Raw genomic sequence first — 144,179 nt, 5'->3', positions numbered from 1 at the left:
TTTGAGCTTTGGTGGTTCTTTATTTTTTCATGGTGCTTGTGGATGTTCACCTAAATCACCCAGCTTTGTTTCTGCTCCTGGCTGAATGCCTGTGGCCGGCACCTCTGGTGTAAGTCATGGCATAGGCATGTTCTTTGCTCGTAGGAGTGTGCATATTAGAGTCTGAGTTTGATAACCCTTGGATAAATTTCATGCCAGCACCATCTCACTTGCAATAATCTTTATGGAAAAAATAGACACATATTGCAGAAAAACCAGTCAGGATGCCTGCATTCACAATCAGTCATTGCATTCATTAGCCCCAGCACACTTGTTTGCATGCAGAAACTAGGGAAGCACTAGAGTATGGACCATGCCAGGTCATATCCAGCTCAGTCCAACCACCTGAGGTTCTCAAGATCTCAGACTGCTGCTGGTTTATCTTCTAACCTACAAAGGTCACTTTTTGTAAAGGGGGAAGAGCCTTGACCCTGGCTGTACTTCTCCTACAGAGCTGGTGTGGCATCAGGTGAATTTTATGTTCAGCTTCTCTTGATGAGATGACAAGCCCAATTCTCCATCATATCGCAGGAGTTTGCTGCTCAGTTCATGTCTGAAGAACATTTTCAGAGCTTTTACATGATGATGTTGAGCAGTGAGATTTGTAGCTGCTGTTATGAGACAAATCTGTTCTTGCCAGTGAGACAAATTTATTCCTAGAGACCTGGAGCTGCTATCTTTAGAAGGCTTTTCTGAAATAATCCAGTATTTCTCTTATTGTTTAGCAGTTATCCTTTTCTTTCTTTCCTTGACTTTTCACCAGATGAACCTGGACTCTGGACCAATCTCAGTTTTAATTTGTGTTTTATTTGATGTTTCCTCTTTTCTTGTGTACACCAGCCATTGGGATATACTTGCTTAACAAAACACAAAGAAGTGAAGCAGAGGAGGAAATTTAAGCTGAAGTTCAAATGTTCAGCTAGCCCCTATTTAATTAAGAAAAAAAAAAAAAGCCTATTACCTAAAAAGTCCACATCTCTTTCAGAACTGACAGTTATTCACTATTTACATGGGACTTAATAACACTATTTATTAATCAATAGGGATATCCATGGCAACCTTGGCATTACAGGGCTTGATATCTTGTGGGAGCACGGCTGAAGAAACACTAACTCTTAATCTTTAATACACAGTTCTTTTGTGCCAGGTTTCAGAAGAAGGTAAATTTTCCATTTTGTGTCTTAATCCTTTCCTTAAAGAATAAATCTGCTTTTGGTCACCACGCCTTTCATTTCCTTTCTCTTTTAACACCTGCAGTGTGTGATACAAGTAAAATGCTACCAAGGGACCAGGAGAGGAATGATGCAAGGTGCAGTGGCATCAGATTGCATTTGTATCCCTTTATCTGCATCTGTATCTCTAGAGCTTTATGTGGACCTAAATATTGAAATCTGTAGGATGGACTGCTCAGATGCCATTTATTTGGCCCAGAACATATCACTGCCTGCAATACATTTTTACCTACCTTTGGCAGGTTTTTTTTTCTGTTGCACAAGAGTATTCAACTTTTTCTTCCTCATATTCCTGCATTTTGGTCACAACAACCTCATGCATTGCTACAGACTGCTGAAAGAGTGGCTGGAAAGCTGCCTGGTGGAAAAGGACCCGGGGGTGCTGGTCAACAGCCAGCTGAACACGAGCCAGGGTGTGCCCAGGTGGCCAAAAAGGCCAGTGGCATCCTGGCCATCAGTACCAGGGCAGTGATCACCCCCTGCACTCAGCACTGGTGAGGCTGCAACTCAAGTCCTGTGTCCAGTTCTGGGCTCTCCACTACAGGAAAGACATTGAGGGGCTGGAGCATGTCCAGAGAAGGGCAACGGGCTGGGGAAGGACGTAGAGAGTGAGGCATATGAGGAGTGGCTGAGGGAGCTGGGGATGTATATCCTGGAGAACAAAAGGATCTGAGGGAGGCCTTATCACTCTGTGCTACTCCTGAAAGGAGGTTGTAGCCAGGTGGGAGTCGGCCTCTTCTCCCAGGCAACCAGGAACAGGACAAGAGAAATGGCCTGAAGATGCACCAGGGCAGGTTCAGGTTGGAAATCAAGAATTTTTTCCCATTTGTTAAGCATTGAAACAGGCTGTCCAGGGAGGTGGTGAAGTCACCATCCCTGCAAGTATTCAAGAAACAACTGGACATGGCACTTAGTGCTATGGTTTAGTTGGCATGATGGTGTTCAGTCAGAGGTTGAAATCAATTATCTTGGAGGTCTTTTCCAACCTTAATGATTCTATGATTCTATTCAAATTTCTATTGCTGTTATTTTAATTGCAAAATAATGAAGGTTTTTTTTTCTCAAATTGTTTCCAATCAAATATCATCACCTAGTTCTGTTTCAGCCCTGATTTTATTAATATGCTGGTAGAATTTTAGATAGATTGTTAAGCTTTGATTTTCTTTGCAATAGTCTTTCTGCTTAGTCCTTATGGCATTTGTACTTGAACATTTTATTGTTCTATTTTTAGTTAGAATTTCAGCCAGTTTCCTGGTATTAAAATGATAGTCTGGCACAAACTCTCAGGGAGGGCCTTACAGACCTGCTGATAGGTATGATTAAGGCTGGCTGAAAATTTTCCATTGAAACTCTCAGTTAATGAAAACTGGTTCATGACTCAGAGACAAGTGTTGAAGTTTATTTTTTCCACAGAAGTTTTCATTGAACAAAAAACAACACCAGTAGAGCCATTTCAGAAAAGTTGTGGTACCCCATTCCCAGAAGGCTTCAAGGTCAGGATCAATGAGACTTCAAGCAACCTGATCCAGTAAGGGACATCTGGGACTATGGCAGGGGGATTGGAACTAGTTGATTTGTAAGACCCCTTTCAACCCAAACCTTTCTATGATTCTATAATTTACATTGTTGAGTAGCAGCCCCCATGGAATCTGATTTTTTTTTTTTCTCCAAGATGCATCAAGATGATTCAGGTATAATTGCCTGGATAGATGAAAACATCAAATAATACATATCTGAACTCTCAAAGTAGAAGGAAAATATTCTTTCTCACAAATGGAGTGTAACCTTTTACACCTGCAGCTGGGCTTAAATGGAGTCAAAACATGTCTGTGAATAATAAAGCAGCTATAATCCCAAGTACATCTTTACAACTCCACAGGTCTGGGATGGGAGGCTTTGTGATGTAAAATAAGCTTTCAGAAATGGAGATGGGAGAAAATTTAATTCTGAATTAATTGCTGCAGCATCTCCTTTCAGGACCTGGATGCTGATAATAACCCTCAGGAAGTGGCTGGAGGGAGCTGGAAGTTTGATGCCTCATGGAAATGATCTGTGTTTGTGGACTAATATTTGTGTAGGGATGGATACACACCTTCCACCAGCCTGCTGCCATGTGACATCTTTTTCTCATTTCCTATCAGCTTAGGGCAAATGGTAAAAAATGCTAATTGCAGAAGGATAAGCCTTAGGTGTCTAATGAACACTCTATGGTCACAAGTAAAAATGCACATCCCAGATCTGAAGGTAAAATGTGTATCTCAATCCTGGAGGTGAATAAACATCCTGCAGGTCAGTTACTGCAAGGGAAGCTGTGCCTGATATCCTGTAACTCAAGGGATGTGCAGGCCCTAGCTTCTCCCAGGGTGTAAGGAGAGTGAAATTCCTGGAACTTGAATATGAACTGCAATATCTCTGTATGGTTAGTTCTTACAAAGGTGATCTGCAAGTAAAAGTTTTACAGAATTAGATGTAATTATTTCTTCTCTATTTAATATTTGCTGTTTCCAATACTATTGGACTGTGAGAAGATAAACCACTATAGAACATGGAGCAAAAATATGTCTGGACATTTGCTCAAATTGTATTTGAAAATATTAAACCAGCAAATGATGTATGCTGATCAGAGAATTAATAGAAAAGAGATGTCATTAATATTTCAAAAGATAGTGGCTTCCATAAATGCAAGGTTTGCCTGCAAGGTCCCCATTGTGACGTGATGAAGGAAGAATCCTGATGAACTCTGCAGAAACTTCAATGACAACTGAAGATCATAATCCTGTAGGAGAAGTGTTTCCAGAAAACTCTGATTTTCAGTCTGAGTTCTTGGAAAACCAGCTGCTTTCAGGTGTCTGCTGTGGCTTTTAAGAAATGTCCTATTCCTATTCCAACACTGGCTTCAGTGGTATTTAGACTTCTAGAGCCTTTGAAAACCTGCTAGGTACCTTTGAACACCTGTGTATATTCCTAATCAATCATGGCAACTGTTGCTGTAACTCAGTGCTTGCTGAAGCTGAAGGCACATTTCCTATTCCTTTTCATAAGATTAGGCCAGTGCTTTCAGCATTCTGGAAAGATCAGAGTTTTGCTTTCTTCCAATTTACCTCTAAGCTTGGATTAATGCCCAAAAATGCATTGACCCACAACAACAACTGAATTCAGCTCTGTTACTTGAGAATACAAATACATTCACCAAGATAGAGCTGTATGGTCTTACTGACTTTTCCAAGAAAGCACAGATTTGAGGGGTGGGGGGGAAATAATCTGTTTGTTTCATTTCTTTAATTTTTACAAAATCTAGAAAGTTTAATTTTTCAACTTGCAGCCCCCTCACATAGCAGTGATCTACCAGATGAACAGAGATGAAATGACACTTGCTATACAAATAAAAAAAATGTGGGTCAAACAAATGTGTAGTAGAAACAGTAAAATGTTAAAGAAAATGAAAAATAATCATAGAGCTCAACTGATACAAAAAGCTAGAGGCACTATAATGCTCCTGTTTCAAAGGCACAAAAGCTGTACTGGTTTCATGCTATATGAAGGAGGAATAGAAAATTCTTTTGAGGTATCAGCAATCATGAATCAAATTCCTAGATTATGTTATTTAACCTTCAAATGTTGTTCAGAGCTTCATCTAAGTGCTACATGTTTGAGAGATTGGTATCTGTTGGCTCTTTTTGACTGTGAGGGATGATCTCCAAGGTGATATTTAATTAGAACACCAGCTATCACCATGATATCTCAATGTTGGCTGAGTCTTTCTTAAGTTTTATTTGTAGATAAAGCATGATATATTAGAACTTGCATTAATTTTCTCCTTTGCTCTAAATCTTTTCCTTGGTGTGTCTGTATGTTTTGTGTGAGAACATTGGTAGTTTCCAGGTCCTCTGCACCAGAAATGTTGAATGTGTAGGCAATGGCAAAATGCTCACTGATTTTGATGGGGCCGGGATTTCACCTGAGAAATTTCAGCCCCAGTGAATTTTAGATGAATGGTTTGTTTCCAGCCAACAAATGCAAACTGGAAGTCATCTGTCCTCTTAAAATGAGTCTTATTGCCTCCTGGTTCCAAATTAGTTTTGGTGTTAGGAAAACATCCTCCTTTCATGCAGTCCTTTAAACAATGAGCTTTCCTGACATCTGGAAGCTTAGAGGGATAGAGATGTGAGACATAGAAACTACAGGGAAAAAAAAAAAAAAAAGAAAAAAAATAAAAAGGAGGGAAAAGAAGGTGTCCTGTTTGCAGATGTGTGTGTTGGTGGCTGGCTGGCTTAGCTAAAGTGCCATGTGTGATTTTGGTAGTGCACCACATCGCTGCCTTAGCAGAAAGTAAATTACTGCTGTCACATATGGGGTCTGATTGAAACACACAGGAGGCCCCAGCTTGCCTGGGGACTTCAGTGTGAGATGGCCCAGCTGGGCAGGTCTGTTTGCCAGCAGATGTGAAATGGAGAAATGCCCTCAAGGCTTTGGAGACATTGATGTAGGAGAGGCCCTCAGCAGGGACCTGTGTCGTGTGGTCTGATGCAGAAAGAGACTCCAGGTACCTGTCCCAGCAGCACTGCTGTCCAAATCCTAACCATGGCAGAAATGTGGCTGAGAAGAATCCCTCCAAGTGGGGGATTTACTTGGGAGGTGAAGTGAAACCGTACATGCTGGCTCTTCCAGCTGCCTGCCTGTGTTGTAGGCGAAGCATTTGAAGATATAAAGTCCTATTAAATACAAACAGGGTTGTGTTTTATTCCTAAGAGCATTTTTTTCTTTTAAATTTTAGCATTTTCCTTGAGCCTTAAAATATTTGTCTTTACTCTCTCCTATCATTTTTCCCACTTGTCTGGTACTGTACAGCAAGCAGAATCCAATTAAAATATCAAAGTTAGGGTGCTCTATTTTCTGCTGTGGATGACACCCTCAGGTGATGGTTTCTTAGGAAACAATGTATGTCCTCTTGGACAGGAGGAAATATATTCTGCCAGTCATTGGAGAGTCAGTGTTGGAGCTTATGCTGACAGGTGCTGGCTCTTGGAAGGGAGCAGATGGCAGAGAGACATCCAGCAGATCTAATTAAACTGTGAGGCATCATGTTAACTATGAAGGAAATGTACTTAGGTCCAGTCCTGTCACACTTGGAAGAAGTTCTGTCAGGGTTGCTTGGAACTTTAGAAAAAAATGGTATGTTATTATTATTTATTTTATTAGGTGTGTTGACAGGGGGGTTAGCCTCTCCAACACACACTCATCTGTGCCATCTCCTCCTTGGGATGGCAAATCTTCAGGAAGAACCAATGTGAAGAGTACACGAGGCAGGAAAAGCAGGATGCTGAATTATGGCCTACAGAATAAGAGGGGCTATTGCCTCCTGCAATAGCCCATGGATTAGACCTCCTTCTCTAATGATTTTTTTTCTTTTTTTCCTGGTCTTTTCTTTGCAAACAAAGGTGGTCAAGAGGTTACTGTCTCTGATCTCCTTTCTCTGCAGTATGAATACAAGAGATTCAGAATGCTTGAAAGTCTCATTTTTCAAGTGAATGCTTGGAAAATGCTAATTATTGCATAGTAAAAAGGGTTTGTATATATTACAGGATTTTTTCTCTCAGAAAATATCTAGTTTTTGTTGAAACAATTTTTCTTTGAAGCTGCAAACCATTAGGCATTGTATACAGCTAGTATGCAGATATTATGCTTACAACCAAAATATCATTAAAACACCACTTTCTAAACAAAGCTGGAAACTTTTTGTGTAAAAACCATTAGGATCACTCATATGCACAGATACCAATTCACTAAGTGGTAGGATAATGAACAATCTAAGGCATACACTAAAGTGCAGATAATGAGACTCCTACTTATTCACATTTCATTAGCAGTATAAAGGATCTAAATCAGCTCTGTTGCTACTCATTCCATAAAGCATTGTCATCACTTTCATTTAAAAATACTGATCTTAGTTCTCTATAATTACTGTATAAAAGCCCGAGATATTGTTTCCAAGAGATCAGGTTTACTTTCCTGGACAAAAATGGGTATGGTCATCATAATGAGCTTCGTATCAGCTAGTCAGGTTTATTCACCCCTACAATGGCTCATCTTACTCTGGAAATAAAGGGACCTCTGGCTGACCTTTTGTTTCAGAGTTCATGGGCCAGGAGCCTCTTTTAAAGCACAGCTGGCCCTGCTTTGGAGCCAGAGTGGCTGTTCCCTTCAGACAAATACACCCACTGAGATAAAACTCTCCATGAGCAAAGGTCTCAGCAGCTCCTGCAGACTGGGAACCCCATGAAATGCTGAGGGTGTGAGGAAGAGGAGGTTTTATCTCCCTGGACCCTGCTGCAGAACCAGGAGGCTGCCCCTCTGCTGCAACCCCTCAGTGCTCATTGCTGCAGCTGCAGGGAGCAAATGTTACCCAATATTGTACCCTGGACAATTACATTGGCCCTGTCCAGAATGGTTTCTACCATGAGGATGGTTGGTTTGCCCCCACAGCTCAATTGCCTGTCTCCTCTTTAAGACACTGTAATACCTACATAAAAGTTACACTACTGGTTTTTTCCTTCATCAAACCCATAGTTCTCAAATATTTTGAGTATAAAAACCTAGAGCAGATTATTCTGAATGCTGCCAACTTAATATTTAATAACTTTTATACTCTTTTCTACCTAAATGTGCTCTATTTAAAAGGAAGATAGCTCTTGCTTATGTTCAGAGAGCGTGATTGATAGTCAATTAATGTTTGGTTCACTGGTACACCTCATCCTGAACCTGCAGCTCATCCTAGACAGGAGTTACTAAACTTCACTGAATTTATGTGAGAAATATTCTTGAAGTGTAGTAACTTTGCTTCACATGAAGGTTCCCCCAAGTAGTGAGTGAAGGATTGAATTTCCCATGGTTTCCCAGCAGAGCTGTGGGCAAGACAGACAGAAGACACTGTCCTGGGTATTCTTTGAAGCTCTGTGTGGCCCATTGCTCTGAAAATACAGCACATTACTTTTATTTAGAAACAGTGAATGGATCAATAGAACAATGCTGCAGCAAGATTAATTTTGGATCACAGTTGTTCTTGGAAAATATTCATGATGACTGAATAATTGCTTCACAGTACAAAATAAAAGGGACAATCTTGGTTATTTAAGCATATTCTTATTATGTAACAATCACTTTATTTAGCAATAGAGTATTATTTTTAAAACCACCTTACTGAGAAATAGAGCATTTTTGGGTTTAGTAGCAATCTTTGAAAGCAGAAAAAGATTTTTTCTCTACAGTACCAGCAACCCATTTATTGATTAGGTTGATAAATTTTTGTTCTTGTTTTTAAGGTTTTGTTTATTTATTTATTCAGTTTGCGTAGGATTAAGGAGGTTACATATTTGTAACATGATTTCACTCAAAATTCATTGATGTATCACTGCATTGAGTAGAGCATGAAAATGCTAGGGTCGTGGTGCCCAGATGCTACAGAGAGAAATCCTTCCTGGGCTTCACTGGCACCACCATGGCTGAGACCAGTTTGATAATATGGTGGCTCCAGTCAAAGAAACTTTGGTAGAAGTTCTGTTGACTCATAAAAATACAGCTGCTATGCATGACACTGATAATCAGAGTCCTGCTTATTAAAAATAAAATTAAAAAAAAAAAAAAAACCAAAAAAAAACCAGACAAAAATTTCTCAGTATTTTTAGAGACATGAGCCTGAATGAGCATTTTAACATCTGTAAGCCCATGTTTTGTTTCTTGAAAAGGTGAATTCAAATATTTCTAAGTGCTTTATCAAGGAAGAAAAGACAGGAGCTCTTCCTCCTGTGCTTTGCAATTTAACCCTTTAAACCTGTGAAAAAACAGCTCCAAAATGCTGCTGGATCTATGTGGGAGTTTGTTTTTTCCTTTCCTGCTTTGCACCAGTGAAAATGATTTCCCAGAATGCTGTAGTTAGTAGACTTATTCTGATATTCCTATCTACTATGTCAAATTTCAATCAAGAAACAAAGTCTGCATCCAATTAAATGAGGAAAAAGTGGGTTGATTTTTGCAATGCTGTTTCCATTGAGCTTGATACACTAGTGGGTCTCTGAGCAGTTTCCAAAGGTGGCTCGGTGTTTTCTGTTCCAAGCTGAAGGCTAATCAGGCTGGCAGGGAGGCAGTAGGAGCTCTTGGGAGGAAAGATGAAGCTGATCACTGCTGTTCCCCCTCTCTGCAGGCTGTGGTGGCTTTCAGCCCTCATATTCAAGCCCAGATATTCACTGATTTTTGCCACCCCAGGACTTTGCACTGCCAGCCAGTACAGAGGCTGGGTTCCCACTGGCTTGTTCAGTTTGTTGTGCCCTGACTTGGTGCAGGTTACATCTGTCCTGAGAAGCAGTGAGAGCTGGCAGAAATGGTTTGTACTGCAAGTGATGGTGATGACCCTGGCTCTACAGTGAGTGCATTTCAATGCTTGTGAGGTCCTGCTCTGGTCCTGTGCACTGGATTCCTCTTAGAGTATGGTAAGTGGAGACAACTGCCAGACAACTCCTTTCAAAGCTGCACCCATGATCCAAACACATTACAGCTCAATGCACTGATGCAGGCAGAAAGATCAAGAGGGAAAATAATGGTAAAACATCCTGGTAAGTGGCCCCAGAATTTCACTGAGGATTGTCTTGAGAAGAAAACAAACCCAGGGACATAACAGAGAGTGAATAAAAGGCCAGTGAAATTTCTGAGAGTTAAATGGTTAATAATAGCAAAATCCCAGAGAGAAGTTGTCAGGGATTTAGTTTTTAATTGCATTTTTTGTTATAAAATAGGTTTATAGGAGAAATTCAAAATGGCAGAATAGAAAGAGGATTATTTGGAAAATAAAATTTCCCCATATTCTTGTGCTAAGCAAGAGCCCAACAAAAGGACGAGAGATTAATCCCTTAGGCTTTTTTTTTTTTCAAAAAGCAAACTGTATTTGGACAATGAATTTTATTTGTACCATTTTCCTATAAGATAATGTAATGATAAATATTATGCATTAGTTGCAAAATACTTGTTTCTTAGTCCCTTAGGATTGTCAGTGAGATACACTGCCATAGTTGTCTGCTCCTTTTCCTTCTTTCTTAAGTAAAAATTAGTTCCTCCCTCCCCTGGTTTCCAAGTGTCTTTCTAAGAAAAAAAACATAGCAACTCATTGTCATCTGGTTGGGTGGAGAAAGGGTGTGCAATGGAAGCTATCCAGAGATGTGTTTCCAGGGAAAAACATATGCCATGAAATTCTGAATGAACCAAACTGCAGACTACAAGGACTAAAACACAGCAGAGGGGGGAAAAGGAACAGGCATTTAAACAAATGTGCATTAAAGCACCTGAGCCTTTATGGTCTGTTTAGAAACTTCTTGCCAAATATAACATTTAATTTCCATGCCAGCATCAGCCTCAGATATTATCTCTTCTACTTGATGCCAAGTAAGTTATTATTAATTGCTGTCTGAGTGCTCATCTTTATGCAGCATGTAGAGACTGACTAATGTAGCATTTGGGGACTTTCAATCAATTCACATAAATGCAAGCCAAGGACTATTGCAGGGAAGTTCCACAGCAAGCATGGGACTGGATTTAAAGTTTATTTGCTGGAAAGACATTAGGCAATCATCTTTTACTGTCCAAGATTGTGTTTGGGTTAGAATCTGACATAAAATTACGATTGTTGTTATTCTGATTGTTTCCATACTTTGGTAGAGAATGAATTAAAAAATGTAATTTCCAGTTTTACACATTTAATGATAGTATTGATACTTCTCCCCTCTTTAAATTTCTCCAGTTACTGCCTATTAATCTTTGCTTTTCATAGTAAATTACAATTGCTCTTTGCAAACCCTTTCCTTCTTAACTGCTGATTTTTAAGGGTGAGTTATAATAGCAGATAGATTCCAGAAAATTCTTTACTCTGAGCTGTTTTCAGTTCTCCTTCTGTTTTTATGATAGATTGATATCCTTGCATGCATACTGAAGTCTTCAAAGCCTGCTGTTCTTTTCTGAAAGAAAATAAAATTCTTCAAACAATAAAAATTATTCCTTCTTAATCTGTGTATCTGATGTCACTCAACCTTTCTTTCTGAAGCTCTTTCTGAGCTTTTTCCAACCAAGCATTAGTAAAACTAGGATATTATTTTTCTCCATGTCTAATGTATTATTTTCTACTCACCTGATGATTCCACTTATTTGGAAATCTTTAAATACATCTTAATCTGAAAAGGTACACTGATTAGAGTGCTCCTACCCTTGTTTGCAATCAGGCTGTGTTTTGTTCCCTGAACTTCAAAGAGCTGATTATAATGTATCCTGGCTTCTTCTGGGTCTGCATTTTGATCTTATTCATAATAACATAAATGGGAAAAACTTGCTTGAAATCACTGTCTCCTGTCAACAAAAATAAGATCTGACTTGGATTTTATTAAGAGAGAACTGTATTTGCTCTATTACTCACACTTCAATTCCCCATCCCTTTTCTGTCTGCCTCCAAATCCTCCCTGCAGGGTATCCATACAATGCAGAGACACCTCAAGAACTCTAAACCTAACTTCTGTTTTTCCCACTATTATTTTCTGCTTCTGGTGCTCCTGCCTTCTGCTTGCTCTCTCTCAATACCTCTACAGGGTTTTTCACCCTCTCCTCACAAATCTCAGCTCTCTGTCCTGAGCTACTTAGCTACTTCAGCTGTTTGATTCACTGGAAAAGGATAGACACATGGGCTTCAAATCTGTATGGATCTGAGCTTCATTAACTGCACAGTTCACAGAATGACACATTTGTCCTTATTCTGGCAGCTCATGGGCCACTGATGGTCTCCTATGAAGAGAACATAACTGAGTCAGGTCCTTAATCTCTCCCCTTCTAAAATCTCTCTCCTTCCTAAATCCTCACTGTCCTTCCTACTATTGCTACAGAAACACCAATTTCTCTCTACAGTGACATTTCTCCCCTTCCTCAGCCCCAGCCCCAGGCCAGGGGCAGAGCCCAGCCTTTCTGTGGTGGGGATGGAGGCACAACATACCCTGGCTGTTGCAGGGCAAGAAGCATGCACTCACTGAATGCCTGGGAAAAGGCTGCACTGAGGAGGGAGCTTCAGAGCTGCCTCTGATGGGGCCACTGGGTTGGCTTTAATTCCTTAAGCTCACAGAAACTTGATGCAAGCAGCTCTTCAGCCAGGGAGAGTGTTTGATGACATTAAAAATGATCAGGTTCAATATAGCTTTATGCCTGTTAAAATCATGTAAGATCTCCCCCCAGGTTTTATGGCAAAAAAAAATCCTCTCTGCTTCTGACCTTCTGATTTTCAAGTACTCCAGGACTGCATTAGGAAATCTTTACTGTTCTTTTAATAAACTCTTCATTGGGAAAAGAGTTTTAATAAACTCTTCATTGTGGAAAACACAATATCAAAGTAAGTGCAATTAGTATGTGTAATAATATCCCTTCCAAGTACATTTATCATCATGGATCTAATCACCTTCTCTGCTATAGCTGCATATGCATTGTAGTATCTTAAAAATGTAAATTAAATAATCCACTGATGAATCTGTTGAGGAGATTTAGCATATTGATGAAGAGGATTTCAGGTGCATCACAGAAGGGTTTTTTTTACAGCATGCATCTGGTTATTACTGATCCTTGGTGGGGAAAGGCTGCATGGTGGGATCTCTTTGGTCATCATGAGCACAAGCTCCATCTCAATGGCTTTGCCTGTATTCAGCTGGGTTGGAGTCTGAGGCTCAAATGAGATGCCCAGCCCCAAGAGGGACACCTGGGATTTACATATGTGTTTTAGAATCAGCCTCTGTGACCTCTGAATGTCTGAGGCTGTGTAGTCTAATGCAGAAAGGTGAGTTTAAGAGACTTTTAATCTTTGGCTGCTATTGGATCTTCTCTGACTTCCATATCTTCGAGTTTGGATATTTTTCTGCCTATCCATAGGTGCTACCTAGTAAGAAGTAAATTTCCTAATCTTCCCACATTGTCAGTGGAACAAGAAAAGACTTGACTCCTGAAATTGATTTTATCTCCATTGTCTCAGTTGTGAGCCTATGAGAGTTGCAACCCTAGTTTAGGTACTTAAAGATTACCTTGGGTGCATTTAGACTCGATTTCCATTCTCTCTCTGGTTGCAACATTTCACCTCTAAGGAATGAAAGATTTCTGTTACGGTGCTGATACCGTAGCACATCCTTTAGGAGAAGCTGAAAGGCAGAAAACAACAGTGATCACAAATGAAAAAGGAAAGCACTGTTGCTAACAGCAGAAAAATAACTTCTGCCCATCCTCCCATCCTGAGCTGTCAGCCTGCCACTAGACCTCCCTACCCCCTCACTTCTGCCTCCCCTGCTGGGCTGGGCAGCAGTTTTCCTTCTTTTCTTTATTTTTTCAGTAGAGTTTATAGAAATCAATGAAGGTAAGAAAAAGAAGAGAGCAAAGGAAATGATGAAGAGACATGGGTGACAGTTAGGGGGTGGAAGTGAAAGGGTGGGTGTGAATGCTAGAATGAGAAAAAAAGAGAGATTGCCTTTTAAAAACAGGAAAGAGCTGATAAATAAATATAAGAGCCCTGAGTAAAGCCATGAGTACAGGAAAGAGTAGAGTAGACATGGAGAACACAGATCAAATGAAGAAGAAAATACATGGAAATGAAGAATGAATAAAAAGAGTAAGACAAGAAAACTGAGTTTGGATAAGCTAATTTTATTTACACTTCCAAATAAAGGCTACTTCCTGAAGTCATCCTACATCACAGTTAAAAACAAAACAATAAACAAACCAAACAAGTGATTTCAGTCAGATAAGGATGACAACTCATACTGCCTGCCTTCTTCAGTCTTCACAATAAACATATGCAAATGGCTCTAAGCATGGAAATCCTGCTGCAGAACTCCACTTCTGCCAGAAATCCTGCAATGGAGAGATTGCAACATGGATAAGCAAGTCTTTGGAAGCCAGGCTTGTATCCCACTTCATCTTACACCACTTGCCTCCTTTTTCAGGTACATCTATAAAAATGACTGAGAGGAAGATGGGGGCAGATGTACACAAGAAATCAGTACTTTGATAGAAAGCAGAGGCTTGTGGTTGGGTGTGTTTATCTCAGCTCTCTGGACTTTCAGAGGCCTCCCTCTACCCCAGGCTCCAACCTGCTCCTGCTGCTGCTCTTCCCTTGAAGGAGTGTTAGGTTACTACTGAGAGTTTTTAAAACAGGGATGTGAAATATCCTGCTTCTGTCACTCTTGCCTAGTTGATGCTTTTCCTAGGACTCCTTGAATTAGCTGGAGCAGGGCCAGCTGGGACTTATTGACAATTACTCTGAGGGAAGGATTGAATTCTTCCCCATCTTCCATCACTACAAATCAAGCTGGCCAGAGGGAGGAGAGGTTATTTTTTATATCAGATAACAGTGTTTGACGGAAGATAAGCAGAAACAATCAAAACTAAACTATAGTTTTTCTATTTCTTGAAAGTAGCCTTGTCTACCAGCTTTTGCTAACTATAGGACTTCTGCTCCACAAAATTACCTTCTTATGGATCTGCTCTAGATTCACTATAAGCATCTGCAGATCATGCAGAAACAGGAAATAATGGCAGGGAAGAGGGAAGCAAAGGGCACCCTCTTTCATCTGGAAAAATGAAGAGAATGGGCAAAATTTTGCAAGCCTTGGTAAGATAGCGTAGGAAAGATGAAGATTAAATATCACCCATAAAAATAAGCAAGACAAGCATAGAAGCAAAAAATTAATAACTAAATTACTCTGATCTTGCCAAGGGCCTTTCATTTATGGTGTTTAACTTTAGAAAAGCTGCAGGGAGTCTATAATTGGAAGATAAGCCAATCCAGAATGCCTACAGCAGCTTCCCTGATATCAGTAGCTTTGCCCTGAGGCATGTTCCAGGTTTTCCTATGGTGATGAGCTGGTGGTCATGGCAATCCAGCTAGATGTTTGTGTGGTGGTGGTGTGTTGAAAACCCTGTCTGTGGCAGGGGACCTCTGCTGTTCCCCTGTCAGCAGGCTGCTGCTCTTCTCCCAGATAAGGAACATGCACTTCAGTGTGTGTTCAACCTTACCACGTATGAAACAGTACATCCCCCAGGAAATAAAAAGCAGACTGCAAACAGGCTTCAGTTTAGCCAGTTGAATTTTACTAGTCCAGTTTAAAAGATTGTTCCTACATCTTCTAAATTAGTTGATATGAGGGTCAGTGAGACTTGTAAGAACTGCTTTGGTTGGGTGGCTTACCAAAAAGACATTAAAGCAGATTAGTTGTGTGTGTGATGTGAATGGGAACATATTGACAAATTTCTCATACATGGCTTCAGTCCTGTTCCTTCCAGCAAAGACACATGGTGGTCAACTTGCTGCTAGGACTATCCCCATAGAGTTGGAGTCCTGGCAGATGTTCTCAGCATATATAAGCCATTTGGAAAGGATGACCTGTAGGTCATTGAGAAATAAAGTATGAAATCCAGCAAGTGCCAGCATGAAGGCTGGTGGGAGTCTGCTATTCTGGAATTCCTTGACACTCATTTTGTGGGCCAGTGTCCTCTGAAAATATCCTCACTGGCCCTTGTTGATGCCATATTGATACATCTTGAATTCCAGCTCAGTTTATCAGATGGTGTCACATGCTGTGCAGTCCAGGGAGACAGCCATGGTCTTAATTTGTTCCCTCTTTCTCCTACCCTCCCTATGCTCCCATTAAAAAATATTCTTTGCCTGGCTCCACTGCAGTCAACCCTTTAGTTTTTCATGATACCTTATTTTATTGTGCCTTTCAAGTAAGAAATCATGAGGACAAGCAGTTAATTTGGCTTTTATTTTAATGAGCTGTAAGACATTCTTGTCTTCATCAATTTCTTTGGACTGTACCATGGAAATTTTACACTTATGCCATTTTTTCCCCTTCTGGTTCTTCTAGTGTTTATTTTTGTCCTTTCTAGAGAGTATGAGCGCTGAGCCCTTCTGTTGATGTGTCTCAGGTTTTGTGTTGCACCAAACTTCTTCGTGAGGGTCCCCTCTTCCACATCATTTTAGCATGCACATTATTTAGCTGAATTTTCTCAAAGTTGCAATTTGGGCTGTGTTGATTCACATTCATTTTTGAGTTGTGTATGTACGGAGAAGGAGCTGTGCATTTTTTTTCAAGACATATTTATAGTTGTTGTTCTGACCGCAGATAGCTGACGAGGAGATTTCCTTGGAGATTGCTTGAGTTAACTTTGAATGTGGTCAGTGGTGATGCAGACAACATACTGAGCTCTAACACGGTTGCTACAGTTCCCACAAGTGCAATTACTGAGTAATCTCAGTGTAAGTTGCTGTAAACAGGGCAAGCTTAGTGTGGACGAGCCTAAAGTGAGTCCAAGTGCTAATCAGCACACTGAAGCACACCAGGTTCATATCAGAGGTGCTGTAATTACCAGCCAGGAGGAATCAGAACTGTTCTCAGTGAACTGAGTCAACTAAATACCACTAAGTGTGGACATTGGCGTGGCTGTGCTGGCCTCAGAGCTGATATTCTAAGTTAAGCTGCAAGTCAACTTCTGAAAATACTGAGCTTTTGGAAATAGTTCTGTGACATGAAACTGGAAAAGGAGGCAATTGAGAGGCCCTGAAGAGAGATAAAAATTGGCAACTAATATCTGGTTTCAATCTCCTCAATTACAATTTACAGAATTGCTGTAGCTGAACCAGTTAAGCAAGGCCTGAGTTTGCTGGTACACAGAAATAACCTGTGTCTGCCTGCTGTGATGGCAGCCACAGCTTTCTCCTCTTGGTTGTGCCAGCAAGCCTCCACCTGTGCTAGGAGTTTAGCTACTCCCAATATCTCTAAAATATGTACAAATTCATCTTCTCATGATGTGCTGGCTCAGTCCAGGTGATTAAAACAGAGCAGGAATTTCTGCTGCCCTGGGATCAGTGAACACAGATTATCCTGCTACAAAGCAAGTTATCAAAAATCAGGGATGTGGTTTACTAATGTAGAAATAAAAAGCCTCAAACTGTATTTCTCTGGGGCAGGAGTGACTAGTGTAAATTAATTGTGTGATGTCACCAAAGCTTAGAGGCTTGAAAAATAAGGGAAAGGAGGGGAAATATTTGGTTGCCACCCAAGTAATGACTACAGTACTGCTATTGTCAAACCTGCATTATTCAGGGTGTAGATGTTTCAATCAAAGGGGAGTTTCATGCTCTCAGCACAGGGGTGGGATGTGCTCTTTGCCTGACAGATATTGAGAGGGATAATTCTCTAGCAGCTTCCAAGTAAACAGAGGTGAAATTGAAGTTTTCACTGGGAGATCAAACTTTATTAAGCAATAAATTTGCTCTGACTTACACTGTGAGTGCCTGCGCTGGCTCCCAGGTGGGTGAGCACAACAGGGGCAGCGTGGGTGCCACTACTGCACATTGTTTGTTTCTGTCACTATTCTTCCTGTTTCCCGAGCACTAAAGCTACCAGTAAGTTAACCAAGAGTGACAAAAATCACTTTGGCACGTCTCCAAATTCCTCCCACCAGCTGTAACTCATTGTGACTTAATTTTGGGCCAATATTTCCTTCTCGTTGAAAAATTGCCCTGCCATTCCCTTTAGCTCTTTGACCTATGACTCAAAAAGCAGCAGCCTTGGCACTGCTTGTTTCTGTGAGCCCTGGCACTTAATGAAGAGCACTCCAAACAAAACTCTGTGCCTAAGTAGACAAAAGATACATGCCTAATTAAAACCTCTCCTGCTGCCCACCTTTTTTTTTTTTTAATTTATTTAAAATGTAGGATTATCGATTTCTCTTCACATTAATTAGATTAAAATCCAGTGGGTATTTTCCTCTTTTTTTTTTCCCCAGAGGTATTATCCTAACTTCTTTTGGATTCTTGTCTGCTCAGTCCTGCTTCATATATTGGCTAGAATTTTTCATCCCCTCTGCACCATCGATTACTGTACTCCTCAATGCCCCTTGCATTTCACCCTGAGAAGTTGCAACAAGTGTTGGAAAGCATAAATAAAGAAATATTTTTGCTTCAGTAAACTTGACTGCTGTTCAAACATCAACCAACCATGCTGTTTGTTTTAAGATACAATTGTTAGCATGACCCCATTAACTGCAAATTTGCTTGTTATAATCTCAGAAATCTGAAAAATCAATAGGTAAGGACCATGAACCCTGGAAAAATTCACCCTGTTCATGCAACATAGGAGGGGAAAGCTGAAAGTGGAGCAGCCCAGGTGATGTCAAAAATTAAGAAGTTCCCTCTCAAAAAAAACTTTTCTTTTGAAAATTTTCCTTGTGAAATGCTAAAACAATTTTTCTTCTTTCTGGGAAATTTGAAAGAGTAAAAAATAGCTTTTTAAATTAAACATGATCTAATTAATATATATATATAGAGAGAAGGGGAAATAGAAGAAAACAATAAAGGAATTTGATGAAAACAGCAGAAAAATGCAATGTCCTAAAAGGGGTAAGTATGGGGTCAGAGGTTGTCATGCTCATGAAAATTTGGCTGTAAATGGCTAAAGGTAGGGAGAAGGAAGCTGGTTTTGTTTTGTTTTGGTTTGTCTTTTTTGTACTTAAAGCAATCGTAGTGAGAGTTACTGAGCTCACTGAAACTCATTGCATGAAAACTGTTTCTATTACAATTTAGTTTTCTGAAAATTCTATTGATCTGACCTGTACAATAGGTAGGTGCTGAAAAAAACCAGAAAATCTCCTGGTTTTGTTTTCCCTCCCCCGCAATGTTATCAAGACCCCCAAATTTTCAAAAGGAAGAGTGGTGGTAGTGGCAATGTGGTAACACACACCACTCAGATGGTTCTTTCTAAAAACGTTTGTGCTGCATATATTACTAGCCATAGCACATATTCTCATTCTGCTCTAGACACTTTCATTTGCTGCAGCTTCTTATAACCACCATGTGCTACTTGGGATTCTGCTAAGTGATGTGACTTATATGTATCACACTTCAGTGGTTCTTCTGTTCTTTTCTAAGGCAAGTTACTTAGAGAGTAGGAGTTTTGCATGTATGTGTTGCATACATAGTGTGAGGCTGTTGGAAACGCTCTCACAGGCAGTGCTGGCTGTGGAGTTGGTGCTTTGATAAAGGCTTCATTTTGTCCTAAACTAGCCCCAGAAATTTCCCTTTCTTCAACAGATGAGGCTGTCACCAGTGACAATGCCCTGGCTGGAAGCTCTCTGGGTTGGAGGAAGAAGGTGAACAGCACTTCACCTTCAGCCCAGAGCCTTGCAGGAGGGTGCTCAGGTGCCCTGAGGTACCTGCAGCATGAGGCATTAGGGTTTGGTGCGGGGGCAGTTATTGTGTTTTGCTTGTTTTGTTTTCCATTCAGTGAATATTGCAGAATGAAATTCTGTCTCAGTTGTGGCTACAACAAAACTGAGCTGCGCTGTAGACACTGATGAAAGCCATCCTTAGCCTTACTACTATAAACCAGCTGAATAAATCTATCCAGATTTTCTACTGAGGTACAGAACAGCATCAGAGATTTGTTGTGATCCTTCAGCATCATTCCTCTTTATTTGGGTTGTCTCAACTCTTTATGATCTTGCAGCTTTCCTGTGCTGTTGCATATACCAGTATAAACTGTTACACCATGGAACGTCTGGGATGATGGTGTCATGAATAAATTGACAGCATTTTCACGAAAATATTCAGGGAAAGGTGTTTATGGAGAACTTGCCTTGCACCAACCAAAAATATTCTGGAGCACTGTGCTGGGAAGAGATAACAAGATATTAGTAGCATAGTTAGAGCAAACTTTGTCTAATCTGAATTTTTCTTGCATAGAGAAGGAAATCCCATCCTGTAGATGGTAACAAGTCCTTTGGCTTGGCACCAAGCATGGACATAATATGGGTCCATGCTAGGACTATAACTGTTCTAGGTAAAGGCATTTCTTACCACTGAAGCTTTGTTGAACATTGCAAATTAGAGTTGATTCCCAGCTGCAGAATTTGTGCTTCCTTTCTATGCAGACACAAAGTCCATCTGACAAAAGAAATGTAAAATAAAGTAAACTTCAAATTGGAAACATGATTTGTATTTCTTAGAATCTACTCCCTTACTTATCTGAAGAGACAATGTTTTCCTTTGGTCAAATATTTAAACTATTTATCCCACATTTGACCTCAGTAAAGCACTCGTATTTATTATATTGATTTTGTCTGCTTTACTATGAAGCTACTGAACTGAATAACATCATATAGAAATTTCTAATTTTCTTTTTTGAAGGCTTCTGTCCTGCACACTATCTCTGGCTCACAGATGATCAGCACATATTATTAGTATGGGATTAGTTGGAAATTGTTCAGCAGATAATATCATCGTAGATCACTTCAGTGGTTAAAGCTACCTTTCAGCTCTGCAGCATTTAAAGGATTTTCACAGTTCACTTCTAGGCATGCCCAGTCCCTTTTCTTATCTTTATACAGCCATGGTTATAAATTGTACAAGTCAGATCAATAAAAAAGGATTTTGAAGAAGGGTGAAAATAAATGTCATGCTTCGTAATTTCTTTTAAGACATCACTATCTTTATTATTGTCACACCTACACTTTGCTAAAAATAAGCACAGGTTAGAAGCCAGAGTTAAATTCATTTTCAGATATGTCCTTTTCAGGTGTTCCCAAAGAAATATTTGGAACTGATATTATACACCACCACTCTTCCAAGTTATATTGCCTTCAAAAACTCAGAAGCAAATCTTCTCCAGGCTTCCAGCGCAAAGGATTCAGGGCATTGCCATTCACTGTGAAATCCCCTGTGAGCCTTTTGGGCCCTAAAGCACTCTCAGAGGAGAAAACACTTGCCTGATGCTGAATTTGGGGGCTAAAGTTGCTGGTGGTTCTTTTGGATTTTCGTGTGTATAAAGACCTGATGGAAAGGAAGAGAGAAGTGAGTAAGGAAGTGAGAGGGGAGTAAGGAAGAGAGAGCCAGATGCTGACAGTGCAGGAAGTACTGGGCCCAAGTTAAACCCCATGGAATTCCATCTGAAAACACTTTTTTCTCTTGTGAGGATGGTGAAACTCTGGCACAGGTCACCCAGAGAGGCTGTGGAATCCCTGCTGGTGGAGATGCCAAAACCTGACCAGGTATAGTCCTGAGTATCCTGCTCTGAAAAGGTGAGGTTGGATGAGGTGTCCTCCAGGAGAAACCCAGCTACAAGGGGCTGAGGACCATTCCAGCCTCATCCATTTTGTGAGTCTGAAATTTCCCACTGGCTCCAGGAGCTGAATGTATCTTGCAGATGCCTTAACACATTGAAAGGGAAGGTGCAATTCAGCATCCCCTGAGAGAAATCTACCTGTGTGTCTCCTTTCACATGTGTGGAAACCTATTTCCTTTGGAATACACAGCATGCAGACTGAGCACTTGCAGAGATCATGTCTGAATGTACAAATATAAAAGCAGGGAGGGAAGAGAGAAATCTTGCTGGGCTGAAAGCTTTATTGTGAGTTATTGTCTCCTGCAGTGATCAGTGAAAGCAGAGGGAAGCTTCTTCCTGCTAGGAATTACCAGGTCAACCCCTTCATCTGTGAAGACTAAAGCTGTTGAGAGAACCGGCAGAGGTTATACTAGAGTTATTGACATCCCAGAGACGTCTAATTTACAACACCAGGATTACATTCCTCTGAATTTTCTTTGTGATCCAACAGCTGAGATGTGGTATAAATGCAAAAATAAAGTATGAAATAGATAATTTAAATGCTCTTTTGGTAGTTTTTCTCTCTTTAAGGAAGGTATGTTGCTGTATGTACTTTTTGTTTTGAAGTTCCCTTCCTTTACTTTTGTTACAGGTTTTATTGTGGTTTTACAGATGATGGGATAAAATGAAATTTAAGGAGTCTGAAAGAAAAATGAAAACTAGAGAAACAGCACTTACTGGTGCCTCCTTGGTGAGTTCATGCCTGCTACTTTGGTCTGGGGCACTGCCTTGTCCAGCAGCCTCACCAGACTGCTCCTAGCCCAGATGCTGCTTGTACAACACCAGGGTTGGAGGGATGTGGAAGACAGACCCTGTGATGTGGGGGATGATTTGGAAATGTTTAGGAAGCTCTGCCTTCTTTAGTTTTAGCTCTCATCTTTCTTTGTTCCAGCTAATCAATAGTGTCTGTGGCATTTTCTTTACCAGGGAAAGTATTCTTCCCTGGAGTGCAGAGCAAGGAGAGGTATTCACATCTCTGGTGGGGCTTGACTGTTAGGATTTATTGGCTGAGGCTGCAGGAGCACTTATCCTCACACCCCATTGCAATGGTAATTTCTACATTTTTACACATGCTACCCTCATTCGAGGTCATCTTGATACATCTGACAGGCCATCAAAACAAGCCTTCAAATGACATAATCAGACAACTTGTGCAAATAATTATTCTGAGCAAATTTTATGCGCAAGAACTACTTATTAGGAGAAATTGAGATAGAGATGGGGAAGGAGGCATCAGAGATTGAGACTGGGAGTGAAAGATAGATCCAAAGCAAACATATGCACCCATGCTGCCAAATTGTTTGTTTTAAGGGGGGATTGGGGTTTAGCATGTGTGAAAGCACAGCACTGCTGTCCACCTTGATAAACAATTCTGTTGTCTCCAGTAGAGAAAATTGGAGGGAATTCAACATGCAGCAGGCCCACAAAATTGTCTGAAAATTAAGCCTGGGTGGAAAAGCTGAGAAATCCAGGATTGATCACAACATCTTGAGCTTAAATAAGATTGCCTGAGAGGAAATGTGATGGCTACAGGTACACAACAGGAAACAGTGGAGAGGTCAGGGATGGAGTATCATTGTTAATGAGTGAGGACAGAACACGAATAATGGGCTCAGTGTGAGCCTGGACTCAAAAGGTGACTGCAAAAATAGCACAGTATCCAGGCAATCTCTTTGTTGTTTTTGATGTTTGAATGGCTTTCCCAGGCAAAAACTGCAGTTTAACAGTGAGCTGATTGCAGCCTTGCTTTCTGCTCTGGGACGATGTTCTTGCAGCAGAGGCTCCCTTGGCAGGGGAACTTCTCAGCTTCTGCTGGTATACTGGAGCTGCAGGAAGGCACAGTGTAGTGAGGGAGCAGGAACCTGGCATGGGGCAGGAAAGAGGGGGTGCCCTGTCCCCCAAATCAGCACATCACAGGGTGTAGACAGAAGCACACTGCGGAGGCCATGGAAAGAAGAAAAGTGAGGGAAATGAGCAGTGCTACCAGAGGGAGGGAAGAGAGGAGGTAGCCCTTAGGAACTACAGCCAAGAGAGGTGAATGGAGGGAGCTGGACAGCCCAGGAATAGGATGATTCCTCTGTGTGTGTGTGCACATTTCGCTGACCAGGGGGCTGAACTTGCTTTACTGAGTAAGTGAAAACCCCAGGGCTGCTGCTGCTTCCAGCAGAGGCAGGCAGCACTGGATGCAGAATTTAGTGCTGCTGTTTCCTCACTCCCCAGGGTCCCATGCTCAAACAGAGGGACTTGGAGAGTTCAGAGGTGGGTAGACAGAATGCTCCTTGGGAGGTGGGAAAACTCCCATTTTAGAAGCTTGGAACTACATTTTCTGAAAGCTTGTTTCCAACTTCAGTAGCACTGAGTTGGGTTTCTTCCTATAGCAGATTAGTGTCTCATTATTAAGTACATTGATTGCTTTATATGGAGATGGATACTCCTTAGCTTGGCTACCCTGTCTCCAGGACTGGTAATCACTTGTGCCACATTTACAGTATAAAATACTTTCCTTCTGTTTATGCCTTGTTTTGTAATGTATTTATTTAGAAAGTGAAATCACATTTCTTTTCAGCTCAGGGTGAGCAAAATGAACCATCCTTTTTCACTCTTCATGACAAATTGTAATCTCCTGCTCATACCAGTTAACCTCTCTTTACAACTATTCTGCTGTTAGCCCCTCTTTCTTGTGTGCAGTGGGCAAAACAAAGTTGTAGATTAAAGCTATTTTCTGTTGATACGGATTCCTCATCCTCGATGGAAATGTATGATGGTTTCCTAAGCGTTCATTACATAATTTTTTGAGGCTGGTGAGTGCTAGTAGAATAGGTTTCATTAGTCTGACTTCAACAGCCTAAAAGACTTGAAGACAACTTTTGAAACAAAGGAGAATGGATAGAATAAGGCATAAAGTAAGGGTGGATTCTGCTACCTGTACCTGGTGAGCAGGGCAAAGTGCCCCTGCACCGAGCATACATGAGGTGGTATTGCAGGGAGGAATGACAGGCAGGCAGAACTGCTGCTGCTTTAGCAACTGCCCTGCCTGTGAGGAACTGGCTTACAGGGAGGGAGGATGCTGTGAGGATGAAAGCTTTGGCAGCAGGAATTTCCTAGAGGAGTTTTCCTGGGCCTGTCCCTGTGGAAAAACTCCCAGAAGTGTTGGCAATAGTGGTCTCCACACAAAGTGCAGTGTGCTGATGAACTGGGTTTTGGCATCACCTATAAATAAGAATGGAAGACCATTTTAAGATAGATCTTCAGAATAAATAGGGTGAATGGACAAAGGAGGACCCAAAGTTTGTGATCATGATGTATGAGCTCTGGAAATATTAATGGGAAATAGCAGAGCGTGGAGCTGTTGGGGGTGGTGTGTCTAACTCCACAAACAGAGAACTTAAGGTAACTGGAAACTTTACAGAGGAGTCTCACACAGACTCAGTGGCACCTACCAAGTTGTGTGTGCTGCCCAGTATGTTGTACAATAGTTTTCACATGCTCCCATTAGTAGCTCTTTTGCTGTGAGGAAACTGAACATTGTCCTTGCCATGTGATCTGTGTCTGGCTGGGCTCCACAGGTTCCTCTGAGCAGACAGGAAAGCCGATTTCCACATGGAACCCCCGGTCTGGACCAAGACATCTGTCACTCTGATATCATCAGCAAGTGGCTGCATGGTACATGCAGCAGCCAGGAAGCAACTGCTTATCTTTAAGGAGATGGAAGACTCCAGGATGTAAAGGAATGCTTTTGCCAGGCTTGCCCATTGATGCATTTCAGCATTACTTTCACAAATGCATTACTTAGGTTTCCAGTTGTAAAAATTCACTTATCCAATATTTCAAATAATTTAAAAATAATTGTCCTCTTTTGGGAGGGTATTCTTTCTTGATAATATTTCCCAGTAAGGTGGTACCTGGTCTATATTTTAAGTCATTCTCAGGAGTGCAGGATCAATCAAAATCCCTTCTGCAAAGTATGACTATGCTATGCAACTTGATGCAATTTGATTCCCTCTCTAATGTCATCCTGAGCATACCTTTAATAAAGGACAGCAGAGCTTGAACAAAACCCAAAAACCACATTCCCATTTTGAACTTACCTCAGATTCTCCTGCACTGCACATCCACAAAAAATTCAGGGTGTAGATTTAGATGGGACATGTGACAGGGGGGAAATGTTTTCTGACAGGTGCTTGTGGTTTGTTTACCTGCATCAAGAGGAAGGACATGACTAAAGTGGTCCATTCATGGCTGTGCAAGCAGCAAAATCTTGCTGTCAGTAGATGCTTGTGTTTCCACTGCAAAGGTTTAGTGGTTCTGTATTGGACAGGTCCTTGAGTAATGGCAGCAAACTCTCCTTCTGGTGAGGGCACTAATGGAGCTGCAATAAACTTTCCTCCCAGATGAGCAGCCCATGGACATGGAGATGGTTGAGCTGCTGGTGCCTCCATCACAGCCAAGGGGATTGGAGCAGGATGGGGGCACAGCCTTCAGATGGAGCTCCCCACAAATCTGGGATGAGGGCTGGAGGAGAAAGGGAGGCAAAATCTCTGGAAAGCCTCTGGAAAGACACACTAGGGAAGAGGTTCTGGCAAATGTCCACCAAGGCTGCTGTTAGAAGGATGAGGAGTGTGACCAGACTGAAACACAGATCTGAGATGACTGATATACCCCTGGGAGAGGAAATACTAATTTTTGAATGACTCAGTCTATAATATTGCTGCTGATGGCTGTTTTGTTTCCTTAAACAACAGTTTGCATGTATGCAGCATATTTAAAATCAGCTTTATGTAGAAATTATTTTAACAGCCACCAAAAGGCAAAGAGATACACCTAAAATATTTTTACAGGGTGGGTCATCTGCCTGTAAGGATGACCATGGCAACATGACCATTTGGTAGCTGAAGGTGTTATTGATTCATAGCCCTGCACCACATCCTGGATGTTGGCTGTACAAGGGACTTCTCCAGGATCTCCTGGCCTGGAGTGATGAAGGTGCTGAACTGAGAGAACAGTCACAATCTAGGTTTGAATCCCAGTGTTATTTATATATTCCTAGTCATTTAAATTACAGCTCCACCTAAATGATGACCATGACAGTGGTAGTTGTTGCAGCATCTGAAGATACACCCCCTGAAAGGAGAGGAGATTTACTCTTTTCTGTGAGTTGAGAAATCTCATACAGACCTGTAAAAACAGGAATAATATAATTTATGCAAATTTTACCTACTAATTTGCTCATTATGGACTGTCAAGTGTAAGAGTATGCCAAAGGGATAGATTATAATTCTATTGTAATATAAGACATAAACTCTTGCATCTTTTTGTTAAGCAATGTGAATGTACAAAATAATAACGACTTGCAGAAACAGTGGAAGGCTGCCTCAGATTTCTCTCCTTTTTTATATATGTAGCACTGGATTGTGGCAGTAAATTTAAAATTGGTCCTCCAATATTCACAGCAGCTTGAGTCAAACATCTTGGCGGGACACTCCCCTTGAAATTACAGAAGGGAATGAATTTTTTCAGTACTTGAACTTGTGGAAATGTTGAAGCATGTCCAGCTAGATGGCTGTTAAATGTCTTTAATCAGACGGGGGTTTAGGTGAAGCTTACTCACCACAATATTAATTTCTTCAAGGATTTTCTTCCTTCTCTAAGCACATACAAAACCATAGGGATGATGGACAGATACTTTATTCCTGAGTACTGTTAGCTTTTTTACAATAACCTGAGTACTTTCTTGTTATCATATTAAATTTAGGAAAAAACTGAATGTATGTGCTAGAATTTGACTTGAAAATTAGGTTGAATAAAGAAATATTAAAAAATATTCATTTAATGAGGCATATATTAGCTCTCCAATTCTGACTTCACATTTTCTTTTCAAAGTGTCCATGTATTTCAGGAATCTTTGGGTTAGAAGTGATTAGGTATTTTTATCTTCAGCTCCTGGCTGTCTCCACTTCTCAGAACTAATGGAAGTTGCTCCTCTCATTTTTTCTTGAAATTTGACAATGGAGAGACCTCTTTGCTTGTGTGTTAACAGAGTTTGACAGATTATATAAACCTGATATAAAATTGATTTTTTGCAGATGAAGGGTTTCAAATTAATTTGTATTATCCCTTTAAGGAGCTTGTACACTGATTAAATATACTAAGTGCCATTTAAACTAAAAAATTGTAGCTTTGTACAATTGAATATATTAATATAGCATTTCTAGCAGGCATGGCTATAAAAATGCACGCTCTCTTAAGAGCAGTGGTTCAGCTTTAATTTTGAGAGGTGTTCCTCATCTTCACTCTATAGATTTAAAGGTGCCACAGATGAATGGTCCATGCCACATTTTGGGCTGGAGAGGGTTACAAAGCTCAAGTCCACACTCAGCTCTCAGCAGCAGGGGTGTAGCTCTCCCTGCCTCTGCCCTGGCCCCTATTCATGAAGGTCCCCACTGCTGTAGAGGCTTGCCCAGCTGGACTCCTCTGCAAGACAGGGCCCTTTCTATAAGACAATAAGGAACAGTCCCATATCTGCCACAATTTCATTTTTTTAATGCAAAAATCTACATTTCTATGAATAGCTGCATAAAAACACCTTGAGTAGCTGAGCTGGGGTATCCCCATCCCCCCTGGATGTGACCACTGGACCCAGCTGCTCCAGCACCACAGAATCTCTGGGATGCACCTTCTGGCAGAGCTGAGCTGGAGAGCAGAACTAGCTCCTTTGGGGTCATGCTTTGCTCTCAGGGCAAGGCTGTGTGTGCTGCACCTGCAAGCACACTGTTAGCATGTGCTGGCACCTGTCTGCATTAGCAGCTACAGGGGCTAGAGCTGCCCAGGGACCACATGTTCCCTCTTGGCACAGATGGTGCAGCACAAGGGTGACAGGGACTGCATCAGCTGGCAGGTCCCAGCAGGGCAGGCTCTGGGTGCCCCTGCCTGTGCATGGCAGATCCTCGTGCTCCTCTTGTGCTCTGTGCAAGAGAACTGATGCTGCTTACTGAATGATATTGTAGGCATAGTCAAGGGCAGGAGGAGTCTGAATTATCTTCTTGATGGCTCTGTAATGAAGCACAGGGTGAGGCATAAGCCTGAATGCTCTGTTAGGACATTTATTCAACCTGGTGGAGCTATGTCCTCTTACTGTCACAGTCTCTCTGATGTGAATATGTATTATGGTTCCTCTTTGATACTGAGGACTTTGTGCTCTTTAAAGTTCTTGAGTGGGTCTTTTATAAGTGGGAACTAATGTCAAATGCTTCCCTGACTTGGCTTGTCAGCTGCTTAATGAGTCAGGAGAAGAAGGGCTGCAATATGTTTCTGCCAGTGGAGTTTAGCCACTGGTTTTTCTGATTTGTGCAGAGCTGCTGGGATATCAGCCCACTGGCTGGTCTGGCAAACTGGTCTGGCAGTGATGTACTGGTTTGAACCAAAGTGCTCCTTTAGAATGTCATGTCAATGTGTAGCAGAGGAAGTGGGTTTAGATTATACATAAACCCTCACAAAAATATACCTCCTTTTTGTGTTAAATATTTTCTAGCTTTCATTTCTTTATAATTAAAATAGATTCTCCCATTTCTAGCCTCCACCTCCACCTAATGCCTGTTTTTCTATCTATCCACTACAACATTTTTCCTTAAGTAAATAAAAAGATTTGATAAACTGCCATTCAGAGTAATTCCTTTCCCTTTGATGCCCCACTGTAATTTTCTTATGGAAACAATATTATCAGGCCAAATAATATTTTTCTGACTCCTTCACATGTGATTATGTTGTGACAATATTAAGTTCATGGCATGTGAGATGTCCCTTTGAATGAATACAAGAATGAAGTAAAGGGGAAAAAATAAATTATTCAGTGTGGTTCAGATTTGCTCATGCAAGTGAGTAAGCTCAGAGCTCTGAAGTGTAGTAGCAGTCAGAAGTTCTGCTGCCAGCCTTCCTCTCATAAAGTCACCTGGTTTTTTTCCTTCCTGTATTCAATGTTGCATATAATGTGCACAGATTGACAAGAAAACACTGCCTGAAAGGCTGAAAGCAGAGTACTGTGTGCACTAAAGTGCTTACTGAGCACTTTTGGGAATATTTAGGTTCTTGACTCTTGGAGATGATCTGTGGGAGCTGTGTGTTGAATTCCCATGTACCCACTCCAGAGAGAGGGAAGGACCCTCAAAGAGATATGCTAGTTCTTCCTAAAGCTGCCTTAATTCCTTTTCCAAATTTTGGGAGCAGTGAGTTCGCTTTGGGAGTACAAAAAATTAGGTGTGCTGCTCTCACTATAGATGGGGACACCTGTGGTGAGTGGACACCACCTTCCTGGAGTCCAGGTTTGGAGGAAATTGAGAGGAGGGAAAGAGGTTTCCTGTAGTACAGCCAGGTGACCAAGAGGCAATGTCAGGAATGGTGTAGGCAGCTGACAAGGAGTGAACCATTTACCAGTCCCTAACGAGAGCTTGTACTAGGGAGAAGACTAGGGTTCTCCCATATAGATTCCAAGGAAACTGATTTAGAAATTCTTCAGGATATGAGGGATGAAGTAGAATTTCAAAGTTAAAGCACAGGCACAGTAGGAAGTGCTGTGGTTTTGCTGTGTTGTAGTCACTTTGCCTCTCTTGCTAAAGAGTGAAGAGGCATCCTTCAACTCAGTCAGAAGAGCCAGTTGTTTTCACATCCATCTAATGTGATGGATCACTCCAAAATCAGGGGCCAGAATATCTGGAGCTAATGACTGGGGGGGAGATGGCAGCTCACATGAGAGAAAAATGAGATATGCTGTAAAGTACTCAAACACAGGAAAGAAATTGTGCCCTCGTGAATTCCCAACTCTCAAATGTAAAGCCTTCGTAGTGGCTTTAACTACTGCTCATGTTGGTTCTGGGAATCACAGAATATCCTGGCAATATTCTGAGCTGGAAGGGTCTCACAAGCATTATCAAGTCCAGCTCATGGCCCTGCGCAGGACAGCCCAGAAAACCACACCCTCTGCTTGAGAGCATTGTGCAAGAGCTTCTTGAATTGTCTCAGGCTTTGTGCTGTGAGCACTTCCCTGGGGAGCTATTGATGATATTTTGCCCGATGAGGGGGAGAGAATTATCAGAAGACTAATTAATTACTTTATTGTACGATATTATTCTATACTATATTACACTATGTTACATTACATCTAAACTGAATCTGCCAAGCACTCAACTCTGCACACAACTGCACAGAATCTCATGACTGTCAGCTGACAGGCCTCACACACACACACACACACACACACACACACACACACATTTATTGGCCCTGATAGGCCAAGGAAAAAAACACCATCACTTTGGGTAAACAATTTCCATATTGCATTATACTTTTGCACAAACACAGGAACAGCAAATAAGGTAAGAATTGTCCTTCCCTTCTCTGAAGTTCAGAGAATGTGAAACCCAGAAATATTCTTGGGAAGTCGTGCCTTGCTTTTCTCTGTGAAGAGAAACAGGCTATAGGGAGCCTGTTCCACTGCCCACCCCTCTGAATGAAGAACCTTTTTCTAATATCCAGCCTAAACCTCCCTTCACACAATTTCAGACTGTTTCCTCAGGTCACTGGTCACTACAGAGAAGAGATCAGTGTCTGTTCCTCCTCTTCTCCTCAAGAGGAAGTTATAACTGCAATGAGGTCTCTCCCCAGTCTCCTCCAGGCTGAGCAGACCTGTGTGAGCTCAGCTGCTCCTCAAAACACTGAGTAGTTACATCTCTTCTGAAGATGAAGGCCAAAGTTGTTATTACCTTTCTATCATCTCTTGCAGATGCATTCTGGCTCAATTCTGGTATTATTTCAATTTACGTGGCAGAGAATCACAGCTGTAACTGCTGACATTTCTCCACAGAGAAGCCACATACAAGGCTAATTCAGCATAGCAGTTTAGTATAAAGTTTGTCTTCCAATGAACTCTGACAAGCTTCAAGACAAATGTGTGTGTGATGGAGAAAGGGTCCATGTAAATGTCTGTTCAACCAGAGCCAGTGTAAGATAACACTTGCCTTCCAACCCCAGGTTAGCTGGTCCAAGTCATGCTGATTTACTGAGGCTAAGAGGGAAACTTGAGCCCCTCTGCAGAAAATAAAGTATTTTCAGTCTCCAAGGGTGGTGTCTCAGTACTTTTTGTAACATTTAAATCACTTTAAAGGGTCTTTAAGAATTTACAGTAAGCCCTCAAGTTCTTCCACAAGCCACAAATTAATTAGCTTGTTCCTTAAATTCCAGCAAGTTAAGTGGAAACGCTTCAGAGGTTGCTTTCCTGAAAAATGTAAAACATCCTTTGATTAACTCCCCACTTCATGATAATGAAGGCCTGGGGTTTTTTTCAAAGAGCTTGATGTGATTTTTAAGTTTAAAATCGAAGTAGGGTTTTAGTCAGTGTTTGAGATTAAACTGGTATTTTACTCAAAGTTGAAGTGAAAGAATTTAGTTGGCCACCAGCAAGGAGAGACCCTTCTGCCAATGAGAGAAGGACCATCCATCTCTGCCTGCTGGCTGAGGCAGTTTGCAAAAAAGCCCAAAGCAATGTACTACTGCAAGTTACAGATGGAGACAGAGCAGAGGCTGGGGCTGCAAACCTTGTGGGTGCACAATATCATAGAAACATAGAGTGGTTTGGGTTGTCAGGGACCTTAAAGATCATCCAGTTCTGACCCCCCTGCCAGGGCAGGGGCACCTTCCACTAGCCCAGGTTGTTCAGATGCCCATCCAGCCTGGCCCTGAACACTTCCAGGGGTGGGGCATCCACTGTATCAGATCCACCTGCTAGCTCAGTGCTCACAGCTCTCTGTGTCTGTCATGAGCCTGCAGAATGAACCATGGCTCAGCAAACTTGTAAGGGTGTTTGAGAGAGACCTGTGGACACTGCCCCTGCACCAGGCTATCCACATGTCCTGTCAAACCATTGCCCTGGTGACCAGTCAGCCCTCTTTCTTGCCACAGCCTCTGGAGATTTCGGGATCCAGATGTCTCCTCCTTGGCTTGCCTTTCCTTTAGTGCATACGCAATTGTCCATCTTTTTCAACTGCTCTCAATGATGGCATTGGCTTCCCTTGCCTTGGTGCTTGTTTCTAAGTCCTGTTTCCTAGATCCCCTGGCTGGCAGATTTGAAGTCAGATCTCCTTATAGATGACAGTAAAGGGTAACTAAGCCTCTTGCTTAGGAATCTGCTAAGTGAAAAGGTCAGATAAGATCTAAAGGGATTTGAGAGACTACAAAGAGAGAATGGGCTCCATACAGGTGCTGAAAACCACAACCTGGCCAGTTCCTGAGCAAAGAAACCATATTGTCATCTACCTGGAGATAAAATGGTGAGGGGGAGGTGTTCTTTCTTGCAGAAAGTCTAATTCCAACCATCCAGCTGAGGTAAGTTAATTGCCAGCTCCTCAGCATAAGTCCTGTGGGGTTTGGATCATGCATCCACAGAAGCAGAGGTTGGACATTGCACCAGTCCTGATAGTGAAGCCTTCTCAGATGTGTCCTTGGAAGAGCTCTGTGGGCATACACTGCAGTAGATAATTGTGAGCAGGTGCGGATGTGGCATATCTGTGCCAAAATACACAGCTTTACTGTAGAACAGGCACCTGAGAGCCATATATGGTCCTTGAGCCAGGGAATGGCTTCAGGCAAAGCCCGAAAGGGTTAGCAGAGCTTAAAAATCAAGACTAACCCACTCTATCCCTGTTCTCAGCTCCTCTCTGCCGTGAGACTGAGGGCTAGGGAGACATCTCCATGGCCTTCTGCATCCATGTTTACTTAAAACCTGCTCTTCCAAGTCCTGGGGTCCCTGCTTCACTTTCACTAAATCCTGGAAGAAAAAAAATTTCCCACTGAGTTAAGTGTTATTTTTGCTTTGTAAATCCTGAAATCCTTCATGAGTGAGCACTATTACACCTCCAAAGGGGTGGTATTTATTTTGTGCCAGTGCCTGTGAGCCCTGACTGTACAAGATGACTCTACAGAGCTAGGTGCTATACCATTATGACCAGCTAGCTGAATTTGGAAAACAGCAGATACCCTACAGTTCCTGAAGTGTTTAACATCCCCAAAGGACCCAGATACACACGTGCCCCTGTAACATAAGAGGGCTCATTCCCCTGTCTGAATGGTAATTACCTCACAGGCCATCACACTGCTCGCCTCTCAGTAGGCCCTGGGTGAGATGTCCCCCATCTCCTCCTTGCCCTTTTCTGCTTGATCCTCACCCCAGATATTATATTTTTCTCTTATGAAGTTGCAGGGGTCACTAGGCCTCACATTTTTGCCATCTCACTGAGATGCTCAGTTTGCTTTCCCAATACTGGCGAAGCCTTTCTAACAATGGGTGTATCCTAAGCTGTCAATAACCTTGTTTTAGTTATGTAGTTTAATTTGGACAAGGCAAATTCACTGTTAAGGAATACTTGCAGTGTGTGTAAGAGTGTGAAAACCTCTACAAACTCTACTGGTGGCTGTATCCTTAATGCAAAAGTTACTGCAGTATGGTTGCTAAAAAGGCCCTGTTGTTTTACATGACATTGGCTACTCAACACTAAAATCTCATTCCTTTAGAGGGATAACTTGGTTGAGTAAAGCAACTGACAACTAAACTTCAACTAAAGATTCTTCTAGTTACTTCATATGCCACAGAATTAAAAATTTGATTATTATCTGGCTCATAAGGGACATAAGACTTGCAGAAGGGAAAAATTTTATACCTGATCTTCGTTACTAGCTATGTAACAGTTGATTTTGTTTTCCAGAGGAAACAAAGTAGGAAGTTGCAAAGGATGAAAATATGTGGGCAAAAGACAGTTGAGGGGAAAGACAAGAGTGTAATAAACTGAAGCCTAATGAGAAGGCATTCTTAGAGGGTAGACAGAACAAATACTAGTGCAGTAGGTCATGAAAGTCTGGGGAAGACAATCAGCCCAGCAAAAAACTGCTACAAGGTGGTTGCTTCTGAATTATGGCTGTTCAGGTGCTTTCATCCATCTTCAAAGTAAGAATAATGGAAACCTCTTTCATACTCAGGTCAAAATATACTGCTTTATTTTTCCTTCAATGGAGACATTATGGAAGGTTATGAAGTAGAAAACATTGCCAAGCTATTGCAGGAGAATTGAGTTCCTCTCCCTCTAATGACAGTTTTGCTCTGTAATACATCTATGTTTTTATACCAGCCTACTGCTTTTTTTATTTAGGTTGTGACATAAAGCAGGATACAGATTGTGTATTTCAATGACTGTAGTACTATTTAAGGAAATAACAAAAGCCAAAGTAGTTGAGAGTAAAATACCCAACCTTATTTTAAAGGGAAAACTTGCAAAGCAAGCGTGCTACAAGGAAAGGCAGTTGTATAGTCTCAGAAAGTAGGTTAGGGTACCCAAGAGACAATTTAAATGAGTAAGGAAAAACAGATCTGGGACTGTTTTGAGATATTCCTCTGATGATATTATAGAAATGAGTAAATCCAAGGGAAAAAAAAAATCACATTTAATATCTACTGTTTCATGTTGTGCTGATTTCTCAAGACCTCAGAGAATCTTTTGGATGTGAACTGTGGGAAGAGAGAATGCCAGGAGGAGACTAACATCTGTGACCCAGTGTCACAATAACATAGCAAAATTTACAAGGAAAGACTGGGTTTTGTTTCTTATGATTGAATGTAGGAGAACCTTTTGGGGTCTTTGTTTTTTTGCTGTGCACAGTGTGTATCCCTGCCAAACTGTTATAGCTGCTATCAAGGTTCAAGAATAAAAGCCTGCCCTGACTGGGATGTCACAGTTAGCAAGATACACAACAGGACTTAATACAATTTCTTGGGAGGGCGCAGGAGAAGGAGTGAATCATGGCACAGCTGAGATGAGGAACATGAATTGTGGCGTGTGGGCTGGGAAAGGCTCTTGCTAAGGCTGCTCTGAGCACTTTACCTGCGGCTTCGGCAGCAGCGTCTCGGTACAGAAACTCATACGGTGCAAATAGCAGTCAAAAAGTGAAGCACTGCAAAATACAAGCCATCAGTTTAGGCTCTTGCTAGCCAAAGGCAAATCTTTTTGCCTGAGGCTGCTAATGGAGGGGGCTGTAGGCAGTCCCTGCTGCAATTTCTATGGCTCTGGGCACCTCTGGGGGTCTGGTGCTCACGGTGCTCTCATTCAGCCAGCACAGGAGGAGTTCACAGTACAGTCAAGCCTCAAATCTTTTAGCTTGGCAAGCTGGTCATTTTTTCTCTTAATGTAGAAAGGATCCTTCATTTCAAACACACTAAAATACTGACAGGCAGAATATTCAGTGGTCCTAGAGCAGCTTTTATGCCTTTGTTCAGTTACGCTCTAGTTGTTCTGTCAGCTGAGAACCTGCCATAGGGGAAAACACCACTTACGCCCTGTCCTTATTCCTCTGTAGCATCCCTAGGTGAACAACACAGTTTAAAAAAGCCCTCAGTATGACCTTCTATCTTCTTTATGACATGGCTCACTCACCTGAAAATAAGATTTTATCTGTTGGTAAAATTAGAAACCTTTGCGTGAAGTCAAATTTATTTCTACAGCAGTTTGTAATGACATTTATTTCATTTGGGATTAAATTCTGCAATTTCCAAAGCAGTAACTGTGAATACTGCTGAACCTTATGCAGCAGAGCTGCAATTCTAAGCCCATTACAGACTTAGATAAAATTTCCAAATCAGCTGGAGCTAGGTTTACAATATAGGAACAGGAACAAAATGCAGATTTTCACCCCAACGTTACCAGTTTTAACAATTTGGTCATATAATTATGGCAAAAGAAAGTGTGTATGCAAGTTTGCTTGCAGATGTTGATACTGATATAGAAAACAGAATTCAAAAATTTGAATAAAAATCTTGAGGAAAAGCAGGGGTTAAAAGCAGAGGAGAAACTCTGTCCAGCAGTGTGTGACAATCAGACTGATCTTTCATCCCTCAGGATTTCCAGAATCAAGTACTACATATATTTCTACCTACTGGATGATAAGAAGGAACAAGCAATTTTGTGTGCACAGGTACGGATGAAGCCCAGTTTCCAGTGTGATGTCTGACAGTTGCATCCTGGCCCAGTGGATGTCTTATCCTTAGGGAACAGAGGGACCTCATAAAAAGGCTCATGTAGCTGGCACTGAGTTGTGGCTTGGACTACAGCTTTTCCATTTGTCAAGGCTCTTACAGCATGTTTTCTCTCTCCACTACTTGCTCAGCCCTTGTGCTTACGATACTTGAGAACTAGAATATCTCTGCATTTTCTCTCTTCTTCTGTCAACTTCTGGCTGGGTGAGCTGGGATGAGCCGAAGGGTTCAGAAGTTATTAGAAGGAGACAAGAAGAAAGTGTGGAAGCATTAAGGCTTGTTCCCATAGAAACCTGTCTAAAAAGCATTTTTGTTGTCACATGGCAGGCAGGGAGAGCCAGCTCGCAGTTCCTGAGAGCTCGGCCACAGGCAGGGGAATGTGCAGGTGCTCTCTGATTTGTATTTTCATGTGCTCAGTTCTGTGTGCTGTTAGCAGAGCAAAACTAGGCACCAGGAATACCCCCCTGGTTGTCTTCTTCTGGCTGCTGATCCTGGGTGAGGTGGGGACTGTATTTTGAAAAAGGACTGCATGCCTGCACCAGGGAAGGAAAGCATGTTTTCAGCACGGCCCCACAGAGAGCCAGGAGGGGCCAAAGAGACCAGGCAGCTACTGAGATAAGCTTCCAGCTGGATTCAGAGAGAGAGAGACTTCTCCTTAGGGCTCGGAGGCACTGCGCAGGACACACTGCAATCTAAGAGTCTTGATGAGGAGACCTAAGTTTAGCCCAGAGGCTGGGACAGAATCACAGAAACACAGAACAGCCTGGGTTGGAAGATTACACATTTACAACCTCCCTACCATGGGCAAGGATACCTTTCACTGGACCACTTGGTTGCTTTAAGTCCCACCGACCTGGTCTTGAACTCGTCCAGGAATGGGGCATCCACAATTTTTCTGGACAACCTGTTCCAGTGCCTCATCACCTTCACAATAAAGAATTTCTTCCCAACATCCAACCTAAACCTACTCTCTTTCAGTCTAAAGCCATTCCCTCTTGTCCCATCACTGCAAGCCTTTGTAAAAAGACCTCCAATTCCCTTGTAGGCCCCCTTTGGGTTCTGGAAGGCTGAGGTAAGGTCACACCAGGACCTTGTCTTCAGGCTGAAGAGTCACAACTCTTTCAGCCTTTCTTTATAGGAGAGGCACTCCATTCCTCTAAACATCTGCCCTGCAAGGTCATGGATGGCAAGGAAAATACTGGCTGACATCTTACCTGAAAGTTGATTTTTCATACATACAATCTTATTTTGCATGTGAAACAAAGTCTCAGAGGTGACACTCTCTTATTGGCTTTGAGATCCACCTTTTAGTTTGTAGTGTTTTGTGGTGAACCAGTGCTTTGGCACTGCAGGGTTTCACTCCACATACCACTCAGCTATAGCATGAAGATGCACAGCAGCAGAGCATGGCTGCTTTGAGCTGGGAGAGAGAATGGTTCCACTGTGCCTTGGTGAAAAGGACTCTGTTCCTGGTGTACACATTCTGCATGGGTGGCCTGTGGTCATTATGCTCTGTCCCTGGGAATCTGGGGACTGGGAATGAGCAGAGTTTCTGAAAACTTGGGCCAAATTTGCATATTTCATCATTGTGTATTTTAGAAAATTATATTCCAATGTCCAAGTTTTCATGTTGTATCAGGCAGCATGCTGAGGCATTATTGAGAGATTTTTTTCCCTCTAGGTCCTTCCACATTATTTTCCCATTCCAAGCACAATATGTCCTAAAACATCTCAACTTGTTCTGCACACTGAGGCTGTCCTTTGCACTCCTGACCACTGCATGTGCTGGGTCACTGTGCAGAGCAAAAAGGATTATCCATTGAAGATGCAGGTTGTCAGCTCAGTGGACAAGATCTGTATGAAGGGTTTTTCTGAAAGACTTGTGTAGGGTCTTCCCTGAACTATTTAATAATGAGGAAAGAAAGAGAAACAAAGCCCAGACAAAATCTCCATATTTTGGGCTTTCTCCATTGCTTTTGCTGAATATCCATTTCCATGTATTCTGGGACCACATTCTGCTCGGTAAAGCTCCTCATTTTGCCATCTTCAGTAGGATTTCAGCTCTTAAATGTACTGCACTTAATATAAGTTGGCATTCTTTTACAAATCTGAGCTGACATTCCTGTATATGAGTGGTTACTATGGTCATCTCAGCTCCTTTTGAAAATGTTGTTCTTAAAGAACAGAGCAGTTGCAATCTTGGAAATATGGAAAAGAGATGTGAAAGAATAATAAAATGATAATTGGAAACCATAACAAACCCAGTTCATGGCTTGAGGTGACTCCTGTTTCAGTTTTGACAGTGTAATTCTGTTATAAATGTTCCTTTCTCTTTCCTCACTGGGGTGAGTTACATTCTAGTGCTGATCCGAGATGGCAGGGTTGAAATGCCAGGCATTTCTACCCTCCTTACTTGCAATTCTGCATCAAAGAAAATGAAAAGTCTTCCATAAATGTGTATGTAGCTGTGGCTGAGGGGTGAGCAGTTAGCATTCTGTTAAAGACCTGATAATGCTGAGCCAATTAAAGATAATTCAGGGTATCTAGGTTTTGATTCAGTTACTGCAGGCCAACAGCAGTTTTTGCAGAAAAGGGATAAAATTTCTTCCTCAACTATTTGGTTGGGGAATTTGAAATTATTTTTAAAACAATTTCTCTAAGCATTGATATTTTTTTCTGTCCATGTCAGTTGAATCTGACAGCTGCAGATTTATATCAGACAAATTCTTGCTTCTTTACATTAAAGTTTTTGTAATGTGTTCTGCCGGTGTCTTCGAAATCCTGAGGTTTTTTTTGTAAACTGCCTAAACTTGAGAAACTGATGAAGACAACCAATTTAAATTTTCTTAGAGAAGAACTGGGTCAAAAGTTTTCACCTAAAATGTGCTGCTCCTTTTTAAACTAATTTTTTCTTTATTAAATTCTCTAAAACATTGAAATGGAAATCTTCAGACTTCCAGAATGACATTTTAAAGGCACAATGCTTTCTTAATGTCAACAGTTGTTTGTGGGTGTAGCTTGCAGGTTTTAGAAAATTATCTCACTCTCTTCATGAGAAAATGTCTCCAGTTTCCTCATATAATGAAATGTGAAGCAAATACTGGAGAGGAAAGTCTTGCACAAGGAGATGAAATAAGTCACTTGTGGTTGTGCTATCAGTCAGTTGCAGAGCTGGCATGGGTGCTTGGCCCTGAAGGGTCTCACCAATGCAGCTCATTCAGTTCCTAGCTTGAATTGATGGATTTTAACTATACCTTCCAGCTGGAAAAAAGTGGTTGGCTGTATCCTATTGTGCTTCTGGGGATGGTGGCTGCTTGTCAGGGCTGAGGACAGTGTTGTTGTAATGCAAACTTTGGGGGTGTCATCCTTTGGTGGTTTACAATTTCTGTTCCTGTTAAGGGGTGTCCTGAGTGATCCAAGACTGAATGTAGCCACAGAGACCCATCTTATCAGCATTTCTACCCACCAACATTTTTAGTCTTTATTCAGAAATGGGAGCTATTTTAAAAACAGCCTATGAATACAGATTCAATGATGTTGTTGTAATTACTGTACCAGACAAGATGGCTCATTTCAGGAAGGGAAAAGTAGTTACAAATGCAGCATTTCATAAAAAGAGGGTTTAATTAAGTTGAGAGGCAAAATATAATAACGATCTTCTTAATGTAGACATGCTGTATCAAAGATCCTCCGACTCACAGGAAGATTAAACTGGTTAAGGTTTCTACATCAACATAACTCTTGAATTCAACACTTGCCAAAAGGAATAGGATCATAAAATAGGCAGGTTCTTATATAGCAAACTATGGAAGGTTTACAAGATTAAAAAAAAAAAAATAATTTGGATGAAAAAGGTTTTATTCACAGTTAATGGTTTACTAGTGCATGTATTGGTATAATGAGAGATAGAAGATCCCTGGATTAATGAAAATTACCCAGGTTCCACCTCACTTCTTCCCAATAGAGCTAAATCCTGGCCATATCTTTTCATATACACAGGGCTATTCATATGTGCACTGCTCCCACCAAAGCATTGCCAGTCATGGTAGCAACTTCAGTGGCTTTTCCCACTGAAGTTGCTACCATGGGAGCCCATGTGGGAGTCCTTCAGGGGTGGTCCTGTGATGTTCCACACTGAAAATCTCACTGGTTTTCCCAAAGTTCTCCAGCTCTCGTGCCTCCCTGGAGGTGTCTTTACATCCTACCCCAGCTTGTACATGTTGAATTCTTTCCTCTATCTCTCTGTTTTTATTTATTCTCCGTCCTTGGAAAGTGACAGAGCTTCTCTTTGGGACTTGGGATACAAAAATAATCGCAGTGGAAGCAATTAATTTTTTTTCCAAATTCTTATTCTCCACATAAGCAACAGATTCCTTGTGTTATTTAGGAAGCCAGGCTGTGTTGGCTTGATCCCTAGGACTGCCTTTGGAATGAATGGTCAGCCTGGGCCAGCTTCTGGGTGTCCCTTCTGCTTCTATGACATTGTTAAAGCCCCTGGGCTTGGCTGCTCTAGCAGCAGATGGGGACATCAGGGAGTAGCACTGGAGCTTCTACCCCAGGAAGGAAAGGGTGAATTTTTCTGGTCAAATAAGCACCAAGTGCCTCTTGTGCTGTGGATTTATGCTGCCAAGTCCTTAAAACCTTGGACTTAAATCAGAGACTTCATTTCCCATCTTTGACACAGACTTTTTTTCCTAAGTCAGGTAGGTCAATGTCACTAAAGATAATTTTATAAGAAGCCCGACTCCACTTGCAGTGATAATTTCTGGTTGACTTCAGTGTGACTTAAACATTAGGATCTAAATTTTCTCTGTTTATGAGACGTGGATCCTTTGCTTCCTATTGCCAAAGCTGGCAAGTGTGCTCTTTTATGCATGTGAAAAAATTTGTATAATAGGACACTACTACAGTAATACTATTAATTATTAGTGAAATTCTGGCACAGAATAGTAAATGAGGGTTGTGAATCACTATTTTCTTCAAGAACTTCATTGGGGCTTTAAAGTAAGGAGCAAACCATGACTACAGTGCTATAGGCTAGACTGTCATTTAATAGTAATTTTAATTATAATGACCCTTTCGGATGAAAGATATTTTGTGAATCAAAATATTTGCAATCATTCAATATTTCAGAGCTACCCTCCTATTGCTGACTGTCATTACTGGGAAGAAGCAGGCCTTTTGGAATTCAAATGATCTACAGAGATCATCATTCGCTGCCATGCTTCCACTTTTGTTGGCAATCTATCAAATAGGCTGTCAGTGGGAGTCCGATGCTGCAAGATGTAGAACAGTCAAATCCACTGGCTCCACTGCACCCCATGCTGGTTTTCAGCCAGGTTTGGAGATGGGTTCCCAAACACCCATTCTCAGCCACCGCTGGTGGCGGGGTAGATCATGGCTGCTTGAAATTCTTTCAAAGGTGGGAATGTTTCACTGGCAACAGGAAAGATGGCTCCTGGGCAAGGGTCTTGTTTCTACAGCACCAGAATTTTCAAAAATATCCCCAGAAAAGCATTTTCTCTACCTATAATATTTTAGTTGCTTGGGGTTTTTTTTGCTCATCAGGTTTGTTGACAATGATCAGGATTTTAATAATAATGTAAACATCATCTCTTTTCACTATAGTATGTGCACAGAACTCTTGGGAGATAAATGACCTTTGTCTGGTTAAGGGTTTGGTTTGGTGGATTCTCCCATCTACGTTTAACCAAGAAATTTTAGGGGGCATTGTCTTGGTCTGGAGCCAGGAAGCAGTTTCCCTGGGCTGGGGTTATATGTCTGCAGGTTTGGGTCAGCTCTCATGGCATGGTCCCACAGACAGGGACTCTTTAGGGCCATCTGGTTTCATGCAAAGGCTTCTCTGAATGATTCTTTGCTGGGCTACCTGGGAAATTGCTCCACAGTCTGGCTGCTCTGCAGCTTTCAGAGGTATCATTCAGCTGTTTGATTTCTGTTCTGGGGCTGGGTATGCCATGAACATCCCTTTCCTGTTCTCCTTGGGGGCCACATACACCAGCTCCCTCACATCCCAACTGTCCTGGGGCCCCCTTTCCCAAACTGCCAGGAAAGCAAGGTCATGACAAAGAAGGGGGAGGAAATGTTTTTCTTCCCATCTGTCAACCCCCACATTATTAACATCTGAACTGTGTCCAGTGGTGGACAGTCTAGTTCATCTGAATTGGTTTGAGGCAAGTGCTTCTTGTTTTTCAGACCAAAGTGCAGAGATCAGTGCTCAGTGTCTGTTTCCCTGACAGCAAAACACTAATTTTGTGGGGAGGGAAATGCTTGGGAAGATTTAAATCGGGAACCTTTTGGCTCTTGAAACCTGCTGGATAAACACTGGTTTTGTTCCTGGCAGATGTTCTTAGCACAAGTCTTTAAGAAAGTAGGATGTGAGGCTGGGCTGTCACTGAATGCCTGGGTGGTGCAGGGTGGTGCAATGCACTGGCAGAAGATGGGCTGGAGGAGACGTGGCTCTGCCTCTCCACAAAGGGCTTGAGAATTGATGAAACAAAGGGCTAAATATGAGCCTGGTGATATAGTTAATGTTGTGACTGAAGAGTTGAACCAGAAAAAATTGAGAGACCAGGGTGCTCCTTTTTGTCCCTTACCCTCTCTCTTTGCCATCTTTAGCTGGCCTCTGCTCATCATGCCCTCCTGCCACATCCAGTTAGCAGCTTCAGGCTTTGGCTGCCTTCCCAGCCCTTCTCCACAGCAGCTGGGGACAGCCAGGGCTGCTGCTGGCCACACTATCCCAAGAGGCTGGATGAAAACACTTTCATCAGTCAAGACTAGGTTATCACATTCTTTAAAAATAATGAGACCTAGATATGAAAGCTCTTCTCGTGTCTCCAGCTGCACTTACACCTCTGCAAATCCTTAACCATCAAAGTGTTCCACTGCTTGTTGTGGTAAGGTGTAGAAATAGCTCACTAATTTAAAGATGCAAACCCATGGTAATATTACTGGGTTATGTTCTTTTGGCTAAAAGCTCTTCTTATGTACTGCTGTCCATTTAGGTAATATTAATGCCTGGATAGGTGAAAGGCAGTGTTGGATTTCTGTTGTTTTAAGTTGCTTCTAAGTTGCTGTCAATTTGGGAATTTAAATACCGTGTGTGGGTAGAGTTCCAGTCAAGCTGTAGAGGTCCCATTTGGATGCTGAGTATCAGGGTTATTTTCTGATCCATGGAGATACTAAAATGTGCTTTGTGCATGGGAGGCAGGCAGTGGTCAAGGATACTTGAATTTTTTATGACTTATTTGATAACTGAATCTTTTCTTCCTATTGCAACAATCAGACTAATATATTCAGTTTTCTGATTACTTTCTGAAATCATTCAGCAATTGCAAATGCTTAAGCACCTTCACAGATTTTGTTATCTGCAATACCAGAATTAAACATATTAAATAGAAATGAAAAGTAAATATTGCTTGCTTTTCCATTAGAAGTATTTCCCATTTAATTTCTGAGATGTCACCAGTATCTGCATGATGCCGGTATCATACTTAGAGAATGGATTTGCCTGGTAAAACATGAAAAATAAGAGCATAATATAGGTTACAGTTTCAGGCACAAGGAATTGCTCAAGTGCATAAACCTGCCTAGGTGATGATCCAGCCCTTCCCACAAACATGGTTATTTTCAAAGTTATAGAAGAGTGAAGCAAGAGACTGAGCGTGTGGTAACACATTCACACCTTCTTTCCATCTGCACCTCCCATCTGTCGAGAGGCACAGGTGGTATTTCTCCAGGTTGATACTCTTCAGTGGGCTCCTGTCCTCCTCCAGATTTGTGTAACTCCGTTTTTTGCACCCACAGGTTTTTTGTAACCTGTGGCAAGGAGCTCTAGAGATGTTGTGTAATCAGGTATTTTCTGCGCTCTCAAAATTTGTCCAGCTGGAGAGGATTAAATAAAACGGATAGGAGATAGGCTGAGAAATTGTCATCCTGCTTGTCTTCTCTGTCCCACCTGGACTTTGGAGCTCTCTGTGGTGCCTCTGATCTGTTGTCTCTCACTGGCCTGAAGATGACCAGTCTTGAGCCCTCCTTGCTCTGTCCTGTGTCCCTCCCAGCTCGTCAATGCTGCTGGAGATGGAGGGCACCTAACCCACACACCATGACCTGGAGGTGTTCTCTGCATGGCCCCAGCACCACAAGGACAATTTCTTTACTGTTCTTTGCTTCTCTCCTTATTTTTATTATCACTACTCCTAACTGCAACTGTGCTGAATTTTTCTAAACTAATCCCATCTATTAACAATATGGAAAAAATAATTCAAAATTCATCTTAGGCAGGATTAGATTTTTTCCATGTGTGTCACTGTATTTTTCCATTAATTACCTACCAGCTTGCTGCCCAAGCACTGCTCAGCGAGATCCTTCTGAAATTCTTCAATTTTTTTTTTTGGTTCTAAATAACTCCGTGTCAGCAGCAACATTTTTTGATATCATTATTCAATCTCTTTACAGCTCATTACATCTATTATAACTTTAGCATCCTTTTCCTGAATGGTAATGGATTGCTCAGAAACCACTATCATGGAAGTAAAGCAAGAGCTGTTCTTGTCTATTTATCCACCTTGAATTTAATTTGCCATTATAGAAAATTACGTTGCTTTAAACAACAGAAGATATTTATTTAAACCAGATTTTTTAAAGAAGCAAATAATGAAACACAAGATCTGTTTTGAGATATGAAATCATGAAAAGTGTATTAGGGCAGAACTTGTTTTAATAGCTGAGAATTTAAGTTGATATAAATTAAATAGACTATTTAAGAATGACATTGATTATTTTCAAAGCTAGAAAAAGTAAGACAATAAAGCTCATAAAAACCACCTCACAAGCATCTAAAACAGGGGGTTTTTTGTCAAAATAAGAAGTTTTACAGCTATTTCATCTCAGCAGGAATTCAGCAGTGGGGGTTTTTTCAGCAAGTTCATCTAGTTGAGCTCAAAGCAAAATTAATTGAAAGCTGAAAAACTGTTTCAAAATAGGAAAAAATGAGTGTGATTTTTCTGCGCTCTCATAGAAGTGGGTTGTGAGGAGAGCAGTTTTAATGTTTTCAATGTCTTGACCGACCCTGTGGTTTCTGATGGCCAGTTCAATTAATTTACCATAGACAATGCCTAAGTTAATAAATAAGAAACTTTTTGAATAGCAATCATTTCTCATTAAGGATTTAAGGACTATACAACCAAAATAATTGTTGTATGTTTTTTATTTTTAAGTTGCTATTGTGCTTTGTATCTGTATTTTTAGACAAAAAAATCTTGATCCAAATTACCTAGGGAAAAAACCACATGCAAAGAATAAATCTTCAACTTATATTTTAAAACAAGAAATTATGAGCTACAATAAAAATTTGCAAACCAGATGTACAGATAAAGTTTATCCACCAGTCCTCAGATAGTACCTCAGGTATCTCAGTCTTTTATTAAGTTTTAAAATGTTGTATCCTGGTGAATGCTAGAAAATAAGAATGACTTGTTTTTTAGATTCAAGTAACTTATACAAGATATGAATAAAATGAATTTGTTTCAATCTGCACCTGACAGAACCTATTGCAACTGATGAAGATTGCAGGTGGTCAGAGTCCACCCTTTAGGAGAGAGCTGCTGCCACTGTAGGTGCCCTAATCTCATAATCTTCCTTCCAAGTTTCTGAGCAAGATACCAATAGAGCCAGAGAGTCACACACAATATTGGTTTATGGCAATAGGGTAAATAAAGGCAAATGTCTGGGTACTTGAGTATATTCTGGCTAAATCTTGATGCAATTTAGCAGCTATTCCAGCTAAACTTAGTCACTGATAACAGAGATCTCCTGATTTGGAACAAACCAAGTATTCTTCTTGGTAACACCTCTGACACACTGAACTTGGGCAAATTTTGATTTTTAGGGACCTTGGTAGTGACATGCAAATGGCCCTCATGCCGCAGCTTCTGCTGGGTGAGGTCTGGCACTAAGAGCTTCCTTAATTTCCATAGGCTCCTCCTGGACTCTTTCAGCACTGATCTGGTTCCCAGCCAGAACAAATCCACATAAACCCATTGACTGCAAAGGAGGCCAGGCCTTGTTTATGCACGTGTGTGTTTTACCTCTAATATAAAAGAAACGTGGTAATTGTTCATTTTGGTAATTGCTCGTTCTGGTAATGGCTGCTCTTTTTCATCTACCCCCTTTGAAGTATGAATTAACTTTCTTGCTTCTTCTCTGATGAGCTAAACAGGGTGGCCTTCCTGGAGGAGGATTCAATCAACATGCAAATATCAGATTATATGGAGAATAGATGACACCTCTGTCTCAACCTTTGGGAACTTAATTCATAAAGCATTGTAAGCAAAATAATTGCTTCTCTTTTGAGTCTGTAATTGCCAAGTACACTATATTTGGCATTCAGGAAGAAATTATCACTGTGCTATCAGATAAAAATCTGGAGCTAATGGGAAACACAAAATTTCATGTCAGGGAAATACAAAACAAGGTCATGTAATTTCTGCACATAATTGTGATAATGTAAGGCCTAATTCAGTAAGACCATGAAATTCATCCACTGAACAGAAGTCCTGATCAAACAGGTAATTCTAGGAGTGGATTCCTATTTAAATAACAATAGTGAATGACATTCCTAACTAGATTAAAGTTGGGATAACAAGGCACAGTGGTAAGCATTCAGATAAGACATGTTAGATTTGATCATAAGATGCATATGTAGATAATAATTTTAAAGTTTCAGGGAGTCAGCTGACTTGTTTTTGTCACATATAGCTTTTTAAAGCAAAATATAAGGACTGACTGATTGTGGAGATAGTATCTCAATTGCTGATTTGAGGCAGAACTTGAGAGCAGATGTGCTCACCCCAGATCAGTGATGTAGTACAATCAGGCAGGTTGCTTTTGACTGTGGGATTTTTGTGGACAGACCAGATCAAGAAGATGGAGCTTCTCTTAAAAAAAAACCAGTTAAACATGTAAAACCAAAAAATATCCCACCTTTTAAGCAAAGAAAATGTGACTAGAACTACAATGTAAAGGAAGGGTGCTATATGCTGAAATCTCATGTGCTAAACTTGCCAAAGCAAAAAGTACCTGTAATGCTGTTACCAGCTTCAAAACAAGCCTTGTGTTGGTAGCCCCCCAAATTAATGCAGTGCTCCTGCAATAGCTCAGGCAGCAGAACACTGACAAAGCTGATTTTTTTTAAAGATGAGATGAGGAGGAGAAAAAAAAATATCTCTTAATGCAAAACAGGAACAAGAAACGTCATGGGATAAAATAAGAGGTAAGGACTAGACTTCTCTGCAGTTGTGCCTGCTTGGAGCAGCTCAGAAAGGACCATGCCCTTCGCTGGGGGCAATGCCCACCAGGCAGCAGGAAGGGATAATTGGATAATTGCAGGTGCATGAGGATGTGTGAATGAATGTGGGGACAGGTGGAATCACAGCTGTGGTAGGAGCACTGCTGGAAACACTTCCCATGCCCAGCTCTCCCAGCCTGGCAGCTGGTGGCAGGGAGGGGACAGCTCCTGGCAAAGGGACCAGGCTGGCCACACTGCACATGGCTTGGCCCTTGGGGATGACAAGCTGGAGTGCTTGGCAAGGCTGAATAAAGGTGTCTGTGTGCACATCAAAGGAGACAATCTGCCACAGCAGCTGGGAGCCAGTAACTGAGGCAGCTTGGTGCCCAGTACTGAGCTCACCTGTCTTAGTGCAGAAACATGCTCTGTCTTTCCATGTATGATCCCTGATGTGCCATAGCTGCAATCCTTCTGACAGGAGGCAGAAGCACCTCTTTTACTCTGCTTTTATTGCCACTTGATACAGTTCATGGAAATAAGCATGGCAGTGCCTTGGACTAGGTGAGGGAGTAAGCAAGCTCTGCCACAAATGCTGCCCATTGAGAGGTAAGATTATCCCTTGGAGAGAGATTTTCATGGCTATTAGATAAATCTAGTTAGGTTTCCTTGTGCTTACGTTTATGAGTATGTTTGAATGAAGAAAAGACATGCTGCTGTTTCAGGATTCCCTTGCTGCCTGGGCACTGTGTGTCTCTGCCTGCCCCTCACCCATGTGTTGGTACCTGCTGGGAGCAGCCACAGCCTTGGCCAGCTGAAACTGCAGCTTCTCACACAACAGAACCCCAAGTCAGGGCATCTGGATGCTACCATAGGGTCAACAGCAGCCTATGGGTGGAGGTGCACAACATAAAATTTGGGAAAAAGAGATGTTAATATGGGACATCTACTGCTGCACTCCTGAATTTCAGAAACTGATATCTTCTGCATACACACACAGCTCTGTAACTGGGATTATTGACAGGACTGACACTGCTCTCACAGTATTGGAGTGACATTGCAGTAATATTCATCTCTTTCATTACCAACTCCAGAAATAAAGGATATCTTATGTTGGCATCTGCATTATTTGCAAGATGTTCTCACTATTCATCACAATAATTTTGTTTCTTCCCTCTTTCCTCTTCTCCTCTTCTGTGTATAAATGCAGCATATTATCTAGGTTCCATGATTTTCTTCCTCTTATTGTTTCTCAGAATTGTATTTCCCCATAAGACTGTCCATGCAGTCTGATATTGCTTCCTTTCTGAGAGTATTAGATTTCTCAACAGATGAAATATGGACACTATTAGATGGCACTGACTTTTTTAAAGCTGTAAGTAGTGGCTGATAAAATCAGTAACACAGATCATTTTAAGTGACCTTTCATCCTAATAATTCTTTGGCTTTGTCTGATACGGAAATTAATTTTACATAATGTGAGAAGATATATGTATAGAGTCTTGAAAGAGCATATTTTCTTCTGAGTTACTGAAACTTGCAGCTGTATTTTCTCTTTGAAATTTGTGTCATTCTTTGTGGTAAATGACTGAAGATGCTCTCTGGCTCTCTGTGTTAAAATTTTGTGCAGTGGCACAGGTGGCTAACGTGCTGTGTAGGTATTGTGGTCACCCTGTTTGAGTTTTATAACTCTGTGAGGGTCTGCAGGAGGCATCTGTGGCTGGCCCTGCTTGGCTGTTTGAAGGTGGCTGTTTGCAAGGGTTTATTGTCAGAGACAGCAGCACCTCAACCACAGTGATGTTGTGAAGGTGGAGTGGCAAAGGGGCCTCTGCAGTTCTGGAGTCCTCTCCAAGGCTGTGACAGCAGCTGGAGAAAGCATGTGTGGCTGAGGATGAGGGTGGTGGGATGAAGCTGTGTGCCCAGGGACTGTGCTGTGCAAAGAGATCCAGCAACTTGTGATCTTCAAGGAGAAAGCTTTGCATAAAGAGCTGAAAGAAGGTCCAGCACATCTGTAACCCAGAGGTGTTGGGTTTTCTTCATTTACCAAAGACAGATGGGTAGAGTAGATCCTCAAATCCAGAAAAGCCAGTGCCCCAGCCTCCTCTGGAAAGAGCTGCAGGTACTCAGTAAGTGGAAGACAGAGCTCCCACTCTTGTCCCGAGACCATTGTCTGTGTCTGCACATGTGAAAGAGGACTGGGTTGGGAAAAGCATCCTGTGGCATTGGGATTGGGGTGGGAATGGAGCCAGAGAGTGCAGCTATTGCTGCTGCTGGAGAGGGACTAATGGCACCTGCTTTATCTGAGCCATGGAGGTGGATAGAGTGAGCTGGGGGAAAGCTGTGCTGGTGACAGAGCAGTGATATTGTTAATTCATACTGTGGTAACATTCAGAGGGCAACTTTTGGGTGTCTGCTCTGTTGAATGCTGGGTGAACATGTAATTGCCATCAACAAATGAGGACAAATGTCAGCTTTGCTTTGAGGCAAGAACACCCTTTAAATGAGGGTAAACTAAAGCCATGAAAGGCCCAAATTACTTGAAAATGTCATGTTCTGCAGTATGGTGCAGGGTAATACAGAGAAACATCTTTTGTGGGTAACTGAGCATGGAATCCTGGAGCTGTAACACATGACCATGGAAGGTCTTCCATCAGCTTCTAACTTAATCTTGCATTTTCTACTTTCAGAAACTGTAACTGGGCATTTTAAAGGGGCTAAAGGTGACTGCTAGCACCAAAATGTGACCTTTTTTTTAATGGCACTTGAGATAAACCTTGTTTAGTGTCTAATCTTTTATTTTACTAAATACGAATATTATTACTAGTAACTTGTATTTCATTACCTTTTCTCTGTGATTCCAGACTCTTGGAGGAGAAGAACATTTAAATTTTCACAGCTGTGTGAATTTAGAAATACTAAACAATTTCCTTTCTCAACTCCTGTTTTCAGTTGATTCTGCCTTGTCAAATAAGACTGAATCCAAATAATGACATATTATACTACCTATCCCAGAGGTTGGTGGCTTTGCAAGCTTCAGCAAATTCGATCCATCACATTTGGAAAAAGCCTGACACAAACCAGTTTAATTTCCTTAAGTCAGAATTCTTGGAGCTCTTTAGTCTGAACTGCAGTGCCTCATTTTGGAGCAGGAAATGAAGCTCAGTAGGAGGGTTTGATTTGCAACTGGATCAGTTTTCGTTTTTCCCTCTCCTCAAATCTGGCCAAGACATAAACCTCTAAAAACACCCAAAACCCACTATTTCACTTACACTTTAGATATATGGTGCTGAGGGTGAGTTCTCAGGTGATTTCATCTCTGGACTTAAGGCTCCAGCCCAACATAATCTCAGGAACTCTTCCTCTGTAATCGGGCATGGGAGCCAAGGATGAAGGAATGCCACACTTGCAGTTCAGGCATATGGATGCATAAGGCAAAGCTGTGAAAAGCAGGTGGAGACAGACTAGTGAGTGGAGAACAGATGTAGAGATAGACAGGGTGATCTGGATGGTAGGAATAGGAGCAGGGTAAAAAGCACAGTAAGAAGCTGGGATATGAAGCAAGAGAAGACAGTGGGGAGGCAGGTGGGTTGGTAATCAATGGAAGATATGACCTTCTAAGATCAAATTCAGGATGGGTGAGTTTCTTCAGCAGGTTCCCCAACAAATGGACTGGAAATAACATCAATTAAAATGTGAATGTCCTCCTACAGAGAAGGTGAATGTTTGCTGTCCGCTCCGTGAGCTGAGTTTGAAGGGATTCACAGATGGAAGCAGCCCATGAGGTAAGGACTGCTTCGGGGTGGAGCACAGAGGTGATTGAGGTGCCTCACACACACAAGAGATGATGGCTAGTGCATCAGAGGGAAGCAGAAAAGCACTGAGACATTCCAGTATGAGGACACCTCAGGCACTGTGTGGGACAAGCCACCACAGAGGAGCACTGCTGCCATATTAAGCAGACGAGTCTCTAGTGATAGCGTTTGAACAATACCATCAAAATGCTGGCAGACATGTTTCAGAACACTCTAATATCTTGTATAATATCAGCTAAGGAATGAATTGCTTTTCCAAGCTTCATCAAGAGAACTGGGACAGATTGGCAGAGCACATCATACTGCAGGATGCGTGACACTTTGAAGGAGGGAAGTACAGGAGACAAGATAGACTGAATTTAATACCTTTTGTATTAACCCTGACAGCAGAAAATAGAGCTCTGTGTGTTTCTCTGCTAAACCTGAAGTGAACCATTCCCCATATATGCTGAACCCTAGAACTCATTGCCATCTGGGTTAAGGGTCTGCTTTTCTCCTCGAGGAAAGGACTGTGAAGGGTTGGCAGCATTTGAGCAGGGTTGATGCAGAGACATAATTAAAGGACAAGGCAGGTATTAAAATTAGTGGGTAGACACAGGGCATTGATCACAGGAAAGTGACAGTCCTGCAGCTGGAGCACAGACTGAGTGTGATACCTTGGCTGGGAGAAGAAGTGAAAAGCTGGCAAAGAAGTGAGGGATGCGGTGAGTCATGAAGGAAGGAGGATGGGGGGGGTGGGGTGTGGAGTGCTTTGTGCTTCCATTCAGTGCTAGGGAGATGTGAGCAGCAGTATTTCATTTGTAAATGACTGATGCAGGCTTGGTTTGAAGAAGTAGCTTTAAATCTCTGCAAAGTAATTTTTGGAGGTAACATTTGCAAGAGCAGTACATTTCCAATATGAGATCAGTGCTCTCAAATCTAGCTGAGGAGGCTTTTGTGGAAGGTGATTCACCTTGCAGGGAGATCAGGTGCACCCTTGTTGGGGAATGAGGGCCAGAAGACCACTGAGCAGTTTCAGCAGGCCCCCAGAGCAGCACTGAGGGGCTGTTGGCTCTCAGACCTCTCTTGAGAAGAGTTATGACATTCCCACATGGAAGGAACCTCTCCTGTGCTGCCAGTTACATCCTGAGTTTGACCACCTTGATGGGATGCAAAACAAGCCATCCCATGGTCACTGAATGGTTGTTTGTAGACTGTTAAAAAAATAATGGTTTTGTAAGAGCAAAATCAGTTAATTGAATTTACTCATTTGGAAATTTTTTCCTGAAGCCTTGTTTGAGATCTGCATGCATTTAGTATATGCATGTCTTGTAAGTGCCAGAAGAAATTGAATATGCAGGTCATGAAACAGACCTTTGGATGGCCTCTCATTTAGGGAAATGAACAGCTATTTCAAGCAAGACTGAAAATTTTCCCTCCAGGGAGATGCTTTTCTGGCAGAGATGGCCTAAACTGTCCTTTTTGATCACCATATAAATACAAAGAAGTGTGTTGGGGTCTTACTTTTAAAACTGGGCAGGTTTTAAACCCTCAAATACTGGATTTAGCAGAAACACATAATGTAACCATTTATTGTTAACAATATATTAATGTAAATTTCATATTGAGTGCTGCCTCACCTGCACTTGGACTGAGACTAAAACAGAGCAGTTCCTTGGCCCTGTCCCCTTCAGCCTCAGTCCCCAGCTGGGACCAAGCTCAGGGTTTCCTTCCTGCAGAGTGAAGGGAGAAGTTGCCATGATCAGAATCCTAACATGGACCTGGGCAATGTCTTGGTCCCTCTACATGTGACAGAGCCTTACAAATATTGTTTGTATTATGAATAGTTCCCTCAATAAGATTATAATTATCACTATGGGCTTTTCCTTGCCTTGCAAAGGTCTGCATCAGAGAAACCAGCCTGAAGACACATTTTCAGTGGAGAAGTAATGTGCTCAACATACCCAGAGAATTTAGGATTCATCCCAAAGTAACACTTCCCTGAAGACAGTTTCCATGGGACGTTTTCTTTGAGTACTAATGATCTACCTTGGAAATATGATTTTACAACTTTACTCATGTTTTTCATATAAGTCAAAGAATATAAATCATGAGCTTTGGAGTCTGAGTCAAGGCAGATAGGTAACACTTGAGAGGGTTTGCAAACTGGTTCTCCTGCTGGCTGCATCATATTTCTATAAATGTCATTTTCACTGCTGATACCATCAACATAGGCCTAATGAAGCAACACTGTGTCAAGAGAAGGAAATACAGAGAGAAGGAAGAAAGCTTCAGTTTGGAGATGAAATTTACTTTTCTTTCTTCTTCTAGTCTCATTGGTTTTGTATTACTCATTTAATTCTGTGGTCACTTTTCAAGATGCCCCTGCAGGGGATTTTGCCTCTTCCTCTTCCCTGGGAAGAAGGTTATGCAGGAATTTTCCAGCTGTGTTCAAGTACTGAGCAAATATGAAATTTAAAAATGAAAAATCTGTATTTTTAAAAGGTGAGAGCCAGACACCTTTCTCAGAGTTGCAGGAAATGATAGATGAAGTTTGGAAGGTTGTTATGAACATGAGTGGTGCTGCTGCCTGATCTATTTGTTATGTACTTAATTTGTGGCTTAGCTTTAAATGAAGCTAAATGCCAGCTGTCAATCTAGCTCAGAAATGGTACAAAATCCGGGATTCTGGCTGCAGAACTCATGTTGCTCAAGGCAACCTGCATTAATAGTTTAAGGTAGCCCATCTTGCTTTTCCTACAGTACACAGTCAGCCATTTGGGTGATCTATATGCTACTGTCTACTGTAAGTGTTGGTGATACTTTCCATGTAGAAAATTCCATCAGTGTGACAGATATGCACTGCCAACACATCAAAATGGAAAGCCTGCTGCAATTCAAATAGAAATATCCTGGGAGGTTCTCAGCTATGTTGAATTAAGGCAGGAAGAATAGATCAAATGCTTTTTTCTGAGCTCAGTTAACTCCATGAGAACAGGACACAGCTGTGAGTCCCTTCAAGGCAGTACACTTGTCTGCCAAGTTAGAAGGCAATTATTCTTCATAAATCTGTCTTTTTAAATCCAGGCAGATCGATTGTCTCGTCCATCCTTTGCCTATGCAAGCAGCCAGAAAGGCTCTTTTAGCCCCACCTACAACCAAGCACCCCTCTTTTCAGGAGAGCCCCACCATGGAGGTGATGGAAGCCCTGGCAGCCCTGCACATTCCTTTACAATGGTGGATGTAAAGGTATGTTCATTTTGCTCGCATTTTTAGTGCTTTAACCAAGTTCCGGTTTTAAACATCATCCTGGCTTTAGGCATCTGACCTCTATGCAAAGAAATAGAATACTCCTAAAAATTTATTGTCTAGCTAATAGGCAGAAAAGTGTTGCAAGAAGACAGGGTGGTTTCCTTACATCCATGTCATGGTTACATCAGTGTAGAGCTTCCAGAGCTGCACTAAAATTGGCTTGCTTACAAGACAGTCATCTCCTAATAGCCCTATTTTGCCAAATCACCCAGGCTCTGAAAGTCAAAATGGCTTCTGCCCTTCCTGGTGACCTGTAATCATGAGTAGACATCCAGCAGATCCAGTGAAAGCAAAATCTGTTGTGAGCAAAACCTACATAAAAATATGTCCTCATTTTGATCTGAGTAACATGCTGGTGATTTCACTGGGGTTTTTTTCTTCTTTCAGATAGAGACAATGCTTTTCAGTATTTGCAAAGTGCATTTTGAGATTGTTCTGACTACAGCCATTACTGCTACGGTGTGTCTTCTCTGGCTGACATTTGGCCCTAAAACCCCAACAAATGCTATAAGAAAGTGAGAGGAGCTGGCATAAATTGTTCTCTCCCATGCTGCAGTGGCACAGCAATGAAAGAAAGTGTGTTCATTTTTCTTTTCTTTGAATTTTATTTTAAAGACCATATTGATATATGTATCTATTCTGTTATCATGAAACAAAGGAAGGAAATGAGATGTTTGTCCTTATTAATGAGCCTCCAGACAGAATCCAGCAAGAGAAGTGAGACAAGGAGAGATGAGGGGTAGGATGTAGTTTGGAACAGATTCAGCAGCAAGCCCTGGGCCAACTGCTTGGTGGTGCTGGGTATGACTGGGGCAGCCTGGAGACACACCCTAATCATTGGCAACGTAAATACAGTGGAAAAGTATGTTCTTGGTCTGAACAAGTGTGGGAAATTCTGCTGGCACGTAGGAAGTTTCTGATTTAACTCTGTTGGCATCATAGAACAGTCCTCCAGCTCTTAGTCCCACCTCTGACCACAGTATGACCAACTTAAAAGTTAGGTGATATTGTCCACATTTCACTGAATTTTGAAACTCTAGGATGGAGAAAACATTGCTTCCCTGGATAACACATCCAATGCTGGACTATTCACCCTCATGATGAAAATGTCTTGCTTGATTCTCCTGCTGCATCTTTAACTTCTCTCCCTTGTCCTTTCAAGGTGTGTATCTGTGAAGAGGTGAAGCACCCTTTGAGATGCTTTGTCCTTCCCTGTAACCCACCATGCTATTCATCAGCAGGAGGCTCCTTGCCTGCAAAAAAGCAAATGAAGAAATTAGGCTTGAGCCAATATATTCATAATAGTTTCCGGGAGACTGAAAGGCCATGTGAATCTCAATTGTGAATAATTTCTGCTACAAAAGCAGAACAAATTCACAAAAGTGAACAGCTTGGCATTGGCACTTCCAGAACAGGAATTTGAGGGGGTTTTCTTTAATCTTGATTTTGAAGAGACTTAGAGATTGACAAGAAATGATGGAAAGAGTTAAATAACCTGGATGCTGAACAGAAACTCTGCTCTTATTTTGACCCATCTGTAATTTGTTGTTTATATTTCAGCTCCACACAAATGGACAGAAAAGCAATGAGCATTGCTTTCTCAGCTCCAGAGGAGACCAGAGCAAAGCCTGCTGGTGATTTCATGGGGGCTTTGCTCCAAAAGTGGTGAGGTGTCTTAGACAAGGGGGCTTCCACTTTCTCCCAGCATCTCCACTGCAGTGTTGAACTACATTTTTAAACCATGAAAATGTGGAAAACTGCAGCTGTGAATCCTCTGATAAATCACAGAAGAACAGGGCTAGAAAGAGTCACAAGGGCTCATTTAATTTTTTCTCCAGCCTCAAGGCAGGCTGTACCACTTCATCATTTCTAACCACCCCCTGTCTGACCTGCATGTAGGATGATGGAAATTTCAATCTCCCTAACTGCTGTCCTTACCTGCAGGATTTTTTTTTTCCCATTCATGCTCTGAATTTTTGCTTGCTTTAATTCAAGCTCATTGCTCCTGCTTATGGTAGGCATCCATTTATGACAACATTTTATGTAGATGGGGGATTGTATTTCCCTTCAGGCTTCACATATTTAGGCTAAATCCATATTCAGTCAGCCTCTGCTCCTGGGGTGTTTTCTGCCCCTGTTTGGCAGCTGGGCTCTCTCCAAGCTCCACTCCTTAAGACCCAGCACATCACTCTGTCTGGTGTGGAAGGGTAATTTCCCATTGCATGGGCTCTTCTCCTACTATATCCACACTAGAACATCTATGTTTTCAATTGTCATTCTGCCCTTTTCCTGCCCACAGCTCCCACGTGCTTTGCTTTATCCATAAGCTTACAGGCATACTTTCCATTTCTCCATCATCTGAACCCTCAGCAGATGCTCTTCCCTTTAATTGACCCTAATGTTTTCAGACACAAGGGAAAAATATGTGATGCTTTACCTGCCACCCACTTTAGAGCCCTAAAAAGCTGAGTTTCAGAGAAATGGATTTTGTTCCCCTTGGAGCAGGAGCCCACAACAGAGCTGAATGCATTTTTGGCTGATCCAGTAATTCTTCCTTCCTTTCTCCATTTGCTTCATGTCGAGTCAAATAACTCCTGCACTTGCAAACGAAGGAGAGGATATCTGCTTATAGTACACACCCCTCTTGTGCACATTGAATGGCAATGGCATATGGGAGAGCCTTTTGCTTTGGAAGACACCAATGCTCTTAGTAAATGAAGTCTCTAGAAAATCACAGCTCACCACTATGAAAAGAGTCCTTGTTTGATAATGTGCTAAGGCAGTGCCCAGTAACTTTGCCATAGCAGGGAGCTTGTGGGAACAGGAGCTGACACAGGACAGACCCTCTGCCAATTCACATATGTCCTCAGTCAGGAGGTATGACTGGAAGTGCCTGGTCCTGTGCCAAACAGGACACTGGACATTTAAACAGCTCCTCTGAAGTAGTGATAATCTCCTTGTTGGTCTCCTTGTGAGCAGCCTGCCCCTTCTGGCTTGCATAAAACTGAATTCTCAGGTGATCTGCTGCTGTTACTAAGGAAAAGCAATAAACTCCTGCCTCTCTCTGGGTATGCTCTTTTACCAGAAAACAGCAAATAAAGGAAGAGTTGGTCTGGGGGATCCTGTGTAGAGTCTTGTGGAGATCTGTGAGATGCTGAGGGCTCTGGGATTGCATATCTGCCATAAACTGGCTCCTCCAGCACTCAAAACATGCCAAGTACACAGCCTGGCTGCATGTGTTAGCACACAAACTATAAAAATGCCACATCTCCCTACCTGAGAGGGGTGAGTTAAATGGGCAAACCCAAAGATTCAACATCTAACTGGGCACAGAAATGACTGGCTTTAAACTTAGGAAAATGAAAGAAAACTTCTGTGTTTGCTTGCTGATGACTAAGGGCTCGGGGTTAATGTTTTCAAACTTGCCATGAAAACTATAGACTGGAAATATAACTGGTTAGGAAATTGAAGGTCTGTGTGTGCAAGCAACACATTAATTCCAGCATCTGGGGCATTGAAAAAAGCCTACATGTGATATGGTCTGCAAAAAACCTGGAATTTTATGAACTAGTGGTAACACAGTAGACATGGCAGTGGAAGCAATGTGCTGAATCACTGCTGAAACTCTTACAGGAAAGGTGACCCAGTCCAACACTTTCAGGAATACACAGTAGACATGGAAGTTGAAGTAGAAGGGAAACAGGTTAAACTAGCATGTAACAAAATATTTCAGAAAATATCACTCCCTATTTACACCTGGGGCATGAATGTTAACCTGAAACAATTGTGCTCCTTTCTTTCATGCTTTCCCTACCCAGCGATGTTACTGTAGATTTCTTCTCAATTCACCAAGTTATCTGGTAGGGACTGCTTTCTCTCCCTGGGCTGAATCCACCCCAGGAGGAGCTGTCTGTAAGACTATACAATTCTGCCAAGTCTGAATTGGACCCATTATGCTCAGTTGTCCTACTAATGCATCTGTCTTGGGTCCAAGTGCTCTCCTGGTTTGAACTATAATTATCCTAAAACTAGATTTTTCTAAATTTCATTCCCTTGTAGCTTTTTATAGTTCTGTGAATTAATTATTCAGAGCTGTAGAAGTTCTCAGCAGTGCTTTTCCATAGCTTTTATGGACATGGATGCATTTCACTCATATAGAGCAGAGAACTTCAGATGGGGACAAGGGAAAGACTTTGTCCAAATGTTAAACACACTGAGTTCAGCATGTTCTCCTCTGACACCATCTTCTTGAATCTTTTGAGGTATAGATAATCTCTGAGGCTAAAATTCTCTGTATTTCCTCCCTGGCTTTTTTAGGCTTTAAAGTCTCCCTTTCCCTGTTAGAGGTTGATGCCACCTGTAGCACTGTGGGGCAGGTGGGGCTGCTGTGATCATGAGGAGCAGGGTGGCTGCAGAGCTGAGCACTGCCAAAAGCACCTCCACATTTTGGCAGGGATGGGGCTGAGCTGCAGCTGGGGTGCAGTGGAGATGGGAAGACACAGGTTTCTAGCCTGGAACCAGAAGCTGGGGAGAAGTCAGCAATCTCATTTTGCTGCTGAGGGAGAGTGGATGTGTGTTTGGGAATGGCCAGATTCTTGGGGGAAAGGCATCTCTGGGAATGCAGGCTGGGGAAGATGTGTCCAAATAAATCATAAAGCTTTGTTTGAATTTCACTTCAGCAGGAAGTTAGTAGGAATATTTGAAGGTTCTGGAGGCATCAAATCACAGAACCATTGGGCTGCTACTGGCACAGTTCCTCTGGCTGGCTCAGCTAGGCCTGAGCAGTCCCCAGAGCAGGTGTGTGGGGAGATGTGCCCACATGGAGGTGCTGCTCCTGCTCTCAACAGGCTCACCCCATCCTCCCAGGGAGTTACAGCCCCTTCTTTCACTGGACCCCTTCCAGAGCACTCACACACTGGGGGTTCCCACCACCCAGAGCAGAGAAGGGGAAGGTCTGTGCTGCCCTGCCAGGCTGTGAGCAGGATGCTGCTTTCCCTGCCTTTGGCTCTGCAGAGGCAGCACAGCAGCAGCAGCAAATGAGATTGAGCCTCTTCTGCCTCCCACATCCTCCTCTGGGTAAATGCAGAGTGTGTACTTTAATTAGTGATGATACATGAGGGAGACAGGAGATGAAGCAACATTCAAATTAAGTATCTGCAGAGCTGGTAAGAAGGTAAATATGAGCTCCTAGACTTGGGGATTTTCTTCAGTCCCTTCTTTTGCCACAACAGTTTGAGTTTTAATTCAAAAAGCAAACAAATCGCTGCTGCAACATTTTTTTCCACCAAAACACACCTTTGAGGTCCACCTCCACAGGGCTCTGAGCTTCATGGCACTGCAGAGCCCAGGGTGGGTTGGTGGGGCTCCCACTGCAGCTGGGGCCAGGCCATTCTTCCCAGGCACAGCATTCCATCAGGCTGTTGTTTCCATGCTGCAAAGCCACAGTGACACCTGCACCATGCCAACCCTCAACCTGCAGCAGATCTCCCTTTGACCGAGGCAAGCCACAGCAGGTTTGGAGTTTTTCCCCAGGAACAGAGGCTTCAGTGACTGCTGAATAGCCTGGCTCCTCTCTCCCACCCCTTTGCTCTGTCAGGGGAGCTGTGAGGACACCTCTGCCCCCAGCTCTGCATTTATTTCTGCTCCCATGATCAGGAATCCCTGCTCACAGCTGTGTCCTTTGTACCACTGCTCATCCTGGGACATCTGAACAGCTCCTACTGCACACTGAGCATCCTCTTTCCCACTGTCATGGACAGGACTTCAGAATGAAAGCGGGTGGGATGCTGAGCACAAATATTACACAGGTGCCAGAAGGATAAATTAAGGCTTATTGAATAATAAATTAACCTTGCATTAAATTTTTTTATAAGTGCTAAACTTCCTCTGTGCCTTATATGACAGATTTTTGTTTGCTTTTGTAAGAAATAGAGTATTTAATTATTGGACAAAGCATGTTTCATAGCAAAAAATGTTTTTTAAAGCATTTTGAACTGATAAACAGCAAGTATTCCCACACCCTTTGCTATGATTTCACTTTAATAATGATTTTGGTGTTTCAGTATGAGTCAGTCAGAGGAATTGCTGAAGAAATTTTGCTAAAAACCTCTCTGAAAAAACAGTTATGAGTCAGAGGAAACACAACTGAATTTTACTGGCTCGGGACTGGCTTGGTTGGATCTGTAATTTCAGAAACCAAATTCCACATCTGGAGCTGTCTACAGTTTAGCTATTAATAGGATGTCTGTGTTTTTACTTCAATGCCACCAATGGGAGATGGGACCTTCCCTGAGGAAGGGGTGGCTGCCACCTATGCCAGGCGCAGAGAACCCCACTACAACAGGAGAGTTCCTGCAGTGATGACTCAAAACAAGCAGCCTTGTTTCCAGTGGAAAAATGCATTGTCAGTCTGAAAGAAAACCATAATTAGCAGAGGCCAGAAAAGGAAGACACTGGAAGACCCCAAAAGCTCCAGAGTCCCTACTTTTGCTTTCTGCCCTTGCCAGTGTAATTTGTTTATTTATCTTTTTGTTATCAAAAATTAAATTTTATGTGCCATTAAAGGCTGGCTGTTTCTGACAGGATACCGAAGAAAAGCAGCAGTTGTGTCATTTTTGGGAGCTCATGTGTGGAAGGCCAGAAACATGTTCTTTGCCTAGTTGAAGCCAAACTGTGTATTAATTAATCAGTGCTGAAACTCTTACAGGAAAGGTGACCCAGTCCAACACTTTTAGGAATACATCTAGTTTAGGAACTTATTAGATGCTCTTAATTATTTCTCAGTTTCTGTCAGCATAAAGGCATGCCTTTAAAACCTCTGTCAGAATAAATTTTGCTCAGATACCACCAGGATGGAGTAAATAACTGAATTTCTCTTACTTGCCTGGGTATAATTTGATATGAAACACCTGGTATAATGATAATATAAAAAAATCTGGTGGTATTTGCATGGCATTTGGAGCTCAGAGGAGCTGCTGTGGCTCCAATAAGCTTTGTGCCTTTGAATGCTGTCAGGAGGATCAGCTGAGCATGGCTGTACCTTGCCAGGACACCAATGGGATGCTGATAATAACACAGTGTCACACATTGTCCAGGATCCTGCTAGTGGGCTCTTTTATTGGATTATTATCTGTTTGGAGAGGGGAAAATATCCTCTGCTTGAAGCAGATTGCCTCATGGTTTGTGTTGTGATAAAAGGTGATCAAACATCCATGGAAACTGTGAGATTTTTTTTTAGTTGCAAAGTTGCTGCCTCTCTCTCTGTTGGTTTTATTTAAAAAGTGCATGTTTTGGTAGTGCTGTGGCAAAGGTAGTGCAGGATGCTGGGCAAGGCTGGAAAGCAGCCAGCCCTGGGGAGAAGTCCTGCCATTCCAGCAGGAGTCCCCTACCCTTGGCTGTCACATCCCTCGGGGTGAGCAGCCCCAGCTGGGGCATCTGCTGCCCTGTGCCTGCCCCAGGCTGGCCACTGCAGCTTTGTGGGGTCCCCTGTTGGGCACTCACTTCAGGGAAACACACGGGGATGTTTCAGGCCAGGGAGTGAATGTGGCTGTCTGCATGCTTGGAATTAAGTGTGGTTTTCACTATTTGAAGTCAAAGCTTGAGGCAGGAGAATCAGGACATGCCTGCAGGAGCATGGAGGATCTGGTGATTATCTAAATGTGTAATCAATACCCCCATTTACTTACTAGTGTGCATTTGTCAAATGTCCAACAGTGTGATTTCAGTACTTTCTTCAGGCATAAAGCAACCTTTCCAAAATTACTAACTTTTTTCTCATTGAAAATGTTGTTAATTAATACTTTTAGTGTCCTCCCCTGTGATTTGCTTTCTCTTAATTACCAACATGAGCAATACAAGAGTGCTCCACTGCCAAAATTAAACTGACTTTCTCCAAATTGCACTGACTGATCCACATGGCTGTGCCTTCAGGTACTAAGCAGGAGATCTCAATCCCATGGGAAGTGCTGCTTTATGAGGCACTCTGTTTTCACAGAACCACAAATTTATTTGGGTTGGAAGGGACCTTTAAGAGTCATCTAGCCAAACCCCCTGAAATAAGCAGGGACATCTTCAACTAGATCAGGTTGCTCAGAGCCAACCTGCCCTTAAAAGTTTACAGGGATGGGGCATCCACCACATCTCTGGTGGATGTGCCAGTGTCTCAGCATCCTCATTGTAAAACATTTTTTATTCTGTCTAGTCTGTCTAGCCTGTCTAGTCATTTTTTATTCTGTCATTATACCAAGTCCTGCTACAACAGGCCCTTCTAAAAAGCCTGCCCCCATATTTCTATAAGCCCACCTTAAGTATGGGAATTAATGTCAATAATTAGTATTTCAGGGTGGTTTCATGCAGATGGGAGCAGCATGAGGACATGGGTGGCCCAGCAGTAAGGTTTGAGCCCTGGATGGGAAGTGCAAACATGGTGCCAAGGCCCTTAACCCCAGGGTGCTGGGGAAGCAGCATCCTGCTGCCAGTGCAATGCCCTGGCTTCTGCAGGGCTCTGGAAGATGTCCCAGAGTATGCAGGCTGGAAGGGCACTACAGCACCATCTTGTTGGCTCCAGCATCCCAGGAAGTGCTGTCAGAATTCTTTATCTTTCTCTTTTGTTCAGCCATATGAAAAAAAGTGGTCTCAGCAAAACTGAAAGTTGCTGTGGGGAAACACCAGACTTAGAATATTATTTTTCATTGCTCTGATTGAAAAAAAATACCTGGCTTTAGAAAAGCTTTGCAAGGCAAAAACTAATTTTCATTTAGACACATCAGTGTTTTTTTCATACTTATTTTCTGACTTTTGCATTCTCCAGTTGTGTTTCAAAATAGAAAAGAGTAACAGCATTGGTACTTTCTGCTGCAGTGAAACACTTGAGTCTTCTTACTCTATTCCCCCTTTCTCAGCATAAATTTGCAATGTTCAATGACAAAACCAGAGTTCACTGTTACATCTCATAGAAATGAGTTGTTCAATGGCTACTTCTCTCTGTGGGAACTCATCCATTTCAAGGGCTCTCTGTTATTTTCTGCTCAGACAAATTAGACATGTCATTTTGTGTTTAGAAATTGCTGCTGCTGCTGCTGCCAGCATGAGGAAATAGCCTGGGTGGGAATGCCAAGCCCAGGTGGGAATGCCAGGGTATCATGGGCAGACACCCAAGGCCCTGTGGCTCTGCCCTGATGGTGGATATGTTTGTGCAGAGACCCCGTGGCACAGCAGGGCTGCTGGTAGATGCAACTGGAAATAATCATGAGCAGGCTATGGAGTGTAGGAAATTCCAATTTTTTTGCTAATAGATATAGCTAAAATGCCCCTGGCCCCAAACTTTGTTTGATGATGATTCCCAGCAAATACTGTAGCAAACCCCAGAGTGAAAATCTCTAGCAAAGCACCATAGCGAGAAATGAAGCTTTTACATTTCCCTTATTTAGCAAAGTCTTTCTCTTTTTGCGTAAGAAACTTTAATATTAAAATCTTGTCTAAAACACCTAACTTTAGTGTCTGACATAGCAACTGCAGCCTGGGAGGCAAAATCAGGTCCTTTTTAGGTTTCCATGTAATAAATGGGTAGACAACAGTAAATTAAATGAAAATGTGTCAGTTTAATTCATAAATTCTTCACCTCTGTCAAGCCTAATTTTTTTTAATATCTCCACCCTCAGTCTTTCTATTATGGGAGAGAAAAACCACGCAGCCAATTTTCCTTTATGTTGGTTTAATTGTTGCTCTTTTTGACTTTGAAAAGCATACCAAGTGTTCTCATATATGTAAATGTGCCTGATGGCTTTGGCTGTTCAAATACTGAGGCCCCCCCATAGGCACTGGGGTATCCCTGGGGTAACCTTAATACAAATGTAGGTAGAAAGTACATTTTTGTATTTGTCCAGCTGTGCAGGCTCACATCTGCTGTTCTCAGGCTTGCTGCCAGTCATTGCAGCTCTTGCCATTTATTTTTCCTTGCAGGGGAAGAAAGCACCCAAGACAATCACGCTAAGAAAAGAAGAGCAATCATGCAAAGGTGGACTATTGACACTGTTTTTGTTACTTTCTTTTTTCATCTATCTGATGTTACTGGCATTGTGGTAGGCATAGTAAGTAGGCTGGAGATGAAAAAGCATGCAAAAATTACATTAAATATTGTGTTGTAGCTACATTCTCTGAACACTCATTTTCCCTTGTTTTATGTTATATTAGTTAAAGTAGACAAAGCGCCTTCGGAGGTAGCTAGCAGATTTCCTTCTCCTGCCTCTCCCCATCCTACAAGGTCATCTAAATTAGGCCAGGGAAGTACACTAGAAAATACTGCAGGGAACAATCTTGCTTTGGCAGGAAAACAAATTGTAAAAGTCTACCTGCTCTTTTTCACTCCCCAGTTTCTGTGATCCTGAACACTGGCAAAACCCCTTGGCATATTTGTTTGGGTAGTACATTAAATACTAGCTCTGCCTGTTCAGGTGATGCTGCTTGCCTGCACAGAAGATAAGAACCATGGATGCAGCTGGCATTTCCCAAGTTATGTTTGCCTGGTTGGTCTGACTTGGAAATGCAAAGGAGCACAAAGAGGGGTTAAAGCTCTTAAACAAAGAGGGGGCAAAGGTTCAAGCCCCAGCATCTGGTAGCAAAAATAAGAGGTTTTATAGATGAGCATCCATCAGTTTATCACTGGAATTCAAAATCTATCAAAGAAAATAATGTTCTGATATTATGTTTTCCTATTTCCCCAAGCACCTGCCAACCAGCTTGGTTTTATCACAGGTAAATAACACAGGCTCATGTCTCCATTACTGTTCTCATTTGAATTTCTTTAAAGTGATCCCTCATTAAGGGATTTCCAAAAACAAGATTGAAAGAGGATTTTAAAAACAATTACATTGTCCTTTGAAAAGTTGCTTTCTTCTTCATCAAACATACATTGTGAGGAAGTTCTGTGATGGAGGGGGCCTCAGGGCTGCTCCTCCAGCCTCTCCTGCAGCGTTGTTCTGTAGATGGCCCAGCCAGGTAGGAGCTCCTTCCCAGGCAAAGCTGCTGGCCAGAAGCTTCCCTTGGGGAAGAGCTGTGTGCTTCCAGGTCTGCAGTGTGGGGGTGACCAGGATGTCCCAGCTCAGTGTCAGAAGACATGCTTTCGGCTGTCACTGCTTGCAGAGGAGGCAAGTCCTGGCTCTTCTGGGAGAGGCAGATCAGAGCCAGCCTGACCCACAACAGCCTCCCCTGCCAGATGCCTGGCCATGTTTGGAGCACTTTGTCACCTTCAGCACACCACCAGTGCTTTCCATCCCAGCAATCATGGCAGATATCAGAAGAGCAATGGGAAAAGAGGACCTCAATCCTTAATCCTTGCCAGCATTTTCTTCCTTTGCTCTTTGGTGCTGGGCTGGCCAGGTCAAGTCGATAAACTGCTCAAAAAAGGTAAATACCACTTTAATCTCTTCCTCCAGTTAATCATGGCAAACCACAGGAAGGCAGATAGTAACTCAAGATTAGCAATAGCCTTATGAGGCTCACATTATTACAGAAGAAATTTTAAAAGCCACACACCTCAAATACCTTAGTTTCCATATAATCCTTTGATAATTAAACCCCAGACAGAAAAAAAAAAATAAAATCACACATTATCTTCAAATTCTGCATAGTTGGAATGATGCAAATGAATCAAATTTAATCCCTCTTTGTTTCTCACTCCTAACTGTGGAAACAGAATGAAAAGCAGAAAGAAAAATCAAACAAAAGGTGAGATGCCAAAGCAGTTTTAAATTTAAGTTTGTGAAGGTCCATGCTGGTCATCATGGGATTATTACAGATAGGCTTAGCAAACACATCCCATCAAAAGAAGAACTTTGAATAAGCCAAATATACCCAGTGGGACCAATTTTGCAAATGTTTTCACAGAATCAGAAAATCATTTAGGTTGGAAAAGACCTCTAAAATCATCAGGTCCAACAATTAACCTAACAGTGCCAAGCCCACCACTAAAGCATGTCCTTAAGTGCTACATCCATGCATCTCTTAAATACCACCAGGAATGGTGACTATACCCCTCCACCCAGGGCAGCCCATTCCAATGCTTGACAATGCTTTCTATAAATAAATTTTTCCTAACATCCAATCTAAACTTTCTCTAACAGCTTCCCTTGAGGTTGTTTCCTCTTACTCTACCACTTATTATCCTAGAGAAGAGACTGACATCCACCTAGCTACAACTTCCTTTCAGGTAGTTGCAGGAAGTGATAAGGTCCCCCATGAACCTCCTTTTCTCCAGGCTAAACACCCCGTCTCCCTCAGCTGCTCCTCATGAGACATGTTTTCTAGATCCTTCCCCAGCTCCATTGCTCTTCTGGGACGGGAGAAGCAGCCCTCACAAACTCATTGTAGGAATGGCTCTGCAGCCTCTTTTCATCTCAGATTGTTTGTGAGCAGTTGTCAGCTTTCTATGGCCATTTTTCTTAATTTCCCCAGGGATTTCTGTAGCTTAGGAATTGATCTTTAGCAAGCATTAAGACTCTAAATCATCTGTCATCTTGGTGGTATTTCTCTGATTGGCTGTCTATCTGGAGTGAACCAGCTTGCATGCTGGAAAGCTGCGATTCTTGAAGCAAGAAGTTGGGCATAAATAATAGCAACATCTCATTTGGATCTTGTTGTGTGTTCCCCAATAGTTGTTGAATACAGAATTATCTTCAGTGTTTATGCAATTTCTTGTGGGATAATACACATAACATTAGAGGGTCTGGAGAGAGCAGCAGCCACAGGCATTTTATAAGTAAGTACCCACTGCCTGTGGAATGTCCCTGACTCCCAACGCCGGCAGTTCCTGACAGGCACATTCAGAGCTGGGCTGAGCAGGGTGCAGAGCAGCACAGAGACCCATCTGAGGATCCCCCCACACAGAACACAGTACTCACAGCTGCCAATCCCCGTTTGTTGTAGTGAGTTTTTATACTTTGTAATACTTTGAAGTAGTTTTGTTTTGTATCCCCATATTTTTCCCAAATGGTTTATCCCAAACTGTACCTCCCTCCCTTTACCTCTGTTATCCCTCTCCTAGGATGAGATCATCCCCAAACCCCCACCCTGGCTCTCTGTCAATCACTCAGCCTCCCATCCCCTCCATCCAGAAGTTTCGGTCCAGGTCATTGAGTGATGAGCCAGAGGCCAGGCTCAGCCCCCCAAGCCTTGCCCCATACCCTGTCCTATATGTCTATCCCCCAGCATCCATCCCTTAGGGTCACTTACTGGTTGGTAAAATGTTATCTACTTTGGGTTTCCACCTCCCTTTAAATGTGACCTTGGCACATCTCCCGGGGCTCTCGGCAGGAGGCTCCTGAGGTGCAGGAGCTTCCTTGGGATCCTAATAAAATCTTGGATTAACCCCTGCTAAGAGTCAGCCCTTTCTCTTCTACCGATGTCTCTGGTGTCTCTTGTGCTGCAAAGGCGCCCAGCCCAGGTGCCCTCAGCACCCTCGGGGCACACACAGAGAGTGTCTCCCTGCCAGCCCAGGTGCCCTCAGCACCCTCGGGGCACACACAGAGAGTGTCTCCCTGCCAGCCCAGGTGCCCTCAGTACCCTCGGGGCACACACAGAGAGTGTCTCCCTGCCAGCCCAGGTGCCCTCAGTACCCTCGGGGCACACACAGAGAGTGTCTGCCCCCAGCCCAGGTGCCCTCAGCACCCTCAGGGCACAGAGAGTGTCTCCCTGCTGTCAGCCCAGGTGCCCTCAGCACCCTCGGGGCACACACAGAGAGTGTCTCCCTGCCAGCCCAGGTGCCCTCAGCACCCTCGGGGCACACACAGAGAGTGTCTCCCTGCCAGCCCAGGTGCCCTCAGCACCCTCGGGGCACACACAGAGAGTGTCTCCCTGCCAGCCCAGGTGCCCTCAGCACCCTCGGGGCACACACAGACAGTGTCTCCCTGCCAGCCCAGGTGCCCTCAGTACCCTCGGGGCACACACAGACAGTGTCTCCCTGCCAGCCCAGGTGCCCTCAGCACCCTCGGGGCACACACAGACAGTGTCTCCCTGCCAGCCCAGGTGCCCTCAGCACCCTCGGGGCACACACAGACAGTGTCTCCCTGCCAGCCCAGGTGCCCTCAGCACCCTCGGGGCACACACAGAGAGTGTCTCCCTGCCAGCCCAGGTGCCCTCAGCACCCTCGGGGCACACACAGACAGTGTCTCCCTGTGGGCCCAGGTGCCCTCAGCACCCTCGGGGCACACACAGAGAGTGTCTCCCTGCCAGCCCAGGTGCCCTCAGCACCCTCGGGGCACACACAGACAGTGTCTCCCTGCCAGCCCAGGTGCCCTCAGTACCCTCGGGGCACACACAGACAGTGTCTCCCTGCCAGCCCAGGTGCCCTCAGCACCCTCGGGGCACACACAGACAGTGTCTCCCTGCCAGCCCAGGTGCCCTCAGCACCCTCGGGGCACACACAGACAGTGTCTCCCCGCTGTCGGCCCTGTCGGGGCTGCCCCCCGGTCTCTGCCGACTCGGGACTGGCCCAGGGTTCCTGAGAGGCTCCCAGAGGGACCGAGACACCCATTGAACCTGAGCAGCCTGGAGAAGAGCCACTGCAGCCCCAGAAACGGGGTCTGCAGGTCTCATCTCAAAACCTGCCCACCACAGGTCACAGTGCCACACAGAGGGAAACCTGCTGCAGGTGACAACCACACTGATAATGAAAGTGGGGTTGAGCACCATAAACTGTTTTCTCTTGCCAGACGTGAGCCTGAGGGCTGTAAATCTTGGAGGAGGCCTCAAGTAGGTCACCTGTGCCATTGCCACCTATTCCTGGGCAGGGAGGTGTTGTCACCTGTGCCAGTGCCCTGGCTGGCAGAGCAGCTGGGGAGGCACGGCCGGAGCCACAGCCCCATCCTTGAGTCCAGCTGTGCCTGCTGGCATGGGGAAGGCTTTGCTGGGAAATCAAGGGCATTACTCACGTGTCTCCTGAGAGGAGAATCCAGCTGCAAGCAGGTGAAGTTGGCAGCGCTGGTGGTTAGATAGAGTTTTCCATTATATGTTCCTGGTTGAGTTGCTTCGTGTTTAAACTGTTCAGGTGCTTTAGTTTCCAAGTTTGTTCTTTTCCTTGGCTGACATTTTTATTATTTTCTTTTTAAACAGGCGGGATGGTTCAACTATTTCTGAAGGGCCTTGGAGAAAATGGTTATTGTTAAGTAACATTTTAATCTCTGTAACATTTTCTTCTCTTTGCATCTCTGTATCCAGTTTCAAGGTATTCCAGCTTTGGAGTAGGTGTGAAAGGTTTGGTTTCTTTGTGTATTTTTGGTTGGTTGGTTTGTTTTTTTTTTTATTTTTCCCTGTCCCTATGAAAATCTGTTGGACTTAATGCAAAGATAAGCTTTGAAAAACTGCTTTGATGGTTTGGAAATTTTTCTGTTTGTTTCCCCCCCCCATTTTGTCACTTAATCTTTTAGTATCTTTTTCCCGGCGTGGCCTTGATTTCAGCTCTATTCAGTTCTTATCTCAAGACAGCCCTGAAGGTGCTTCTGGAGAATCCTATAAGGGGAGGCAGAGTGAAAGCTACCGATAAGGCACAGTGACAACTACATTAAATTCTCCATATATTTTTGACTTGAAAATGTGCTGGGCAGGAGCTGGGAGGGGGCAGGTGGGGAGGAATATCCTAACAGGAAGATTCACTTTATGCTACATGCCGTATTTCTGAGCAATGCTTCCAATCACCTCCCTCAGGAAACAGATTAGCATCAATCCCTAAATCCCCTCCATTTTGTGATGGGGTACGGGGAGATGCTCTGCGAGTTCATGTCTCGCACAGAACAGTGACCGAAGGGTGGGCGCCTGTCTCCAGCGAGAGGGACGGCACCCGTCCGGACTCAGCCGACGGCACCAAGTTCACCTGTGCCGCTCTCCACCCTGCTGGGGCCATGCCGGCACGGGATGGGGGCACTGCGGGGCAGGGGGCTTGTCCCATTGCTCTGCTCACAGGGAAGCGTGGGGTCCATGTGCTGGGAAGGGGCTGCGCTCGCTTCCAGCACCCGCTCCAAGCGGCTACCGCTGCCGCGGTCCTCCCTCCGTCCCCGCGCACCCAGCGAAGCACTGGGCACCTTCAGCCGCGCTACGGGATACGTGCAGGGCCTGGGGCGAGCTGCGGCCGCGGGAGAGGTCCCTGTCCGGCGTTCCCTTGTTTGTTTAGGGGGTAAAAACCACAAAAGAAAAAAAAAAGAAAAAAAAAAAAAGAAAATAAAGGGGGGGGGGGTGGTGAAACCCTCCAATATCAAAAATCAGAACTTTTCCCGCGCCGCTCCCGGTGCCCGGGGTGCCGGTGGAGCCGGCAGCGAGCGCCAGCGGGGCGGGCGCAGCTCCCCGCGGGCGCGCAGCCCCCTCTCCGCGCTGCCCCCCCGGCCCCGCACTTCCTGCCCGCGGCGGGGCCCTGCAGGGCCGGGCAGGGCGATACCAAGTGTCCGGCGCGGCGGGAGCGGCGGCGGCGGGCGGCCCCAGCGCGGGGCTGGGCGCTGCGCACGCCGCGGGGCGGCCGCGGAGCGGCGGTGCGGTGCGCTCCGCCCCCCGGCGCGCCCGCTGCCCCGCCGGGGAAGTTGCGCTCCGTCCCTCGCTCTCCCTGGTCCCTCGGCGACGGCTCCTTCCTCCCCCTCCCTCCCTCCAATGCGCCTCCCGCTCATTTCCTCTTTTCCTCCCCGCTCGCCGCCGCTCCGCAGGCGCGCGGCTCGCCCGGGCGCCGCCGCGGAGTTGTAGCTCCCAGGAAGCCGCCGCGCCCCCGCGCAGCCGCCGCCGCCGCTTCCAGGCCGCCCCGGGACCCCGCTCCGCCAGCCGGGTAAGAAGCCGGGGCTGCTCCGCCGCTGCCCGCGGAGCGGCGCGGAAACTTCGGCGGGGCTGCGGGAGGTCTGCGCGCTCTCTCCTGCCGCGGGGACTGTCGGAGAGCGAAGCTGGAGGGAAGGGGGAGATTCCGGCTTTTGGCGGGGGTATTTTCGGGGAGAGAGGGCTCAGAACGTCCTGTCTGGATTGTGGGCACGGGGCGCTCCGCGCATCTCTCACATCCCCGCGGGGCGCGGAGCGGGGCGGCTTCTCCCTTCGCCGCCCGGAGATGCGGAGCGGATCCAGGCGCCCTCTTCGCGCCCGGGGAATGCGAGCGGATCCCCCCTCTGCCGCCGCGGGGCTGCGGTGTCAGCGCTCGCCTCGCCCCGAGCGGAGGGAATTGCCAGCGTTTCCCCTGGCCTTAAGAAACCCCGAGCCGTGTGTATCTGTGTCCTTGCATGTCTGTGGGTGCATGGATATCTGTACATCTGTGTGTGCATATCCCCGTGCAGCCCGCGTGTGTGCTCGGCTGTGTGAGAGCCTCCCCGATGGTGAGGGGCGTTTCGCAGCTCTGCTTTATGGTGGTTAATGGTTTACCCGGAGAAGTTCCCGACGCATGAATGTTGCAGGGCCCTTTGAGTCAACTCCTACAGACCCGGACTTCCTATTGTCAACCTTCCCAATCGGCCTTTTAAAAATGCTGGCCTTTGCCTCTGGTGAGTTGGCTTTTTTGTCTGTCTCCTCGCCTGAGAGATGTTTGGGGCTGTGCTGGAAGCCGGGTGACTGCGGCCAAGGTCACCCCAGTTCCCTGGAATCCGGGCAAGGGGGGACTCCCTACTCCTGTGAGGTTGTGGCAGCCAAGGCATCTGCCAGCCGTGGTTTGCATCAGGCTGCTGGGGGACCTGCTGGAGCACATGGCTCCAGCACACACTGCCAGCTGCCGAAGTAGGGAGAATTGCAAGAAATAAGAAATAAAACAAGGCAAGTGTGTTTACAAGAAAGTTTCTATGTAAATAAGTTCCTGCTCGGTTTGGGAAAAGGTCATCTAATGCATTGTCAGGAATGAAAGGTTTGCTGAGAAAAACAGCTGGGTGCTCAGTAGGTCTGTGTCTCCTGCTCATAGCTGGGTGATTTATACCTACGTGACAAAATCCTGAGCTTTTTCACAGGAATACTTGTAGTCAAGCACTATAGCAGAGCAATGTTCTGTAATCCCATTCTCAAGTAAAAATCTGATAGGAAGGTCAGATTTTCTCTGTGGGAGGAAGAAAGGAGGAAACAATCACTCCCTCCCCAAAATATTTTCTGTTTTTCCTAATGGGAGACATTTGTCGTAATTTTAGGTTCAAAAGCTCTTCTTGCCTGACATGAAATTTGAGCAAAGGCTGGGGGACTGTTTCAGCAGCCACTGATATCATGCTGTCAATGCTGGAGTCCACCAGCATTGTTGGGTACTTTGGGCCAGGGAGCAGAGCCAGGAGGAGCCTCAGTGCTTGTTCCAGAGCCAAGTGTCTACCTTGCTCCTGACCCCTCAACTCTTCTCAGGTGCTTGGATGGGGAACCCTGTGATTCAGGCGAATGGATCTTAGAGCAGAGTGTGTTTGCCTTCATGTAGTGTGGTGGTGCTTGGGGAAGAAGGTAGATCATCTCACATTTTCCTTAGGTTCGGTGAGGAGGTGCTGGCCAGCCAGCATCACCTTGTCCTCACACCTATTCTCTGCATTTCCTTGTTTCTTGCCTTTCTCTGTGTAGAGGTGGAAGTGTAGGAAACTGTGAAGGGAAAAAATGGGTGCCACTGTCGAGTGGCTGTTGCAACACTGTCAGGAGCTCTGCTGAGGAGTCAGCTCTGCTGGCAAAAAAAGTGCTTTTGTTGGCATAGCTTAGCCTGTTCAGGGAATTGCTACAGTGCTGGAGTGGGGTTTGCTCTTGCAGCTGGCTGCTTGCACCGGCAGGAACTTGTGTAGACAAACCTTTCTAGCTCTCAGATGAGGCTGCCACTCTGTCGGTGCAGGCGATGCTTTGCTCGCTGCACGCCGCAGCTGGCACTGTGGTGCCCCCAATCTACCACCCGAGCTCATGGCCATGGAAGTAACATGGGCAGTTGTTGGGAGATGGGGATAGAGATGAATTTGTAGCCTAAACAACATTAAACTTGGATTATGACTACACAAAAAAAAAAAAAAAAAAAAAAAAAAAAAAAAAAAAAAAAAGAAAAAGAAAAAAAACAGAAAAAAAGAAAGCATGTGATCTGGGTTTAGAAATGTTGCAATTAAAAATCCACATGTGACGTGATTTTTTTTTTTACAAGCAAGGCAACATTCTTCTGAGTGTTGATTAATTTGACACAGGGGAGACAAGACTGCTGGTAGACCAAAGGGGCTGTGTGAATTAAAATTCTATATCATTGGGTTTTTTGCTCCCTTTCAGTGATGTGAAACTTTAAGCAATGATTTTGCGCTGTTTGCATGTGCAAGATGCACTGATACTCACGGGAAGAGGATCTCACACTTTTCCGAAGAACTGCTGGAATTTCCTTCAAGCATGACTTTTAGGTCAGATTCAGGAAAAAATGCAATGTGTTTTCCAGTTAATGAAAGAAATACGGACTCTTCTTTTTAAATGTTTTCCACCATATTCCTAGGATGCTTTTTTATATATGGGATTGGTTTCTTTTTTCATTATCTGTATTAGAAAATTGTTTGTGTCCAGTGTCTGCATCTTCATTGAGCTTAACTAGGATACAAGTTAAATTTCTTTTAGCAAGAGGCTTATCTTACATTGTGTTAACTGTGTTACTGTGTTGTGTGTGATCCTACCCATGGATAATGAAAGGATTTGCTTTTGCAAAATTGTTGAAGTTTAGCTTTAATGAACAGAACTTGTTTTCAATCAGTGCCTAAAATTTCCATTTTTCCAATAACCCTCTATCAGCCGGAGAGTATAAGCAATGCAAACAGTTATCTTCACTACATCAGTCTTTTGCTGCATAAAGGTTCCACAAGTCGGTTTTGTTTTGCTAACCTGCTAATTAACCCATTGATTTCTGCATTTCTCTACTCACCTGGATAGATATCCTCTGCCTGTTGTCATGCTCTGCTGGCAGAGTAATCATGAATCCTTGAACAGTGAGGGCAAATGCCCTAGGAGGAGTTCCTTACTTTACCTCTCAGAGTCTTTCAGTGGATAGGAGAGAATTTGCATCTGACTCTCCTGGAAATGTGACCTTTCTGGAAGTCTGGTGTTGCTTAATGACTGGGAGACCCACAGGGTCCACCGCAGGATGAATTATGCATTCTCCTGCTCTGATTGTGATGGAATTAGAAGGCAGGAGCTGAGGGGGGGAGGGCAGATCAGTCTTGTAATCTAAGAAATGTGGCAGTTCTCCTGGATTGCACTGCATGAAAGATGCCTTTATTATTATTATTAAGAAATGCTGCTTATCATTTGCACAGTAGGTTTGTAGATCCCTGTGAGTAACCAGTGTGAAAGAAATGGCACTGTTACTTGGGTTGTTTCAGTGTTTCTTGTCCTGTAGGTGTGTATCTTTTTAAATTCAAAAAGACTAGCAAGTAATTTAAGGAATTCTCCCTGGTGATCAGTGTTAGTTGAGATACTTGGAAACCCATGCCAAGCAGTATTCTGTTCAGAAGATGCCAGCTACAACCTGGCCAGCCTTTTTCTTCCCTTGCATGCAATGTCTTCCCCAGTGATTGAGCTGCCTGTCTGAAGGGGCAAAATCTACTTGAAAAAGCAGCAAGAAAATTTAAACATAGCTGTAGTTGCATACACTTCAGGCATCAGCCTTTGAGAGCTTCTACCAGTTTTTTGGTGACTCCTTCAAATATGTTCTAACCATTTTTTCTTTTTCTGCCCTCTGTTTTTAAAGGAAATCAGGCTGTCTGATGGGGAAGAGTGCAGCTTCATAATTGCATGTTTAACAGCTGGGGAGAAAAAAAGAAGGATGCTTGCTAGTATCTCAGTCGCTGTAATCTTAATGCATTCAGAGAGGTGTTTAAGCTGATGGTATCCCCTTAAATATGCACTTGGGTTGGAAAACGCTGGATTGGTGACAGAAACTTCAAGAGAGGAAGGCATGGCTTGCACCTACAGAGATACTTGCTGAAAAACAGGCGTACTGAGATCCTGATATGTTTGCCAAGAGCAACAGCTAAACTTGGGCAGCTGGTTTAGCAATTAAATAATGTTTTTGTTTTGGACAATGGGTTTATCATAATGAATTAGCTGGTGGACTAGTCAGAGTGGCAAAGGGGTTTGTTTTTGATTCCCCAACCATGCAGTATACCTGCTTTGGGCACTGGAAGTGCAAGAAGCATTTCACACGAATTGTCTGGGAGCGGTGGCGTGTACTTGTGTGTCCCTTGTGTGTAAACTCCAGATTCGTGTAATCTCTTGAAAATAAAAACGTGATGGATGGTATAGCTTGGGCATGGAATAAGGAAATACATGGTGCCTTGTGCCTAGAAGTTGGCATGTGGCTCATGCAAAGTCATTTTAGAATAGTCGGGGGCGGCGGTGGGAGGAGGGAGGAAAAGAAATGCCTTCAGGGGGCTGCGAGCCAGGCGTGGGCGTGCTGCAAGCCGTCCTCGCCAGCCTTCCGCGCCGCTCCTCATTCACCTCTGCTCCGCACAGCCTGGCCTGGCTCTGCAGAAAGGAGCTTCTCCTTGCTCGGAGGTAGCAGGAATTTTTTTCGGGTTTCTTTTTTTCTTTCAAAAGGGCATTATGTGCAGGATGCTCTGTTCTTGGCAGCTCGCCCACTGTGTGAGGGGAGAGAGCTCACTGGTTTGGTCACAATGCAGATAGCCACTGTCAAAGCCAGTTAGCGTAGGCAGGGCATCCTTTCCTTTTTCTCTTAAATAAAGCTCTTAATTTTTTTTTTTTAGCAGGCAAATTTAGTTTCTCCAAGCACAATCACTTTCTCTTTCTTCAAACTTATCTGGGGAGAATTTCTTTGTAGGGCAGTTGGAGGTTGCTGGCTGGAAGCTGCCAGTGTGTGAGAGGAGAGTGGGAGTTCCATGGGAAGATGTTGTGGATGCATAACCATTAGCACCAACTTTGGTTATGAAATGTGTGTTCAAAAAATAAAAGCAGCCAAACTTTGCAGTCCTTAGGGAAGGCCTAGAAGCAACACCTGTTCAGTATGTTAGAAGATGCTTGAAAACCCTGTATCTCCCTGGCCAGAGCTGAAGGAAAGGCAGCAGTTTGAAGCCACGGCTTGGGAGCAGGGGCCTGGCAGGAGCTGCCTGGCCAGTGCCTGTCACAGGCAGCTGCCTTTCATCATCTGCAGGGTGATCAAAGCACTGTCCTGGAACAAGCTGGGCTTTCTGCTTTTCCTTCTAGCTTCCATCCAATTCAAGGTTCTTTTTCAACAGTCAATACCCCTGTCTCTTGTGTCATCTCCCTGATCTCCCCTCCATGGTATCCTCGCTTCTAAAGCTCTTGTACTGAGAGAGCTGGAGTCACTGTACAAGGGCAGGGGGGAAGAAAGTGGCATCAGTATAAAGCCCTCCATGGTTAGTCACCACAATTTTTCTTGGGCTGAGTTTTATTGCTCTTGAGCTCATGTATGTCATCTTTTCTTCAGAGGGGTTCTGGGAGGCTCTCCAGAAAATGGGTGCTCCTGTGTGGTAAGAGTTTATTAAAGGAGGCACTTATGCCAAATAAAACGTGGGTTGAAAACACAGATGTTTGACAGTAGTGGAATCACACGTGTTTCTGAAAGTCAGAACCATTTAAATGGGAATGAGCACGTGCTTGTGCCCAGCCTTTCTAGTGGCTTTGTGCAATGAACCCTGGATGGTTGCATCCAGGTGGAGGATGACAGACCAAGACCACCCCTGATGTAAGAAGCCTGATTTCCCCAAATCCCATGGCAAATGATTTCCCTTGGCTTAGGCATGACGTGAAGCAAACTGGCTGAAATCAGTTGTGGGAGACCTTTTAATTTCAGGTGGTTCCCTGCTCATCAGCTGGGGATGGTTCGCTGGGTGCTGCACTCTCAGGGATGCTGAAGCCCCTTCTCTGGATGTCAGGAGTTTGGTCACTGCACCTGCCTGTCCCCACAAGGAGCACAGTGTGAGCCTGAGGTGCTGTGATCCTCCGTGCCAGGCTCGTCCCAGGAGCAGCAGCTCTGCCAGGACAGTCAGGGTTTCTTCTAGGGTTATCAGAAGGTGCATCAAAAGATAATTTTTTTTAAAATGGAAATTAGATTTCATTCCAGCTGAGGGTAATTGAAGCGGTGGTAATGGTCTGAAAGTAAATGAGATTCAGCTCTGTAGACTGCAGCCACAACTTTCTGTTCTGCTGGTGTCACGCTTCTTAAAGTGGCATTCATTCCTAAATCTGGCCCTAAAGCTCTGTTACAAGGAGCTCTGTTTGTCTCAGGAGACAGGAAAAGATCATGCTTTAATTCATTCTTTAGCCCTCATCTCCCATCTCCTTAAGGATTCCCTGAACCTGCAGGCTGAATTTCCCAGCCAGGTTTGTTCCCATGGGAAGCCTCCTGACCTGGTGGGATTTGTAAGGGAGCAAAGAATCCATCTTGTCCTGTTCAGATGGAGCAGCCCTCCAAAGCAGCTTGCAGTTTCAGGCTGAATAATCTGTGACTCCAGCAATGCTTCTTTACCAGTCACAAAGAAGAGAGGAATCTTTGCAGGGGAAATTCCATTGCTGACACCTGCCAAGGTACCACTGGACTGTCCAGAATGGAGGATGGATGCAATTGCTGAACCTCTCATGGGGGGGATCTCCCTGTCTCTCTTCTGACAAAATGTCTTGGTGTACATGGGGTTTGCCAGATCTGGTCTGTTCAGTCACACCAACTGTGGTTTCTCTTCTCTCAGGTTTCCTGGTGTTTGACTGTGTCTTTCATGGCCCCTGCTGGGGGCTGTTGGCAGGCTGTTCTCATGGCGTGTGCTGTAGCTTCCCTGAAGTCCTGTCCCTTAAGTAAGACATGCTGTTCTGAACTGATAGCACCAGAAACAGCTGAATTTACTGAGTGCTTGCTTTTATGGGTGTAATTCAGAAGGCACAGTTTGGAAATGAAGGTGCACTTGCTGGCCATTTTCAGAGGTCTGATTTGTTGCAGGACATATTCAAATCTGATGGCTCAGATTTGGCTGAGCCATCACCTTCTGAGCACCAGGGGCTTCATAGACAGGTGTTGGTTAGTCCCATTTGTGTTGGGACATTTTGAATTAGCTGTGCTGAGCTTTGTTTTCAGATGTTTGATGCCCACTGCTGGTGCTGGGGTCTTCAATGTATCCCTAATGGTTTGATGGCTTTTTATGCTTGGTGGGGAGACATGCTTCTAACAAAAACTTCTGCATGCTTGCTCAGTTCCAGGAAGGGATTGCAAAAACATTGTGGTAGAAATTTTGGTATCCTTAAGGTATATGCATGCAAAAGTCCAAACTGACTATTGAATATTAATGGCTCTTCAGTGGCTTGTGAGAAGTGTGCCTTGAGGTGGAGTAGCCTTAGACGGAAAGACGGAAAGACAGACTGTGGTATGTGAGTACCACGAGGGGTTTAATGCTGTGCCTGCAGCTCTCCATGCCAGCACACTCCCTGTGTCCTGCCCAGTGTTCAAATACAAGGGGGCCTGAGGAAGGTGTGCAGGTGCTGGGGCAGAGCAGTGCCACAGGCTGAGCCACTCAAGGCCAGCCACCACTGCCATGTCTCTCTGTGACAGTGACATCCCTGTGCCAGGTTCCGTGGCTCTGGCTGCAGCCTGTGGCTGCTGTGCTGCGGGGCTCGCAGGTGCCAGTTTGTCACTGCTTGTCTCCTCGCCTCCCCCATCTCACCCCGCTGCCCACATCAAGCCATGGAGATGCCAGTCTCCTGCTCATGATATCAGCCTCCATTTAAAGCCATTTCTTAACTGGTAATCAGAAGTGGGTGAAAGGAGAGGGAAAAATCCCTGACTGGAGTAGCAAAGGTGACAGGTCTCAAAGACCTCAAGGTGGTCACTGTCAGACTTCTCCAGGAGCCTGGCTTCTCACAGGTCATGGCTCCCACCGAGCAAAAAGACAAGGGGACTTCCAGCAGGGTTACCCTGGTGTCCCTGTGGCTCCTGAGGAGGAGTTTGCCCAGATGTGTTCCAGAGAGCCCTGCTGCTGGCTGAACCCATCTGCACGTGCCCTGGCTGTGCTGGGACAGGCTGTGCCAAGGTGAATTGTGGGCTGCAGGAGGGCTGCCTGTGAGGAAGGGACAGCCTGTCCTGGCAGAGCAGAGAAGACCCCTCAGCTTAGAAAAATCTTTGTCACCTGAGGTTGATATTTTACAGCCTCTGAAACTGCGATTGATGTGTGCTGGAAGTTTTGCACTTAATGTTGCTTTTCCAGCTCTCTGGAGGTTAACAAGACACTGGTGCATCTGGTTTTTGCTTCCCTTCCAAGATGGTTTTCCCCTTATAAAGATGAGAGTGTGTAGATTTTTTTAAATTAATAAATGATTTGCCCAGGAGCACTGGTTTGTGATAAACTTAATTTAAATGCAGCTGCATATTCTGTAGCTGGAGTGTGGTTTTATGTAGCATAAAAGAGCCTCAATATGCAGAGAGGATTAAGGTTATGTGAGGCACCTTGGCTCTGGCATAACAGCTTATACCACTATAATTTGGGGTTTGAATTAATTCAGGTTTCATTCAGTCCTTGGAAAATTTTTGAACTATTTCAACTATTGATCTCTTATATCCCTCCATCTGGTATCTTAGCTAATATAAATTAGTCTGCTGTAATAAAAGGCATTTGACATTAGGTCCTGTGTAGCTGATTAGCAAATCTTATTTTAGCAGATACCTCCCTATCTGTGACCTTCCTCATTCATTCTATCACTCCCAAATCTTTATTGTGTAACTTGAATGTAATGTTTACTTTAGAGCATCCTATGAAGCAGGGAAATGCAACTCAAAAAGGGGCTAAAAAGGGGAAGAGAGAAACTTCCTGGCCAATGAATGTGTAATTGCACAATTTAGTTAATTGTATTGGAAAAAAGTTTAAGAGGAAATAGGATAAATAACTGGCACTGCTCTGTCCCTAGCTGTCTGTACTGTGTTTAGCTGAAGGCTGATTGCTAGTGTGCAAGTCAGACCAGGCAGTATGTGGCATTTGTCAATAGTCTTCTTGGGAAAAAAATCCCCAATATCCAAGCAGCTCTGTGATTCAGTAAGGGAAGTCAGGAGGGACAGGAGCCAAAACTGACATATAATGCAGAAATGCAACCTGGAAATTTGGGTTGGGGGAATTTCTTCTGCCTCCACCGAGATGAACATGTGGTGGAGTAGCCCATGATGTGTTTCATGAAAGGCCAGGTTGGCATGCAGGTTTCTCCTTTGCACAAGCTTCTTCTGGCTTCCGTTGATTTCCCTGCTGTTTCCCTGAACCTGGCAGGGATCACTGCTTGTTATGATGACATCAGTCAGAGATAAGACTCTTGTACAGAAGGCTTCAGGCTGTCAATGGTTTAACTACCACATTGCAGCTGTGTTCAATAAATAAACCTTTGGGAATTCTCAGAATGGGGGTTTTGGAGGTGTGGAACAACAGTTAGTCACTGCAGACCTAAGGTACTAATGTTGGTCCTACTGTTTTGGAATCTGCTCCAAGTGTTTCTGTGCTATAAGGAGAGCTCCAGCAGAGCAGATATGCAATGAACATATATAGGGCAGCATGGAGCATTTTCTAAAGTCCCACAGGAAAAATCTAAGGCAATAGATGTGTTCATTTGGTAGGATTTCTGTGACTTCTGTGAGCCCACCTCTGATGTCTCACAGCTAAGGCATGGTGTTCCTGCTTGGGCAGGAGCGTAAGTTACAGCCTTCCAGAGAAGGATGTTGGTCTCTTACTCACTTGGAGAGTTTATTTTAAGCTCCCAGGTGAATATCTTGTGCTCTCAAGGACTTGTTGACTTACCTGATAGACTGATTGCCAAGGGAAACTGAAGGAAAGCAGACAGAGATTATCCACCATCCCTGCCACACCCAGCAGACCCACTCTCCTTTGTTTTAATCTGGGTTTTTGTTTGTTTGGTTTGGGTTTTCTGTTTGTTTGTTTTGTTTTTTTTGGTTTGTTTTTTTGTGGAATTAAATTGTTTTGGGTTTTGTTTGGTTTTTTGATGGTACAATAAGGGGTAATGGTTTTAAACAGAAGGAAGGTTGCTTTAGCCTAGATGGAAGGAACAAATCTTTTACTGTGGGAGTGGTGAATCATGGACACAGGTTGCTCAGAGAGGTGATTGATGCCCCATCCCTGAGAACATTCATGATGACATTGGAAGGCATTCTGAGCAACCTGATCTAGTTGAAGATGTCCCTGCTCATTGCAGGGGTGTTGTGCTGTATCACCTTTAAAGGTGCATTCTAAGCCAAACTTTTCTATGATTCTACCTCCACAATTCTTTGGGTTTTTTTCCCTGCTGAGGTGTGGACCTGGCTTTGCATTTCACTTCACTGTTGCAGGTTAAATTCACCAAGCAGTGTCAGGGTGGCTTTGTGAACAGATGTAAGTACCAGTGATACAGCAACAGGCTTCAGGTTGCACAAATTTATGTTGGAAGGTTGTCTAAGTAAACTGCAGAAGGGAAACCCTAGAGGCAGAGAGCTGGCAGGAATTGGACACGTGCTAAAAATGCAGGCTGCTTTACAGCATGTGAAATCAAAGCAGCCTGGGAGCCTGTTGAAGCTGTTCAGTCAATAGGTGTAGAAGATGTTCCAAATAAGCAATACATGGCCTCCAAATAATGTTTTGAACACTTCGCTGTTGCTATTTCCTGATACTATCAGTGCCTGGTGTTTCCTCCATGCTCTGGCATTCTTATTAATATTGTAGTTGCTGAGGGTGTTGCAAGCACATTGCAGAGGTGAAATGGTAATGGGAGAGGTGCCACTAGAGGAATCTGAGGCAGAAAAAAGGAGGGCAGCTGTGAGCACAGCATCAATCTCTCTCAGCAGTACCAGCCTCTCAGGTGATGCACAGTCCAAGGTGTTTCTGCACTGCAGCCACAGCAGGGTATTGAGAACAGCACTTGAATTAGCTTTTACATTAGCCACTGTCTATTTCCCTAACTGTAGCACCCTGGAGGTCAGGAAGGGCTGCAAAACCTGCCCAGGAGCCTGCACTGGGCTGTGATGGTGTCTGGGCTCTCTTGAGTCAGGTTTGCAGTGCTCTTGGGCAGTGACTATCCTTTGGTGGCCAGAGTGAACTGACCAACAGCTCTGCTGGAATGTAGGGGCCTTGGGGCCTCTGTTTCTGCCAGGGAGTTTGTTTCCTGGCATTGTGGGTTGAGTCATATGTTGAGGTGGTTTCCAAGCATGGTGGCTTATGGGCTTGGTGTGAGAGATGGGGAGGAGAAGGGGGTGAGACATGAGTGGCAAGAGACTGTGCATTAGAGGAAGAGGTCAGTGGACACACTGCAGAGCAGGTGGTCAGCAGCACAAGTGCTGGCATGGCTGCATGTGCTGTCTGGATGCATCCACAAGCACGTGCAGAAGTGAACAACCAAAGCTGAGGTGCAATGCTGGGTGATGAGTGAGCTGGCTGGGGGGGACTGGAGGAAAGTTAGAGTAGAATAGAACAACTCAGTTGTAGAGATCCTACAATCATCATTGAGCCCAACTGCAAAGCCACAGGACAATTAGTTCTTGACTGTCCATGGAGTATTGCTGCCCACACGTGAAGGGAACGGCAAAACTGTGTGTCCTACAAGCCTTCATCACTTTGTACTTGCAAGAAAAAGGTTTAAAAAACCCCACCCCATATTTATAAAATAGCAGAGTCTACTTGGAAAAGAAATTGCAAATAAGGGAGTGCAGAGTCTTAGTGTAGTCCTGGGAGTATCTCGGCTGCTGCGTGCGGCGTTTGCAGGCAGAGCACGCCATCCACAAACGTGGCAATGTTAATAACAGTATTGATTTGTCTTAATGCAGTTATGAAAGCTGAACCTCAGAGGTGTGGGAGGGCTTTATTGGTAATTGGCATCGTGACTGATGAAGGATAGTATCAACCAAAGGGGAGCAAATGGATGCTAGAACAGGGCAGGGTGAAACAGTGACCAGTACAGGAAGAAAAGTGGCCACAGCACTTGAGGCTTCTCCATCGAGTAGAAAGAATCTGCTGAAAATGTAATGCCTATGACTCAAAGTAAAGGAATGGGGTTAAAATCACTTTGGAAAACAAGACAAAAGAAAAGGTGTCTGCAGTGCCTCTGGTACAAGCCAAGGCCTGTCCAAGGATTTTGCAGGACATGGCAGAGCTGCAATACCTGTGGGACAGGCAAGGCTGGGTGGTATTTGACCTCTCAGAGTGAGTTTTACCCCTGTCACATCAAAATATGTTCTGAAAAAATAATTTGTCACCTTGGTTTCTCAGGTCTCTCAGTTAAGCTCTCTTTGTAAGGAGGATCTTTACATATGATTGTTTGGAACAGTCTTCTTAAGCTTTTTGCTAGCAGCTCTGAAAATAGCAGACTGATGCACTCACCTCTTCCTGCCCAGCCTCCAAAAGTTTCTGACATCTCTTCCTTTAATTCTGCTTTGTAATTGAATTTCTGCCATGAGTTTCTTTTGCTAATTCATTTATAGCATACTTTTAATTGTCAGTGAATTTGAATACTGCATGGACTGTAAACATAGAAATTAATGTGTCCTATCCAGTTACCCTCTACTCCTTCAGGTTGGAACAAAGCTTTTATATGATTTCAGACATCCCTGAAAGTCTTCTGGGATGCCAAAATTCAGCATCTGGACTGTGAAATTCCATTTACTTTGAGCATATAAATATGGCCAAATAATATTGCACTATTTGGCTTGTTGGATGGGGAAAGTACAACAATTTTGTAGCAGCAACACAGAAGAGAAAGTAGAAGTTAGTGGGTTGTGTTTCCTATTTTGCCATTGACCAAGTTCAGTCCCTATGTTGTTTTTCCATTGGAGTTTGTTTGTTTTGCAGCTTGGAGAAATAACATCCATCTCTCTGTAAGATAAGGATACTAAGTTTTTATCATAAAAAGATGTTGAATCTAAAATGATTTGCTTAAATGTTTTTGTTGCTGCCAGGTTGCAACATCTATGAGTGCCTGCCCAGGGATCTCAAGAGTAACAGAAAATTTCATGGTAACAGAAAATATATTGGAAGTTACTTCCTGGGAGCAGAAGATTGGTGTAATTAAAACTTGCCCTGATGAGGCAAGGAGGAGATGGAATTGCAGTGCAGTCACTCTGACTTTTATTACAGTCAGAGTAACTTTTTCTGGAAGTTAATAAATTATTTCCCACCTAGTCATCTTCTGGGTGCTTATGAGTAACAGTCAGCATGGGTTAGTTTGGAACAAATAATGTCAGACATACTAATTACTCTCTGGAGCAGGCTAACATGTCCTGTAGATAGAAAAAGAGCAGATGATATGATTTACTCCAATCCTAGTTAAGTTTTTGGTGATGTTTTGATATTCATAGAAAAAAAAAACAACAAAGGAAAAGAAATTTGGTTGAAACTTATGGATAGTGCAAGGTAGGTGAGTTGATCATGATCCAGACCTAGCTTCTGTGTGTGATCAAGCTCAGAAGTAGTGTTGTGTGAGAATTTCCAAAAGTGGACCCTATGGCATGGGTCATTGTTACTGATGCATTTGATAAAATGCTCAACAAGTAGCACCAAACTAGGGGATATCACAAGTACTTGGGGAGAGAAAGTTATTTGATTTTCAAGTAGCTTTGGACAGAACCAGAAGATGACCTTGGAGGGTCCATCATTCCCACCAGAAGGCCTTTAGTGTGGGCTTGCATTTATCTCTGGTGAAGGGGTTGGCTGTACAGAACACTCAGGGGTGCTTGGAGGGCCTCCACTGAAAAGTGTGCTGGGGTGATGGTGGGTCATACATTGCTTTTGCAGCATCACCCTGCCCCAACAGCAGCAGACACATGCTTCCATAAACAGGGGGATGGACTTTGTGTCCAGTGTTGGGATCTCCTGGTGCTTTGGCATTGCTGGAGTACTAAAGCCTGCTCGGGGCACTGCATCTGAGGGAAGATGTAAAAAAATGGAAAAGGCCAGCAAGAATCTGAATAACAGGACTCAAGAGGAATGATGGGAAGGAATAAGGGTGTTTGGTCTGGAGAGGAGGTGTAGGATTGGCATGAGGAGTTTACAGTGTCAGCAAACAGCAGCAGCTTGCTGTAAGGGGAGAAATGTGAAACCCTGTGTCTGTAGGGGTTAGGGCCAGTGGAAATGAGTGTGAGTGGTATCATGAAAAGCAGGAACTCCTGCTGGTAGGGATGGTGAAGTGTCAAAAGGAGGCTGTTGGGAGGCTTTGTCTGGGATGTCTGTGGCTGGGGTTTGACATTGGGCAGACCACATGCGTGTGCTAGGTTTGGGCTGGAGGCACCTGGGGGCTAAACACAGTGGGATTTTGTTTGCAGAAGTTACAGGGTGACTGGGTCAGACAGGGATCTGGCAGGAAAGAAGTTGGTCTATTGGGTTGGAGAAGATGATTTCTGCCCAGCTGAGCTTGGCCTTGCTGGTGGAGGAGAATCATGGTCAGCTCTGTGAGAGAGGGAGTCAGAGCAAGTCACTTGCTTTCGATTTTCTAATCCACAGATTTTGAGAGATTAGGAATCACGGGAGAAGGTGAACCTTGCTCCTGTGCTCTTATCTGTGACTCCTTGAAGGCTGATGAACCCTCAGCGTTCAGAGCTGACAGATGCTGATGGGATGCAAATTACTTTATTTTTTTTCCTTGAGAAACATGCTCAGTGAAAGAAAAGTGATTTCTAACCTTTCAGAGCAATGCTTAGTGGCTGCAGTAAACTTGGAACTGGCTCTTTCATATTCTTCCTTTATTTTGTTCCAGTTTTTACATCTTGGTGTAGTAATATTCTGTGGTATGAGCTAAGAAAGCCTTCTGAATCTGAACTTGACACTTACTTATTTTGAAAGATGACTTTTTACAAAAAAATATTTAAAATAAAAAGGATGATTTTTTTATTGAACATTGAAGAATTTGCTGTCTGAATTCAAGGCAAATTTGTACATTTTTCAACATGGAAATATTTCTTATTTCAGGACAAATAATAAAATGCAAATACACAACAAAGATGTTTCCCATTGTAGGGTAAGAACTGGAGCAGGGTTTTTGCATGTTTAGACTATTTCTGGGTTTTTTTTTGAACTGGGAACAGTAGCTTTTACGGGAGAGGCCAAGAGTGTGAAGATTGTCACTTAGAGAAAAGCTGTAATGTAAAGCATGTTTGGTTTGTGCCTTCTCTTCCAGGTAATCGAGCCCTGTGGACCTTCTCTGAAGAGATTCCAAAATAGGTGGTGAGTACTTTGCAGACACTGCTCCTTTTGAGGTACTCTCTAATTTAGTAATAGTAAAACTAAATGAGAAATAGAAAATGCAGGCTTTTTGTTCTGCATTGAGGGCAGAAGTTTGCATTTGCTGAGTTAATGGTGTGCTTTAATTTTAAAGCTGGCAGGGCTAATCTTTAAGCAGGGGTTTGTTGTCAAAATGTTAAGATTTGCACTTAATAATAACCTTTGCACTAAAAATAATTTCCTGAGATTGCATAAGTGAACTGTTACATTAAAAAAAAAGTACTTGACTTAAGGGATAATCTGTAAAATTATGCTGCATTTTTTACTAAAAGCCTACACATCCCACTGGGGCGGTGTTTTCTGTGTCAGAAAGCAACCTTAGGATTTTTTTCCCTTCTGTTTTGTCCAAGGTGTTAATCCAAAGGAATGCAACTTCCAGTGAATTATATGAGCTGCATAACCCATGCTAATCTCTGCCACATGTGACTGATTTTGTTCTGCCTGCACCCAAGGCTTCCATGTATTTCATTTTTATGCACTTCGTTAGGTTCTTATTTGTGAGTAAGTGAAACATTAAATCAGTCAAGAGCTGCAGGAGGATGAGATTGCTAAGAACTGCCAATTGGTGCCATTGCAGGTGCAAAATGCTGGTGTCAATCAGTGCAATTTCTTTTCCTCTGCTGGAGCTGGTCTCTCCAATGAATGGTGCCAGCTGAGACTCTGCTCTGTAACACCCTTTGCTGTTTGTTTTTGTTGTTTCTAGAGAAATACATACTCTATTTCCTTTTTCAATTCTAGATTTCTTTCCCATGAGATGAACCAAATTATATAATTACCCATTAATTCCTCAGGAAGTTCATTCTTTCGTTGCATTTCCCTAGTGCACAGGATACAGGCCATTAGAGCTCTTGTGTGTTCAGACTGACTAATGAACCGTGGCCAAGTGCCCCAAACCTCTAATGGACTCCTCTGTCTTCCAAATCTGTGCACTTCCCATAGATCAGATGCCTTTTGATACACATGGTCCCAGGCTGATTTGAAGTGTCCATATCGGTGAAATGTAGCCATCTGCACTGGTCATTTTTCAGGGCAGAGGAGGATGATGGAGTTTGGTGTGTCTGTCAACCTAAATATATGTTCATTGTGCTAGAAAATGGTTACTTGGTATTTATAAGGGGCTTACTTAACACCCCTTAAATGTATATCTTATCAACTCCCTCTTTCAGCATTCCTTCCTCAGTAAGCTGTCTTATCCTTATTTTCTATATTGAGCCTTACGTTCTAAAACTTGAGTTTTACAAACCCAAATCACGAATCCCACGTGCCTTTCACCAGAATGCTCTTGTGAGCCCTGCAGCTAGGATAGGATCTGTATTGTAAACCTGCATGGTTTGTATTGCTAATTTCTGTATTGGGACCTGAATATTCAGTGGATCTTCTTTGAGAGGTTGAAAAATGAAACAAAACTCTTCTTTTGAGGACAGAGAGGAGTATGAGATGGATGACAGTAATACCATGTGTGCGAAATCCAGGTAATTTTAAACTGTCTCTTTAAATTGTACTTAAAATTGGATTTTCTTGCTTTCTTGTTTCAGGTAACACCTGAACAGGGTATGAGTAAAAAAATCACTGGTTGATACTCCAGACTGTTTGTTTAATATGTCTGACTCCTGGGTAGTCTCTTTGGGTAGTGCTTTGAAAAGCTCCTGTGGTCTTTCCTGGGAGCTTGGGCTCCTGATGCACTTTTGCTAACAGAGCTTAGAGTTGTTGGGTGGTTGCACATCAAATTTTTTGATGCTTCAATGCTCTGTATTCCTTGTGTTTTCAAGTTCAGGTGTGTCCATGATTTCAGTTTGGGAATTCATATGATCCATACCAGCAGAGGTACATCTCCAGAGCATAACAGCTCCTGTATGGAGCCTTACACTGGTCAGGCTGTATCAGTTCATGTTTAACATGAAGCAAGAGGCAGGCTTGAAGGCAGACCAGTGCTGACCCGGATGGGCATTTTCCAAAATGTAATGTGTGGCCAGTGGCACATGGATGGCTTCAGAACAAAGTATGAAACTAAAATGTGTATGAGCCTGCCTGAAGGTAGCTTGAATTTTACCCCAGCTACACACATCTGGAAGTGAGGGTGCTGGCCATGGAGGGGGAATTGACATTTGGATGCTGTCCTGCTGGGATACCACAGGTCTGATGCAGCAAGCTGCTTACCTGTGTTTCTGCCTGTAAGCACATAAGCAGCTCTGGGCAGGGAAGACCAGGGAGCCAGACACATGATGGGACATGCACCCATCAAGGCCACCCTGCCCAGGACACCTGAATGCACAGCTGGGTCAGGGGCCCTGTGCCTTGGCCTGTTCCAGGGTGCTGCTGGGTGCCTGTGCTGGGAGGTCAGAGCTGGGATGTGGTCAGGAGTGCTGTCTCTGTCTGGGTGCAGTGCAGAGGGCTGTGGTGCTGGCATTGCTGTAACCCCTGTGCTGCTCTGGAGGAGCACATAAGTGGCTGTGGCCCATGGCCAGGGAAGGCAGAGGATGGGATGTGAGGTGGTGTGAGCATCATTTCAGAAACTGCCTGCTGCTAGCATGGACTTGGGGCTCTGAGCCTGCAACAGGGCTCCCCGCTTCTCTGGTCCAAAGCTGCTGTGTTTGATGCATGAAAGTGAAAGTTTTTGCAGCCAGATTGACAGATCTGTTCTACCAAACTGGCTTTGAGAAACATTCTATTTTTAAACTGAAAGCTGAGTTAAGACCTCTGCAGCCTTTGTGTTTGTGGGAAGGGGGGGTCCCCTTGAGTGGGAGGTTGCAAGAAGTATTGGAGGGCTGAGCTTCTGAACATATCTCAGGATCACCTGTGGCAAGACATGGAAATCAGGGAATGTTCTTGCCATTGGTGTTGGGAAATTTGTTGGAAATATGTTGTATGTTCTGTGCACAGAGCAAGGCCATGGGCATGTGCCCATGACCTGGCTCTGGTCATCATTAGGATGTCCCCCCTCACCAGGATCTCCTCATCCTTGAGTCCTGGTGCCTTTCAGCTTGGCTCTGCCTCTACTGCCCTTGTCAGCATTTCTCTGCCTTCTCTACAGCCTACCTGTATCCCCATATCCAGGGTCCCATGGGATCACCCTTCCTGGGAACATTCAGGCTCTGCAGGAAGAAAAAATCCCAGCAGCAGTGCCAGGCTGAGCACCAGGGCAGAGAAGAAGGGAGCAGGCAAGATAAGTGGGAATTTAAGGCTGTATTCTCCTTCCCCTGGGCATCATCTGCACTACAGCCTTGAAAATCTGCCTTGTTTCAGAACTCAAACTCAAGTTCTCTTGGGGAAAGGAAGACCTTTCAGTTCTGTTAACTTTTCCTGTTACCTTTCCCTCCTGTCTGGAGGGAGCTGTGAGTGCTACATGTCTGCCATACATAAATCTATATTGTGGGTACAGGGAGGGGAGATGGAAGTGCAATTAACTGGAAAATGTGTCTTAAAAAAGAACAAATGGGTGCAGAATAGCAAATGAAGCACCTTTTGTGAGTAGCTTATGTAACAAAGTAATTGAAAATAATTCATTATGGTTTAATGTGTCTTCAATCAAAGCTTCCAATTTTTTCCTTAGCCACCTTTAAAAATTGCTATTTGAGTCTTCAGCTTTTACATTCTTATTATAAAGAGGTTTTACTGATGTCTTCTCTGTTTAGACCTTCTGTGTTGTACTGCACTTTTACTTTCCATATTCACTGTTTGCTCATTCAAGGATGTTAAGAAAAAAACCTCAGAATGACTGTGCAACACTGCTGTTCAGCTGTGTTTGTTTTTATGAATGAATCTCCTGAGTGCCCACAGGCTTTGAGATTGCTCACTTTTGAAAAACTTTTAAAATTCAAACTTTTTCCCTAATTTTTACTGTGATGGGAAAAAACTAAAGCAGGATTTCTTTCTAAAAAAGTAAACCCTTAGCCAAGATTTCCAAGTTGGAAGATAGTGAGGCTCTGTAATTGCCCTGTTTTCCCCACTGTGCTCCCCCAAACTCCACCTGCCTTCTCCATTTTGTAGAGATGTTGCTATGTAGCATGAAAAAGGAGTGGCTCCTAATGCAAGTATCTCGTGTTGATTCACTGCTATACAACTGTTCATCCCCTAAGAGTGTGGGATTACCAAGCATTATCATGCTCAGATTGACTCAGGTAGTACTATTTTTATTTAAGCTGTATTAAGGTATCGTTGTGAATCTTTGGTCTTGCAGCATGGGTGTAATACGATTTACTATTTTTATAAAAAATCAACATGTCTGTACAAATCCTGTCTATGGCAAGAGCTGCAAAGATTAGTCATGAACTCAACACTTTTTTTTCCCCTCTTTCCTCTACAGTGAGTTACTACATTTTTTATGTTCCTATGACCTCTACCGTGCTAGCCAGGCTCAGAATAAAATAAGGTGGTGCCTTGGCTTTTGCTGTCAGGGACTTGCTGGGAGAAGCTTTGGTGTAAGTGGGGGACTTTGTTGAAAGAGGGAGCAAGGTTTGGGAGTGCTCAGTGGAGTTTCCTGGGCAGTCACCAAGGGAGTGCAGTGGTTTTCACCCACCTGAAGCCTTGAGAACCCTTTTAATTCAAGTAAGTGAGACCTGCCATGACCAGCAGTTCTGTCCATCCACCTTGCTGGCTTTTATATCAGGCCCCACCAGTCTTAATTTAAAAAAATGGTGATTTAGAGTGGATGCTTACCTTGCTCAGCTCCTTCTCATTACCCTGCAGCAGCTTGGTACCCTGGTAATGCAAAGATAAATGTGCATCCTAGGGTTGAGCTTGGCTAAGGGATGCAGTCAGAAATATCTCCAGACAGCATGTCTGTCCAGCTGCATGCCTGCAGGTTGGATAGACTGCCAACCACTGTGTTTCCAGAGGGGAAGGAAAAAACCCATGGCCTTTCTTGGAAAGGGAATGCAATGAGATGAGGCCTGATTTTCCTCAACTGGGACAAATATGAAGGTGATCAAAATAAGTTCCTTTGCTGAGTGGAGGTACCACTAAAAGTCAACATGGTTTGCAAAGATGATGGGTGCAAAAACTGCTTCACTACGTTGCTTTGGTGATCTAGGAATTGCATAGCAGAGTTACAGTAGCCCAGGGAATATTTCCTGAAAGCTGCTTGGATGCAGTTCCCTTTCTGGGGAACTCAGTAGAATGGAGATTGCCACTCCTAGACTTCCCACCTCCAGAATTCACTGGGATAGGTGTTGCTCCAGGGCTGGGAATGCAGCGCTGTCTCCTGAGGGGGAGTTTCTGGGAGCCTTTCTGGCTTTCATCAGCATTTGGAAGGAGGGGTGATGGAGAGAGAGGCTGAACGTGGGCATCCTCCTGGGCTCTGTATCCTGGGACAGCCTGGCTGGTGAGCAGCTTAATTGCTGTAAGTGGCTCATGGCACCCAAAGGCAGCAGGAGGCAGCCATGGCTGTGTTGAGTGTGGTCTGCAGTTGTGTATGACAGAGAGACAGAAGAAGCGTTTCCATCCCCAGCAAGCCTTCATTTGAAATGAAGGGGGCATTTGGGAGGGGGGTTACAACCTTCTCCTTAATTACCAGGAGTGAAGAATAACATTCAATAGATGCTTGACTACTGCCTTAAGTAGAAAAAAAATCTGTGGTAATGGTTGGATGCTCCACAGTTCAGTGTGGGCAGCAGAGTGTCCAGTGAATGGGGGAGAAGATGCTGTGGGTTTGCCAGTGCAGGTCCCCAGCCAGGTTCTTGCAGAGTCCTGTTCCCTGCTGACCATGAGCTGTTGCAGCAGGTATGGAAATCAGCTGGTGAATTCTGCTCTCTGTTATGCCAATTTAGGGTAGAGGAACATAAAGTGCCAATTTTGCCATTACAAAATATATGGATAATTTTGACATAGGATGCACATTGCTTTGTTAATGGTTTTGTTTGGCAGGCTTTGTTTGGGACTTTTTTGGGAAGGGGAGTTCCCTCAACAGCACCAAGTGTTGCATGTACATCTGCTGTCATGTGCAGACATTGCCCTCCTCCTGCATGGTGTTCTGGTGAAGTTCCAGCAGAGCATCTGTGAGGCTGCTGGGGTGCAAACTTTTTGTGTGAACAAAGAGAGTCTCAGCTAAGCCAGGCTGTTTTGTTTCCTTCTCCCTATGCTTTTGGTATTTATAAATATCACCCTTGGGCTACCATAAAATCTGGTCTCTTAGCAGTAAAAATCGTTGTTCCTTTCCAGAGAGCCGACATGAATTCCCAGGAAAAGCAGACATGGCCATCAGTCCCTTGTCTAGATTGTGTTGTTGTCTGGAAAGAAATATTGGGATCCAACATGCAGTTGGACTAGATGATCACTCTAGGTCTTCTTCCAACTAAACTACTTTGTTCTATTCAAGTGCAGACAGGATTGGAGAGCTGGAAGAAGACTGGGCTGTAGGTCCCAGGTATAGCAGTGTTCCTGATTTCGAGCAGGAGTGGTGGGAGAGATTTTCTTTGCTAGATACTTGCTGGCTGACTATCTTATACCCTAAAGCCCAAGAATTCATTATCTCAATATTGAATTCATCAGTAAATTGAGTGTAGTAAATCTGTTATGGTAAAAATGAAGTGAATTAAACTACAGAACTTTTTATTCCACCCAAAAAATCGTGTTTGGCCTTCATTGAATTTCAAAGGGGATATAATTTGTCATTTTATTCAATGAAATGCCCCAGGCAAAATAATTTAGGAAAAATGTTACTTTTTGTAATTTGGGGAGGAAATTTCATTTTAGGTATTTACCATCCAGAAATTGTTTTGTGGCACATCAGTATTAAGACATATCCTTATGGGTGTAGATCATGTCTCATTAGTTGTTATTTAACATTACTGCCTATTTGTCAGAATAGTTAATTATCTATATATCTAATATAGATAATTATATATATATATAATTATCTATATTAGATATATATATCTAATATATATATATCTATATATATATCTAATATATATATCTAATTATCTGATAATTTATATTGGAATCACTAAGGCAACTTGTTTTTAAATCCTTTTTTTTCCTAGGTGAAAATACCTTCTCTCTGAATGATAATGAAATATTTTAACACTGCAACAAGGAGCACAATAGATAGGTATGTTAATACAAGTGCCTGAAAATATAAAATTGAGAGTATAAAATCTGTGCTCACTGGTTTCAGAATATGCCAGGAATACCTTCCCCGAGTTTTCACATGTTTTGTAACTGTTTTGAATCTGAAGAAAAGAGCCTTTTTCTTTCATTTTGGTTGGTTATTTGTATTAAGTTTGACCAAGTAGAGTTCATAGACTCAGCTCTTCAGTCACAGAGTGAGGTAAGAGGATTAAATGGTCCCTGTTCTCCACTATAAAAATAGTGGGAGGTGAATTTACCTGCAAAGTGGCACCTGCGTGGAGGACTGATAGAAGATAGCAAGCACGAAAGGAATTTCACAGCCGACAGGTAGTAAATTATGCATTTTGTGTGGTACCTGGGAAGTGACTTCTGAGTGTCCTCCTGAATCAGTGTGTTTTAAAGATCATAGCCTGGGACTCTAGAAAAAAGGGTTTGGTTTTGCAGGTTATCTGGTTCTTCAACTGCTTCCAGATGTTTAGCAACTTTGTGGTAGTGTTCCCCTCCAGGCACGTTTTCTCTGCACTCTGGATGAAGTGGGACTTAGTAGGAGAGTGGGCCTTGTCATGCTTTCATCCCCTTCTGAATCCTTCCCATGATGATAAAGAATGTCTAAACAAATGCATAAGTTTTATTTTATTTCTCATTGCATCTCAAGCATCCGTCTCCCAAGCTCTGCAAGATGCCCCAGCTGGGGATGATGATGTCTTTGCCTGGACAGCCAGGCATCCTGGGGGAACTGAGCAGCATCCACCTCCATGACAGCTCCCACGCAGAACACAGGGTTTGTTATGCCTAAACACAACTCAAAACTTGTAAGAAGTGGTTTAATAATGGGAATATCAGCAGACCCCTGAGTATAATGCTGCTGCTGTATGCTTTCATAAATCTGGGGTTTAGGTTATGACAGTTACGATACATGGCATTGGGAGTATGTGAAACAGCAGTCATTAAACAAAAATGAGCTTTTAAACTAATGACAGCTGCCTAAATGGCTTTGCAGTGAAACAGATTCCCTGAGGCTACCATTCTTCAAATAATACAGGTCCTATTGACTTTAAAAAAAGCAGGAAAATATTTTGTTTTCATGCTGTAGTACTGCTTTTGCATTCATCCCAAAGGTCAAGCTGTGAAGCGTTCGCTAGGCTTTAAACTGGAGGTGTTAGAAAAAAATGAATGGTAATATTTCCAGTAATTCATTCACTGTTATTCCCCTGAATTAAGCCATATGCAATACCAGGAATTCACACCTGTTCCAACATGGGTTTAGAAATAAGTATGGGGACACTTTTCTCTATCTAAATTCAGCTTAGTGTTTAACTCAGTAGGTAGTTCTGCACAATAGCTCTGTTATACAGAATTTTATCCAAATGTCTTTATCAAAACCTCTTTCAACTCCTGCTGGTTTAAAATTATACACAATAAAGCAGCATGTTGTTTTGTTTCCTTTGAGGACATCATTCCCAGCCTAAAGCCAAAGGTTTAAAGATGCATGTTTTGTCTTTTTGCTTCATGCCAGATGTCCTGATGGACCATGGCTACCCATATCTGAAATGCATTGGCCAGTTTCCTTGAAGACACATTTTAAGCAGGTTGATGGTTGCAGAAGACCAGCCTATTCACAGTCAACCACTTCCACATCTTTTTGACTTTGGCTTTTCCCCTGCCCAAGTTCGTTTTCTTCCTGAATGTGCTTGTTTGGCTTCTGTCTTCCTGTCCCCCTCATTCTTCACCTTTATCAGAACTCATGGATTTATTGTTCCTCCTTTTATTACTAGAGATAGCGGAGAGGACAGAATAACCCATACTGTGAAAGGATGTTAAACAGCAAAATTTGGTTGTTTTGCATCATATCTCTTCATACCATAAACAACTTGGAGCCCTCTTCTTGTTCTATAAACCCAGCTTCAGCCTCGTGCTGGCCTTGCTTGCTGAATAACTCCAGATAGTTCAATTTTATATAAAGCAAGCAGTTCCACTACAAATGTATATGAAATCTGTTGAGAGCAGTCAAATTTCATTTTCTTCCTGTCATGAGATGGCAATTTAAAGTTGAATGTTGAAGTGCTGTCTGATGTTCCTTGGAGCCCTGCAAGACTGAGCAGAGATTAGGAAGGATGGGATGGAGGGTGGGCCAGAGGTCTCTTGACAAACTAAGGAGGTTGTGTGCAGCTTTCAGAACCTGACAAATTCTCTTGCAAACCTTGCAGATTTCTCACCAGAAATCCTGGCTCTCTGCAGGCTTTGGTGCTCCTGGGAGGCCTGGATAATACACTGTTCTTTCCACCACTTTTCTTGTTTGCCTCTGTGGCCTGTCCTAACCACAAAGGAGCTTTCTGTGGGCAGCTCTCCGTGGAAGAGGAGGGCTGTCTAGTTGTGGTGACTTCAGCCATATTCTTCCTAGGGATTTGTACTCTCATCTTCCTGGGGAGTATGCTTGAGTCAGGAGAGAAGAGTGGAAGAAGAGTTATATTAACTAAAACATGAACATTTGAACAGATGGCTGACCTCTGTAACACCAAGAACTGTTTAATTTTAGAAATTTGCAGGCTGTTTCAAGTTTGTCATGCTCCTTACAACCATCTGAGCATAGATACACAATGACTTATTAGCTTACTGCAAAGCTTTGTTGTTTAATTTCCCTGTTGTTTGAAACACTGAGCTTTAGGTTGAATAAGCAAGATCCTGGATCATCAGTGGGATTGGTTCCCTTTGTGACAACTTCCTTTGAACCATTGAAGGCTGAGGGAGAAGAGGTGCTCCCAGTTGTGATGGAAGGAGTTCAACTCCTCTGTTTTTCTCACTTCCCCAGCATGCTCAGCCCTAGCACAGACAGGGGCCATGGAACAGTTAATTGTGGGCAGGGAGGAGACAGATGATCATCCTGCCCCAAATCACTTAAACGCCTTAGGAGTCTACCCTTGCCTGTCTGAATGAGCCAACTAATCTTGCAGTGAGCTGCACAAGTGAGCACTGAGTTATATATGGTACAAGCAGGGAGATGACACAAAATGATCAAATTCCTCTATCCTACCTCTGCCACAGCAAAACCTGTGCATCCTTTGCTTGCTTAATAGTAGAAGAACATCACTGTTTGAAGAAAATTGTTTCTGGCTATGGGGAATTCTCATGCTCTGGAGGCTTTTAGGTCAGGGTTGCATATCTTTTGAAAACAGGTGCTACAGGCCAAATGGGTGGTGACTGGGTACCAAAATTCTTGGAGAAATTATTTCAATGAAAAGGTATTGGACTAGATCAGTGGTTCTCAATGCTTTTTGTGAGATCACAGTGAATTCCCAAGAACTGTGCTTCAGGCACTTGTGTGGCAATTTGAAAGAGAAGTATCTGCTTGGTGACCACACATAAAGTCTTTGGTGCTGTCCTGGAGACCTGCTGGGATGAGTGATGCCAAGAGTCCCATCTGGGATTCAGTGAGTCAACATTGGAAGAATAACTGAAGGACTTGAAAAATGTCTTTATAAGGAGTGTACCATGTTAGTTCACCAAAAAGTGCAAGAAAAAAATAAATCTGTATCAGTGCAGCCTGTATTTCTTTTATAGAGATCTGGCTTATCACTATGGTTGGCTCTTCTTAATTACTGCTAATGCTTCTGAAGGCTGTGCAGTTGGAAATGGAATGTGGCTGGCCCAGAGTCAGGGCACAGCAGCTTTTATCAGGGCCACTCAGAGGCAGACCATCTGCAAAATGTATTTATTTTTTCCTTGGCTGTCTTCTCTAAATAAAAATGTGATGCTGTGAGAATGTCCATTCCATCCTATTCCTATACTCCACCAAGTTGCCATTTTCCGACAAATTGTTTTTTTGAAAGTTGTATTTGGCAAATGTCTGTTGACTTAATTCCTCTTTTGTCATTGCTGCTTGTCCATCCATGAAACCCAAATCTCTTTGCATCCAAGCTCAGCTATAGCTCAGCTCAGAGTATTCTTTAAAGTGTAGTTGTTTTATGCTCATTTGGGGTTTTTTTAGCTCCCTTCCTTTGGCAGTGGGGGAAGTGCAGGCACTTCACACCTGATGCAGTCAAAGCTGGTACCTGCAGAGCCAAGGGCTGTTAGGGAAGGGGTGACATTCACCTGTGTGGTCAGGGTTCCTTGCTCATCCCAGGTGTTGGACCTTCAGCACCCCTGGCACCCCCTAGCTATAACCCAGGAGTTTAACAGGGATTAGCTTTGCAGGAGTGAGTGCCTTCTGCCTGCAGAAAAACATGTGAAGGTCCTGCTGGCTTGGGTCTGTAGCCAACAAAGGAGACTTCATCATTACCATCAACAAAATTGTCTTTACAGGAGAAGACTTGGAAGAAATAGCTCTTTTTTTTTTTTTAGCAAGTAATTTCCCTGGTCATGGTGCCCTCTCTGAAGTGAACTTAGCTGCTTGGGACACTGGGTTTTGTTTTAGAAATAAAATAGTCTTTCATCATAGAGCTCTATTCAATACTGTGATGTTCAAATCAGTGGGGAAAAAGGGGCAGTCCCTCTGTGACACTGATTTTTATAGCAAATTTTTAAACTGATTTAAACTTTTAAAAGCTTTTTTTAAGGCTTTCCCTAAAAAAAGTGAGCTTAAGCAAATCATAGCATGTTTTCCCCATAGTTACAGTGATGTAATCCAGCTTTGGCCATCCTTGCCTAGCAGTGGGTGTTTCTGGAGGAAGGTAGAGAATAGGGACTGTAGTTAGAAAGGCAAATGCAATTACAAGAGCAAACAGTTGTTTATATTCTATAAAATTGGTACTCATTGCTCTCAGATTCACCTTCCTTGCCTTAAGGTTTTCTCATTAGAAGCAGTTTCTGTAAATACCATCTCTTCCTTTCCCCTTGGAGAGATCTCAAAGAGCTGGGCTGGAATTAGTGTCTGGGTAATCAATAAACTCTAATCTACATGATGGATTTTTTTTTCCTTTAAGTTGGTTCTTTCTGTACTGGAGAAAACATGTCTAAAGCAAATGTAAAATGAAGAAGGGTTAGATTTAACCTGACTCACTGTTACTATATGTGCTTACAATTTTGCAATATGAATGTCTTCCAAAACAATTAGAGTTAGTGCAAGGTTGACAACTAAATGATTAATCTACTGCCAGACAGCCAGTGCAGTAGTGTCTTTGAAACAATTTTTGTGCCTCTTTCCTGCTGCTCTTTTCCTCCAAGTCTGATTTGAAGACAAAACACTGACCATAAAATAAATTGTGATGAGTGGCCTGCTTCTTTTTCAGTCTTCTCCTTTGCCTCAGCATTGTGATTCTGTCTTGCATTGAAAAGTGTGTAATGAAAGGATCTGAAAACTGCCCTGAGCCAGAACATCCAGTCTTGTATTTCATTTGAGGCACATGCTTAAATTATCTTGGGGTTGGCTGGATTTGTTTGTGCACTCAAATGCAAGCGCAGTTTTAATCCAGGTGAATAATGATACTTGAAAGATTTTGTTGATGGGAGGTCACAAGTGTTTTGCTTTGTGTTAGTGGCGTAGGTGCAGAGCATGGGAAAATATTCATTGGGCATCTCTTTGTCTGGAGCAGTCCTTGTTAGGGGAATACCTGCTTATAGTCTGGTTTTCTTCTCAGGAGGTCTCTGCTTTTGGCTACGTAGTGTGGAGGGAGAACTTTTCATGCTTAGTTAAGGAGCTGAATATGCAGCTGAGTTTAGAGAGGTGACTAAACACTGTAAAATCCAATAGTTTGTGACAGAAAAGGCAAGACCACAGAAAAGATTCCAGTTTGGTTCTTCATGTGTTCTACAGACTTGTACATTTTTAACGTTTTTACAGCTACAAGTCTTAACACTGTGTACTATGCTGCATCGAGACAACTGACTCAGAAGAACCCTCTCAACACCTGTTGATGCTGTGGACCTGCCTCTGTGCTAGTTCTAGTTTTAATTGTCTTCCTTTTTAAAGAGATGTCCTCAAATGTGACCTGAGGTTAGAGGCAAAGCTGTTCCTCATTACTCTGAATAGCAATGATACATTTGGTTGGATGCCCCGTTGAGCCAGCTTGGAGCCAAGGAGCAGTAGTGGAGCTGAGCATAAGTCATGGAGTTACTCACAGCTTCTTAATAATTTCCTTTAAGTTGTTTTGGTTAATAATACAATGTAATAATAATTCTGGACAATAAAAGGTTTGCTTCTCTGGCTTGTGTGATGCCAATTCTGTTGTTGCAGAGGTTTTGCATTTAGCTCTCAATAAACATCAGGCACAAAGCCAGTTGCTGTCTGCATGGTTGACCACAACTTGATGAAGCTATAGCACATTTTGTCTGCACTTGGAAATATTTTCTTGTCCCTTAAAGGCAACTCTGTGCTCTGACAGTGACGCTTTCATTGGAGAATGAGAAAACTTTGACACTGGCCTCTACTGCCCACCTTTACAGTCCCAGCTTTCTCAGGTACATGAATTGCCTTTCTTAATTCCATACAGTGGAAGAAACAGTCCTGAAGTGCTCATAAATTATGTACTTTGCATTTGCTCAGTATGCTGAATTTTGGAGTGAGCTTCAGGGAGATATCTGTGCTATGTTAAGGATATTCAGAGTAAAGCTTGGTTTTGGTCTTAATGCCTTTGCTACCAAATTTTAGGAGATAAAGGTGAGACAGACTGCTCAAACCTAGCAATAAATTATTATTGTTTTGTGGGGCAGCTTTGGTGTCTCTTCAGAAAGGACTCAAATGACCAGTGCTTATAAATAAGCAGTGTCCCTTCCTCTCAACCTCCAAGTTTGGGAGACCTGTGCTGAAGTCAGAAAAGGGATGCAAGGGGAGCATCAAGAGCACCCTTGCCTTGGGGTGCTGTGGGATGAGGCTGCAAGTGGAATGATCCCATTTAACTTCATTTTTAAGATATTTTGCTACATTCTCATCATCACACCATCACACTCTCATCATCCTCTTGTTTAGGTTTCTCTGTGAGGTGTTTGTGGTCAGCATATTTCAAAATAGCAGATTTCATGAGGTTGTGTTGATTGCAAAGCCCAGTCTCCTGTAGTTGCAGGGAGTAGACTCCAGCCCAAACCAATTGCTCCCCTCTTGGATGCTTGCCCTGAGGATAGGCTGTTCACCTCCACCCTGACTAGAAACACCTTCAGTTTCAGCTTGATCATGGGCTGTTTAATAGTTTGAAGGGGCTTTTTGTCAGTGCTGTGGGTTTATTTTTTTCCGTCTGCTGTTCCCCATCCTGATGCAGTAACAACAAAAGCTCTTTCTGCTTTTATTTTAAGATACATCAGCCAAGTGCTGTTAGTTTCCACTTTCTGTACTTTTTTTAAAAAAAATTGTATCATTGAAGAACGTTTTGATCTTTGCTCTTTATTTTTATTTGCATGACCTAATTCAACTTGACTTTGGCAATTTCTCTTTCCCCCTTTGTTTCCTGACCTCTGACACAGCTGTCTTTGATGAGTGGCCCTTCTTTTCCATTCCTCACATACACTCTGCTTAGCCCTAAAAATCCCTTTTTGGTGATTTTTTTTTTCCTCCATTTAGACTGGGACTCATTCCCTACATATCTCCCCTACTTTGTTTGGGGTTGCTCAGTACCAACTTTTTTTTTTCGTCTTTACCGTACAGATATTCTAAGGTTCTTACAAGTGTGTTCCTGAGCACTTCCATCCAGCTGACTTCCATGCTGAGTTCCTTAGATTCCTCAAAGCTTATGAGGAATTGAAAAGATGAGTTTTTGTGTTTCCCTAAATCACCTCTCCATGATTACAATTGCCTCCAGAGTTGCTTTCATTGAGGACTTTTAGCTACTTACTGTGTCTAAATTAGAGCTGCCCTTTTCTAGTTCAGCAGCTGGAGGATTACAATTGTCTTCTGCTTCCAGGAATATCTGTGGTCAGCTCTTTACGTTAATAGTGGGTTCTTCAGTTGAGTATTTTGGGAAGTTGCAGTCCCACAGAAAGATAAGCCCTGTTGGCAGTTCTGTCTTGCTGTGAACCTGGGAATCTGCACTGCACTGCCATGCAGGCTCTGTAGGGTGTAGGATAACCTGTGATGTGGCCCCTCCTTCTCCCAATTAGTGTTGATTCCATACCACTGCAGTCCTTTGGAGTTTCTTATTCTTCTACCTGAGTTTTCTCTTGCAGTGCCCTTCCTCTTGGTATCAGTATGTTAATCCATGGTCTTGTTTCTTACTCATTATCTGTGAATTCTGACTAATTATCTAACACCCTATCTGACTGTTGCTATTAATATTCATATGCTCTTTGCCCTCCTAAGTTTGGGTGTTATGTGCTTTTTTGTCCACATTTACCAATCCCCCCATCTGTTTATTAAAACCAGATGTGGGAATTAACTGATTTTCCTGATTATCCTGTCTCTAGAGGTGGTTTTTCTGTAGTTTAAAACTCCTGTCTGTGCCTGCTGTGATCGCAGAAGGACGTATCTCTTACACAGAGAAATGTCCTTTTTTTCCATGAATGCCTTCTGCTGGTGGAACACCCTAAAACTTCCCTTTCAGTGTCAGCACTTGAACCATATGGATGACATTAACTTGTAATAGCTTTTCCTTCCTTTTGTAGCATTGAAAGGTCCTCAGGGGTGATGCTCAGAGTCCAAGTCTCCCCAGACTCTCTATAGCCGAGAGGGAGGCAGACACCACCAGAGAGCATCTAAAATAGGCTCCTGCTCCAAATTGCCTTCCTGGTCTACAGGCAGAAAGACTATCCTCTTCTGGGCTAAATTTAGTCCTGAGCCTGCTTCGTGCCTGTGGTTGAGTTCTCCATCTGCACGCTGAGACCAAGAGCCCTTCTCTTACTGGAAGGCCAGAGATAAACCTCTGGGGGAAAAAGGAACTAGAATACTCTTAGTAAGAAGAATCAAATGAAGTGGTATAAATAAACAGAGCTGAGGACAGTACAGTGGAGCAGCCAGGGGTCACAGAATGGAAAAGAAGATGGGGAACCAGAATATGACGGATAAGAGTCAGGCCTCCAACATGTGAGCTGTGGCCTTGCAATCAGAAGCAGCTGAAAGACTTTCCTGGTGCAAAGACATCTTGCATCATCTCTCCAAGCAGGAAAAATGAGTCCAGATTGCTGTGTCTAAAGAATTTTTGTTTTATTTCCCATTAGGAGGGTAGACACAAAATCAGATTTCCACTCCAAGTTGTCTTATATTTTTAGCCTGTGATTGGATTGCAAATGCACACTGGATATTTACATTTCTGGAAGCAGACTCTGGTGCTGTTGTCTTAACCAGGATCCAAGTTAATTTGCTGAGCTTCCAGATGGGAGCCATTTGTTTCTCTATTACACATTTGCAGGAATGCTTGATTTAATCTAGATTTTCTAGCTCAGTAATTTGCCTATTTTAGCATTCAAGCATTTTCCCTACCTCCCCCTCTGCTTTTTTTCTCCCTTATCTTTGAGCTGAATTATCCACTGTGCAGAATAAAGAAAATGGGTTTTTCAAAAGGAGCCACCTGTCCATCATCCATCCAGTGCGGAAGCTCTTGGGGAGCTGATTGTCCTTCCATCTCCTACAAAAGGTTTCCTAAGAGGTGCCTAAGTGCAAGGTGTAGCTGGTGCAGCCTCTTAGCCCTGTTTTACTTGCTTTGTTGAGGCTCATTACATTTTGCTATTGTCTTTGTTTTAAACTATTTAATGATCACTTTATTCTGGTCTAGGCCTTATGCTGAATATAGATGTTGCTACACTATTGGCTCTTTTTATGTTGTGGGTAGATAAGGATATTTGCAGGAGGAGGCTCATAATTTTCCTTAGCAACATTCAGCCTCCAGTGCATTGAGTGGCTTGTGATTATATTATAGCCATTTCTTTAATGAAATTTTGAACTACATGACTCTCTTGCAATCACTTCTGCCTGGGGTTCTTAGATAGCCATGCAAGCACTATGTGTATCACTGCTGTGATGTACAGAACATACTGAAGGAGCAGATGAGGTGCAGACAGGTAATGTTAGCTCATGAGCCAGCCCTTTTCTTCATTGCTGCATTTTCCATAACAGCTAAGACTGTGGTAGGAAAAAATGATGCACCATGTTCTAGCTACTTTAGTTTCAGAATGAGCGTATTGAACCAGCTTGAGGTCAACTTTATTATTTCTTCTTCTTGTGTTACAAATTCCCAGTGCTCCAAATAGCCAAATGTCATTCCAGAAAAACACAGAAGTGCTGCACAGAGAGCTTGCATCCCTAAGCCCTGGGAACACAGCATGTCCAGGGTGACAGGCACGACTGAGAGCTCATCTTGAGCAGGTTGGGCCCACTCTGTGCAGTAGTGAGCATGTGGATGGATGTGTACAACTGCTCTCAGTGGTTTCTGTGTTGCTTGTGGTGATGGAGCAGCTGAAGGAGGCTGGGGCTGGCAGGGAATATGCAATAGGCAACTGTCCTGTATCATTTCTTGCTGAGGTAAGTTGTCTGTGAGGCGGTGATGATGGGAATGATGTGAGGCACCAGAAAACATCCTTTTATTCTTCATCTGTACAACATAAAGTCTTGCTGCCTCCTGGTCTGGGACTCATGCCCCAGGTCTTAACCAGGATCCAAGTGCTGGGGTGATATTTTCAGCCAGGTGGTGCCCAACCCTTCCAACTACGGTGCAAAGTGGGATAGCTGCCTGTGCAGTCAGGTACCTTGGTACTTGTGCCTTTTGGGCATAAAAGGGTCAACTTTGGCTTTCTCCACAGCACATGAGCAGACAGGTTTTGGAGTGCTTCATCAGGTGATGGAAGAGATGAGGCAGGTGAGGTGAAGCAATGCTGTGGCTGTACCCTGGAAGGTGGCACAGGCTCAGCAGCGTGGCGCATCCTCAGGACCAAGGGCAGGGCATACATCTGGGACATGCTTGAAGGGTCAGGGCAAAACTTGATGATTCCCAGCACCACTGGCAGGCTGCTAAGCACCACAAAGGCAAAGGTGAGGTAGTGGAAATATTACAACAAAAGATTATTTTGTTAACAGTACTCAGGTCGGCCTGCCAGGTTAACAGACAGTAACTCAAACAGGGTGGAACTTCTTTAGAAGGAATAAAGTAGTATAAGAGATTTTTAAATTCTTGTCTTACATATTTGAAGACAATAATGAATCATTAATGGGAGAACTGGTTTAATTTACTTACAGGAACTGGAATGACATGATATATTTGAACAGGAAAGTAATTTTTTACATTATTTGATATAAAACTTATGTGTTTTATTAGAGTATTGTTTCTTACCTGTCTCTACCACTGTAAAAAAGGATGAATATAAAGAAGAAAAAATTGCACTTGTAGTAAGTTCTGATGTGTAGCTGGGAGATAAGCTTGCTGCATGGAAAAGGCCATCCTGGAAGTTTTCTCCTGCTTATGCTGTGCATGCAAACTCATTACGACCCTCTAGGAGTTTCTCAGACTCTTTTCCTGCCTCAGTGTGATCAGGACACTGAAAACACAGGATAATCCCCTATGCTCCCCCCAGTCACAGTGGCATGCATGTGTTGTGAAAATGGCTCAGCAAGGCTGCCCTGCAGCAGCCCCAGCTGGTTCAGGCTACCTAGGAAATCCTATTAAGTCACAAGTGTCAGTACAGTATGCACAACTTTGGTGCAGAGGGGACTATTTATAGCTTCAGTAAGAGTATTGTGTGCACAGGGCTTTTCTTTCATGCCTAATCAGGGACCTTGACAGACTCACAGTCTCTTTTCCCTGCTCAGCAGCTCGGGTGCCAGAGCTCTGAGAGCAGCAGTGTTTTAGCTGGAAATCCTCATCATCTTCTAAGAGCAGCTGGGGGCCATTGGGGAGGAGGAGGCCGTGATTTTCCACCTGCCTCTCTGCACACCATCTCCTCCTCTCCTGACTCACTGGGTTCAGCCATTTGGCTCCTGGGGTGTGCAGTGCCCTGCTGTCACCATCAGCCTTGCTGTGGCAAAAGGAGGGGTGCCATGTATATGTCAGTGATATCATTACATTTCTGAAGCTCTTCTCAGTCATGAGTGAGCTTTGTGGGGTAAAGTGTGTATGATCGGGACGTTGGAGGGACATAATGTGGCAGAGCTGCAGGATTGGTAACAAGGCAAGGTGCTTAGCCTTCATAGGAGAGGTTATTTTTGCACCCCACTGGCAATGTCTGTTCATGTTTTGTTTAAGTCTGACTGGGGAGATAGGAAGGACTCACCTATAAGAAGTTTCCAGGCTGGAATAATCCAGTGGTGGAGCAAGAACCTCTTTTGTGAGCGTGTGTGTGTTCACACTCCAGTTTTAAGCTTTGGCATTTGGCAAGCACACTAATAGTATGTCAAGGAATTAACATGAATTAGTTTCAAAATAACACAGCATTGAGTGGAGCACAAAGAACAAAGAGGAACATGTTCCTTCCAGCAGCTGGCCTGGGCTGGGGTCCCCCCACTGCTACCAGCCCCCTGAGATCCTGCCACAAAGTGCAATCCAATGTGTTAACAAAGTGTGTGAGCTTGTTGCAGGCTTACTGCATCATATCAAGTGAGTTGATTAGAGAGACTCTTGATTTTCCTGGGTTTTTATGTTCTTATTGGGAGCCATTTGTCAGTCTGCACAGAAATCTGATTAGCTGAGAATTGCTGTCTCTCTGGTATATGTTGACCTATAACGTGAAGGATGCAGCAATAAACACAGTCAGCTGGGCTGCTGGGAGAATCTGTAGGATTCTTTGGAGGCTGGGAAGGAGACACTTGAATGCTTTTCCTTTGGGAACTTGATGATGTTTGGCCTGAGGGTTCTGTGCCAGCATTCCTTGACAGGGCTGGCAGCATGTTTCAGCCCTCTGGTGCTGCTCTGTGGGGTGTCTGTGCCCACCCCTGTGGTGAGACAAGAGGGAGCTCCCTTGTTATGGCAGGGGAGAAGGAGGCTGATGTTACTGCAGTTTCAAATCTACCCTGTTGGCAGAGAGGTGGGGCAGAGCCTCAGGCAGTGGGAAAGGGAATATGCTGCTCCTGCAAAGCAAGGAAATTGTAGCTGACTGTGGTGTTTCTGTGATGCTTGCTAAGAATGAGCACACTGCTCCTTGCACAGTGTGGTTGGTTAGTTAGTTAAGTAGGTTTAAATTCAAGGCTCCTTCAGGAAATGGGGCACAGTATAAGGCTTTTCCTTTGCCCAGCAAATGCACCTCTCCATCACTCCACAGAAAATAACCTGCAGTTCTTAAGCAAGGGGATAATTAACCTTGGCACCAGGCACCTTGGTGCATTTTCAGAGGGTGCTGGTTGGGCACAGTAAATAATTGGATAAAGCATGGACAAGGTGGCTAATGACATGCACAACAACCAGCAAAGAGCTGGTTTGAAAACCCAGTTTGGCAGGTTGAGATGGGCCAAGAGGCCTGAGCAAGAGTGGAGCAAGGGATGGTTATTAGCTAACATAATCTGCTGTCCTAAAGCCAACAGCTTACCCCGTTTGTTAGATTGGACTTGGAGAAGATGTTCCACTTCAGCTCTGCTTTCTAAAATATACAAAAATGGTTTCCAACAGATTTTTGAATTAATTAAGGTATCGGCAGGGCTGCATTGAATCTACTCTTTATCCTAGTATAGAGGAGCACAGTGGTTGGAGTGACTCAACCATCTTAGCTTCCACCTTTTTATAAACACAAACATATTGTTTTTGTTGAGGTTGTGGAGCAAAGTTTATTTATTCAAGTCTTGTAATGCTTGAAGCTGTCCACTCCATCCTTGAGCTGCTGTGCAAACTCACCAAATTCTTCTTGTCTTGGAAGTAAAAGTCAGTAGGGAGGTATTAAAATTGACGCAGATGCCTTCTTGTGATTTCAAGTGCCTTGTTTTATCTCCTCAAGTTTGTTTTCATCAAAACTGATGACTTACACTTGCTGTCCAAGCAGTATGGTGTTCAGCAAGTAGTGAGGACATTTTTCTGCTTGGGATGAGGCATTGCCAGCAATCTCAGGGTGGTGCAGAGCTGGCATGGTGTTTGTAAATGATCACTCATAAAGCCAGTGCTGTGATTAATTAGTGTTTTCAGAGCTCTGAAGCAGGCATTTCTGCATGAATAATGTTCATGTCTAAGTGGCACTCTGCTGGTATGGAGTTTCTCTTTGAACAGAAGTTGAAAACAGGTAATTTTGCCATTAGAGCCTGAATGTAGCCACATCAAACTGTGGGCACAAACTGGGCCTTCTGTTAAATGTATTTGCTCCTTAAAAGTTTTTGTTGCTCAGATTCAGAAGTCTTGCTGCTCAGGATGTAGATATGTGCGTACTGACCTAATGCCCCCCTCCCTTTTTAAGAAGGTGAAGTTTCAATAGACATTTTGGGAAAAACCAGGGGATCTTTCAGCTTTTTATTTTAACTTTGAGGGAAGCAAGGTTCTGTACCAAAAGTTCCTAAGGTGAATGGGTGGTTTCGTCCTAGCTCAAAAGTACAACCTGTTGACTGTAAAACTGTCTGCTGCTGGGAAACCCTTTAACTCTTTCCACCTGCTGCACCTCTGCAACTAAAGTTTGAGGAGTCACTTGAGATCCTGTAGCTTGTTTATCTGAAACACTCAAAGGAGTTACAAGGAATGACATCTGAGGAACTGCAGAAGAGAAGCAAGACCCAGCTTCTAGTTGGTAGGGATTCAAAGCTGTGGTTGAACTCATGGGAAGGAACTCATAATCCCACACTAGCTCTTCTTTCTCTGAAGAGTCTGCAATGAAGCTTTGGAAGTGTGAGTTGCAACTTCTGCCAGTGTTCCTTGATGTCCTGGATGGATTTTGGGAAAGAGGAAAAGGGGGAGACAAGCTGAGAGCAGAGTCACCCTCACTGATCTCTTTCTTCAGGCTTTGCCTGCTTCTTGGAGATATTCAATTCAGTGTTTGAGAGACTCTTATTTTGCCAGTGTAGGACCAGGGCTACTGAGGGTCATAATGGAAATCTGTGGGGTGATGTCTGCTCTACATCATTGCCCAGGAATTTCTGAGCGTTGGAAGGATGCGAAATGTAAAACCCATCACTGGGTGGAGTGAGTGCGAACATGTGGTTTGCGCATGTGGTTTTGCTTTTTATTTACGGGAGGAAAAAAAAAGCTAAAAATAAACTGCTGGCTTGCCTCCACTTCCTGGTTCACACAGGGCTGTGAAAGAGCAGCCAAAAGGATGGGGTGGCCAATCCAGCCTGGAGATCCTCCTGCCTGAGCCCAGGGCACCTGGAGGGGTGAGGTGAGAGGGTGAGTACAGGGCAGCCAGCACCCTCTTGGGCAGCCAGTGAAGAGAGGGACTGGTGATGTAGGGCTGTTCCTTCTCTGGGTGCTGGGGGGTGACACGGCAGTCAGTTGGTGTCTGTTCCAGCTGGGATGGCTCTATACCAAAGTGCAAAGTTCCTCTACACCCATAAATATTTGTTGTGGGGTGAATGTTTAGGTCCTCCATCAGTCCCAAGTGTATGTTTTGGCAGTGAGGGAAGGGGTCGGCTTTAAACCCTAAATTCCAGAGAGCAGTTTAGAGGTCTAGAATGGCTTAGAGGTCTAGGTGAAATGGGTGAGCAAGCAGAGAAATGGTGAAGCCATCAAAAACATGTAATGTAATGGCAGCCCCTTGTGCTGACGCAGCAGTGTGGCGATAGGGTGGTGTCACTGGTGCCAGAGCTGAGCCACTGGGCACTGTGGGACAGCAGCTGTGCCAGCTGCAGAGGGCTTGGCTCTCCAGCCAGGGAGGAGCAGTGCGTGCTGGGGTGGTTTGCTGAGCCGGTTCTGGGAGAGCTGCAGGGAAGGGAGAAAGGCATCCCCTGGCTGAAGGGATGGTGCAGCTGTGTTTGTCAAGAGTTGCCCTGAGAGTTTATTTTTCCATGAAGGTTACTACATTTTGGTTGTTTGTTTGTTTTGAAAGAAAACCTAATGACACTGTGTAGGCAATGCACAGGTGATTAAAATGTTCGTAATACGAAAATGTTTATGAATAAGTTGAAAAAGCAATAGGAAGTTGTATCATGTTCTCTGCTCTTTACAGGCAGGATTGAAATTCCCCAAGGTTGTCATCAGTAAGGTGTTGTGGAGCCTGGTTCTCGCCCAGGCTGCCAGCAGCGATATTTATGCTATCCGTGTGAGCTAAATTTGTTTTACTCCACCTTGTTTGAACCTCCATGAAGCTGCCTTGTCTTAGATCTAAAAGAATGATTTGGAAAGATTTGTCTGAAAATCCTCCTAAATTTTATCAGTGATTTAATGTCATTAGTCCTACCAACGTCTCTGTATTTACATTGCATATTTACTTCACAGCTTGGTAGTTCTCAGAGGTTTAGAAACCTCCTGGAAAAATTTGTATCAAGCAGTGAAGCAACCTGATGGGTAATCAGTGGCTTTGGTCTTTTGTGATCTCAGTTTTCTGGTCTATATTAATGTATTTTCCCACAGCTTGGAGGAGGTGGTGCAGGCAGGTTCAGCTGTGGGCTGGTGGAGTGGCACCAGGAAGGTGTGGGCTTGTTGAGCAGTGGGTTGCACATCGGGGGTGGCTAATGAGAAGCATTTTAAAAGCATCAGAGGATAATGGATATTATGTCTGTATATAAAAGGTACTTTAGACAGTGTCAGGAGGGGTTGCAGATTGCCCATCTAGCTGGCAAAGCATCTGAATGTCAGAGCTGCGTGGAGAAGCATCTTGCCATACTTGGGACTTTTCTGAAAAAGAATGGAATTGATTAATGTAACTTTGGGGAGAGAGAAACATGGCTGGTGTGGGGCAACCTGGGTTTCTTTCCACCTATTCTTTTCCTAAAGCAAATCCCAGCCCTGGTGGCTCCTTCTCTGTTGCATGGCCCTGTGGGGATGCTCTGGGCTGTGGCCACTGAGCACCAAAGCATCCAGGGAAGAGATGCTCCAAGGGAAGAGGTGCTCCAAGGGAAGAGGGGCTCCAAGAGAAGAGGTGCTCCTGCATTGACTGGAGCACTGGCACAAGGGCCAGGAGTTTGTTTGCCATCACCTCATCCTTGCTGCTGTTGCAGCCCAGGGATGGCTTGTGGCTTTTTATGAGCTGCAGACTGTCCATCTGTTTGGTTTGCCTCTGTGGGGGAAGAATTGATTCTAGCACAGGGATGCTCTTGGAGCATCTGACAGTTTCAGCTTGCCTTGAATTTTGTGACTAATTGCTGCAGCAATTGAATTTGGTGTCTGAAGGCAGCACTGCAGTCATGCTGGATGGGAGGGGACAAAACTAATTTTTCTGTTTAGCTTCTTTGAACAATTATTTTAATCCAGCCAGTTTGGCCAGTTTAGTTGTTGGGTTTGGTTGGGGTTTTGTTATTTTGAGGTGTGTATGTGTTTGTGGTTTTTTTTGTTCTTAAGAACAAAATAATAATAATCTCTTGCCTCTTTTATGTAATAATTAGACAGCAGAGCAAACTATTGAATGGCTCTGGCTAAAGCTGTGAAAAAGTATTTTTAACTTCATGCTGTTGCATGAAGGGTTTTCCTTTTTTGCCTTTATGATGCTTACTGCTCTTTTATATTTTAGCATCTGTTCCTGTAAGAACGTAGAAAGAAATGAGCTAGCTCAGCAGAAACTGAAACCCAAACTAATCTCCTGCTGTAGTAAATGCTCAATAGTTTCATTGTCCACTGGCAGTTCAGCAGCGAATCCGGGGGGTGGGGATAGCAAAACCACCATTAAACCTGAAATACATGGCAGAGAAAGCACCAAAGCCCTTTTGATGTTTTCCACAGCATCCCACAGGCTTCACTCTGTGGGCCATGAGCACAAAGGCCAGCAGTGAAGCACCTTTGTCTGTGGCTGTGGCTCTGGGCTGGGCTCTGCTGCCAGGGCACTGCAGGCTGGCTGCTGTCACCTGTGGCTGTGGCTCTGGGCTGGGCTCTGCTGCCAGGGCACTGCAGGCTGGCTGCTGTCACCTGTGGCTGTGGCTCTGGGCTGGGCTCTGCTGCCAGGGCACTGCAGGCTGGCTGCTGTCACCTGTGGCTGTGGCTCTGGGCTGGGCTCTGCTGCCAGGGCACTGCAGGCTGGCTGCTGTCACCTGTGGCTGTGGCTCTGGGCTGGGCTCTGCTGCCAGGGCACTGCAGGCTGGCTGCTGTCACCTGCCTGGCGGCAGGGCAGCCGGGCGCTGCCAAAGCTCCTTATGGGCTTTGCGAGGCTGGCTGTCCCGCAGAGCCCTGCTGTCCTTTCACCCCGTGCTTCCCTGCTTGCATAACTGCCTGAGGTACTGCACTCCCTGCCCTGCTTGCCATGCCTGCAGCACTCCTGCATCACTCAGCCTCTCTGCTCCAATAAATTGCTTTACAGCCGAGTCACGCCTTAGGTGAGGCTGGAAGTGTTTTGAGGCAGAGGCACCAAGTTTACATTCTTGCCTATTTTGTTTTGGGGATCTGTTTCATGCCTAAATTCACTGGGATTATTTACTGAAAGTATATGGAGAATAACATTTTTCATTACAAAAAAATCCTGGTAGCCTGTGAACCTGTAGTGCTTTCTCTGGTCAGAAACTGAAAGTGAAATGGATTTTTTTAATTGCTTTATCGGACTGAGGGAAGTGTGGAGATTAGTAGAGCATACACAGAAGGAAGCAAAGCATCTCTCGAGTGCTTTAATGATCTGAGTGGCTAATTTGTTTAGTATGAGTTGTCACTGAACCTTCAGTTTGGCACTTAGGGTTTTAATTTGTTAAATAGGAATAAATAAAGCATGGAAATGGAGTTTCTAACTATTGTGGCCCAGTTTCTAACTATTGAAGAATATATTGCATATATTCTTCAGTCTGTCGGGCAGGTTTGCTCAATCTGTGTTGGTATTCCCTAGCTGGGCTTTTCCATGTGAGGTGTTGACAGGTATGAGAAAGGTGTTCCTGACCCTCTACTTTGGTGGGACCTCACCTGGAGCACTGTGTCCAGCTCAGGAACCTGGCAGGGGCATGGACTTGTTGCTGTGAGTCCAGAGGAGGGTCATGAAGATGGTCAGGGGGATGGAGCTCATCTCCTATGAGGAAAGGCAGAGAGAGTTGGAGTTGTTCAGCCTGGAGAAGGGTCCAAGGAGACCTCATTGCAATCTTTCAATATGAAAGGGCTTATAAAAAAACATGGAGAAAGGTGGGGTATTTTCAGGGGCCTGTAGTGACAGGACAAGGAGCAATGGTTTTAGACTGAAAGAGGGTAAGTTTAGATTGGACATAAGGAACAAATTTAATGTGAGGGTGGTGACAACCTGGAACAGGTTGCCCAGAGTTGTGGATGCCCCATGTCCTGAAGTACTCACAGCCAGGTTGGATGGGGCTTTGAGCAACCTGTTCTGGCGTAAGCTGTCCCTGACGATGGCAGGGGGTTGAACTGGATGATCTTTAAAGGTCCCTTCTGACTCAAACCATTCTGTGATTATGTGATTATTTCAGTCTGATCTGGTGCCAAAATTTGCATCTGTTTACTGGCAAGGACTAATATTTATACTGTACTTTAACAACTGTTGGCACTACTGCTTGATGAAGGTAAGCAAAATTCCTCTGAGTGGAAAAACTGTTCTTCAAGTTTAAGACATGAGACCTCTAATATTTTCAGTCATGGTAAATGTAGTGATATTTAATGGACTGGGAGGCAGTATAGGAAAAAGGACCATAACTTTTTTTTTTTTTTTTTTTTTTGCTTGCCAAGCATTGCCATTTATCAGGCAGCTCCTCTATCTTTAGCCCACCTTTAGACCTGCTAAGGACCGACTTGAAAGGACTCTCCACCTCATCAGTGCAGGGTGATGTTTGCTGCTGCAAAATGTGTTTCTGCAGCCAGCTGCTTGGCAAAGCAGGGAAGCCCTATCAGCTGCCTTTCAGCTTGAATTACCCACTTTTTGGCACAGCAACAGGCTCTATTTGGCCCAGTACATAGTGCCTGGCACAGCAGAAGCAAGATCTCAGCTGCCACTTCTCTGCATTGCAGCAGGAGCTCTTCAGCATTGTGCTTTTGTTTTGGGGCAGTCACTGGCAGGTGTTCCCCCTTGAAGAGCTGGAGCAGTAGGCTTTGCCACTAGTTAATTTTAACTTGTACTAGCCTTGGATGTGCTCTTAGTGAAAAAATGGGAGTTCCCACTGCTTGCGTGGATGCTTGAAACTGGGCTACTCGTATCAAATGTAGCATGGTCTGGAGTGTGTGCATACATTTCCATGGATTTCTCCTGGAAAGCTGCAGGCTTGGAAATCCTGGGAGTATCAGCATCATCAAGAAATTGGATGTGTTTTAGTGGGGTTATTTGTGGGCAGAGAGTGGTGCTGTTTTTCAGGAGCTCTGTGAGCTTTTCCTGAGGTGCTCCCAGCAGCCCCTGTGAGCTCGTGGTGCAGCCTTGAGGAAAGTGCTGCTGCAGCTTCCTCCCTGCTGAAAAAAGCACATGGTGGAGAAGCACTTTCCATTGGAAAAGTCAATATGGGGGGTTTTATGCACACACAAATTTTCTTCAGTGGCATGCTGAGACATTTTTAATGAGTCACATATCAGCAGTGTTGGGCCATCAGAGTGAGTGCCCAGCTGAGCAGAGCTGTGCCTGGCAAAGATGCCTGCATGCCCCAGTGTACATCCAAATGCCATTATGGCATAGCCTGAAGCTCTGGCAAACTTGGGGTATTTTTGCACAGTTTCTCCCCATCCATTGGCTTGCACAGTGATCCAGTCCAGAGGGACTTTCTGGTTTGCAGATCATGTTGTGTTGCTCTAGTACAAATGCTGCTTGGAGCTAGGGGAAGAGTTGTGCTAGATCCCTGTTGGCCCACCCATGGGTTAGAGCAGCAAAGACACATTTCTTTCGATGTAAAATTTCTTTAAAAAGGGAAAAAAGTGCTTTTCTCAGCAGCAAATCTCTCATTGACTACAAACACCGTGGATCTGTAAGTGTGCATGAATATTTGCTGAACTGTTTCTGCTGCCCCTACAGTGGATCCTGAAACTCCTCACACTCCAAGAGGCCTGCAGCCTGCTTGAAGCATTCAGGGGTATTTTCAGTCACCTTTTCACTGCTTAGTGAGGGGGGATTTCTTTACTGTATTTTCAGATCAAACTGCCTGATGGACTTTCTGCTTGTTTCAGCTGTTCCTCAGATGTGCCAGATCTGAGTCTCACCCTTTATGAGGAAAAAAACCTGTTTATTTTGAATAAAATAGAAATATATGTGTGTAATACACAGATCCTGAATAGCAAATAGAGAGTGATTGTGGTCTCCCCTAGTTGAGGGTGTGGTTACATTTGGTTCTTTGGTTGGCTTTGTCCAGCCCTACTATTTTGTTTTTAAAACAAATAGGCTATTATTCCCTGTTCATGCACTGGATGAGTGATAAAAGTGGTCCTCCTCATTCACCTGTCACTGAGAGCTAGAGAAGAAACTGGAAAAATCCTTGTATGACTCTCACTACTAGGTTTTACATGTGGAGATGTTCCAGTAATGTGCTGGATCACTTACATCTTGGCATTGTTTTTCCTCTGAGCTTTACATCTCATCCATTAGACCTTGTCAGCAGATGGGTTTTGAAGCTCCACATTCAGGGATCAGATCACGTATCTGGTGCCATGACACTGCCATTTGCCATCAGCTTGGAAAAAGATCAGGATGTCATTCTGAGAGAGCAGGGCACCCCTTTGGATGGCAGGAACAGAAAAGGCATGAAACACGGGGGTAGTCTGCCCCTGAACAGGGAAGAAGCTGCTCCCTGGAAGTGTGGAGGAGAGCCCAGGCAGAGCTGAACACAGATTGACCCAAGGCACTAAGGTCAAAAGGCAAATCCCCTTCTTGGAAGCATTCCCAGTGCAGATAAGGAAACTTGGTGTTGAGATGGTGCGTGCGGTGCCAGGGGTCAGGAGGCTGTCACTGCACAAAGTGCAGGGGAGGATTTCTGTGACACGGGGACAGGACACTTTGTGTCTGAGAGGAGGCAAGAAGAACCTGCTCAGGTAAACTAGGAAAGCCAAGGCTGATGTGGGAGTGATGGCTCTCTATCCCTGCGTGCAGCAGAGGGGAAGTTCCAGAGAAGACAGTGTTGGGACCAGAGCAAATGTGGTTACCAGCACTGAATATATTTGAGGTGAAGTTAGAAGCTGATTTTTGAGCCAGTAGAGGAATAAGGCCTTGACTGGAGTGGTGGGAGCAAAGCCTGGCTGGCTTTTGGGATAAAGCTCAGGAAGAAAGCCAGTGACTGACACTATATCTGCCATATCAGGGCCTGAACATAGTTTTACTGAGAGGAGCAGCTTGTCTTCAGGAATACTGGAAATAATGAGCATTGACTGCATTAAAGTATATTAAGCTACATCCACTCTGACATAGGTCTGTACAGAAGCCATTAGGACAAAGCTGAGTAACAAAAGCTAGTAGGACATTAGGACAGCTTGGAAATAACAAGAAATAGAGAAATATATATATTTCTATAATAGCTGAGTTGAATTTGCAGGAATAGTGGCAATCAACATCTTTGCTTCAGTGCATGCCAGTGGTGGATATGCCTTTCCAGGGCTGGCAGTTGAGCAGTTCTGCTTCTCTCACTCTTGGCTGCAAATTTGGTGTTGGCATGGGCTGCTTCTTACTGCACTTTGTCTTATTTCAGCCCAACAGTAATGCCGCCCCCCACAGCAGAGTGCTAGTCAGATTGCCATGGGTTGTGAATTAGCAGGGAAAATCCAGGAATTTTATAAGAACAGTACATTTATTGAGAGCAGTTTGCTGTCCAGTGAACCCAGAGCCTAGCAGATAATTGCTACAAGAAGTAGTTTTGACTCTTTTGCTCCTTTGTAAAGCAGGACGGCAGTTGAGAACTTTCTCTCCCAAATTTGGACCAAGTACAATTTCAATGGCTGTCTCGGCAGGTCAATATCACAGATGACTGTTCCAAACTGCTGGGTAATTGCTTTGTGCAAACACATTAATGAAATAATTGTTTTCCTCCAGGAATAGTAAATTTGCTTATTCGATCCCATGAATCCCATTGAAGAAATGGCAAAGCCATTTCTTACTGTAGCAGAAATGTATGCACAACTCAGTTCTTTCTGACCTGCCTGTAGCTTTGTTTTTGTTGTGAGAATATATTTTGGAGTATATTTTTCCCCACATTGCTTCTTAATCTGTCTAGCCTCATATTTTTCAGACCTGTGGTTTCCTTCCTTCTCTCTCTTATTTTCTATTATTAAATCTTCCACACCACTGAAAATGTCCGAGATGTAAATTTTAGCAATTTTGGCACAGCACAAGTCTTCTTTTGGGTTATAATCAATGGATGCTCTAGCAGACTAAGGACAGGTTGAAAAACAACAAATAGGCTTCTTGCTGTGGGCTGATGCTCAGGATGGAGAACAGGGAAGATTGGGGTTATTACAACTAGTATGTACCCTAAAATGAATGGATAAGCTAACTGATGTGGTACTGTACAGAGGAAAGATCTGGATGGTTTGCAAGTATGTATTATTATATTTAGGGTCTGATTCTGTTACATCCAAGCAAAGTAAATATTCCACTGGTGTTTGTTAGGAGGGGGATGGTTTTTTGTAAGTGCCAGTCATTTTCTCATCAGTATTGCTCCCAATCCTGACTCCCGTGTTTATGGTCTGTGTGTGGGACCATATGAGAGGAAGGAGAGAGGCAAGGCTGGAAGATCCCATGTAGCTGCAGAGGTGGGGAAGGTGGAAAGGAGCTGAGGGGGATGGAACAGATTGAATGTCTCTGTCCATCAGTATAAGCATGCTGCTGCAGCCTCATAGGCCACACAAGAAAGGGCTAAAGAGTAAATGGGTCTGAGAAATGGCATGATGTTGGAATGGCTTTACAAAGTGTAAATGTACACTTTGATATACCTTTTACTTCAAAAGATGTGCTTGATGGGCAAGTCTGGCTCTGTACCTTTGGTGGCAGAGCTGAAAGCCCTGTCAGAGGTTTTACAGGCTTTTTTGTCTAGTTGATGCCAGTCACAATGGGATTGTGGGCAGCCCTCCCCCCTTCCCACCAGCACGCTGGAAACTCCAGCAGAGCAGCAGAGTTCCCTAGGAGAGCCCCATCAACCTTCAGCTGGGTCCCAGTCAGACAGGACTTTCTTTCAGCAGAGCTCAGGAGGAGGTTTATTTAAAGCCCTGGTCCTTTCTGTGGAGGAAGTAGGAAGCGCTTCCTCCCTGTAGATCTCTATCCAAAGCTTTTGTCCACTTTCTTACAGTCCCACCCTGCTTGGAATCGCTCCAAAAACCAGCACGCAGCCAGAGCTGTGTGCTATTGTTCAGCAGGGTCATCCTTAGCTGCAGCTCCTCTCCTTTTCTAAAACACAGTTTGGGCACCAAATGCTGAAGAGCTCTGTCCTGAGCTATGGCATGTATAAATACCCATCTGTCTACTCTGCCCCACCATCCTCCTGCAGCTGGAAATGTCAGCTGCAGAGGAAATATGAGGGTCAACCTTCCTTTGGGAGGCTGTTTGATTCTTGTTACTGACTTTTAGTTGTGAAACTTAAAGAAGGTCTCAAAATAGGTCTGACAAGTCATGATCTCTGCAATAGAGGGTCAAGAAGCTAAAAAATTAATGTTAACCACAAGAATGCAAGAACCTAAAATGCTTTTAATGTACTACTGCTTACTCTCTTCAGAGCAGGGGTGGGGAAATGTGGGATTATTTCTGTTATGCTGTGTTTATCTCAGAGAAGTCCAGCAGCAGGATCATGCCTGTTTTTGCAGGGGGGTAAGAAGAGTCTGAATGACAACCTCAGTCAGGGGAGAGTGTCAGTTGGAGGATGTACCTGGTTCTTCCATGGTCCAGACTCGCTTCAGCTGAGCAAATAAAACTTCATCTTCCTCTGGCAGGAATCTCTCCCCCAATGCCAGTGTGACTCCAAACATCTCTATCAGTTGTAGAACTGACTCCTCTGACCCTGAGGGTGGTACATTTGCCGGCCTTCCCTTTTTTAACATATGTAGTGCCAACAAAGAGCTGTTAGCAGGTTTGAAGGCGAAGAGAACTTGCTATTGTGTGCTGAAAGATGTGTGTGCACCCCCCAGGAGAAGGCATCACTTCAGAAACTTTCGATTCCTGCACCATCCTCCACCATCAGAGCCCTCCTTTTAACCACTGCCACAGCCTTTAAACACTTTTTTCCTGTTCCTTTCAAGAGGAAAAAATAAATGATAAATTATTGTGTTGATCTTACGCAAACGTTGCATTTACGGAAAGATCTTGTTGACATGGTTTCTCTCACAGGATACCTTCTCCTCCTGCAGAAAAGTTGCTGAAAGCTTTCAGGGAAATAGATAATGTTATCCTTGGGGAAGGGAAAAAAAAAAAAAAAAACAAAAACCAAAAAACCAACAACAACAAAAAAACCAAGCTAAAAATGCCAGCCTGGTGTGGATCTAGTGTGGATCTTGGTTTGCAAAAGATGCAGAATTTGGTTTAGTAGGATTTTTTTAGTCCCATTAGAAGTGGAGCAGACTAGTAGTTGGTACCAGGTGTATCTTAGGTCTTTTCAGAGTCCAGAGTGATAAATTAAGAGGTTACAAAATGGCTGTGGTCAGTATCCTGACCACCTGCTGTGGCCATACCCAGGAAAGCTTATCTGTCCATGGCCTGATATGCTACAACCTTACAGATTAGGCACTCTTTTTGCATTTGCTAAAATGAAGTTCATGAAGATCCTTCCACCTGAGAGAGCAATTTTAAGGGGATATCAGGAGCAGATTTTCTCCCTCATCCCCTTCTCCTCATGTGAACATGAAAGTCCATCTTCAGCATCACTGTTGAGAGAAGACACGTTTCCTGTTTTTGCAATCAAGACCTTCACCAATGCGGCACCAAGGCGGTGGGACAGGATGTGCCCCACATGTGGTCTCAGGTGCAGGTCAGCTCTTCTCATCCCACGCCTATTGGGATGCTTCCTGCTTCAAAACTATCACACCTCCTTCCTGTTACTATACCCAGTTAGGGAAGAAAATACACCCATTTGGCCACTACTGGCATCAATTAGATATAAATATAAAATTCAGCATGATTTGATTTTCCATTTGTTTCTTACCCAGCCTGCTAACAAAGGCTCAGCTCCAGGCAGCCCTCACCCACAGTGCTCAGAAAAACACATTTGGTGTGGGTATTGCTGGGGATGGAGCCCTGTGGTGGAGGTTAATGAGAAAAGTGATGTCTTGAGTGCAGATTGCATGATTTGCTTCCAAGATGATTTGCATTGAAGTGTTAAATGCTACACAGAAATGCCAGAAGAGAGAAAGGATTTTCATAGGGCTGTTCTTGGTGCCCCTAAAATTACCAACATCTCTTCTTTCTCCTCTGATGTGGAGCACTCTCTTTCTTGGAGACAGACAGTCGTATTGTTCTTCTGCATAATTTATAGTGAATGCACTTAAGAGCAAATCAAACTCTTGAGTGTTCAGGATTAATGGAAGTTGCAGCTACTAAATGTGTGGGCTGGGACTGGAGGTGTCCTGCCATGCTGCTGCACCAGCCTCCTCTTGCTTTGGTATTGACAGCTGGGAGAGTCCAGTCAGTGCTCTCTGACAGCTCAGTGAAGGGATGGTGCCCATTTTTGTAGGGATTTTAGAGGAACTAGTCACAAAATCATATGGTTTGCTGTTTTCTGGAGAAAACTCTCCCATTTTTAATGATGAAAGCTGAAGTGAGAGCTGAGAGAAGGTGTTATTAGATCCCTGAGCATCATGCATGGCCAGAGAGATGGTCTGTCATATCACTGCTGGTCAAAAGGGCCCACTGTGTTTGGGTCATATCACTGCTGGTCAAAAGGGCCCACCAGTGCTCATCCCTGTGATCATTTGGTCTGGAGTTCACACCGTCAAGGCACTGCCTTGGGCAAACACCCACGAGTGCCCTTGTAGGTGGTTGCCTGTGGGGAGCCGCCAGCCTGGGTGTGCCTTGGCATGGGCAGTCCTTGCCATGCAGGGAGGACAGCAGGACAGTGCAGGACAGCTGGGTGTCCACATCCCACCATAAATGTTGCTATAATCCAACACAAGGTGCCTGCCATTGTGTTCTCAAGGCACAAAGGCTGCCCTGAAAATGACCTGAACACAAACCTTGCATCATATTCCTGGTGTGACACTTTGTCCAGGGTCCATGGCTTTCCTGCACAGGATAGTAGTCACTGTAATTTTGGCTCCCTGGTTCTAAAAATTAATTTTGAAAAATCCCTGTGAGATTGGTACAGTCGCATGCACCAACTTGAGTAATATCCTTAGCTATTCTAGAGCTCGGGCTGATTCCTACCAGCAGATTTGGTCTTCTGCTCCTTGAATTGCTGCATCCAGCAGAACCAGGTTCCTTCCTTATGAGTGGGATGCTGTTCTCATGTAGTTATTTCACTCTCAGCTTTTAATTCACATCTCTGTAAGGAGAAAAATCCAGGAAAGTTATACTCTAGGTTTGCTATTAGATTTGAAACTTCAGTGTTTTTCTCATTCAACAATAGATAAAATAAATAAATAGAAAAATAAAGCTGTGAAACAATTTGATTACTATTATTTACCACTGAAGGGGAAATAAAATACTGTTTTGAGAAAAAATTTGTTTTAGTATTTTTACAAGGAATTTAACTAGTAGCTTTTATGCTATTTTGAAGTGATGATCAATTAAAAAAAAAAAGGTGCTTTAGAAACCTAGATTAATAAAATGAATGGTTGCATATATATTAGATGTCATATTTTTGGAACAAAACCAACCTGTGTATTAGTAGTAAAAATTGTTAGCCATAGCTGTGAATTTGGAGGTTGAACATGTTGGTAACAAAGAATCTTTCTCTTTTGGTTGATTTTTTTCCCTCCAGTATATCTTAATACTTTTAGTTTATGTTGAAATTTTGTTAGAGCTAGCTAGTTGGCATATCTCCAAAGCCACATTTTGTAGCATATTTTTGATGCCTTAAGTTTTAGCTTTCATATTTTCTCGATTCTGTTCTACATTGGGGTGTAACTCTGAACTTCATATAAAATGTTAGCAAGTTTTCTTCACAGTTTAGTTAGACAAAACAATCCTTTTCCAGCCAAGAACCAAGGATACCATTGCAGCTTCAGGCCCAAAAAGTACAAACAACAGCAAATTGAAGAGAGCAAACTGGGAGGATGGGACTTCATAACCTGAAGCTGTAATTGGACAATTAAACCCAGTATGTAAATGGACCAAAACTTATAAAAGTGTAAAAACTTGTGACTTGGAGTCCATCTTGGGTGTAGCCTCAGCTGGGCTCTTGTACTGCCCAGGGTGTATCCTTCAAAGGCCTTTTAAATAAGTACCTACTTTATTCCTTTAACACTGTCTAGCTTCTGTTCAGGGAGCCTCTCAAGGCATCATTTTCACTAAAGATACACCTGCTAAAGAAAACTTTTTTAGTTAAATAAAAATGTTTCTTTTCACTCTTTGAAAGCAAACCCAACTCTCTTCCCTGCTCTTTTTCAAAGTAGCTACCCTGAAATCCCCTTGATTCCTCCAAGCCCCGTATCTCAGCACAGTACCTGCTGCTGGGGAAGGAAAGGATGTCAGATCTTTTCCTTGTTTTTTTATTTAGGTATCATTAGCAGCGAGGATGGTCTTGCAGACCATGCCTGAGAGCTGGGTATCATCTGTCATTGTCTAGTTAGCCAGTGTCCTTGTCCCCAGACTCTCCATCTTCTCCACAGGAGTGGCTCTGATGCTGTGGAATTAGCTCAGGTGCCATTGGCTGGCTCTTCTTACTGCCAGAGTTTGACTAATCATTCTGAAATTTAATCTGGATTCCTTTCTCTCAGGGCTGTGATTATTCTGTAGAGAATTTTTCTGTGATTTACCTTCATCGATTAAATAAATGCATCATAGGAAACTTCTAAAATCTAATGACAAAACAGCCCAACTATGCTACTTCTGTGGTTTTAATTATATTAACAACACAGTGCCTTGTGCTAATTTTTGTCACTTTTCTTCTCTTTTTCTAAAAGTGTTCTCTCTGATTTCCCAGTTCCCATCAGGAACCTTCCCCTGTACTGCAGGCCAGCACTCAATGAGTTTTATTAAAAATTATGTAATACAATACTACATTCAGTGAACATGACGTGGGTTTTTCCTCATGCAACCCAGCCTTCTCAGAAAAAGACCTTGTGCACTAAGACATTGTGCAGACATGTTTTCCTTGATCTGCAATATTGTGTAAACAAACTGTAATTTTTTTAAGCCTTGCCAACTTTGCACAGCATCTGAAAAAAATAGGACTGGCTGCTTCTCCCTTGGTTTTGTTTAAAAAGAAAGGACAAAGGGAGGAGATGAGGAAAATCCACTCATGATTTTCTTTTCCTGTCTGCAATCACAGGCTGCATTACTGCCCAAACTGCTCCCACCCAAATTAACCCAATTTCCTAATTTACTTGAAATATTTCTGTGCTTTTCTTACTGCATTGGGAATATTTGCCCTTTACAGTAATAAGCTCTCCTCCCTGAGATGGAGAACATCATGGAGAGCTCCCCAAAGAGCTGCCACATTTCTGGTCCTGACATGGGTCTCACTTATTACTCACTAGCAACAACTCATGGATGTTTGGGGGTAGTTTGTGATTCTTTGGCTTCTTTTCAGTAGCTTGTAACCATCCATGGCAAGCTCTCCTCTGCTGGTGGGGGTCAGTGTTGGTGGGCACAGTGGGCAGCAATGGGTGCAGCAAGTGTCAGCATCCCCACGCTCTTTGCAGTGTCTCCAGCATCTGGGAAGATCCTGCCACAGGGATCTGCAAGAGCCTCTTCCCCACACACTTGTGATCTGAATGTAAAATTGTTCTCAGGTTAATGTATACTGATGCTCCATGTCGGTGACTAACTGATTTTTCCCTGTAAATCAGGAATATAATCCTGAATAAGGTGACTTCAATAGATGGCAGCAACCCAGACACCTGTAAGCGAATTTATTCTGTTTCAGCCTTTGCAGCTGACTCTGTGAAATGACTGTGCCAGCCTTTGTCTCACATAGCTGTTTGCAGGGTTGGAGTATTTGTAATTATATCGTTCTTTGGCAAGGTGAGGGGTAGGTGGCTATTTATAATGGATTTTCATCCCAGACATGGAATCAGGTTTTCAAGACCATATAGTTCCTGGGTATGTGTTTATGGATAAACTTAGACAGTGAGGTGGCTCGAGGTCTCTTTACCAATTCACTCTACCTTTCGAAGGACATTCAATGAGCATATGTGAATTGTTACTGAGATTTCTGAAACTGAAATGTGGGTGGTACATTGAGTGGTCCTTCACCCACTGTTTTTAATAAACTTCTGAAAATGATTGAACTTGAAAGTAAGTTGCAAATAAGCAATGTTTCTTATATAAATAAAAACAGATTTAGTCACTGAAAGTGAAAAATTTAAAAAGACCATTTATTTATTTAGACTGGTTTTTTCTTCACTTGTCAGGTTTCGTTTTTCTTTCTGTTTCCCTGAAGTCAGCAACAGAAGCAGCTTCAGCCCCACTTGACAGGAGTCTTTTGCATCTCAAACCCTGCAGGCTTTGAATTTTTTGCGGCATTATTGATTAAGGTATTTCTTTTATCTCACTGCTAAATTATTAGCTTTTCAAGAGGTGATGATACTCCTTTTTGCAATTCAGACTTTATCAAAAGGTGTTACTTTTGGGCCCATGTCTGCAGCCTGGGAAAATGCGACAGGTGCAGCAGTGGCTGGTATGTGGGTGTCGGCTTTTGCCGCAGGGCAGGAAAGAAGTTCACACGAGTTTACCAGGCAGGACCAGATATCTATAGCAACGTATTTGTATATCCTGTGCCTTGTCTGTTGCAACGCTCGTTGCTTAGGATACTGACATTAAAACATGTAACAAAATCTGCTCTTCACTCTGGAGTTCATTATCTGTCCCAGCCCATGTAACTGCGCATTTCCCCCCATCCCCTGCTCAGATCAGAACCCCTGAGCAGCCCTTGGCAAAGCAGGGTCCAGAGGATGTTGTTATAATGCTGTTCTGCAGCCTGTTGCTGCATGATCATTTTTTACCCAAACATTTGTCACTAGCTGGGGTGTGTGGGAGCCCATCTCCCTCTTACAGCCTGGCCCGCGGGAGCTGGAGGCTTCCTGAACACCTCTGTGTGTGGCTGAGCTGGTGGGAGCTGTTGCTGCTACCCGTGCAGGAAATGTACTCTCAAGGGCGTGCTCCTGAGCTGTGCCAACACAGATCTTCAGTGGCTCAGGCTTGCCTTTGGGCTGCCTGTGGGGAGTTTTTTGTGGTGTTTTGTTTGGTTTGGTTTGTTGTTTGTTTGTGGGGCTTTTGTTTGGGGTTTTGTTTGCTTATTTGTTTGGGTGGGGTTTTTGTTGTTGTTTTTTTGCTTTGTTTTAGTTTTTAATACAAATATCAAACTTTTAAAGATAGAGCCTCAGTGACAGATCTGGTGCTTTAGGTATTTCAATAAAAAAATATTCTACCCCTGTTGAAATGGTTCTTGCATTTCAGACCAACCCAGAGCAATGTTTGCTGCCTGGCTTATGCTGTTAATTTTCTTTGGGTTCCTGCAGTCATGGAGCAGCTTCATGACTATAACAGATTTGACACACTTATTCTGCTTTATAAGTGAGCACTGCAAGAGAAACGGTGCTACACTTCCCCCCTGCAAAGCAGATAGCTCAGATAATATGAAGAGTATTTGTTCTGTTTCTCTGTGCACTGCCTTTCTCAGCTGGAAAGCACCTCTGTCCTATAGACAGGCATTTCATCAATTTTCCTCTTTTTATTAGCACTAAATTAGTATCCAAGGGGGTTTGCACAAGGAAATACATATCTAAGGAGTTATTCTTCCTTTTGCAGCTGTAACTGATTCACTGAGAGGATCCCATGATGAGCTCATTTCAAGGCAGTTTTGCTTTCACAAGCTTTGCAGTAAAAACCTGGTTTGGTCTCTGACTTTCTGGGTTACATGGTCAAAGCACACTTCTACCGGCTGTGACTGGTGGTTGACAGAGAGCTCTTGTGAAAGTGGGATGCCCTGAGCTTTGTTACAAGTATTTCAAGTACTTTAGTGTGTAGAAGCTGACAGCCAGTCCATCTGTTGGTTAAAACACAGAATTGCTACTTTAGCTGTTTCAGACTTTGCTACAGTTACTCACCCTGTGCTGCACAGTCCAATCTTGTGGTTTAACCCCAGCCCGCAGTGGGATGAGGATGAGAATTGGGGGGGAAAGGTAAATCTGTGGGTTGAGATAAGAACAGTTAAATTACTGAAATAAAAGAAAATATTATTATAATAAGTATGATAACAATTGTAGTGAAAAGGGAGATAATAAAAAGAGAGAGAGAGGTAACATCCAAGAGAAACAAAGGATGCACAGTACAATTGCTCATCACCTGCTGCCCAGTGCCCATTGCATCCCTGAGCAGTGATCAGCCCCCTGCCCTGACAATCCCCCCCAAGTTATATTCTGACCATGACAGCATGGAGTGTCCCCTTGTTCAGTTCAGGGCACCTGTCCTGGCTGTGCTCCCTCCAAATTTCTTGTGTACCTTCTCACTGGCAGAGCACAGGAAACTGCAAGAGTCTTTGATTTGGGGTGAGCACAGCTCAGCAACAACTAAAACTTCAGCGTGCTATCAACATTATTTTCATTCTCAAATCCAAAACACAGCCCTGTGCCAGCTACTAGGAAGAAAATGAACACTGCCCCAGCTGAAACCAGGACACCAGTGTGTGTCTAGGCCTCAGTAAAAGACCTTTTTGCTCATTGTTAGGCTTTTGCTATGAGATTATTGCTGATTTTTTGTAAGCCTAGAAGGACAGAGTTTACATTCAGGTGGGAGTTCTCTGGCAGCTTGGTTTTGAGCCTGGCTAGAATTAATTAGAATTAGAACAGGCACTACATAATTTTAACAAAAATTTTGGTGTGAAACTGGAACAAAAGTGCATCTGCATTTCCCCCTGTTTAAGCCTTACATGGCCCGGGGTCTCTTTGATGAGCAGTGATTGACTTGCTAAGGCCTCAGCTCTGCATTTAGACAACCAAGATGCTCCTTGTCTGATCACCTCAAGGGCATTCCTTCGATTGTTTTTCTTGTGATAGAGCCAGATGCTCTGAGGGCTTTTGCTCATCAAGGAAAGCAGGGACAGACCTTGCTGCAGTGTATGTGGTATCTCTTCCCTGGATTTCACCTTGGTGTGATGGGAATTGAGGGAAAGGTAAGCTGTGCTGGAGTAAGGTCTCTGCTAACTGCCCAGGGCAATGTTGGGTGCAAGGATGTCTCCTTGGTGTGATGGGAATTGAGGGAAAGGCAAGCTGTGCTGGAGTAAGGTCTCTGCTAACTGCCCAGGGCAATGTTGGGTGCAAGGATGTCTCTTCTGCTTTGCTTTCTACACCCACTGCAATAAGTGATTTAGCTGGTAAAGGCTTGTTAAAAAAAAGCAACAAAACACAGCCCTAATCACAGGACTGACCAGAGCATCCCTCCCTGTGATTTCCATTAGCAGCCATCCTCTGAGTGGTCTTGTGGCTAAATCAGCTGCTGAGCCTCTGGAAAGTGATTTGATGAAAGCATTTTATAGCAATCGAATGAAATGTCAGTTGGATGCCAGCAGCAGGGGTTGCTGTCATGATTAATGAGATATTTAGGCATTTCATTTTGAAGGAGCTACCTGCAACACAATTTACATCAAAGCTGGTTTTTTTAGATGGGCTTTAATAAATTAATGTTAATGTTGGTTATTTAATTATTCACATGAAATTGGTTACAACTGCAGGATTGCATTTGGGCTGAACACGTTATGAAGCCTTTCAGAAAGCTCATATGCAAAAAAAAGGTTGTGTTCAGAGCATTGCACATCTTCTGATATAAAGTGATGTGAAAGAGGAGGAAGGGTTGAAAGGGCCTGTAATCTTTTGAATGCAAAGATTGCTTGAATATAGAGGTTTTGAAGCTGATATTTAATGAGCATCTCTTCAAATAACAAGATGTATCTAGGAGAAGTAGTGACATCTAGTTCTAGATTTATTTATTTATTCTATTAATCTAGAATTATTACCTTACCTCTCTGCTGTCTAGGGGTGTCTATTTTTTAAGGGAACAGGAATGATAAAGATATTACAGGAATAGGGAAAGATTAAAACCTCTTTTAGCTACCAGTTGAAAGTTTTTCAGTCCTTAACCCTGAGAGTCAATAAAGCTGAGGCAATTTCTGCTTATGTGTTAAGTGGGCTCTGCTGTTCCTCCTGCCCCTCTCCCAGGGAATTCTGAGGCACTGGTTGGTGAGGCAGGGACTACTCTTCCAGACACTAGTTGTTACAAAGCACCTGAGAATCATGAAGTGGAGGGGCTCACTGAAGGCTGGAAACTGCAGACACCTCCTCACTCAAGGAGAGGAACATACTATTACAATTTCTGCTCTTTAAAGAAATGGATCACATCTGATCCATTATTTGCTCCAAGCTGCTCTTTTCTGCAATTTGACTTCAGCAGACTGGAATATTGTGTTTTCTGCCCTCGGCACTGCAAGGATGACTATCTGGAGCAGAGAAGATTTGAAGATGGAAAGGCAGTGGCAGTAGCTGAGAGTTAGTGGTTTAACTGGAGGGCAGCATGATGCTCTCCTAGGGGTGATAATGGCAGGGACCAGGAGCTGTAACATCTCTGCAGGTTGGGAGCAAGCAGAGGCATGTCAGGTATATGGAGAAAACTCTGCAATATAATGGAAAAAAAAAAACTTTGGAGTTGAAGTATTGGCAGCTTTTCTGGAAAACAGAAGTGCTAATGATAACACAGTTGTCCGTTAATGCACGGAACTAACGAGCAGCTGTTTGTCTCTGAGCATTAAGCCACAGAGCAGGATGTGGATTTTTTACATTGCTGAGGCAGTGCACAGACTAAATGGAATACAAATAAAACAAGCTTACATTCTGCTGTAGAGCAGCTTATTTTTTGCTGACCTTTAGCATTTTAAATTTTTTTGGGTTCTTATGCACGCTTGGAATTTTTACTCTCTGGGAAGTGCTTAGCCCCTGTTTTTCCTGGTTTCTGCATGCTTTGCAGCCCAGCTCTTGCACTTTCCAGGTAGTCTGCAGTGTTGGCCTATGACTAACCTGTCTTCTGCATTGGCTCTGAGCAAACCCAACAGGCACAACAGCCTGTGCAGAGAAACATCATTTATGCAAACCAGTCACAGGGGTTTGTGCACACTTGTGAATAAACTTCTTGAATATAAGGAAGGACATGAAGCTCAACCTCTAGCTCAGCAGCATAGTTTATATTGCTAGGTAGCCATGAAAGACTGCAAGGGATAAAAGTAAGAAATTACCAAGGTTTTGTTTTTTCCCTGTTGTTGCCTAAGTGCAGAATGAACATCTTTCATTTTGCTAAAGGATCTCTCCTATTGCTGGGCAGTCTCACCTTGTGTGGCACAACATGGGCATTGTCAAGAGAGAGGACAGACCCAGCCCTCTCGTGATATCCTGATGAAATTCTGGATTTAAATGTGCTTTGGCCCTGGTGAGGGAATATTGAACCTACTGAAAAAGCTTCTCTAAAAGTATAAACCCAAGTAAACCTGAAAAGAGTTGCTTTGCCAAACATTTTGCTTTAAAAAGCCTTATTTTCTGATTTTCTGGGCGGGCTGGAAAGGATGAAATCCCTTGTACTGGTGCTGCTGTAGCAGTGATCCATCTGCTCATGCTGCCTCCACGTCTGAGAAGAAGAGGGAGAAGCCTTTTGGGGTGCTGCTGCTGAGCATGAGCTTACCCTTGCTGCACCCTCCTGTGACCCTCAGGTGCCACAAGGAGCACCAACCAAGGTCCACCATACAGGACCAAGCTCCCACTGCTGTAGGGCAAGGGATGTGGGGAGGGAGGAGAAGCTGTATAAGCCAAAGGGTTTCAAAGAGCATCTGGACAATGCAAACATGACGGGCACAGAGCCACCTGCCCTTCTTGCTTCTTGTTCAGCTGCATTTACTTTCACTTTTGAATAGATGGATTTGTCTTTTCATCACTGCTGCTGTCCCTGCCCGCTCCCGCCCAGTCATTGCAGCAGATCGGCCTGTGTAGGAATCCAGAGCTGGGCACTGCAAGCCGTGTGATGGAGGAGTGGGATTGCAGCACAGAACTAAAATACTGAGCTTTATTGTTTACCATATAATAAGGATTAATAATAAGAATGAATATTGCCCAAATACTTCCTCCTGAACTATTTCCCCTCCACAGCATATTAGTCACTGAGAGAGCCTAGAGGAGAGGAAAGGGAGCCAAATTAAATGAGGTCTTTTCCTGGTGATTTATAGCATCCTTTTTCTCCTCTTTCCCCCTTGCCCCAGGGGGACCCTCTGTTTCTAGCAGGGTTCTACCTCTCCCCAGCCCCCTCTGCCTAGTGTGGCTGGAGCTCAGGCAGATTTTTCTCTTGCTTTGCAGCTGCTGAACCCAGACCCAGAAGAGGATGGGGAAGCAGAACAGCAAGCTGCGCCCCGAGGTGCTCCAGGATCTGCGTGAGAACACCGAGTTCACAGACCACGAGCTGCAGGAGTGGTACAAGGGCTTCCTAAAAGATTGCCCCACGGGCCATTTGACTGTAGAAGAGTTTAAAAAAATATATGCAAATTTTTTTCCCTATGGCGACGCGTCGAAGTTTGCGGAGCACGTCTTCCGCACCTTTGACACTAACGGCGACGGGACGATCGACTTCAGGGAATTCATCATCGCCCTGAGTGTCACCTCCCGGGGCAAGCTGGAGCAGAAGCTGAAGTGGGCGTTCAGTATGTACGACCTGGATGGCAACGGGTACATCAGCCGTGGGGAAATGCTAGAAATAGTGCAGGTGAGCATTATCTCTATTGGACATCTTCTTTGTGGTGATGTAACCTCTTCACCATGAGACAGCTGGAGCTGGAGATGAGGAATGTGCTGAGCTGGGTCACTCCTGCCCCAGGGAGGTTCCTGAGCCCATGGTCTTATAGGACCCATGATGGGACCTACAAGATGCAAATGAAGAGAGGCCTGAGATATGAACAGGGCACTTGTGCAGCTGGCCTGCAGCCAAAATTCTGCAGCTCTCCTGGGGGTTTCTTAGCGTGATGTTCACAGGATCAAAAACCCTAAATGCAAATTCTGTTGACCTGATTAATCTCAGAATTAATGCTTTGAATCTTCAAATCTGAGTCAATGTGAACTCCGGATGAAAGGCTGTAGCATGCCTTTGTGTCCCAAAGGGAGAGGACCTGTATACCACAGGCTGTAGTGGGGGCAGGCAGCACAGTCCCCTGTGCCCCTACCTTATGTGCTGGCAGGGGTTTGGCCTCGGCAGTGGCTGCTTGTCACCCACGGTGCAGCTGAGATGTGTGTCCTGTGCAGTGCAAGGGAGTCGTGAATCAGCCAGTGCCCTAACACTGGTACTCATGGCTGGGATGGGATAATTTAGGTGGAAGTCTAGGACTGCAGACACTCTAAAGAAGTCTTATCATTATTCATGTTCTTGTAAGTCAGGAGAAGCATTTCCTTACCCATCCCCAAAGGCAAACAACCCCTATTGCTGTATATTCATATTCACCGTAATCCATGTAGCACCCCACATGCATACATACAACTGGGTGGAGGGTGAGAGGCAGACAAAGAGGCACTGGCTTAGCCCTGCTGCACCATTGTCTCCTCTATTTCAGCTCAGTCCTGCTCATACATTAATCTAGTCTCTGACTTTCAGTTAAACTGACCCAGCTCTTCTTTTGAAGCACAAATGAATACAGGAAAGAAAAATAAATAAAAAGCTGCAGTCAGAAATTCCCATTCATTTTGGTTTATAAAGTCCTGCAGCTGTCTGCCTGGGTCAGCTGTCTTTTTTTGTTGCTACAGGCTTAAATTCTTTTCCTCTGTCCCATGCTTTATCATTTGGGTTATGTTTTTCTTATATCTCTTTTTTTTAACTTTTTTTTAATACTCAGGCAATTTACAAAATGGTTTCGTCAGTAATGAAAATGCCAGAGGATGAATCCACTCCTGAGAAGCGAACAGACAAGATCTTCAGACAGATGGACACAAACAATGACGGTAGGATTGCCACTGGCACCCCTTCCTAAGCTCTGGAAATAAAGGTTTTCTAGCCCAGCCTTGGTAGATGGCAGAATTTCAGGAGAGCAGAGAAAGGGTAGTAATGTCCCCACTGGTGCCTCTGGTCTCTGCCTGGCCTTGTTAAGCATCTCTGGTCCATGATAAATAGGATCAATAAGTGAGCAGTGAACAGAGGGTGAATTCTCCTGCTGGGGGGCTGATAGGTGAATCCCCTTCTGCAAAGGCTCCTCTGAAATCCCCATGTCTTTGGGTTATTTTCTCTGGGCATGGCACAAACCTGGCACAAGATTTTGTTCCCACTGCCCTTGATAGGGTTGCACTTCTGGGTTTGTCATCAGTAACGAGTTCTGAATGTGGTTGGGCACCTGAAAGCAAAAATTCCCCAGATCCATAACACTTATTTTCTGTGTGTGTTTATAGCATGTATAAACACATGGTCACACACCTCTGTTGCACTATGAGCATCAGGGAGATGTAGCAGCTCCCAAGCCAGGTTGTGGAGCTCCTTGATAAATTATCTGACAGTGTTCACATCACAACCTCTCCACCTGTGTTGGCTCATTTCCTTGGGTTTGAAAAATACAGGCAAAAAATGATCAATTTCTTCTTCTCATCAGCCTGATGACATGTTTCCTCTATTCCCAGCTGAGGTGGAGCTTTTGCCTGGGAATTACCCTGTCAGAGGCTGAGGTGGCAGCTGCCCACATCAGTCAGGAGCTGCGTCCTATTGATGTGCTCAGTGAGAGCAAAGACTTGATTCTAGCACTGAGATATGGAGACCTGAAAAAATACCATTTTATGTACATAAAGGGTTTTATTTAAGAGGATTTTATGGCTGCATTTTGGTGTCTGCTGCTGCAGTCCCCAGGGCAAGTTCCTGGCCTTGCTGAAGTCCTCAAGTATTTTACCTTTGACTTCATCAAAACTAGCACTTCATCCCCTGGCTTAACATGTGGAGGGCCCTAAAATAACATGATTAAAATATTTTTGGTCTGCGGAAAGTAGCAATGCGTGCAGATGTGTAACAGAGTAGTGGTCCCAAAATCTGCCATATAAATGCATCCTCCATCTGTTGCACTTTGTTGCTGAAATAAAATCATCCTATTCCCAGTAAATTATCAGCTCTGCAATCCATGCAGTGCCAAGGAATAACATCTGCACATGTGTGTCTGATGGCTGAAAATGTTTCTTCCCCATCTGACTGTTGGGCATTGCAAACAGATTTTGATTTGGGCTTTGCTTTTAAGTAATACAAGGCAAAGGGCAAACCAGTAAATATCCTGATAATTAGGAGACCTCTGCTTTTGTTAAAAACACTTGGTTTGGGAACATTAGCTTAAAAGCCAGAAATTAGTGTGCCATGGGTTTTTAAGCTTCTGTAATTTCTCTAAGAGGAAGGCCTGCTCATTCATGCAATCACAGAGCTATGTCCCTAAGTGCCACATCTACACATTTTTTAAATGCCCTGGGCAGTCTGTTCCAATGCTTGACAACCCTTTTGGGGAAGAAATTTTTCCTAATAGCCAGTCTAAACCTTCCTTGGTGCAACTTGAGGCCATTTTCTCTTGCCCTATGTCGTGTTACTTGGGAGAGGAGTTCCTCCCTGTTCAACCTGTTTTCGGTGCTGGCCACCAGGGTCATTCCTCTTCCATCCCCACAACAGGCTGGTAGCATCCTGGGGCTGGTCCAAACGGGCACAGCGAGCTGGTACCTCTCTCTCTTTGGGTGCATGTGGCCAAAAGTGGCAGCAGGCAGCTCCCAAGTGCAAGATGTTTGTGTGTGGACCCTGTCTTGAGCATAGCAGTTTGGGGTGGGTAAGGATAGCCCCAGGGTGTTGTATGAGGGTAGGGTAGGTGACTGCACAAGCTAGTAATCTAGACATGTCTAGTAATCAATCTAGTGTCTGGGGTGCAGCATATGCTTGTTGCCTCCTTTTCATAGGGAAAATTTCTTTGTTCATTAATATTGCCACATCCTATTTCTGCCGTGGTTCTGAATGGTGGAGCAGGGGAGTATTGGTGCTAGCTACCTGCCAGGGCGCTGGGTCACCCCACCATGAGATCTGAAGGACCAGATGGAATATTTCCTCTTTGCTGTATTATGACATTCCATGGGACTGTTGGAACCAAGGGACGCTGAGGTGGTTGCTCCTTCAGAGATCAATTTTCAGACCCTAAGACTGTTACAAGGTCCATCCAAGTCAGTTCCTCCAGCCTAAGTTAAAGATGTATAAAACAGAAATGCTCAGGAGCAACACATAGCAGTAGGTGTGCCCCAGGGCTGGCTTTGCTTGTAAAAAAAGAAAAAACAAAACCCATCCTGTTCCTGTACACCCAGAAGGGCACAGCAAGTGACTTGCAAAGTCATGGAATCATGGAATAGCTTGGGTTGGAAGGGGCCTTTGAAGGTCATGTAGCCATACACCCCTGCAATGAGCAGGGACATCTTGAACTAGATCAGGTTGCTCAAACCCTGGTCCAACCTTGTAGGTGCCGGAGAAGCCATGACTGCTCAGCCCCACGTGTCACAAGAAACAAGAGGACAAAGTGGGGATATTTGGAATATTTAGGTTTCAAGTGTTGTAGTAATAAAAGCATCATTTCAAAGCATACATGTGTTTAGGTACCATACCTTGTGTTCATGTGTCACGTTATTCATATAGTCTGATTCTGAGCAAAAAGCTGCCAAATGGTATTGGAATAGTTGTTTTTAGATTTGGGACTGTCTTTTAAAATAAAGAAATAGCAATTATTATGCTGGATTGGTTTGCAGAAGAAAAATGCATTTGAGCTTAAAGGCTTGAGTAGGATTTAGCTGCCGTGCATTGCGCTAAATTCCCCTCGATGCCTTTGCGTAGATTAAATAGATGTTACGTTGCCTCGTGAAGAGGGATTCTCTGCTACAACAATGGTGACAGGAACAACTGACTCTTAAAAAACGATTTCCATTTTGCTTGTCCTCCCTATCAGGTAAACTGTCGCTGGAAGAGTTCATCAAAGGTGCCAAGAGCGATCCCTCCATCGTGCGGTTGTTACAGTGCGACCCCAGTAGCGCGAGCCAATTCTGATGAAAGCGGACAGTGTGCTCAGAGAACCTCGGCTTGTGTCCTTCAAGCTTTGCTCGCAAACGGATGCCTTCTCAACCATCCCTCCACACTTCGCGGATAAGACCCCGTTGCCAGATTGTGTGTGTGCGTGTGTCCGAGCGAACCAGCCCTCGCTCCCCCACTAACACCAGTGCAGTTCTCCTGCGGCAGCTCCGGTTCTGCTTCCCAGTAACGTTACCATTCACTCTGCACATTTGAAACATTAATCGAAAGGTTTGTTTACATGCAGCTACGAGAGAGTTCAATGGCTGGCGAGATACCACTTCACTTAGTCCGTGAGAAAGGTGATGTTCCCATAGTTCCCGAGAAGACGCTAGGTAGGACTTTTACCCAAAATAGCAGATGGTAGATAATTTATTTTGCTTCAGAAATTACTATGTTGGGGGGGAAAAAAAGGAAAAAAAAAAAAAAGTGGACTGAATGGAGTAGAAAGTTAAAAAAAAAAAAGAAAAAAGGAAAAAAAAAAAAAAGCAGCTTTCCTGGGCATGGTTCCAATTTTCTTTTTGAGGAAAATTGCTTGCACTTATCTAATGGTCTTTACTTTCTTTTAATATATATATAAATTATATATATATGGTGAAGTAAAATTTTAAATATTTAGGTCATCTATTTAAGGCATAAAATAGAATTCAAGCTTTGTTTCTTCTAGTCGTCTGTGATTTATTCAAATCTTGGAGATTGTTTTTTTGTGATATTTATGCATTAGCAAATTGCTGTTCCAAAAGAAATGCATGACTAGCAGTTTGTGGATATTTCACTCTGTTTAATTCCTGAATGCAAATATTTGTTCATTTTTACTGTCAGTCATTCTGGTATTACTGTATTAACAAAAGACCTGAAAGGAGTTCATCCTCATTTTGTATTTCTCAGTGGAGTCCTACTTTCTGGTGGTTGCTGCGTTAAATGGCTTTTGAGTGCCCTGAGGTGACGTGACTGGCACTGCTGTTCTCAACTTGGCTACACCTCCTCCCTTTTGCTGTCGATATGTTAATAGTCTTGTGCATTCCAGTGTTATTTAATATCTGCCTAATGCCAAGAAATATTAATTGAAATAAAAGACTACTTTTCTTGTCACTGCCTGTCTTGATCTAAGCCATGCACCAAGTTCCTAGTGTCAGGTATTTGGGGAAGGGCAAGGATGGCTCCCTGCACAACACCTCTCAGTCTTGTCTGAGACACATTGCCTTTAAATGCATAGGGGTTTTGGGAGCTGGCTGTTGTGGCTGGGTTAACACAGTGGTGTTGGTGCCTGTGGGATCCAGCTCCATCCCAGCTGAATCCAGGGTAAAGATTGCAGAAAGCTGACAACTCAGTTTCTGCTGGATGCAGAGCAACTCAAGGCAATGAAGGAAAAGCTGCTGGTCCTGCTGGCTGGGCTACCATGGTCACAGCTTTTTAAACTAGCTCCTGTCAGGTACCAGGTACTTGCTGGATTAACATTTGACATTGGTATCATGGGAAGCAATTTTCTCCACATTCATCAGGTCTGCCAGTAGCTGCATAAGCCTGCCCTCTCTGCAAAGTAAAGTATCAAAAAATTATTTGGCCTGAAGCTAATGCTGAGCATGTAATGAAGGAATTTTTGCTATGTAGAATGTTCTAGTAGTGGTGAACTAGAATGTTCTAGTATGTGATAATACTTTAAAAGAAAGAGAAAGAAATATTTGCAATTTCCAAGTGGAAATACATATACTCAGACTTGGTCTACAATACAAACTTGTGTCAGTGCTGCCAGCAAAAGAGTGTGTTCTTTTTTCCCCTGGAAATTCAAATTTGAGCAATTAAACCAACAGTCCTTTCAACCACAACACCCTGCTGATGAGGCAACCTTGAAAGGGATGTTAATCAGAAGCTTGCCTCTTTCCCAGAACAAGCCCAACTTGTAGTAAAAAAGTAAAAAAGCCCAACTATTGAAAAAAGTGTAATTCCATGGTAGCTGATAGTCTGTTTCCAGCCTGCTTGTGTTCATGCTGTCAGTCTGTCTGCCAGGAGATGCTGGAGTGTTAGATATGCTGCAGATGTTCTTACACTAATGACTCTTCTTGCATGGGTTGGGTCCAAAAGCAGCTGTTTAGATGTGAACTGGCCACTGGGCTTTATCATTTCTGTATTGTTCTGAGTGTGAAAAAATGTCATTGACCTTGTCCTGGGATGGTACCTCTGAGGTGGACCACAACATTTGAATCTTGTTTCTGCATTCTTAAAATGAGTCAGGCATAATCATTCAAGCATTGCATGATATCTTGGGTACTAAAGATTTAAAAACTGTTTCACTGCAGCATTCATAAATGCAGTAGCTCTTTTTCATTTGCTTCTCTAAGTGGAAATTTTACTGCCTTTTCCTGGCATCTCACTTCTTCTGGTTTCCTTTGCTGACTGTAGTGAATAGAAAGTTTAAGTAGCTGTTTAATAAAGCCCAAACTCTTCTCATTTGGAGAAAAAAATCTCCTTGCAGAAGCTTATTTTGATAAATAAGCTTACCTTGTTTTTGCAGAAAGAAAGTGAAAGAACCTAAATTTTAGAGGTTAGAAAGTTCCCATTTCTTTGATGTTAGAGTTTTTTCTCTGAAATGTGCCAAGATATCCATGATGGAGTTTGCTGCCTGCCACAGTTTGACAAGGTCCTGCCCAGCCCTGTGCAGACACTGGGATTGTGTCCTGCTTCATTGGACCCAATTTCTTCTGTCTTTCCCTTTGCCTCTTTAAACTATCCAATCCCAGATTTGGGGGGTTTTCCAGTTATCTCTCACTGTTTTCATGGCTTTTAAGGAATTTCTTCTTTTCAGGGCAAGATGATTTCATTTCAGACTGGGACTGGCACAAATTATGTGAGTAAGATACTCCCAGCTTGCCTTCTAGGAAGAAGTAAAGAAAGATGCCCAGGAAAGGTGGACATGCATGGCATCCCAGGGAAAATGAGAGATGCTCTGAAGCCCAACCAGGCTGAGCTTTTCAAAGGCGGCTTCCAATATGGGGGACCTTTTAATTAAAAGGCCAGCTAAGTACTGTAAAGGGTTTTATCTGCTGCTGCCAAGCAGCTCTCTTAAAATCAGACCTGCTTCACAGGCTGAGGTGCATTCACAGTCATTGGGTGACTTTGGTCATCTTGGCTGTGCTTGAGCAGCTCCTTGGAGGATGTCTCTGCTTTCCTGGCTGGTAACAAGGACTCAGAACAATTTCCAGGCTCCTTCTCCAGGACGTCATTTGCATGTTGATACAGGCAATGTTCAAAACTAGCTGAGAAATCAATGAAAAGATAAGAGAGCTTTACTGCTTGTTGGGCTCCCAGGAATGTCTTTCATAGAGAGACTTGTGTAGAAGCGTTAATCATTTGGGAAATCAAGTCCAGATGATTAATAGGAAACTTCAACTTGTAAAGTGTTTAAGTGTTTTTGTGATTTGTATTTTTAGTCAAAAATGGAGTCAAACGTAGCAGAAGTAGTTTAGTACAAAAAAAAATCTCATCACTGTATCCATTTTTACCTCACTTTAATAACCTATGTGATTATTTTCTTGCCATGGAGATATTGAACACTCTGAGAGCTCTGGCTAATTACTACATAAATTCAGACCTTTCTGTATGAATTGCAGGTCTTGTTAAGCTAATTCAGAATTATGTCACTGCCTTTCGGATAAAGTCTGTCTGGTTGCAACCTAACTCCAGCGTGGTTGGCAGAGGTGCTTGGATTCAGTTTTGGGTGTCTCCCTTGCCAAGTTTGAATTGGCCCTTTGTTTTTAAATCAGGCCTTTTGCAATGTATTTTTAGCATTAGCCTCTGAGTAATAAACTCCTGTGAAGAACAACATGAACATTTCTGCAAGCACGGGGCAGATGGTCTCCATGGATAGTCCTTGATCCATTATGCAGGGCTCTATTCATATTTAAAGGTTAGGAACAGCCATCGACTTTAATAGTCCAGTGGGCAGACTGGCATTTTGAGCTCCCTGTGCTGCACCAGGGCAGATACAGTGCTGATGAACCTGATAATTGCTTTTATCTCTTTTGGGAGGAAAGATGCTTTGTTGAAAAGAAGGAAAAGGGTGGGAGAGGAGAGCAGAGCAGAGCATCTCTGTGTAGGAGCTTTGGAGACATGCCTGCATCACTGGGAGCAGCGTGCCTGCAAGCAGACCTTACCTGTTGCCTACACATATCCACTGTGGTGGTTTGGATGCAGACACACTTCTGAACATTCTCATGTTCACTGTGCCTAAAGGGCAGCCAGTGCATCACCAGAGGGTCAGGTAAATCCCAGGCTTTCAGCCATGTCACACGAGTCAGAAACCACTGCCAGAAGGAGGAAAGGAAGTGTCATGGCAGCAGCCTGGTGTCTGTGGGGACAGACGGGCAAGGTCACCATCACCAGTTGGGTGGGTTATTTTTAGAGCTAGCTGGCTCTTCCTGATGGAGGAACAATTTATCACAAACAAAATCTGTATTGATTGAGCTGTCACTAGAGGGACTTATCTCTCACATGAAGGTGAGAAGCAGGATCCCTTCCTTGCTCCTCTCTACACACATTCCCACACCTTGGTGTTCGGAGTTGCTGGGGCCTGGGTGGGTCATGATCAGCTCCCTCAAACCCTCCCTGCCTGTGGACTGTAGCTTTGAACACATCTTTAGTGTCTTCTCTACACTGAACCTGCACTGGGAGCTGTGTCACTAAACCTCTGACCACTGCCAGTTCACAGCTGTGCTTCCAGGGCACCCACCCCAGCAATTTTTTTTACCATTCCCAAACAATGCAAATCCCTTGCCCAGGACTTTGGTAGGTTCCTTAACATTTTTTTTTTCTTTGAATAAACTGTTCCATAAAGCAGTATGGGAACTTAGTGCAGAAGGTGGGTCACACTCTAAAATTCAAGATGGTCACAGATATATTATAGCAATTATGAAAAATTACATGCTGGGTGAAATTTGCCTCTGCAGTGTTACCCAGGCCATTCTTCGGGAAATGAGGTGTAAGCAAGGGAGCCCATTTTTCTCTGGCACTTGGCTGTACTTTCTCTTTCCCAGCACTGGGGATGGGTTCTCTGCAGCAGAGAACAGGAGCAGGGACAAGTCCTGCCTAAGGGTCTCATCATGTCAAAGTCACCCACAACATAAATTTTCATTGATTTTCCCAGGTCAGGACACAGAAAACCTTCTAGTTACTATTTGCATTTTGCTTTTTAGTTTCCAAGTAAGTACTATCCTTAAAGCCTAATGTGGGTATATATACATTGAGACAGGATTGAATCTAGATTTTCATCAGCAACATGTGGAGAAAAGTAGCCTGAGAGAAGACCTTATTGCTTTCTACAACTACCTGAGAGGAGGTTGTAGCCAGGTGGGGATGACTAACATGTAACAGGATGAGAGGAAATGGCCTCAAGTTGCACCAAGGGAAGCTTAGGAATAGAAGGAAAAATTTCTTCAGTGAAAAGGTAATCAAGCATTGGAACAGGCTGCCCAGGGAAATGATTGAATCATCATCCCTGGAGGTATGCAAAAGATGCATAGATGTGGCCATGGTTTAGTGGTGGACTCTATGACCTTACAGGTCTTTTCCAACCTAAATGATTGGGTAATTCTGGGCTCTGGCTGTGCGTGGTTCTGCTCCAGTCTTTCCTCACTCACAAGAGCAGCCATATATTTCTTCTATGTATTAAAACACCTCTAATCCTTCCTTGAGACTTGTTTGCACGAGAAGATTCAAACTGCTATTCCCTCCTGGTGTCTCCATTTTGGGTACCTGCAAGGAGAAACGCCTTGTTCCTCCCATGTGGGGTTTGGGTTGTAACCAGCCCAAGTCAGTACTGTGCTGAGCCTGCACCAGCAGTCATGAGCTCCAAAGGAGGTGTCTGGCAAGCAGCCTCTCCTTTTCACCTCTGTAGGACCCTTGTTCCTGCTTCTAAGAACTGTTCTACTGCATCTTTGAATTTTCTTACTGCATCCTCGCAGTGGTGGTGGCTGCAGGGACAGCCCACACTTTCTACACATAGCTATGAGACTGTGCTGAAGATCTGCAGAGCAGGGCTGGGGTGTTCCTTGCCAGGTCTTAAACCAAACATGAATAATGAGCAATAAGAAATATCAGGCTTGTTTGAAGAAACACTGAGATGCCCAGCTCAGAGGAGAGTGCCAGCTAACTCATAGGATATTGGCTCATCCCCTCTTATGGAGAAACAGAACTGGGTTAGGGAGAAACAGAGCTGGTACAGATAATCCTCTGCCTGAATTTGTCTTTCATTTGGGTTTTTTGGGAGCAAGATGTGTTTGTGAATGGTTTTTAAAGTCTTTTGGGAGCAGTCTGGGGAAATGCCATGTGCTGAGCATCACAGCATGGAGCTGGGAGCATCATCCTCTTGGGGACACTGAGCCCTCATTTGCTGCAGCTTGTAAGAGCAGCAGGCTTCCCGTCTCCAGCTGCCTCTGGGTTGCTGTGTGGGAGCTTCAGCCTCCTCGCTCTGGTGCAAAGGTTCAGTCACAAAATGGGGGTGGGAGAAGAGACCCCTCCTCCCAGGAGACCCAGCTGGTGTGAACAAACACCCCACTCCTGGGGCTGCAGCAATGACTGAACACTCGTGTTTTGTCTCTTTATTTTTTTCTTTAATATTTTCCTGGACCCTTTTCAGGGTGAATTCCACTGCTGAGTGGATGCATAGGCAGCAGGCACAGTGCTGGCAGCTGGTTCCTCAAGGAGAAGGTGGGTGCACGGACTGTGCCTTAATATGCTATTAAGGATCAGGAACAAAACACAAACATTACAGACACTTTCTGCGGAGAAAATAAAATAAACTCAGCTAATTTAGATGTTAGTGTTGCACAGCCATGGTTATTCCTTTGCTGCTTTCCTTATGAACTATTAATACATGTGAGGCTCACAACAAGCAGGTTTGATGCCTGCTAAAGGACACAGGCAGTGCCATTGCGTATGTGGTGACACCGAGGAGCGGGGCTGCCTGCACGCTGTGGACAGTGCTGGTGCTTGAAATGGGTTTCAGGTGCCAGGGTTTACCCCACACTGCACCATGCTCCATCTCACCAGCAGCATCGTGTGCAGTGAGGCCTGGGGGAGCTGCTGCTGGCAGACACCCTGACCACTCTGGAGAAATGTGATCTCTGGGGAAACTGGCTTTCACAGCCTTGCTGTGCCCCACCTGGATAGCCCTAGGGGCTAAAGATTACTGTGTGTAAAAGAAGAACTTCACTTTTAATCAGGAATAGCTTAAGTCAGCTTTAAAAGCAGCTGTTGAACCCTTCTGAATTACTTGGCAGGGGAATTCCACATCCACTTTTCATTGAGCTGCTGGTGCCTCAGGCATGTCACCACGAGTCCCCTGTGGGACCTGCTGACAGCTGCAGCATATAGCAGGGCTCCTCAAGCAGCCCCCAGTGGGACTCCAGCTGTCCCATGAGGATCCCAATGTCTTTTGGGACCAAGGCATCATGGGCCACATTGGTTAAACCTTCAGGACTACTCTTTTGAGGAAACTCAAGAACTCCAATTCTGCTAAGATCTTTAATAACTGCCAGCACTGCTGCTAGAAACTGTGAAAAAACAAACAAACAAAAGGACGAAGAAAGGTCTTTTCCCTCTTTTCTTTTGAGTGTGATGCTTTCTGGGGGTGCCTGTGAGGGAGATGCTGGCCACCCTGCCTGCATCTCCATGTGGCCCCTCCTGTGCCCACCACACTGTATCCAGATGATGCTGTCCATACAGCAGAGGCCAGGAACACCTCAGTTGCTATGGAAACACAAAAAAGGAGCCAGGAGTTTAATTTGTTTTTCCTTTCAAAGCAAAGCCACTTGCTTGAAACCCCACTTTCTATTTTGGGTGACTTTGCAGCCCCCCATGTTCACATTCTCTGCACAGTTCACACATCCACACTAGGCAGGATGCTTCAAAGGAATAAAACATCCCTGCCCAGCAACTATGCATGGGATGGTCTGGCAACCAAGGCAGTGGAAGGGACCCAAGTCTTCTCTTTCTCTTCTCTGATCTAGCAATTGTCTGGCAAAGTTACTCTCAAGGCACTTGTGCTTTGCACTCCCCTGCATTTTTGGTGGAATTTGGCATCACCTAGAATACAATGAAAGGGACAAAGAGGACTGTGAAGGACAATTAAGATTAATTTCCATATTCTGGTAGCTGATTCTCAAGACAAAGCTCACAGCACCAAGCTTGACAGAGTCCAAGAAGTGTTTGGACAATGCTGCTGAACACATGGTGTGAGTCCTGGGAATGGTCCTGTGCAAGGCTGGGAGCTGGACTCGAGGATCCTTGTGGGTCCCTTCCAACTCAGCATATTCTGTGATTCTACCATCAACCAGCAAGTTTTGTGCTGTTCCTTGCATTTACACCATCATTTTTCTAATTTTATTTTCTTCAGTGCCAGCTGCCTTTGTTAGGCTCCTTCCACCCAGCTACAAGTTTCAGTGCTCTTATGTGACATGTGTTTTTAAACTTCCTTTTTATGCTTGAGCCAGCACCAATTGATGGTACCTCCCCCAGCAGCCCATGCTTGCTTGCTTTGGGTGTCCCACAAATAATCCCAGCAAGCCACCTCACAGCTGAATTTGTGGGCAGGCAGCAGGCACTGCTGCCAAGGGGACTTTTTTTGAAAATGTCCATCAGCTGATGCCACCAGCAGTGCACAAAGCTGATGGCACTGACAGTGTGGTTCCTTACTGCACTGCTTTATACTCACAAGCACTTTCCTAAGTACAAGGCTAAATGTCCTGCCTCTGGGGTTGCCTTGTTCTTCCCTAGAATGAGCAATTCCCACCTTTGTCCTGAAGTCTGAGTCACTTCAAAATTTTCATCTCCGTCAGCACCACAGCTCTGTCTTAAAGGCTTTTTCTGAAGATAGACTGCTGAAGTTGATTCCTTCCTAGTAATGTGATTTAAATCACCCTTAAATCACTAGTCATTTCCTCACCTTGTGGCAATAAGGACAAATTAGCAGCTTAAATAAGAGGTACCTGCTTCTAGGAAATGGGTTCAA

The 144,179-nt window shown here is 43.6% G+C and overlaps 1 protein-coding gene across 6 annotated transcripts; it reads left to right on the top strand.

The window, feature by feature from the left end:
* Positions 1-54,805: 54,805 nt before the first annotated feature.
* HPCAL1 (hippocalcin like 1) lies at positions 54,806-136,267 on the top strand. 6 transcript variants are annotated; one of them, XM_071440929.1, is made up of 6 exons: positions 71,447-71,751; positions 87,018-87,064; positions 94,102-94,169; positions 130,441-130,843; positions 131,961-132,066; positions 135,057-136,267. In XM_071440929.1, the coding sequence occupies exons 4-6, from the start codon at positions 130,466-130,468 to the stop codon at positions 135,152-135,154; spliced, it is 582 nt and encodes a 193-aa protein (XP_071297030.1). In that variant the 5' UTR covers positions 71,447-71,751; positions 87,018-87,064; positions 94,102-94,169; positions 130,441-130,465; the 3' UTR covers positions 135,155-136,267. The 6 variants fall into 6 exon arrangements, with proteins under 6 accessions (XP_071297005.1, XP_071297030.1, XP_071297022.1 ...); XM_071440921.1 differs by lacking the exon at positions 94,102-94,169 and adding an exon at positions 124,468-124,590 and having other exon boundaries at positions 71,448-71,751; XM_071440904.1 differs by lacking the exons at positions 71,447-71,751; positions 94,102-94,169 and adding an exon at positions 54,806-54,893.
* Positions 136,268-144,179: the final 7,912 nt, after the last annotated feature.

The sequence above is a fragment of the Agelaius tricolor genome, unplaced genomic scaffold (assembly GCF_023055355.1).
Source record: "Agelaius tricolor isolate 1412-34295 unplaced genomic scaffold, bAgeTri1.0.p SCAF_1, whole genome shotgun sequence".
Lineage (NCBI taxonomy): Eukaryota > Metazoa > Chordata > Aves > Passeriformes > Icteridae > Agelaius > Agelaius tricolor.
Note: the sequence above shows the minus strand (reverse complement) of the source record. Positions and strands in the feature narration are given on the sequence as shown.

Excerpts from the sequence above, each read along its gene's own strand:
- HPCAL1 (XM_071440904.1), top strand. The coding sequence starts at position 130,466 with ATGGGGAAGCAGAACAGCAAGCTGCGCCCCGAGGTGCTCCAGGATCTG. Across the intron at positions 130,844-131,960 it reads AAATGCTAGAAATAGTGCAG|GCAATTTACAAAATGGTTTC; the intron begins GTGAGCATTATC and ends TTTAATACTCAG. Across the intron at positions 132,067-135,056 it reads GATGGACACAAACAATGACG|GTAAACTGTCGCTGGAAGAG; the intron begins GTAGGATTGCCA and ends CCTCCCTATCAG.